General features: G+C 47.3%; 2 protein-coding genes across 4 annotated transcripts; one reads left to right on the plus strand and one right to left on the minus strand.

Moving 5' to 3' along the window:
* Positions 1–30082: 30082 nt before the first annotated feature.
* Positions 30083–89953, minus strand: KCTD16 (potassium channel tetramerization domain containing 16). 2 transcript variants are annotated; one of them, XM_035560693.2, is made up of 2 exons: positions 89122–89953; positions 30083–31014 (listed from the first exon to the last, which is right to left on the minus strand). In XM_035560693.2, the coding sequence occupies exons 1-2, from the start codon at positions 89951–89953 to the stop codon at positions 30563–30565; spliced, it is 1284 nt and encodes a 427-aa protein (XP_035416586.1). In that variant the 3' UTR covers positions 30083–30562. The 2 variants fall into 2 exon arrangements, 1 of the variants encoding a protein (XP_035416586.1); XR_007708854.1 differs by lacking the exon at positions 89122–89953 and adding an exon at positions 67203–67288 and having other exon boundaries at positions 30865–31014.
* Positions 89954–97754: 7801 nt separating this feature from the next.
* Positions 97755–105239, plus strand: YIPF5 (Yip1 domain family member 5). Of its 2 annotated transcripts, none has more exons than XM_035560725.2 (6): positions 97755–97853; positions 98004–98124; positions 99753–99922; positions 101185–101330; positions 102387–102568; positions 103182–105239. In XM_035560725.2, the coding sequence occupies exons 2-6, from the start codon at positions 98018–98020 to the stop codon at positions 103342–103344; spliced, it is 768 nt and encodes a 255-aa protein (XP_035416618.1). In that variant the 5' UTR covers positions 97755–97853; positions 98004–98017; the 3' UTR covers positions 103345–105239. The 2 variants fall into 2 exon arrangements, with proteins under 2 accessions (XP_035416618.1, XP_050569566.1); XM_050713609.1 differs by having other exon boundaries at positions 97789–97853; positions 98008–98124.
* Positions 105240–143537: the final 38298 nt, after the last annotated feature.

Raw genomic sequence — 143537 nt, forward strand, 5'->3', positions numbered from 1 at the left:
ATGCATCTTACGCATTTTTAGCGTAACGGGACCATTGAGCAAAGATGAACCATTCTGGAGCACTAATGCTGCTTGAAAAGGCGTCGTTATATTTGGCAAGTGCTGCTTTCTGTCAACAGCAACCTGTTCTTTGACTTTAGTTATTTATTTTTGTTAAATGAGGGGCACATTTCCAAGTGATACATTTTTAAGTGTTATTCTGAGGACTGGGACATATTTTAGGGGACACCAGGAATATTAACTGGTTTGCCTGTTGCTCCAGTATGTGCTGCCCTCACCCCATCCTCTTTCCTACTGAAGCTTCTTTGGAGTGGCTGATGCCCTGTATTTGTAGGCCGGGCAGCAACAGAAACATGGTTTCCCTGAAGTACCTCACTTACGGTCGGGATAAGGAAATGACCCAATCTGCGATATCTTGCAGTCACATTAAAATGAGAACACAGTGCTCGTGCAAAAGAAGTCTTTTCCACGGCCGCACTTAATTCTGTTGAATTTTGTCAGTGCTGTCACATCCTGCCTCTTCTCTTCCTTGTGGTTCAGGCTCAGGTTTTTGTTGTTCACAGTCCTTTTATTCAATTAATTCCTCTTCCTTATGGTGGGTCTGAAATGTCATCTTCTGCACTGGCTCAACACATCTATTTGTGTTTAACCTGCCTTCTGCCTGAGCTCTGAGCCCATTTTAAAAGCCTCAGTAGTCTGGGACTTTCTACAAGGTTTTCCATTTCCTTTTCTTATTTACTGTAGAAAATTGCTGATGGAAGAAAAAAAAAAAAAAAGTAGTTCCCCTTTTGTTCATGGAAAATGCATCAGAAACTGAATACAGCTTCAAGAAATAGCAGGAGTCCATTTGGCTGAAACAGGAGGGAAGAAACAAAAAGGGGGAGATCAGAATGAGAACATCTGGATGTCGGTCCCAAGATATTTGCATAACAGACTGAATTTCAGAGGTACCCAAACCACAGTGCTAATGTTTACCTTGGTGCATGTGGGCCTCGGCTAAAAAAGAGGGATAGAGAAATAGGTGAGGGAATAAGCAGGGATCACGCAGAGTATTAACTAATGTCAGCTTATCATCCAGAAACCTTCACCTTAGGATAAGCCGTGTCCAAAACTGCCTTACTGTTCTCCCTGTCCTTGCTCCCTGGTCTCTCTGCAGCCATCTAGCAGCTTTCTTGCTTTGCCCACTGGGCTGTCAGACCTCCTTGCAGAGCAAAGCCACCCTGCCTCGTGCCAGGGGGCCCCATCCCTCCCGCTGCATTTGCCCCTTCCCAGCGGCGCGCGGAGCTTGCTGGAGCCCAGCAGGCGCAGCGCAGAAGTGTCCGGGGCTCCTTCGCTGGCTCCCTTTAGGGCTGCGGAGGAAGGTTTGTCTTTCCCCATGCTGTGTGCATCAGAAGCGATTCTAATCTTTTAATAGCCATAGGAGGCATTATCCTTGCACACATTTATTCCTGTGTCTCCGTTCCAGAAAATTTAATTGGCAACGCAGCCAAACAGCCAGTCTCGTGGTGTGAAGATAGAGGCAGGAGAAGTAACATCTCTGCTAGTCGGGGTTTTTCCAGTGCTTTCACTACAGGGTCAGGAGGAGATCTTTTCTGAATATCATTAGATTACCTATCCGTTTACAGGCACACACCAAAATTAATCTGTTGCTGAGGGTCAGTACGTGGTTTCCTCCGGTGTCTTCTTTCCTCCCACACAGACTGGGGTTATTCTGAAGCGCTTGCCCTGGTGCCTCCTTACAGAGCTCCAGCACCTTCAAGATGAAAAAGGGTCCAGCTAGGAGCTGGGCTGTGGGAGCGAGTTTCCATTGTGCTCAGTGTGCCTCCGTCACCTTGGCAAGTCACTCGTGCTCCTGCTCTCCCTCTGCCAGCGGCTGCTGCCGCCCCTTGCCGTGCAGCAGGAGCCAGTGAGGGGCAGGCGCTCGTGGATTACATGGCACGGTGCTCGGGGTGATGCTCCCTGTGCAGTACAGTGACATTGTAAAAACGTTTTCTGCACTGAAGTACTGGGAGGTGACTTAAAAAGCAAAGGCATAATATTTTATGGGTGGATGTGTTAATCACTGTATCACAGCAGTACCTCATGGCATGAGTAACGGCTATAAAAGCACTTTGAGCTGATTTGATGAAAAATGTTTTGTGGCTATTCTCTGTTTCTTCCCCTGCTGTTTTACACTCCTGCGCTGTGTCATCAGCATTGCCGAGCGGCTGAGCTCCGTCGGGGAGCGCTGCCCTGGGCGAGAGCCAGCGGCCGTGCCTCCTGGGAGCACGGGGCAGGAGGTGAGGGGGGCTCGGGGTGCACAGCCCCTTCCCCGTTCTGAGGCTGAATTCCACCTGGACGCCGTGGATGAAGGAAGGCTTCAGGAGCAGGTGAAATACAGCAGCTTGCTTTCAAGCATTGTAAATTTTCAGGTGGGCAGAACGAAATGGATTGCCCTTTACCCAATAATGCAATCTGTTACAGAAGAGCAGCGTGTATAAAGAGCTTTAAACTGGACAGCCTCTGAGTGCGGATGCTCTGACCAGTAACAAAGCAGTGTCTCATGGGGTACGGAAGGAGCAATAAATTCTATATTGGCACTAAACAAAATTTAGTATCTACTGCATTTTCTTACAAGGCAATATGCTGAGCAATTGTGAATAATTCAGGTAGCCAAAGGCACTTCTAGATACAGGCATACGATGGGCTTCAAACCTGCACGCCTTCATGAGATCCCTTTTTTAAGCTGGGTGCCTGCTGAACCCTTCTCTTTCTCTTGGTAAGGATGTGGTGCCCATCTGTGCAGCTTTACCTCCTTCAGCACAGGATTAGATTTCCTTTACTTTCACCTCAGAGTGCCAATTAAAAAAGAAGCCCCCGCAATTCTACAGAAGAGCATGAAAGTAAACATGGGAGACTTGTCATGAACTGCTTCCTTTCTGTGTCACCACGCACACCGGGCACGGCTGCTCCTGCTAGTTGCAAGTAATTGAAACAGGTGCAGGATTAATATTCATAAGTTCTCCCTAAAGCACTATTTGATCTGCTCATGTGAAATGCTGCACGTGGAGCACTTTCTGTGACCTGGGTCTCAAGTGCCCTCCATTGTCCCATGCTTGGTGCACACGTTAAGTGCATTGCCAGTAGAATTTCGTATTATTTATAACTTGTTTTCTGTATCTCAAGATGTCTGAAGGCTGATGTCAATGCCCCTTTTCTCCCCAGAGATGGCCAGGGAGCACCATTCTCCAAGAAGGAGCCTCTGCTCAAACCAGCTGAGCACTAATAATCAAACAAGCAGCTCTGACCGGCCGGCCGGCTGCCTGGAGGATGCCCTGCACCCCCCGGGGCGGGCTGCGGGTTGCTCTGCTGGCCACGGGGTGGAAACGGCCCTGTCCCCACACCCCCCCACTTATGTGCACCCTTCCTGGGTTTTCACCAGGGACATCAGTGGAGAGCATTTCGGATCAAGCGTGGCCAATGGCAACACCCTGCACCCAGAATATCAGCCCTTGCTCGGCCAGCAGCTCCCAGCTTCATCTTGGTATTCTGCTGGCGTAGGAGCCAGCGAGGACTCGCCAGTTCTTTTCAGCGTGTCATTACTGGGCTATTAGCTGCCTGTGAACTGTGTAATTGAGACAGAGCAGATTATGCGTAGACACGAGACGCTGCCTCGTGTCCTCGCCTTCCCCCGGACCCGCTGGCACGTGTCCCCGGCCCCGTGGCCGCCTCGCCCCGCAACATCGCTCGTCCCCGCCGCTGTGTCATGCAGCGTTATTTCTGCAGCTGGGTTGGGTGAGCATAAAAACAGGGGAATAACGGGAGGTGAGTATTGCCACATGTAATGACTTTTCACATGAATTCGTACCAAATTTTGTGAGGAATGATGGATAACTTTATGAATAGGTAGCAATAAACCATACACTCATTTTGCAAGAGCAGGGCCAGGTGAGCCTTAATTCCACAACTCTCTTTCACTGAAATGTCAATGATCTGGGGGGTTTTATTGCTTTTTTTTCTGTTGGCAGACTCAGCAAGCAAAATGAAGCACTGTGATGTCTCGCCTGCCCTCTCCAGACGCTTCCCAGCCAAACGTGCCATGTACAGAGTGACATGTGGCAGAGCCATGCGGTATGACCGGGGCGTTCGGTGGCGCTGGAGCTGCAGATGATGCTGTGTAATGTAAACACCTTGCACTTTGTTAACAGCTGCAATAAAAAAAAACAGAGTAACAGAGTAAAGCATGGGGACAGATGGGCAGGAATATTAAGCACCCACTGTAGGGGCTTAAAGTGGAGCATAGATGCACGACACGTGCATGTCTTCTCTTGGGTACATTTGGCTGTGTGCTCTGTGGGTGTGTGTCCAGCAGCCGTGTGCTCCATGTGTGTGTGTCCTGCAGCTGCGTGCCCTGTGGGTGTGTGTCCTGCAGCTGTGTGCCCCATGTGTGTCTGTCCTGCAGCTGCATGCTGGCCCTGCTGCCCTCGGGCTGGGGCAGCGCACACAGCGGGCACGAGGCTCAGTTTGCTGGGCTGCTGGAGCACTTTATGTCAAGGCCATTGCCTGGAGGTTATTTTTCAGTTTGTAGAACTTAATTCCATTAATGGAAAGTCTGCGAAAGTGGAAACATTCTTTTCGTGATGCTTCTTCAAATGAATTAATTTTGGCAATAGATAGCTTTAATACTGTGGTTTATTTTTCTCAATTTGCAGAAGACTCAGAGGGATGCCTGTATAGGAGACAGACATCTAGACAAAATAGTTGAAATTTTTTTTTTTTTTTTAAATAAAAGAATAATCTCAAATCTACCACCCCGTCTTTCTGAGAGTTTGCTGTGTAATACATGAAAACTGGGGTGCCAGTAGGAGTACGTTTGTATGGAACCAGGTTAAAGACAAGTCTGAAAAGAAGAGTTGCCTGGGAACGAAGGCTGTTACTGGAAAATGTTTATGAGGACGTTTTAATGCATTGAATAGGTACAACTGGAAAAGCTGAAATACAGAAAATGAGTACTGTTATTGTTCCATCATCCAGTTTAACAACTTCTCCCCACATTTCTTGTAAAACCTGGATCATATTAAAGAATTCACTAAAACAGCAGAAAGGAGAATTGCTCACTGATAATGAGCACTCCCCAGTTACGCTTCCTGGGCAAGGCACACATTTGAACAAAGGCAACCACCTTCACGGAAATGGTCAGAGAAGTGAATAAAGGTGTGGCTTTAGCTAAACTGGCACTAAATCTTCTTTTGACACACCAAATGAAGGTAAATTGAACCAAAGTCCCTTTGATTCTGAAACCGTTTGAGAGATTTAATGACTAAGCTAATTGTTTTTCCTAACTGATGATGCATAATTCATTGTGAATTTTAATTCTGCAGTGTTCGGGTGGGTTCTGGTGCAACATTTTCCTTTACTTTGTATGGAGGCAATCATCTCTTGGATGCAGGGAGGTAGAGAGCCAGAGGGAAATCAGCCTGCTGGAGGATTTGCAGCAGACCTGGAGTCAGAAGGCTTTTCAAACCTGTACTGGTGCAATACTTTCCTGTTGCCCTCAACTGTGGGGAATATTGAAGGCAGCTGGCAGCTGGAAGGGTATCACGCTGCCAGTGGTGACTGCAGAGCTGGGATGGGTCGGGTTCATCCTGAGCCCAGCCTGTAGCACTGGGGAGAGGACGCCTGCGCTGGGTGCACCCTGGGGCCCCGACATGCAGTGTGAACCCACTGTGCCCCGGCACAGCACGCTGGCACTGCTCACAGCACGCTGGAGGTGCCATCGAGAAGGGAGCTGCTGCTGCTGAGCAGCCTCTGCTTAGCACCAGGACAAGGCAAGGGCTCATGCTGCTGAAGAACTCACACTGTTATGCTCAGATCATTGTATCTTGGAAATACTAGCTCTCTGTCCACCTTAGGTTTTTACCTTGGAGCATTAATTGCTATCAGTGAGGAGCATTGTGCTTAAAGGAGCATGAATTTTGTTTCCACTTGGTTTGCTCTTCTAGGCTTTTACCTGGTTCTGGTATGTGTGGTAGTGTGTGCTGTTACTGGCTCAGATCAAATATGCAAGAACAGGCTGGGACACAAGTGCACTTTTCTCCCACAGATGCCTACTGGCAGCGACAGTAAGAAAGATTTCTCCCTGAATAAAACAAAAGCGGAGGTGAGGAGATTAACTGAGCAAGAAACCAAGCTAAGTGGATCTCCACAAGCTTCACATCCGAAGCAGAGGCCGGCAGCGCTGCTGCACTATGTGGGCAGGAAGGAAACAGGGATACATTTCCCGGCATGGAGAGAACAATTCTAGTCCTTTCTCAGGCAATTTTTTAAGTATTAGCAACCATGGTAACTGAATAGAAATGTAACCCGTGTGCTGTGCATTCAGCTTGACACAATTATCTCTGCAGAACAGTCACGTTAAAAATAAACATGGCTTGCACCAGATTCCTCAGCCACCTCGCTCCGTGCTGTGTGGGAGACCTGCCTGAAGCTGGGTTCAGGCTGGGCAAGTGCATCGCACGGTAAGGCCTGTGCAGTCGGCCTGTTGCTCTTTGAATGGCATCTGGGGCAGTGGGGGCCTTTGTGGGTCCCCCTTGCCCAGGAGCGTGGGGGCGGCAGCAGGGGCAGCGCATGGCTGGGGAGGGGGCCCGGGGACCTGCCCTTCCCCACTCTGCGGGCAGGCAATGAGGGCAGCGGGCAGCTCCAGGTGCCCGGGGAGGTGCGGAGCTCTGCAGGCATGGGGGGGCTTCCCCTGGGGAGGCTGCCCCTGGGGTGGCTTCGTGGCACTGCAGCCTTGGTCTAAGCCAGGCCCGGTGTAACAGTGGGGGCAGGCATGGTCTCTTCAGTACTGGCACCGCAGCCTGAGCTCTGTGCTCCCGCGCTGGAGCAGGGGTCCTTGCTGGTAACCTCTGTGCAGGCAGAAACACTCCACGGTCTTCCTTTTAAGGGCTGTTACTGATTTTATTTAATTCTTACGTCATTTAGAGAAATCCTTAACGTTCTCTGGATTTACTGGTACGTCAGTGCATTTGCCTACCAAGCACAGCTATTTTTCCACTCCAGACAGCTTTTGAAGAAAGTAGCTGGTGTTTTAGCAGTATTTACTGCATCTAATGTGGCACATGTGCAGCCATGCAAAACCAGCTAGAATCAATGTTTGCTCTCATAACCATTGGCCTAGATCAGTAATAATTCAGATTTGATTGATAACAGTGCATCATCCATTTACAGTAGAGCAAACCTTGGGTAGCAAATCTCTTGCTTTTAGCAATCCTACATAAGATCAGTCGAGGGTGCACTTAGCCCAAATACAGATTGCAAGCTGTGACTTAATATAATTGCTAGAAATAAGTTTAGGAAGAAAAAGGGATATGGGTCTTTCATTTTGTCAACAAACATACCGTGATTTAAAATTCAGAATAATTTGGATCTGATGTTTCTGCCTCACATCAGTATAGTGTCTACAAGACAGAGCAGAATGTGAGGAAAAATTGTTATCGAGTTGGTCTTGTTTGAAACCAGCTGTTCTTCGTTGGTCTGTGCATTTCAAACCGCATTCACACTCAGTGGTGGGCATGCAATACAAGCCTGACATGCTTTTCTCATTTGTAAACTTGTGATGAATTCTTCCACCAGCTTCAGCAGAGGAGTAGGATTGAAAAGAGACGTGTCAAATACTCCTCCGATTTTGCTGGTGAGCAGATTGCCCAGCACCTTGGGCTCCTGTGTTTGCTTAGGAATAGGTCACCGATAAATACACAGAGGCAAATATTTCAGAACACAGACTAATGCAGCCTAAATCACTGCTAAGCTGTGTGGACTTATTTCTAAGCCTGTGGGAGAGGTTCCCTGCACTTGCACCAGAGTGGGTGAGGGCATGCAGATTCACTGCAGAGGGGTGGAGGGAAGTGTACCTTGTGCACCACATGGCTCTGGATCAGAGCAGCAGTTAAATCATCAAGAAAAAGCATGTCGAAGTGGAGAAGAGAGTTTGAGCATAAGAAAGCATGAAAATGATCTTTTTTTTTTTCTTTTTCTTTTTTTTTTTTTTTTAAATAGTAAATGCTGTGGAAATCAAGGGAAAGGCATAGATTGCAAGCTCTTAACCACTAAAGATTTTTGCAAGAGTCATTTCCGCAAATGTCTTACATTCCATATATAGATCTTGAGTCTATGCTGTTAATGGACTGACAAATGTACAATAACCCCAGATGACTGTTGCTTCATTGCTTGGCTATACAGATAAGAGGAATGCTTCCTTTTGATTGAGATCTTAAATCAATTGTTCCCTTACCAAATGTCTAGTGGTTATTATCCAAGGAGAAGATAAAGTTCAGATGGTAAATTGTTAATATTTTAAGAAAAATGTCTGTTGTGTCCTACTTAAAGTTTCCTGTCTAGATGAAATACATTCTCCTATAATATTTAAGATTGCGTGTAATCCATCAGAGTGAATGTTTGATCAGTGGCCATACTCGCTCTGCCACTGCTGCCCGGTTTAAAGCATGGCTCTGCAGAGTCTGCAGGGGCAGCGAACGCGGCCTCGCCCCCCGGCTGCCCGGTGCTCCTGCTCCTGGGCGAGGAGCAAACGGCTGGAGAGCTGCCTGGGAAGGGCGCAATGCATGCCACCACGCAACTCCACACCCGCACCGAGCTGCTGGGACAGAGCTGCTGCCAGCATGGGGCCCGGGCAGAGCCCAGAAGGGACAGCAGCACAGCGCCGCTGCCCCATCCACTTCCCCTCAGCGGGGTGCAGGAGGGCAGGAGCTGTCGGTGAGCCCTCAGACAAGGCCACAGGATGGGGCAGTGGGCGTTGGGCCGAGGCCGTGCCTAACCAGCACTTGTGAGGACAGCGCTTGTTGTCAGACCCTGTCATTGCCTCTTCAAGTCCTGGGACTATAGTAATAAATGGCAACCATTCGGATGATCTTCCTTTATATCTCTATATCTGTGTTACCAAAGATACCAAATTTCCTCTCAAGCACTCAAAATACATCGTCTCACATTTGCTTCCCAAATGAGCAACTACTGTAATTCTTCATCTACTCATCTCTGATTTAGCAGAGGTCGTTATATTTCCTGCCAATTTGTTACTGGATTTTCACCCTGTGTCACCGAGAGAAATAGTTCTGTTATTTTCTAATGGTGACTCATGTTGCACCTTATGAACTTTAACTAGTCCCAGGGTCATTTTCATTGACAAATTGCTGTAGGCTGCTCAAGTAATTATTTGTCCTTGGGAAGATGTATGTCCTTTATTGAAGTTATCCTAAGAGTAAAACAATCTTAACTATTAAAATGTCTGGTCTATCATTGGAAGATTAAATGCTTATCCTTTTGACCAGCTCAGGCTAGTCCTTGAGAAGCAGAAATCTTGCAAGAAGTGCTAAAATCTACCGCATGAAAGGCTAGCTGTTAGAGAAGGCATATAACTAATCTGAAAGCATAGAACTAATTCTGATACATTTCTGCTTTCACTTCATTGTGATGTTTTAGGTCTGACAGTGATCACCAAGGATCACACAACGCCGGTGGCTCCCCGTGTCTCCAGCGGCCGGGCTGGTGGCAGTGTGCTGTGCCGGGCCCAGGCCGAGAGGCGCCCAGCGCTGCCAGGCCACGGCTCTCCCTCCGCTTTCTCTCTGGGGTTCGAAGGCAAGAAGAGGCCTCTCCATGGCCAGCTGGGCTCTGCAGGAGGCAGAGCAGCTCCCATGAGCTGCCCCCGGCCTGGGGCGCTGGTGGAGACGCAAGCCCTTTCACCGCTGTGCTCTCACGTTTGTGTAGCTTCTTCAGCAACGTGCTCTGAATGATCCTTTCCAAGATGCCACTGAATAATCCAGGAGATAGGCACAGGTACAGAGCGCGTACAGAATTAGGGGCGCACCTTGAATCTGAAAGGTGTCAGCTAAGAGTCTGGTAAATCAAAGCAAACCCTAGTTCCATAGAAACCAAAGGGAAAGCTGCAGGAAAGTTGGCACAATGGGCTTTGCTCCTGAATTTGGTAAGGAAGAAGCAGAGGGTGAAGAAGCTCTGCCCCTGCAGAGCCCGGTTACCACAGCCCCAGAGCCTAATGCTGCAGCAAGCTCTGAGACCTGTGTACATGGGCTAGATCCTTCCCCCCCCTCCTTGCTGGGTCTGCGTGATGTTCAAGGACCTGACATAAAAGAGGAACCCAGTTCCCACATTGCCCTCTCAGACACTTTTATATTGCTTGTCTCCTTAACTCAGAATTTGTGGTAGTGGTGGCGGCTGCTGCTGTGACAGATGCTGGAAGAGGCTGGCAATATTTTTGGTGCTAAAAACAGCACTTCTTTGTTGACAAACTGTTAAAAAAAAAGATTTACTGTTATGGGGCTGTTTCCCCTCAGGGTCATTTTCTGCAGGGAATGACTTTGGCTCTGTCAGCTAAGGACATGGGAGCACAGCACCGGGGACGTGCAGATAGCAGCCCCTGGGGAAGGGACACTGATGTCCCGCGTTGTTGCACAAGCCATTCGGAGCAGCGGTTTGCCCAGCGGTCGATGTTCATGCCAAGTTCCTTTGCAGTTGCTTTGGGGTCAGGTGAGAGGCGAGCTGGCTGGGCTGTGGGGTTGCTGCTGCTGCCATGGGCTCGGTGCCCAGCCCAAGCAAGGGGGCAGGCCCACATGGCCCCCGCACAGCCAGGATGGGAAGGGACCGGCCACCGGAGCCCTCCTTGGAGCTGTGGTCCTCCTTTGGGCAAGGCCTCTGCTCCAGAGAGGGTTTGAACGCACACTAGGAACACTTCACATCTTCAAAGGCTCTGCAGCACATCGATGAGCGCAAAGGTGTTTTCTGCATGGGTTCTGGCATGGTTTCACACCTCTGCTCCAGCTGCACGATGCCAGCACCGCCCCCATGCCATGCCTGCCCACCAAGGTGCGAGGGCTCCGCATTGGGCTTCCCAGAAGCAAGCAGTGACTTCTGCCACCGGTCTGCCTGATGTGCTCGTGATGACCCGCAGATGGTTCATGTGCAGCCAGTGTAAACTTCAAAGTTAATGCAACTTTATAGGCATCAATCTGTGGTATCCTATCCCCTGCACCCTCCCCAAGATAGTCTCTCTCTTTTTTTTTTGGTCTTTTTTTTCCTTTTTTTTTTTTTTTTTTCCCAGTTCATTGCTTGGAGAGCTTGCACTGAGCAGTTTGTGCTTTTCTTGCCGTGGGAATAAACAGAAGACAGTTGCCAATCTAGGACATTTCACCAATATTGAATGCAATGCTTTTTTTTTCTTCAAAGACACTTCGGGGATTTTAAATGATCTTTTTGACTGTTAACAGCAACCATGTAGCTGTGCATCTCCATTAACGTCTTTGCAAATATTCATCTACAGTAAGTGCCTCCTGCTCTATTGCATTCCTGATTTTTTTCTATTGACAGGAATCAATAGCAGCATATATGAGGAAACAGATAAATATATATCTAGCTAATGAGGGGTAAATGGCTCTTCAGAGCACGTTGGTCTCACAGATTTCCATTTGTCTCTGCCTTTTTCTATTTTTTGGCTAAATACTCTGCTATGCATGTTATCTCACTCACCTTGAATGTGTCTGAAATCTCCAGTCTCTCTCCAACATGTTTTCAGCATTTTGCAATGTCAGATGTTGCTTCCAGCTGTAAGAGAATTTATCTTTTATATTTCTTTAAAGTAAAAGCAATTTAGAGCATTTACATCTGCAGAAACAGTAGCTCCTTGTGGAGTCCAACACCCAAGAGGTGCTTGTTTTTTATATGCTATCGGACTATATCAAAGGCAACATTGTAGAGTAGTTAATGATTGCCTTTTCATGTCAGTTTTTAAATTCTTGTGTAGTGTCTTTATTATTCACACCAATCTGTCTTTTAGATCATCTTCCATAGACACTCCAGATTAAATTTTCTTCATTATCATTATAGAACAAGATGAATAAGTGGCACATCTGTTCATGAAGTACTTTATTATCTGTTCTGATGAGGTTTTGGATGAATAACGGAATGACTTAAATATGGAACAGACAAATGCGTACAGGTTTATGCATAATCTTAAATTTGTAACCAGTAATGCTAACTTGAGGAATCTGATTTTATACTGAAGAGTTAATTATTAACTAATGATCTGGGTCAACTTATTATGTGGGCAAGCTTAATGAGGGGACAAGATGAGGCAGAAAACAAACCTGCATGTGAAATAGCACTAATGAAGACCCACACGTTGTTTAATTGGTTCTCATTCCATCACTGCAGAGGAAAACTCTATAAATATTTTATAAACACACCATTCTAGCCATGTAAAACCAAATTGCACCAATAAATCTATTTATCCAGAAGTTATTTCCTAATTTCTTACAGCTGCATCATTTACAAAGGCAGACGCTCATTGTTTGTCTTTCACGGAGACAAAAAGGCTACGTTTTTAGCACCCGCGTGGCAGTGGTGGTTTCCACAAGCACCCCCAGACCGCCACATGCACCCCGTCCCACTTGCCCGGGCTGTGGTGGTCCCGTGGGGACACGAGCCCAGGAGCTGGCTCAGGATGGACGTGGGCAGCTGAGGTTTCCCAGCTGCGGGTCAGGCTCCTTTTTGAAGGGCCCATTCTTCTCTTCTGTGCCTCAAGTTTCTCCTGACTTCCCCAGGATGCCTCAGTCCCAGCCAGGGTGCCAGGGTGGGGAAAGAGCAGAGGGAACAGTGGGGAGCAGGGTGACAGCCTCCTGCTGCATGTGCGGCAGGGGCACTGCCCGGTGCCTTTATTGACCCGCCGCAGATGTGGTAAAATGAAGCGTCAGAGTTCTGTGTGATCTTTACATTTTTATTTTGGGGAAGGGAAATGTCAACGGTTTGTATGTAAAATATGAGCCTGCGTAAGACGGAAGAGTTGAATCTTGAGATCCAAGTGACAAATCACTTGAGCTACAGGAGCTGTCACAGTATACAAGGTTGCCAGGAACAATCAATGAAATTATAGCCTTGTACTACATGGTTGTTTATCTGCTATTATGGAAATAAGGTACCATCAAAACTGTTGAAAAAACTTGAAGATTACAGTAGGCACAATTTTGGGATATGACAGAAGCATTTAATCATGTTATTCTGACAGGTCCTGTTAAAAAAAATTGCAAACTTCTACTGTCATTGGCCGCATATAGCTGAAAGGATAACAATTAAGGTTATTTGTCAGCTGTTGTGCAATAACAAATTTGGAATACTGTACGGTGTCTCAGGAGGCCGAAATCCCTTGAGTAGAACAGGTAATACAACAAGCAGAAGGGTGTGCATTGCTAGTAGTGCTTTTCTTCTACCAAGCCAAAGCAACAGTGCCCTGCATGCCTCAACTCCTGGCATGTGCTGATGTATTTCTCAACCATAAACTGTATTTACATATACATGAACCAGCACAGGATCTTCTGAAATAACCAAGAGAACTTTTAGTACTCAAAACAGAAAATGATAAAATTATGAATCTACACCTCATTTTGTCATATGTTTGGAGCTGCAGCTAATGGAGTTATTTCAGGAGCTAAACACGAAATGGGTATTGACAATATCTTCAGAGTAAAATTTCATGCTTCTTCTGTAATGGAAAAGAGCTCCTTCAGGAGGACATTGGGATCTCAGCTTTGCCACTACTCTGAAGTGCTTTCTAAAAGATCCTCGCGCTCCTGGTGCCATAGGGAGAACCAGCTGCACCAAGGCCGGCGGAACAGGGCCAAATGCTGGCCCCTTCCTGCCTTCCCCTGCCACGAGCCACATTTGCCAGGAGGGAAGGAAGAGCCCAAACCAGGTCCGGCCCTGCAGTGCCCCTTTGTCCACATGTCAGGCTGCACCTGCTCCCCTGCCAAGTTCTAGTTTCCCCTGCTCATCCCTGGCTCAGAGGACCCCACGTGCCCATCGGATGAGCAGTTCTCCCGGGTGCCAATGGACCTGCGAGGTGGAAGTGAAGGGCAGTGGATGAGGAGTGCAGAGCCCAGCGCAGGGCAGCACCGGAGCCTGGAGTGCTGCTGCGAGGCTCCGGCACCACTTGCGCTCCGGGCTTCTTCAGTCGATGAAGAAAAAGTTGTTCAGCTAATCCTACCAGATTGTCATCAGCTGTCTAGAGTTATGCAGAAATATTTAACTTCCACATGAAACTACAGAAGGAAAGTTAATTTAATATATCATTTGAAGACTAGAGCGTTTTGCACTCAACTGTCTGTTGGTAATAAGGCATTATGAGCTTAACTTCAGGCTTGAGCTTGGATGTGGGAGGGAAGAGGCATCCCCAGTCTCCAGGCTCAGGACAGAGGGATCTCTCAATTAAAACGTTAGCATTTTCAGTAAATAGCAGTAACTGTATATTGACATTTTCAAAAGCAATGCAGATAAGTTTTTTGCCCCAAGACTGTATTCACACCATACTTTTGCCTACATACTTTGAGATACTTTTTGCTTGTTTTCTTTATTTTCCAGATTTTATGAGTTAAAAGTCTTTACTATGGCTTTCATGAAGAGTTATGATTTACACCTGAATTGCTGCTGTAGGAATTTTAAATATATATAAAAAAAAGTTTAGTCTAGATTAGCTTTATGCCATTATTCATACTTGGAGATGCTGTACTGAACATTTTTGTCTACTTCTGAGCACAGTATCAATCACCTCTGTTCTTGACAAGCCCTAAGGAAAAGAACATTTATCAGTCTCTATTAGAATGGTCAAAAAAAATAATAATTCTAGAAATGACATTTTATAAGAGAACATGCTCTGGTTGGAAAATACCAGTAGCTCAATGTTTTTCCTCAAAAGTTCCTCCTTTTATATATATATATAAATATATATATATATATATCCTCCTTATATACTTGCTGTCATCACAGCATCCATACCCCTCACTATTCTTATTTTAGTAGATGCTTTTTATATATTTTCCTGTCAGCCCCATGGGGGAAGATTCCAAAAGAGGACAGCAGGAAGCCAGAGCATATTCGGCTAGCACGAAACCCACCCAGAACCCCTAGCCCACAATTTTCTGTTGGCTCTGCTCCACACCCATGTTCCCCAGAGCCAAGCGTTAAGCAGCACCAGCCGCAGGGAGGGGGCATCACAGTACTGGGGCAGGCCACCCCCCCCCCCCGGGACAAAACAGGCTCACTTTCTTTCCAGCAGGCACAGCATTTGTCCAAGAACTGTCCAGAACTTTAGATGCTTAAATTTGACACCACATACATTTAGCTATAATAGTAAAATCAGTGGGACTATTAAAGTAGATTATGCACTAATAATTATGCAAATATTCCTTCAGTGAAACTATAAAAAATCTCATGAAGATTTAGCACATGGCTATTATAAGGAGAGAAACGTGGAAAATGAAAATGAAGATCATTACCTTTAAGGAGTTAGGGGAATTTTTTTGCTGTCATTTAAATACATGGTTTGGGATGCCTTTGAAGGTTTAACCTGGAGGAGGATATTTGTTATAATACTGCTAAGTACAGCTGCAGGATGAAAATCTGGTCTGCCTGGAGAAATGATCACTGGAAAACAGCTCACCTGTTCCGTCATTTCGGGAAGGGCTTAACTGCAGCATTACAGCATTATAAAAAACAGAATAACATTTGTATCCCTAGCAGTTAGGTCTAAAGTGAATATCCATTTTCCTGTTTCAGGGCATAGATGAGTAACTGGAAGAAATTAGAAGGTGCTTTGGCTGCCCCCTGCCCAATTTGCTTGTTTGCAGTCGCAGCTCTGGGTGCGGAGCAAAGCCAGGAACTTGTTGCCCCACAAGCTGTAACAGCTTGATATTTCACTGTGTTTGATGTTATGAAATGATTTAATATTTGATAAAAAGGCCACTCAAAGGAGCAAATTCAGTTTAATTTATTGAAACTGGGTTCAGCATCCAGGTCCTGATGTAGCATTTAATACTTAATTAACTTTAAAAATACAGGAACCTCTGGAAGTGGAGATACCAAAGTGATAGGTGATGCTTCAAGGCTGATGGCACTATACTGTTAAAAAAAAATAAAAAATAAAAAAGCTTTTTTAATGCTTAAATGTCAGCTTGTGCATGTTGAAGTTAGAAACCTGAAGTGCATTCTACTGTTTGGCCCTGGCGTGGTGTCCAGCACAGATCCAGCTCCTGCCAGCCGTGCTGGTCGAAGTGGTTTGCTTCTCCAGGGTGCTTGGGGTGTCTCCTTAGTCAGAGATCAGCAGGAGAGGCAACAACAGCTGCTGTTCAGTTGTTTAATTCTGAGAGCGTCAGGGACTTTGGCACCACGAGCGCTCAGTGTGGGAGGCTCAGGAAGGGCGAGCCTTAGCTCTGCAGGACCCCCCCAACCCAGAGCAGCCAGCGAGCTGTGCCTGAGCACAAAGAGCCTGGTCCAGAGCTGGGGACATCCTCCCCCCTCCTGCTGACGTGAGGATAACGCTGTAGTAAACCTAGGCCAGAGTTACTGATGAAGGGAAAGTAATGCTGTTTATAAGCTTTATTCATTCATTAATAACTAGAAAATGTACAGGCAGTTCCTGAGGCGGAATCAGAGACCAGAAATAACACTTCTAGTTGCTCACTTAGTTGGACTCTTTTTGAATATTTAAACTTTCTGGCCCAGTGAGTCTCATTTCCCTGCAGAGCTCCAGTGCATAACGAAACCTCCCGGTTCCTGCTGTAACATCCCAGGGAGTCTGCGCCCGCAGCGAGCTGGGCGCTGGGGTTGAGCCCTGGAGGCTGCTGAGCTTCCCCTTTCTAACTGCACGTGCCTCTACTTCAGATGTGGATTTTTAGCTGAATACAGCCCATTGCAGGGATTTCAGCACACTTGGTCTGTGCTTTAGGATCTGGGCCTTGCCATGGACTTCAACATTAGGATAGCCACTACCAGTGCTAGCAAAGCGGTGGGCTCCTGCCTGTCTGCTCGGCCAAGAACATCTTTGCCATATCCAGGCTCTGCACAGGCTTACAGAAAACCAAATTCTCCAAAACAGATTCAGTTGGGGGTTTTTAAAGCCTCTCTGGTACTCGAGAGCTGTCCTCTGAGACTTAGACATCCAAATGCCAGCTTATATTGTCTTTAGGAAAAAATGAAAGCAAAGCTCCAACTCTGCTGGAGCTCTTCCAGATAGCACTGAAAATGGCTTATGAAGAAAGCATGCAAACCGCAGCTCTCACCAGAAAAAAAAAAAAAAAAGAGGGCTGGGGGAAGCCTTGAAAAATCTCTGAATAATTGAAATTTATAACAAGCTGCATGGTAAAATTGTCCTTAGCGCTCAGTGTAGGTATTAGCTCTATATTCCAGCACAGTAGACTGATGTTAGACAGCAGGGATGTTCTCCTGGTGAGGTGTTAGCCCAGTGATATTGGTTTACTAAACTGCTGAATATCCCTCTCTGGAAATACCTAAAACCAGGCTATTCAGACCTCAGCAGGGCTGGGTGCAGCTGTATGGTGGCAAGAGGCCAGACCAGGTACCTTTCAAGATCACTTCCAACACTGTTCTATTCTTCCCTTTGATATACTCAGTCAGTTATCTCCAGCTGGTGACCAAGCTACCTGTTCTTCATTGTAAGTAAGTAAAGTAAGTAAGAGCTTGGAGCAGGCGGGGAGCTGGCAGCAGCCTGTGCTTCGGGTCTGTGCGGCACAGGGGAAGCAGTCGCAGTGACAAGTACCTGCTGCACCATGGAGGTGGAGAAAGAAATGTTCTCACTCGTATTTTCCTTGCTGGGGAGGCATGCTGAACAACCGCAATTAAACTGCCAGGTTTTAGTTCTGCATTGTTAGCTGGATTTACTTCTCAGCCCTACTGCTGAAAAAATAAACCTGCTTGTGACTGAGAGATAAGTAAGAATACTGCAACGCAACATCGGGCATGACAAGCAGCTTGAAGCAGTAGCAGAGGTAAAGAGGTGAAGAATTTTCTGTGTTCAGGGAAGCTTGCCCTAGACAAAAAGAAAGGTATTATATATGACAAGAAGGTGTGAGTGATTAAAAATATATGACATTATGAGGGAAAAATCTTCAGTCTTCTGTTTTGGCTAAAAGCTGCACAAGTGCATGAAGAGGCTGGCACAGGATGGAATGATTTCTGTAGATAATTAGGTCAATATATTAGATTCGTGGACAGCTTGAAAAGCTAAATTGTCATGTAGTGACAAATGTGGCAGTAAATGTGTGTGGGATAAGTCAGGTAAGAAGACCAGTCCTAAGCAGGTTACAAAGCTGCAGGGCAAAGTGAAGACCTCAGGGCAGAGGGAGAAGTGTGGCTGAAGGCATCCAGACTTCTGGAGTGTAGGCTGCTAAGTCTTGCTGCCACTGCAGTCAGGGACAATTTTTCAAACAATGCCTTTACCAGGAAAGAAGGGAGGGATTTTTTGTTGTTGTTGTTGTTGTTGTTGTTTGTTTGTTTGTTTGTTTTTTGTTTGCTTTTTGTTTTTTGTTTTTTTCCTTCCTGCAACCACAGACAACAATGACAACTCGAGGAGAATCCTGCAGGGGCCGGGGGACCTGCTGGATGGTGTCGGGCTGCCCATGGTGATGGCTGGGGACTGCCGTGGCTCTCTTGCAGGAGCTGCAAGCACCCAGGAGACGCAGGACCCAGCTCTGGCCTCTGCTGTCCGAGCCAGGGGCTGCGCGGCCTCGGGGGCTCCTCCTGGGGGCACCCCCCAGCTGCCTTTCCCCTTCAGCTGGAGAGTAAAATTCTGTGGGTGTTGACGGCACTCACAATAGGACAGAGTGTCTAATAGAAGAGGTAAGAAGGGCTCAGATGTAATGTCCTAATGAATAACTATAAACAGATCAAGACCAGTTATTTCAGCTAATGGTGAAAATTAAAGTGCACATCTACATGAGTAGCACCATTTATTTTAGCACTGCTAATATCACTAAACTACATACTATTCCCAATACTTTATATTAACATTGCACATGTTAGATGTCTTTATTGGATTTTTAAAAATAATTAGAGTAGCTTAATAATGACTTCGACTAACACGGACAGGATCACAGAGAAAGCAGAAATTACATTTCAGATAATACATGTCTTTCAGCCAGCCTGGGAAGGGATGGTGCCAGAGCAGGCTGCTGGTGTGCCTGGGGCCAACGTGGCAGCCTTCCTCCTCTGGAAGAAACCTCCCGGGGATGCTGCCTTGTAGCACAGGGCAGCGGGTACCTGATGCGCTAATATCTGGGTTCCAGGATTTTAGATGAGGTCTAAGACGACAGAGCAAACATGGAAATAATCTCGTCATTTGATGTTCAGCAGGTCAACAAATTGATATGCAAAAATATGTTTACATTAAAATATGCTAAATAATTTTTGACACTGCAACAGTGTCTACAGAGAGAAGACCTCTGTAAATGCTCCCCAGGTGCTTAAAGGAGTTAAATCTGAAACAGGATTTCTTGCTGCACTCTTTCTATGTGCCCAGCTCTATTTCATGGGTAAATGGACATTCGCAGGATCCCAGGTATTGGCTTCCTGGCACCGTCAGCACTAAATCTTGAAGTTGGTGAATGTTTTTGCTTCAGTAAAGACTAAATAAAATCTGATAAAGGGTTTAGATTTGGCAGCCTGGTGCGGCACAGGCACACCTGACTGGGAGTTAGACAAGATGAGATGCTTTTAGTACCTCTGGCTAGTGCTTGCTGTGATCTCTAAGGCAAAATAATTTTAACAGCTGTGCGTCAGTTTCCCCTCACAAAATATGGGCATAATAATAAAACTACATCTGCAAAGGTGCAAAGTTTATGTCACATGAAGCATCTTTGTATTGCTAATATTTTTAGTGATTTTAATGAGTCTCTGATGAAACCATTACTCTCAAGCTTTTCTTTGGGATGCAGCTAATTTACATGCGGTTACATTGCTTCAAATTTTGTGTCTTGATGTGCCTTACAATCCTCAACATTTGGGGATAATTTGTCAGCCATTAGCGATATTTTTGTCGTCACAGTCCTGCTCCGTGACTCAGTATTGCACCAACAATCCTGCACCATCTTGCTGTGGTGGCATTGATGTCCATCCACAATGTGCTCACCCTGCTCGCCAGGCTGCGGGACAGGTGCTGGTTACACATCGTGTGCCAGCAAAGACCCGTGCAGAGTTACCGGTTTGCTCGGAGTGTGTCCCTCCCACTGAGAAGAACCCACGTGTTGGAAGCCACGCAGCAAGGGTCTCATGGCCCCATGCCCCTTGAGCAGTTTTGCCAGAGCCGGGGCAGCCCTCAGCCCGCAGACGAACTGCCCTCCGGCTGAGCAAGCTTTGTCCTTCCCCTTGGAGGACCTTCCATGGGGCTTCCATGTCCAACAACTCGGAGTAAATAACACACGATTCCAAGGTTAAAAAGCCTGTGCCAAGGCGTTCGCAGGAGCTGGCCACAAGGCTGATGGTTCCGGTGTCGTTCACAATGGGGCTCGCTCCCATGACACCTCTCGGGCCCCAGGGAGCCCCCCCTGCTCCCCTGCCACCACCCCGCACCCCGGCTCACCCCACCGCAGGGCCGCTCTTGTCGCCCCCTTCCCCGTGTTCCTGCTCCGGTTCCCTCCCACCTCGTAGCGACTGACCGGCTCTGCCTTCCTCTGCTCCCCGTCCCACGCAGCACGTCAGGTTGGAAGATGCCTCTGGAGGTCATCAGCTCCAGCCTGCCGCCCGCAGCATCTGATCCCCCTGCTTCACACCCACCTCCACAAGCATCTGAGCTGCCGCTTTGTCATTCTCCCGTCAGGCACGCAAATGTTGCTCTGCGGAGACGAGGCAGCAGCAGCAGGGCTATTTTTCAGTACAAACGATGCAGTGCTCCTCTCAGGTTGGGGATGGATGTGATCAAAATTGCACTTTGATTCTTCCAAATTTTGAGGGACTAAACTGCTAATTCCAGGTATTTTCTTCCCTTCTCAAAATTCTGCTAAGCAGCAGGACCGTGTCCTGCTTTTCTCTCAGTTTTGCATGGGAAGCTGCGTGGGGCTGACCATGCTGGCTCCGCGTCAGGCCCATGAGGAGCAGCAGCCACACCGCCTGGTTGCAGTGCTCTCAGCAACACCCTTGGGAACACCGCCGCTCCCCGGGGTGCCGCAAGCAGCTGAGGAGGGGCCCCCATGGCCACCCCCGCCCCGGTCCCGCAGTAGGGGCTGGCACTGCGCAGCTGCTTGGGTGGCACCGGGCGGCCCCTCGCCACGAGTGGGTCCAGGCGAGCAGCTTGGCCCACGTCACACACACAATGCCAAATGCCTTTTTGTCTTTGGTCGATTTTTATTTATCAATAAAACGATACTACAAAACATGGGAAACATCTGCTTTAAATACAGATCCGCAGTTACTTTGCCAGTTTTTAACCTGCTGTATTTACAGATTTCTCCCCTACACTCTTTCTGACTGGAGGAGCCTAAGGGGCGGCTGCTGCCAGCACCAGTCCCTCAGCTCTCTGGAGCAGGAGAAGCAGTGCTAGCAGCGAGGATCTGCTGCTCCCTGCTCAGCCTCGCGGCAGCCCTGCCGCCCCAGCTCCCTGCAGGAGGGCTCGCCTTTGCCCTGCAGCCCCCCAGGCTCTGCCTACCTGTGGGGAGGCTCTTCCTCCTCCACCAGGCACGCTGCTGAGCTCAATTCACTCTGGTTTTGGGGCGCAGCCATAATTCATCCCCATTTCTGCCAAGCCCGTGGCCTGCTCAGTTACTGCCTGCCCAGCCTGCCCGTTGGTCTGGTGGAACTGCTGAGGTCAGCGGGCAGAAAGGAAGTAGACGGGCAGCAGAGCCCTCCCCGAGACCTTCCTCCCCGTATGAGAACTGCTCGGATGGCATGTCATGTTGGGGGATGGTCCATCCAGGAGAGGTGTCATCCCCTCCAAAGTGTGTGCACAAGGGGGCTGGTGCCGGTCTCCCCACGGCGCCCAGAGCAGCGCAGCTGCACCGCGCAGAGCCAGCCGCGCCTGGCCTGCTGCTGCCGGCCCTGCTGGCTCTCACAGGCCCGAACCGCTCTGAATCAATCGGCAAGAAACAGAAATATATACGTGTGTGTGTGTGTGTATATATATATATTTCTCTATATAAGATCCTTTAATTATGTAGTTGTAAGGCAGATTAAAATTATTTTCTGGTATCAAAACGCATCACTCCTACTTTCCATGCACGTTGCGCAGTGTGCAGGGGAGGTAATTAAACCTGCAGTAATTATCATACAGGTACTCTAATTTGAATATCCACTGCTCTTTCACACCCTCTCTTACAGAAGAAGAAGACAAGACAGTACTCAGAAGTGCTAGGAATAGCAAAAATTCAGCTTCCTGCCCAAGAAACCTGTGGGCACCTGTGGAACTGAGCGCCCCACTGCTCGGGCGTGGGGCAGCACAGAGCTCCTGCGGGCAGGAGGCCTCCACCAGCTGTGGCGGCTGCATTGGTGCCTTCTCCTCCTTTGAAGATGGAAAGGGCTGGGCAAGATGAAAAGGGAGATGGGACACCACAGCGCTCCTTCTGCGTGCTGGAGAGGGGCAAGCAGGGGAAGCCTGGGCTGAGCTGTGACAGACGCCTCTGAACAGGGCCTTTTCCTCGTGACTGCTGGAATTTGGCTTCACCTCAGCTATCAGTAAAGAGCAAGCTTTTTGATTTCTTTGCACATGAAAAGAAATGAAGACAATAATATATTCCAGAACAGTTCAGCTTCTCTTAAGATTTATTACCAGGGAGATGGAGCCTTGCTAATTGGCTTTTGTTATGCAGCACGGAGCATGCTGGTGCTGAAGAGCTGTCTGCTGGCACCTGGTACCTGAGGCCCTGCAGCCACGACAACGCCATACTGAGGCATGCTCTTAGAGCTCAGCTTCCCCGTGGCTACCCCCAGCACTGCCTCGACATAATAAGGTATTAGCATAATTAAATGAAGTTGAAAGAAGTGAAAGAACAGGTAGAGTGCTACTGCTCTGCTTGTGATCTCTTGAGCCAGCAAAGGAAAGCAAATAATTTTTACAAAACAAACTTTGATCTTGGATTGATTTCTCTCTTCTTTTCTTTGTGTCTTTCTGGGCAATGGAAACAGTCCAGAACACCTCACTATGGCTCCCAGAAGCTTGGGCAGTTTTACAGGACTTTTTCCTGGGACAAATGAGTATGCTCCGCCTGCGGCATCGCAGGCAAGATGTCTGTGTGCATCCCTGATACGCAAAACCTCAGAGCATGGCTTACATTGGCACAGGCAAACAAGTAGAGCTGCTTAAAATATTTTCAGAAAAATGTGCTGTTTTGAAAAAGCCACAGTGCATTATGAAGAGACACGGTTGTTGGAAGGTGCAGAATTGTCATGGTTGCTGGTGAGGGGCGTCTAGCAGAAGTGGCTGTGGGTGCAGGGGAGCCAGCCCCCAGGAGCGCTGCTCTGCTCTGGGAGCAGCAGTGGTGCTCGCTAGGGGCTCGCAGCCAGCGGGCACGAGGCGGTGGCCAGGCCGGGAGGCAAAGGCCAACCCCTTCAGGGAATGGACGGTGGGTCTGGGAGGAAGCTCTGTCTGGGGAAAAGGGCCCAAGGGGACATGGTGAAATGTGCAAAAAATGAGTAACTTGTCATTTTAGAAGTGAAAGTTTTCAACTTCTGTACTCAGAAGACCAACAGTTCAAAACTGGTCTAACTAAAACAAAACAAACAAAAAAAAAAAACAACCAAAGAGGGGTGTAACAAATTGTTATTAATTTTTTTGTCATTTGAAGTGAAACACTGCTGTCATTTCAGGTCAGCCAAAATGAGATTTGTAGTTTCACATAAAAAAAGGAACAAAAAAAAACTTTTTTGTTTATTCCAAACTGTCTGTAAAAAAAAAAAATGTTCTGCAAAGTCAAAGTCCATTAGTCACAAAGATCTCATCCGTACCATACGCTGGTGCAGCATCTCCACAGATACTTGGAGCCTAGTTATTTGCTGTTACTGGTTGCTGTTACCAGCTCTGAACACTTGCAATAATTTGGATATATGTCAGTAGGACAGAAAAGCCTACCTGGAAAAGTAATGTGCATCTGCAGGCTGCTGGTGGCTGTGGCTGCTCACACACGCCTTGCCATCCGAGGAGATGAGCTTCCAGAAGGGCTTTGCCTCCCATATGCTTGTGCAGACACTGCAGCACCCAAATCCCTGCTCAGCAAGGCACCAGATGGGACGAGCTCCGCAAATCCAGGGTCTGCTCGCCTGCTCCCAGGAAGAGGCCAATAGAAAGGGTTCCACTGGAGATCAGCCAAGTACCAAAGATTAAAAATAATTAAAAAAAAAAAAATCATCCGAGGATATTCAGCCACACAAGTGAGCAATTGCCTGCTTTTCTGGCTCTTCCAGCCCCAGCTTGCCTACAGCTATGCTTCCCTATTCGAGTCATGTTAACGTGGAGGAGCGATGAGAGTGCAGAGACCAGCGGCGCCATGCCACAACTACCCCAAGAAGGGTGGAAGGAAACGTGACAGTGAACCCAAGTTACAAGTCTGTCATTCCAAGAATGCAGAATTGCATTCCTTCCCTTCATGGGGCATCCTTAAAAGCACAATAAAGTATTTCAAAGTATTCTTGGAAATACTCCGGTAGGTAACCCCTGATGCAACGATGGCTCTTCCAGAGGTATTGCTGCTGGTGACAGTACTTTCCAATCACGGCATCAGAAAATCCCTGTTCAAGGTGGGGAGGAAGAAGGATGCCAGCCTGCGATCACTGAACTGGTGCTTTCAGCCTCTCACAGACATAAATGAGGAAAATAAAAACCCCAAAATTTCATCGGAGAATTATCCCCAATCTGTAAGGAACTGGTTAACATGAAGCAATGCTAAATCACAGTGGGCAAGAAATATGTAAGAAATATGTATCTCTATATATATCTGTGTGTGTGTATATATATGACAGGCAAAGAATACCAGCTTATTTATTCTTGTCTGTGCCCTTGCAGTGTATACTCACAGATCTGGATGGCAGACACAAATTAGCTGCGGATTTCAGCCACCCAGCACCACAATGCTGATGGCTGTACATTTCTGCAGCATATCGTGTAACACCTGACCTACTTATGAGAGCCATGAATATATAATTCCTCTCTTCCTTTACCGGGATGCTAAACAAAAGGTCGGCTCTTCTGCCAGCAGTGATGCTGGAGCAGAAGGGCAACAGCAACACGTGGTTTACCACCTCAGAGCCTCTGCATGCAGGCTTTTTTGGCAGCGGGACCAAAGCCACCTGGCAGGAGCCACGGGGCAAGTGACTCTGCCCAGGTCACGGATGTGACTGCTTTGGTTTTTCCCAACTTGTCTCTTTCTGTCTCGGTGTTATTTCTACCAGGGAAATACAGCAGGCTAAAAGCTACAGGTTGATTTTTTTTTTTTCACATACCACAGTAGAAACAGTTACTGAGTTATATTTGTCAGAGTCACAGTAGTTTATGCATATTTGCTATTCACAGACTGCAGAATATTGCCAATAACCTCACTGGTGGGGACTGACAACACGGAGATACATGCATTCATGTGAGACCATAATCAATGATGTCTATACTGTATTAAGCACATTCATTTTTTTTAACACCTTCCAGTAAAATCAATTCCTTTAAATTTGTAGTTAAAATTTTTGTTTCCACGATTACGCACAAAATAACCTGTAAACAATTTGACATTACAGTTATGTACAAGTGAACCACGTCGGAAAGTAGAAGAGGTAATTCAGTGGGTGCCACTTAATCTACATCAATGTGCAACAGACCGACTCAGCCTCGGCAAAGTCATTAAGTGCTTGTATGAGGTCCGAAAATGTAACATGAGCAAGGCCCCGTAGAGATCGCAAAGTCACAAGTCACCAAACCCCCATCTACATCCTGTGTTGGCTGTGAGAATATTGCACTGGCGGCATTTGCTCCCCGAGTGCACGCGTGGCTGCGTGACCTGGGCGGGAGGGGAGCCCCCGGCGGGCCCCGTGCTCCCGCTGCCTCGCGCCTGGAGGTTTGGCCTCTGCTCAGTTCTGAACTCCGCTTTTTCGTGTTTGCTTTATCATTGCTATAGTTTAAAATCTGTAATAGCATTCTTATAAACTGATTTTTAGCTAAGTGATATCGATGCCAAGAAAAATAAAGAATGTCTTTTTATAATATAAATAATTTAAAAGTGCTTTTTTGTTCTTTTACTATTAATCTACAAAACCCCGTTGGGGCATAAACTATCCATAAGACTGGACAATTATTTTGTACCATGATATACATGGGGCCTTATGCATAAAGTACTCTGAATGTCAAGTCCATGTGCATACTTGCAACGATGGAAAGGGCTTCACGGCAGGGTAGGAAGTTGGAAAGGTTTCTTCAGCCTTCCTAGGGCTAGGAGAGCAATGGGAGATGGCTGAAGCTCTCGCTTACATTGAGGTCTCTGCCAATAGAGATCAACCTAGTTTTCTCCTTCAGCCCACAGCTTTGCAGAGAGAAGAAACAAACTACCTCACAAAACTAGAATTAACCCAAAACATTTCCATCAGAGTACTGTGAAGCATCTATATGGGGCATGCGTGACCTAGGGGAAAGAAATAATTTGGAATATTTGGAGAAATAATTACATAGACCCACATGGGTCTATGTAAACTCACACGTTCTGCCTCTGTCTCCCTCTGATGTGTGAGTCCTCGAGGTGGCTGGGTTTGCAGCAGCGGCCCTGCAAACACCGCTAATTGTGGCGGAGAGCGGCCCGACCTGCTGTGGCTGGCGGGGCTGCGTGGGGCTGCACCAGGAGCAGCCCAAGCCGGGGGTGCCGCCACGCACCGGCCCCATGCCCCCCCCGGCCACACGCAGCTGCCCCCTGCCAGCGTCCTCAGCAGGCCCCCCGGGCACGCCGAGGCAGCCAAAAATTGGCTCCACAACCCCTCCGCTGAACGGCAAGACCCGCTTGCTGCACGTAGATGTAGTGAACGGTGTGAGTGGATGTGAATGTTATTACAGTTTAATGGCTTTCTCTCATCTTCACCGATACGATTGCCTGTTTTTTGTGAGAAAAGGCATTTTAGGAGTCTCAGTCCCACTGAAGTCAATGTATGTTTTCAAATTAATTTCAACAGAATTCGTATTTGGTCTTAGTTATGCATGGGAAGTAGCTCAAAGACCAGTTTGCTCCCCAGATGTTTGAGAAAGAATAAAGTCTTCTGTTAACTGAGTGCCATTTTGGCTTGCTACCAGTAAGTGACCAAAAATGTCCTACGGATCAGCAGAGGTTCTTTCACTGAAACAAATTAGAATTGAGCTGAATATTTTTAGAGTCAAAAGCCAGCTATGTTTTAGACAATTTTGTTATTCCAGCCCCATTTCCCCACTGCATCACCTCGGTCTCCCCTCTCGCCCTCGTCGCCTTGGCTCAGCCACAAGCGGGAGCAGGGCCGCATCCTGCCCGCTGCCACCCGCCTGCGCAGACCCCGGGAGGAGCCCAGCGGGAGGACGGTGCCCCGGGGGCTGAGCAGTGACCCCACCTCACTGCTGCATCCTGGCGGGGGGCTCAACAAGCCGCTCGGTACCCCTGCTGCAGGTACCTCCCGCCCCCACGATCGGTGAGCAGTGCCAGCTCCTGCAGGCGGAGAACGAACCTTGCCACCGAGGCAGGAATTCACGCCTTGCACCCCAAGGTGCATGTACAAATCTCTCCAGCTTTATATATGTGTATATGTTTGTATATATGTGTATATGCATGTGTACGTATGTATGACGTTATTTTAGGGAAGAGGTCTTCCCAAGTAATGCTCCATGCCTGGGGGGACCCTGCAGCTGGTGACAGTGCAGAGGGACGTGCCCAAAGCCTGGCTCCGGAAAAGCAGCTGTGGCAGGGGGACAGGGAAGGGGACATCTGGGACAAAGGCGGGCAGCAGGAGCGGATGCTCTGCAGCATCCCACGTGTCGCCTAACTCCCATCCAGGGCAGGCAGACGGCTCCTGCCATCTGCACAAGGGCTCGGGTGAGCTTGCCAGTCAGCCTGAAACAAAAAGCCTCGAAGCACAACCCCCAGTGCTAAACTACCCTGTACTACTACTGCAGCCTAAGTTACAGTGGGGTTAGAGCCCTGCAGAAACGCAGACGTGTGTAGGGACACACACAGCACACACACACGTGTGCACCTGTGTGTGCCCGGGCACCCCCGCTCCTCGCACACCCATCCAACCGGTGGTGACACAGCTCTGTGCTTCCTTGCGGGCTGGGCCTGCTCATGGTTACTGAGGTTTAAGACCTTTATTTCTGTAGTGCTGGAGAGTAATAACCATTTCATCTAAAACTGAAGACATGAAGGTCACATAAATCAAGCCCATTTGGGTGTATTTCATTGGGTCTAATTTTTCCACAGTTATTAATCATCCTGCAGCCCTGTGCACCCCCAGCGTCTCTCTGGGAAGGCACACACGTTCACACCCAGCACCATTCTTTCACCCTGTCACTTGTATTTTATAGCCCAAATACTTATGATGTGAAAAGGAGCCAGGGAATGCCCTGAAATGAGAGAAGCTGCAAGGTTTCAGCTGCATGATCCACCCTGAACTGCGCACATGGCTGGAAATCCTGTGGGAGAGCCCCATTTGCTCCCCAGTCCTGTTAAAACTGTGCCTTGGTGCCAGGGCAGGGGGGAAATGTTATAAACCAACAAACTGCTAAGAGGAGGCAGATACGAGCATCTCACATGTAAAATCTTGGTAAAAACCACAGCAGAGATGATGCCAAGCTGCCACTTCCAAACTGTGCTCTCCAATGACATGCAGAGGTATTGCTGGGAGGTTTTGTTCCCCTCCTTGCAGCCAGCTTGTGCTTAAGGATCGCTCTGGACACGTATTGCTTCCTTTATTTGCTGGTAAAATTTGCATCCTCACCAAGAAACTCCTGCTTGACATCTGCAGCCAAGCGATGAGTATGAAGCTCTGCTCATGTGGACCTTAGGATTCTTCTGGCAAAACAAAAACTCCCTTGCCCGTTGGGTGGCAACAACAGAGCCTTACGAGCACAAAAGAACCACCTTACTGAAACTGCATTAAGATCAGCAGAAATAATTTGTGCACACTTGACATCATCTCCCATAGCAGTCTGAAATTCAAGAGCTCTGGAACCTGGAGGATGCTAAATAAGTCAGAACCAAAGTGGTTTGTTACCAGCACTATCTGTTCCCATATATATGTATCCTTCCTTTTCTGCCTTTAGAAAATGAATAATTTCTCTCAAGTACTCTAACGGCTCATTCCCAGCCAAAGCCAGCTGTCTGGAGCAGTTCACTCTTCCGCAGCCCCCCGGCCAGCCCCAGCACCCTGGGCTCCCCACGGAGCTCAGACCCTGGTCGCAGGGCTCTCTGCTCCCCTGCCCCTGCTGCTGGCTCCCTGCACGTGCACCCGCTGCCCTTCCTTGGGCTCCCAAGTCCCTGTGGGCCCCGGGGCATGCTCAGCGCAGTTGCTGGCTCATGCCACGGGCCATGAACAGGACCTGAATGCAGACAGCACCTCTGTCACGGAATATGGCTACGTCCTTCTTGATTTTCAATTTTCTCTTGAAATGCACGTAGCTGCAACAGCGCTGCTCCTGTCCTCTAGCAATTGATTCCCTGCCAGTCAAAGCATTAAACGTATCTTGTTAGGCTGATAATTTCTTGTATTTGCTTCTGTGCTGGATGGGACTGAGCGTCTGCTTGCCCTGCTGGCTTGAGCCAAGCACTGCTGGCAAATGTGCCTGGGAGGCGGGCAGAGACCCGCCATCCTCACCGCGCTGCTGCTTCACCTGCCCTCGCTCCGCCTGGAAACGTTCCTCTGTCTTTCCAGTGGAATCATTACAGGTTCAGCCCACTGTCACCAGAAAGCCTTGAGGAACACAACAAGAGGCGTGGGGAGGACACAGATGGAATGAGCTCACCAGAAACAAATGGAATATTTTGCTGATGGCAACAAAGACCCACACACTTGTCCCTGGTCTCCACTGAAATGCATTTACAGTGTCTCAGAGAAGGGGAAAAAGAGAAAGAGAGTGAGAGGCAGCGTGATGGGGTTTCTCCTGGGGTTTCTTTACTATTCAACCCTCAAAGACCTGAAGAAGAACTGGAACATCTACAGCTGCTAAAAAAATGCTCTTTTCTGAGAAAGTGCAGTTACAAGGAGAGAGCCAGAAAATCTTTAAGCAATATATATCGATATATATATATACATATATATATACAGAGATATATATACACACATATATATATATGCACATATATATATACACACGTGCTTAAGGTAAACTGCCATGGCATGACTTGCTTCTTTGAGCAGTGCACATCCCTCTAAACCACCAAGCTAGCAGGAGGATGCAGAAGGCACGCAGCCATGCGCCACCCGGCCGCTGCCTGCTAGGTTCCCACTGGCACCAGCAGCATCTGCACACGAGCATCTTGTGTTGTCGGTATTGTTGTGCCCTTAAGGTATTCAGCTTGTGTAAGACTCAGAGTTTGCAAATAAAAGCGTTTGTCATTGTGCTTCCACGACTGGAAAAATCGTTACCCTATGACTATAAATGTTAAGGTGAAATAGGCAAATTAGGCAGTACTAGAGATGGATTTCTTTTTTTTGTGACTTAACAAATAATTATTGTTGGGAATTATTTTTGTATCACTTAGTATCTCGCTCTAATGGCAATAAGGCTTCACGCCTTCCTGCCCAGAGCCTATAGGTGGTACTTCCGCAGCAGTTCCGATTGCCAGGGATGCTTTCTTTCCGGAAACCTGTCTGGGATTTTGATTTTGAGGAAATCCTGGATGCATTTCTCTAGCTCCTCCTCGATGGAGAGCTTCTCCTTCACCGCCTTCTTCTTGCTGGAGTTGGACTCCCTGGAGCCCGAGGTGAGAGTCCGCAGCAGGTCGCTCTTCCGCCGGCTCTCGGACTGCTGCAGCAGCTGCACCGGGCCCTTCTTGGCCGGCCGGTCCAGAGTCTGTATGTTGGGCTGGCGCGTGACAGGGCCGCAGATGACGGTCTCCTGCGGGGAGCTGGCCTCCGACTGGCTGTCACAGCTGGATGTCGACAGCTCGTTGCAGGATGTGCCGCTCTCGCCCTCCTTGTCGCCTTTGCCATTCTTGCAGCAGCAGTCGCAGTGGGATGAGGACCAGCGGGATGGCTCACCTGCAAGATGGAGAGAGAGCGGAGTTAGACTGCTGCGAGCCCTGCCAGCTGCCAGCCTCTTCCCCACGCTCCCCACGGCCACGTTCACCCACAGTGGGCTGCTCGACTGGACCAGAGCAAAGCCCTCAGGGCCCCACCGTCACCAGGGCTCGAGCTCCTGCAGCCGTCCCAGCCTCCTGGCAGTAACATTCAGGAAATTTACTCTTCAATTACTGCCAATAAAAAAAATTAGCAGCGCTAATTTCTCCAGACATCTTTTCTTCACCAGGGCTCAATAATACCTTTGCCCACAGGACTGTGCAACTGGAGCAGCCCCTGTCCTGTAGGCACCGGGCCAGCGGAGCCCCCTGGCCCCTGCCCTCGCTGCTGCTGCTGCCACCCGCGCGGGAGGGCTCGTCCCGCTCAGAAGGGAGGCTTCTGGGAAACTCACTCCTTCGTTTGCATAATCCATCAGTGATGGGAAACCCTGAACAGAATCTAATTTATTTCCTGATTCATATAGCACATGGCTTGATTTTTTTTTTCAGCTGGAGACTTGCCTGAATGCAATAATCCAGGGTAAAGGGGAAGAGCTGGCATTGATAAAAACAGTTCCCTGACCAAACTGCTGTGATAATGATGGATTTAAACATCATTTGGAAGCATCCATCTTCCCACTAAAATGTAATTATCATTTTCAGCTCGTGCAGATTGGTAATATTATCCAGATCAAGAAAAGCATAATGTAGCCGAGCAACTTCCCACGAGCCACACAGGCCCTGCTCTCTCCATAAAGTGGAAATGTGGGTGCTGCGGCTGGTCCTGCACACCTAGAACTCCACTGCTTTCATGAGCCCCGGCAGCTCTCTGTCAGCCACGGCACTGTGACCAGGCTGGGGGGATGCACAGCACCGGGACCACGAGGCGGCTCTGTCCTCGGCCCCCTGAGACCCCAGGAACAGGGGGAAGTGTCGCTGCCACCCCCAAAACCCCGTGCCTTGGGAGAGCAGACCCTGGGGAGAGGGGTTCTGCAAGCCCATGCAGGCACGTAGTTACAAAGCTGCCCTGCTCTCCCGTTTCTCCAACTTTTTTGTAGCCGTGAATACAATGCACATAATTTACAGAAACAGAGGGGAAAGGCCCTCCCCAACTGTTCCTTGCTCTTCTTCCACAACGATGAAGGAGTCTTTCAGTCTGCGAGTTGTGTGGCTAAATTAAATTTAAGAGCTGTTCTGTATGTTGTCTAAAAAAAAAGTCAATAATGGCTAAATTGAAATTACTTATAATTTGCTTTGCTTTGACAAAGGCATTATGCACCGAGCCTTCGTAAAAACCTGAGGCGTGTGCTTCGGACACGCGCCTGCCAGCTGTGCTGCATGGCAGCTTGGCCGGGGTTTCCTGCAAAACCCGCTCGAGGGCCTGACCCCACTGGGTGCTGCCGCTTCTGCTCCTGCACAGAGCTGGCTCCCTCCGGCCAGGCTCTGTCGGCATCCCCGCTGCTGTCTCCTGCTCTCCCGAAAAGCCAGACGTTTTCCCCTGATGCTTGCGTGTGCTTAAGGACAGCAGCAGATCCCGGAGGAGACGCATCTGGTGAGCACCACCGCTGCCACCGCCCAGCCGAGGAGCACATCTCCTGCGTGCACCTGGAGCGTCAACACTTCCCAGACAGCAAACACCAGACACCAACCACCAGGCTGCTGCCGTGGCACAGGACGTCGCTACAGCCACGTAATGAAATTGTCTAGTTAATTAGTAGCTATTGTACCCAATGCTGAGGCTCAAGAAAAGAGAGGAAACATGGGCAATAGTTGAGTGTGAACAAGAGGCAGACCTCACCAACAAGCTGGGTTACAACAGCCCAGGTGCTTTGCCACCGCTTCCACTGCGGGCTGATCCCGAGGTTCCCCTCAGGCCGAAGGCGCAGGACGGGCGCTCGCCCACACCAGCCGCCCGGGCAGCGCGGCTGGGGCAGCCTCTGCCGACCAGAAGCGGCTGGGCTGGCCCCACGTGGGCCCAAGGCATGCTCCTTGCAGCTCTTCAGCATGAAACCTGATGAGCTCCCGGCCACGCTGTCCACGTCTCCCCAGGAAGCGCTTTTCACACCCACGAATCACGGGGATTTCTGCACGACGTGCTTCACTCTTCTGGTTGTGGTCCTGTGGGGACCCTCGGGCCTGCAGCGCGCTCAGCAGCCCCGCCAGGCTCGGCCCCCAGCCACCTCCCCCCACAGCAGTGGGGAGGATATGGGGCACAGGCAGGGACCCACCTGCTGCCATTCGGCACCTCTGGAGTGCACGCTTCATTACCACAGAATAAACCTTTTATAACTTAATTAAGGCCTAATAAATGCTAATTTCACTTAATGAATATTCAGCAACTGTGGGCATACTGCATGCGAGCTGGGAGGCAGAAAAGCATCCCTTCATGAGGCAAACCAGCAAAAACTAGGCCAGACCCAGGTGCTGGAAACAGATTTCTTCTCCATATATACATTTTGACACCTTTTGAAGGGTGGGGAAGTCTGCAGACGCACAGAAAGGACCTCCAAAACCATCCGGCCACTCCTGAGCACGGCCGCACCGGCAGCCTTCACACCAGCACCACCGCAGCCAGCACTGCTGCCCAGCCCATGCTGCTCCTGGCCTTTAGTTACCAAAGGCGCAAAGCTTATGTTGTGTGCAGAAAAGGCCTTCATATTTTCATCACCAGAACAACATATCAGGCTAGCCAGAGCAGTCCATCAGGAAATCCTAAAAACAGTGTGAATGCTATGGAGAAAGTCGAATTGCCTTTTAGCTCTTACAAAGTAGGGAGAAAAAAAAATCATTAGGCTATCTTCAGATTACAGGGGAAGAAAAAAAATAAATGTTCCAGTATTAAGCAACAATACATGAAAAATGCCTCTGTGCCAACCCGGATCAAAGTAATTGCTATGCCAGTAAGTTGTTTCTGTTAGTTAAAACTCAAATTATCTGATCACAAGTCAAGCAAGCTGGGCTCCGCCATGCTGCAGGTGTACAATGCAAATCACAGGCATAGCTGTCAAGTTTCCTGCTTCGCCAACTCCCTTTGCCTAATTTTGCCTTAGCCAGACCCAGGCTGTGAAAGCCTTTGCTCTCGCCACGCTCTGACAAAACAACTGCAGGCACAGGCTCAGCGAAGCAGCGGTTTCCCCTCCTCAGGAGCCAGGGGACGCGGGGCGTTTCAGAGGCAGTCTTGCCAAAACAAATTTGAGAGCCTAAATCCAAAGCCAGCTATCAGTCAAACGAATTCACCAGCTAAATGAACTCACTGAAGGATGCATTTGTTCTGCCAAAAGAGTTTCAGAGACTATGAAGCGAGGAAATAAAACAGAAATTCTGACAATGAAAGGAAGTTTGAGATTTTAGATATATCACACAAGACACAGTTTTATAATTTTAAATAACTAAATTACCCTCTGTGTTACATCAAGTAGTTGACATCAAAGCTAGGGAGAACGATCGGTCAGCCTGACAGAGATGCGGACCAGAGCTGTGGATAACCGCGTGCATGGTCGTAACACAGTCTGCTAGGAACAGACCCTCAACATGATCATTAGCAAGGGCCTGGGGACTTGGGGTGGTGAGCAGGTTCCAGACCAGCAGCACAGCACGCTCAGTCCCACTCACTGGCTTCTGCTGAGGGACTTGGTGCTCCCCGAGAATCAGTACAAAATGAAACAGAAGACATTTCTGCTGAACCCAAATGGAGAGGCAAAAAGGGGGGAGAAAAAGAGAAGAAATGGACTTCAGCAGGGAACAAGAGATAAATTATAAGGATTTTGTATAGAGGGCATCAGTCAAGAAAATAATCTTGTTCCAAGAATTGCCTCCTAGAAATGAGTCAAAGGAACGAAAAACTGCACTATCTGTATGCTCAAAGGTAAGAAGAAGCTGATGTGCATCAGTGAGTAAGCCAGGTCAGCCACTGCACGGGCAGGTCACATGGCAAAGGGGAATGCAAAAGATCTCAGGATTTAAGAAAATAAAAAATCAGTGCTGTTGGCCTCCCCCTGGAAATCTTCTATCGAAAGAGTTCAGCCATCCCTCTACCAAAGGGGAAAAAAAAAAAAAAAGTTGTTTCACCAGTAAAAAAAAAAAAAAGTCACTTTTTAGGACATATTGAAGCATGGCCAGGGGAATGGGAGGCAAAGGGCTCCTGACTCTAGGCTGTGCCCTGTGTCACCACCAGGTAGCCCCCCGCACCTGCGCACACCCGAAGCTGGACAAACCTCGGCTGGCTCATTGCACCGCGGTGCGCTGAGTGGAGCAGTGCACTGCACACCTTCCACGTGCCTCTGCATGTGCTGGAGCAGCCAGGAGAAAGGAAATGTGTACCTGTGTACAGCCCCGCAACGCAGACTGATGCTAGAGCACCGACCTGAAATCAGCTAAAAAGTGAGAGGCACCACAGGCACGGACAAGAACTAAGACAAGTGATTGTCCCCTGTGCCAGGACAGCACGGGTGGTTTTCAGGTGCTTTGCCAAACATTTTCCAGATTACTCTTACAGGATGTTGCACCCACCTGTTCGCTTCTTGGAGTGGGATTTTGGGTCCCAGCGGTGTGAACCTGCCCAGCCACAATGCTGTGGGGGGGACAGGTCTCCTCATCCTGGCTTTGGGAGTTGTCAGGATGACAGGGATAGAAGAGAGGAAAAAAAATATTTCTCTGCATTTTGCAGCAGCACCATTCTGCACAGGACTCACAGCCAAGCAGGGCAGTCACTGAGCCCCCAGACCGTGCATTGCACTGATGTAACCAGAGGCTTCATTAATTAATGTCTAAATGCTTTGAGATTCTTGGATAAAAGGGGCTAATTAATTCTGGCCCGGCTCTCCTGCCTTTCTCCCTGATCTCAGCACATTTCTCTTCCACTACCCTAGTTGTAATTATTATTATTAGAAGCTTCTGAAGAAGCAGTAAAGCCTCTGATGTATAATTGACACAGACACCATCAACCAGTGGTTTTCTCTTCTCCACTCCAGCTTTTACAACAAATACACTGCAAGCAGGGAATGGGAAATCCTGTGAAGTGGGACAGCAAGTGTGCAAAAACCCCATGAGGAGAGAGAGGTTATGGCATAAAATAAGCTTAGCACGGGACCTTCAGACCAAAAGGGCTGGTTTGTTTGTTTTTTCTGGTTGGAAATGGTGCATAGACCCTAACACTAGCTGTCATTAAGTCCACCTCAGACGCAAAGGTGCACCAAAGTGCTGACCATGGGGAAAGTGACCTCAGGTGCTGCAGGGCAGCGCTGCCCTTCCTCCCTTTCCCTCAGCAAGCCCCAACGCCAGCCGTGATGCTCCAACAGTGGAGATTTCGCAGAAACACTCTGAAGTGCCTAAAACTGCCCCAAAACCCACTGTTGCAGCAGGTCAGACATCCCCCGCTCCCCTACTTCCAGCGACGTTGCGAAGTAGGTTTCGGCATTAGCTCACCCAGTAGCTTCGAACAAGAGCTTTCTCCATGCAGAGGCATCCCCTGCTGGGGCTGGCGTGGGGCATTTCAGCCCAGGGCTTGGGCAGCCGGCCACGGATGTAATTCCTGCACCAGTACCCAGCTGCTGCTCCGGGAGCCAACCTTCACCCCCGGCTCTCCGAGCCCACCTGGGAGAGGCAGAGGGAGCAGAATCAGATGTGTGGAAACCTCTGACAGATCCCTGGAGAACCAGATGAACACTTTTCAGGTAATTATTCGCAGATAAATGCTGTTTTCTTGAAATTGAAATATTCTAAAAGAAGCTGGTGAGTTTGATGACATTTGCACTGGGAAGTCACTTCAACACCTCCTTTCATTTTGACATCCATATTATAATGATTTTAATATCACACTACATACAGCTAATTTTCTTTTATAATGTATCAGATTTATAAAAAACACAATGTTGTGATATTTCAGAACAAGACTCTTACAAATTACTGTTCTACAAGAAATTTCAATACATTTTTTTTACCTTCCAAAATAGCGAAGGCACTCTCTCTGCTCTCACTTTCTGCTGCCTTCTCCCCACTCTCTCTTCAGCTGGGGATCACCGCAGCAGCCAGCCCCCGCTCGAGCAGAAATCAGCAGCGCAGCCCCGGAGCCACTGCACGCCCAGCTCCCACCACCTCCGTCACCTCCGTCCCACCAGGGTCCCATCGCCTGAGCATCCGAGGGGCCCGTGCCCTCTCCTCCACCCTCACTTTTGTTCCAACCTCATGAAGCAAGTGTTCTCCTTTCAACACCACAAAAACAAAGTGTTGAGGCATTTAAATATATCACACATTATTCATTGGGTAAATAAAAAATTGATTGCCTCTAGGTCTGCAGATAAGGTAATGCCGGTGAAGTGACAATTTGATTTAGATCACTCATTCATGCGTGCACAACGCCTCAAACAGTTTTTTCATCCATGCATGAATTAAAGGTGTTGTGATTGATGAGAAACTAAGGTCTAATTGGTGTTTTAATAAATACACTCTGACTTGGTAATCTAGCCAGATTTATCAGCAGAAAATGCCCCTGTCTAAATAAAATTACCAAGGTAAAGCTTAGGAACAATGACAAATGCCATGCAAGTAATTGGCTCTGGTACCAGCGTTGGCAGCAGGATGGACATGCAATAGGTTTATTTGCTTTTAGGATCAAGGATCTCGAGTAAAATTTCAGCAGGCCAACAAACCCAGGGAAGGACTTGACAGTAACGTTATTGGTTTGAACTCTCCCATGTGTGCAAAGACAGCAGTGACGGGGGAGGACGGGACTCAGCCGAGGGCATGGCTGCTGCCAGGCACTGCCCAAAGGCAATACCATTTTTTTACCCTTCTGGGTGCAGCTGCAGATGCCTGGTGCTGCCGTGGCTGTGCCAGCAGCCCAGGAGCCCCTCCATTTTCTCCTCTCTGTATCTTGCTCTGGGCTGAGCTCACTGCCAGGATTTGAGCTGCTCTCTGCAGACACCTGGTTCCTTCCCAATCCTTTTTTTTTTTTTTTTTTTAACCACCTAAAATTTCTGAACCAGTGTAAAAACCAGCAATGTCTGTCCGAGGAAGTCTACCATTTGTGCAAGACAATTTCAGCCAGTCCCTAGCCAGCATGTACAATTTATCAGGAGTCTCCCAGCATTTTGTCATTTTATCTGTACTGCTGTGATCTTTCCTAAAACACTAAGTTCTTGAGATGGACTTCTGTAAGAATATAAGGTTTGTTTGGAAAAAAAAAAAATTCCCCAAATGGTGGAGAAAATATATGAGAGCTGATGTTAAAATTGCAGAGGGCCTATAAAGGAGACAAAATATTTTTCTGTGGATCTTTTTCAAATTCATATGTGATGAAGTTAAAATTCTGAGTGGAAAGTTGTGCAAAATATGAGCAACAATATGGTGAGAAGCAGAAAAAGCGTTTGGAGGACTTGGTCCCATGTGGTCACTGATGTTGTTAAGCTGTTTCTGAAAGTTGTGACATACCTCAAGACTCCTTGCACTTCACAACCAAAGCCTTTTTATCAGAGGAAAACTGCCTTCATGGTTAATTTATTCTTTGGTGCACCCCTGGGCCGTGCGATGAACGTTTCGGCCTCCCCCTGAAGCCCCCACGCTGGCTTTCCGGAGACCCAGCGCAGCTGCTCTCATCTCAGCCAGCAAGCACAGTAAGGTCAGCTGGCTACCTTTAGCCAGCCAAATCAACCCCTTTTTAAAACCTCCTTATCAGCCTAACCGTACTGCCTGCTTAACTCACTCCTTCTCTGGCAGCACTGGAGAAATCATTCAGGCTGGTGCAACTCAGATTTATCTGCTTCTACATTTTATTTCTCATCCACAACATAAAGTCTTTGGCCAGAACACAGCAAGAGCACACCTAAGCAACACTCTTTCAAGACTCGCCTGTATTTTTCATCAACAGTTTAGCAAGCAGTCGGCTTGAAAAAGAAAAGTACAACGAACTGTCTGGGGGGAAGAGCTGCAGAGGCCTGACTGTTCAGCATTTCCAGTACAGCAAGGAGTAGCTAAGTGCTGCTGGCTTCTATGCTCTGTATTTTCCTTTCCAAATACTGGGATTGAAAACCATATTTGGCCATCAGGACTATGGCATTTATCTTTCTCTGGGAAAATTACATTGAAATGAAAAAAATGATGCAAAAGTCTTCTGCCAATGGTATTTGCTCTTTCTGTCCTTTGTCAAACATCTCCAGCTTGTTTAAGTTTGGTGCACCTAGAATTAATAGCTGCCACTACCAACATCATCTTCCTTCATTGAGTCCAGCCTTAACTCCTCAAATTTAAGACTGTTCTGCGTCTTTATTACTGCTGTTTTAATACTTTATCTTAATATAACCTTTCCTTTTACCTTCTGTGACTTTAAATTCATACTCAAGTTCTTGAAAATGAAGTTAGATTGTATGGCGGCTCAGAAGATGTGAAATCCCCCGGCAGCACATGAACTGACCAGGCCGGACACCAGCGAAGTAATGCAGAAGGGTCACGGGTTCAACCCTCACAGGCATTTGGCACCGACGTACTCGAGATATTAATGAAGAAAGAAGTTCAAATCCTCCTTTAATTAAAACACAGGTACAACAGGACTAGGCTGAGTAATTGGAAAGCACATCCCCTTCCAGCACCCTAATTTTGGAGTTACCCACCTGAGGGTGACTGCTGAGTCCTCAGGTGCCAATGCAAAGACTTCAAGATTAGACCGGCATCGCCAAGCCTTAACGCCAGCGGCAGGGCCCCAGGGCAGCACTGGGTGCCCTCTGCTTGCCTCGCAGCCATGGCAGCACCCGGCTCAGAGCCAGCACAAAACACCTCGGGGTACATGCATATAAAACCACATCTTTACATACATATAGGTAAAACCCACCACTATTAGGTTTTACTTTGTTAAACCCTTCACAGTTTACATTCAAACCTGAGCTGCCTTTTGGAAACCCGTTTTAATTAGCAAAGACAAAGTGTGCGGTACTCCTGCTTCTTCAAGATATACATTATAAATTGCTGACAGATGGTTATGATAATATGGGAGCCACAGTTTTTGAGTTTTTAAAAATTAGGACTCGTGAACTGATGAATGCTCTAGAGATATGAAAACATCATGTCAGTCTGTTGTTCCAATTAATTGCAATCAATTGCTAATTGAGAGCTATTTTAAGACTTGCCATTACTCTGAACATAATGTGGAATAATTTGCGTGGTCCTCTTTACCCCCACCACAAATGACATGGGTGCAAAGAACTCCCGGGAAACAGAATCAAAAAGAGCCACAAGAGCCTGCTTTTCGGTTTCCTCCTGCTTTTTTTTTTTTTGGCAGATAGGGCAAAAATTTGGAGCTCAGGATTTAAAAACCTAAGAAACAAGGGATCTCAGGCACTTGATGGACCTCTCCCTTCAAAACTTCCCAAAATGTCGGCTCTGATATTACTGAATAAACACATTCACCCACTCTTTGGATTTCCAGACAGCACAAGTATCTCGGACGGAGCTCGGACAGAGACCAGACCCGCGGCAGCACCGCGCGGGGAGGAGGACGCTGGGCGGGCATTTGGCAGCAGGACTGCAGGCACAGGCTTCCTCCTGCTGCCCGTGCTGGCAACAAGAAAGGCACATTTCTGGGCAACCAATGTATTCAACAAATGCGTTATTAACCATTTCGTGATTTCCCAGCGCAAAGGTGAAGCAGAGCGTGGGAGCTGTGAGTGGTGCTGCCGTAGGGCTGGCAGCGGAGGAGACGCGGCGGCCCCGTGGTGCTCCCCGAAAGCAGGTGCATGGAGGAAGGGGCCCGACAGCCCTGCCCTGGGCCTGCCCGAGCTGCACACAGGCTCTGCGTTGCTTTCACAGCCAAGTGCACGTACCCAGAAAAGGAAGGAAAGGAAGTACTGCTTGGAGTCGGGTCCTGGGCAACACAGTGGTTTGGTTTATGTCTTTAACTTGCCTGGCTTTGTACCAAAGGCAGGAAAATCCTGACAGAGTTATTTTGACATAAAAATGAAGTGACCTAAGTAACTGTACAGCGCTGAGCAACAGGCTGGATGCTTCCTGCAGCAGCTGGCAGCGCAGGCAGGTCCAGCAGGACATAACTCCTGGAGGCAAGAGGCAGCTACAGCAGGAGCAGCATGCTGCAGTCCAGCGTGCCCGCCACTTGCTCGGGCTGGACAGGCCGAGCACTGCCAGGCCAGGCACGGGGTCGGCTGCAGCAGCAGCATGCAGTTATCACCCCAGAGCGAGTGCATGAACGGCATTTCTTTCCTGCCCAGTTCAGCCCCATTTGCTGGAGTTGCGCGGGACGCACCGCGGCTCCTGCACCTGCGCCAGGTGGCAGGGCGAGGGCAGGGGACCAGCTCCATGGCCAGAAATGGTTCTCCTCCAGGGAGATACCGCTGAAAAAGTTGCTTATTGAAAACGACTATTTTGGAAAACACTTTCTTCTTCCCTGCTCAAAGTCATGGCTAATCTCCTAATTGCCATGAGACGGTTTTCTCATCCTAGACTTATTTTAAGCAATCCAGCATCCTTTACTCATTGTTTAGCGCTGCACAAAGGAAGGAGCTGGCCCCGCGGGACACCGGCTGCATGGGCAGGGGCTGCCCAGTGGCTGTGGCACCTCCTGACCAAGCAGGCTGCACCCGGGCTGGTGGCACCGGCTGATGCCAGCACTGTTCTTGCCCTGTATGGATGCATCCCTGATTGAAGTCACGAATTACGTTTCTAGTTACCAGGAATCAACGTTACAAGAGGAGCAGAATGTGACCAGGGGTGTTTGCAATGCACTCCCTGCTTATTTGTTGCTTAGAATCACGGAAAACTCTTTGTGGTATTTCACTCTGACAACGGGCGCTAATAAATAACTCATGTTCTTTGCTGTAGCAGTGCATTTTCGATAGCATTGAACCAAGCCTCATTTTTCATAAATGGCTTCTCAAGAACAACATCGTGTGGCTCTGGCACATCTGCCCATCGATCGCCGGGGCGGGTAGGGGCTGTCACCCCCGAGCTGGCCCCGCAGCTCAGCCCTTGCTTCAAGGCAAGCGTTGCGGCTACAGGGAAAATCAGAGTGTGAGAGGATGCTAGGCAAGGAAGTAGCCCTGCAGGGCTGTTGTTTATTAATTATTTGGAGCAAGACTCTGACAAATGCATTCAAAGGCCAGCAGAACAAAGGAGAAAAGCCTGAATCCACAGCCAGGGGATGGTGGTACCCAGCGTCTGGCTGCTGTGTTTGTAGGAGAATCAGAGAGCCCTTTCCAGAGGGGCAGATGCTAGGTTTTTATGAGCTATTTAAGACACTCTCTCTGGAAGCTTTTATTTTTTTTTTCTTGTCTGAACCTCATAAAATAGCCTTCTGCTCTATAGAGATAAATTTGGTTTATGTGAGAGAAACATTCCCAGCCACAGTGGGCTTTGCCTTAAATCCCATATCTCGCAGTTTAATCTTGCTGTGGGTTAGCTTGGTTTATTTTCTATCCTGTAAGTGGTGAATTGAACTTTAAGAAATGAATGGTTTGGTTTATCAGTTTTAGCATCTAGACCAAAGCACTTTTGCATCAAATAAATGCATGCAGTGGGAGATCCTCCAGATACTGCTTTAAAAAATCCAGCAGTTTACTCAAAACATTTTTAGCACCAGCTTCAAGACCAATTAAATTACCCACGTCTGGGCAATCCTACCTGCTCTGAAATCCAGAGCTCTTCTCTTGCATGAGGCAGGGGCCTGAGGGGCGAGGAGATGCTGAACCCCGGCAGCAGCCCAGCAGGGGCTCGCCTCGCCCCGCATGCCGGGTCTCTGTGTAGGTCACTGACACTCCCCAGCGCGCAGCACGGACACGACTGAAACACCTGGCTGGCTCTACGTCTCCAGCGTGTGAAAAATAAAGGTAGAACCCAGCCAAAGCCTAAACTGACCCATTGCTTCTGACTTAAAGGAAGGCACGGCACGGAAGAGAAGGGGGCCTTCAGACTGGTATTTCCATGAAATGAATCCGTACCATTTGGGAGCCTGCTCTGTGGGAGTAAATCCACGTGAAATCTGGAGTAAGCGACATTTAGAGATGGAAAACAACACAAAACAGAGCACCCGTGCCCAGGTGACGGAGGTGCTGGAACAAAGTGAACCAGAGAAATTTCTTACCGGGAAGGGAGGCAGAGACAGGCACAGAGAGAAGGTGCGGGGATACAGCATCCTCTGGAGCTGCCCCACCGATCCTGTAGCAGTGATTCCACTTTGGGTGCACATGGGCAGCCACGTATGCATCCAAGGGAGAGGTTTTTCTAATGGATGCTGTAGGGTTTTTCTTTAATTTGTGCAGAGGAAGTTTTTATTGTTTTGAGGTGGCACACTGGGCTGGATCAGTTTTGGGATACTAAACTAGTTTGGTTAACTAATATACCACCTCTGCTCTGCATTTGTAGAAGAAAATAATATATATATATATTTTTTTTTTTCTCCTGCAGAATCTAACAGATTCTTTCTTCCATATATTTCTACAGGAGTATGCAAGAACTCTTTAGGGATGCTATTGGTTCCTATTAAATTCTGTAGGGTTTTTAGTGCCATTTACAGATAGTCTACCGCCATCAGCATTATTAAATTCCATATAAATTCTCCGTAAGAAAACAGAAAATCTCAATGATTATGAGTCCAGTATCTCTGTGGATGAAAAATGTATTCACAGGAAATCTCAGAGCATTACAAATGTATTCAAAATAATTATACTGGAAGGATTTTTCTACAAGCTGTAATGTGGAAATGCATCAAACATGGGAAAATTGGACTAACTGTCCTTTGACCTAGAAGAAATGTTGAAAATTTAAGTAAGTTCTCAGCTATGTAAAGGCTTGATCCTAATCCCTCTGGAAATAATGTGAGCATTTCTACTGACTGAAAGACTTCAAAAGAGCACAGCAGCTGCACTTGCAGCATCGCGATGTACTTCTGTGCCTCATAGCCACTATTTCTTTAGCAAGCACTACGCCTCGCAGCTATTCTAAAGCTAGTAAGGGAGATCGTGAAGGCAGGCAAAGTCTAAAAAATCTTCAGAGGAAATCAAAAATACATACAGAGTGAAGGTCAGGGCCGCTATGCCAGGCCTCCCAGGCTTAGTACCAACACCTCAGGGCGGCACCAAGTAGGTTGGCCATGGAGCAGGAGCAGGTCCCGGGGAGCAGCAACCTGGCTACAGCCAGGGGGACACTGCTCTGCTTGCACAAGGAGACCTGCAGATGTTGCAAAGGAAACTTCCCCGGGCAGGAAGCAAGGCCTAGACATCAATATACACCAGCCAGGTTTGCTGTCATCATGTTAAAGGACAGAGGTGTTGAAGAAGCCCAGGAATCAGCCAGTGTCACCTCCATCTGCTCCCAGTGGTGGAGCTGAGGGGCGACTGAAGATACAGCTTGTGTTTTCTTCATTTCCATCATTCATTTTAGGTTTGGTCAGAAGTGCCTGTGAGGCATTTCTGGAGCGACTGCAAGCTGCACTTCCAGCAGGCTGGATGGGCAAACAGCAAGGCCAAGAACCCTTCCCATGCCAGGAGCACAGCCCTGTGGGGCACGGCATGGCACAGCCCCAGTACAGCCTAACCCCGGTACAGCCCGACCCCGGTACGGTCCCAGACTGGCCGCACCTGCCCGCACCCAGCACCATTCACGGAGGGGACTGCGTGTGCTGCAGCACTCAGACACCTCATGCGGGTTGAGGGGAGCAGCCCTCCCTCCTGCCAGCACCCAAAGCCACATCCTCCCAATGCGATGCCAAGGCAGGGATGCAGGGGTGACCCCCCTGTCCCCAAGGACCACGGCTCAGAGAAGCCCCAGTTCCCCCTGTCCCCGCACTGCCACCCCGTCCGTGCTGCCCGCAGGATGCGGCCTTGCAGCCGGTGTGACGACGGCACGGACCAGGTCGCTGTCAGCCTGCAGGAGCCATTGGAAACAGAATGGCCGGCAGCGCTCACCCCCGGGGCTGGCTGCACTTACCTGTGCCACAGCTGTCACCGCCCTGGTGGAAAGCTGCACGGGACGTGGAGTTTGCAGGTCAGTCTGAAACCTGCATGCTGGCATCCAGAGCTGCTGCCTGAGCAGCAGGGAGTGGAGTGTCTGTGGAATACATAACTGAAAACTGAATACGGAATGCGGCTTTACTTAGCGTTTACACAGGAGTCACTTGCTCAGCATTGCTGACACCCCCCAGAGCCTGCCCAGAGAGGTGCCCTGCCGCGGTCGCGGGGGCTGTCACCCCTCTGCCCAGCACGCTGCTGGGCCCTGGGCACGGGGAACTCCCGCTCCCCCCGGCACGGGCTGTGCCGCCGGCCACGGCACGTCTGTGACCTGCATCAGTCACTGGTGCCAGCACACAAAACCAGACGCTGCGGTCTACAGGCTTTCTTCAGGAAAGATAAATTATATTCTAAAGGCATCCATGACCCGCTGTTCAAGATACTTGTTTGGGCATTTTATGGTCTTTACTGATTGATCGGCTGGGAGACTCAGATCTGGTTCTCCGAGCGATCCGACCCGGGTTCAGACCTGAAGGGAGCTGCGGCAGTGCCCTGCGTGGCCAGGGATGTGCCGCTCTGCTCCCCAGGGCATGGCTCCAGCCTCACCCTGTGCTGCTCGGCCAAAATCAGGATGAGGCAAGCAGTGAGCCCAGTTTTTAAGTGCTGCAGAGGAGTAGAAATATCACGGTTATATTGGAAAAAAAAAAAAAAAAAAAGCCTAAACTGCAGTTTAAAGAGTCTAAATGTTTCAGCTTGATCTCAGCATGTCACAGTGTAAGGAAAGCTGCTTCTCACACCGTTCTCATCTTCCCTGCGAGCTGCTGGGGCCTGACTCAGCCCAGCTCCACTCTTACCCATCTCTGGAAGCCGGTGGCCTTGCCCCCTTGTAAAGCTGCTGTCAGCCAGATGTGAATCCAGCCAAAAGCACCTCCTGCTTCCAGGGGACTCTGTTTCTGACAGCTCTGCAGCAATCACAAGAAGCTGCAAACCCAGCGAGTAACCTCTAAATGGAGGTGTTGGACCCACGTAACGCGGCACAGGGCACACACATCGCGGTGCACCGCTCGCACAGCTCCTCCCAGCCCTCAGCCACAGGCCAGAAATAGAGCAAGCTAGTATTTACCACGGGAGATTAATGCCTAATGCAAAATATTTAATTAATACAGTGAAGTTTTATTTCATGGGTACTTGCGTTTGTGCTATGACAAGCACTGGAGATATACGGGTCTGCAACTAAATGCTGCCCAAGATAAAGCAATTGTTCCTCTGTGCTACAGTCAAGCATAACAAATAGCCAACTTGTATTTTGGCGTAGCTCCGTAATGTTTTCTGCATTAGCCCTTTGCATGAATAATTTACTGCCAAAGGTCTGCTCCATCGCCGTGACCAGATCCCAAGCCATTCGCGCTAGTTACAATATCCCAGTGACACCGCGCGTGAAAGAGTTGTCACTTCGCCCACCCAGCAAATCTTGCTGGATTTCTCTCACACATTAAATGAAAATAAGATTAGAACACACCCCACCTGCATTTGGGAAAGATGCACACGTTTCGTTACAGTTATTTAGCCTTACAAAGGACGGGCTGTAGTGCAAAGGGAAGGAGCCTCCCAGCGTACACTATGAGGCAGAGGGGCAGGGGCAGCAGGACCCAGCCCCGCAGCAGGGGCCTGAGTGAGATGGAGCACGGCATCTTTGGGACGAAGAGCGGCCCTGGGGCAGCGTTTGGCTTGTTTGAGCCTGTTCTATACAGCAGATGCTTGGTCCTCAAGAAGTGGGTGAAAAGGGCTCTAAGGAGCACAGGCTAACGACTTGCCAAGCCTAAAAAATACTCCAGGTTTGACACACATCGAAGACAAGGTCTGAGGACTGCAGATGAGCTGCCCTGAGCCATCACAGCCCTGCGAGAGCAGCCCCAGCCCCAGCCTGGCCCCTGGAGCGGGGTCACCCTGTGCTGCTGGGACCCGCGGGGAGCCAGAGCCACGGGGCAGGCGCTGAGCCACCCCGCTGCCGCACGTGCACGGCACAGCCCCGTGTTACCGCGGGGAGCCTGCCATTTGGGAAGCTCCACCAAGCCCAAAACAGCCCAGTCAGGTTCTCGCGCACGCATTATGCCTTTTTATGCTTCTCTTACTGCGTATGAGGGCCATAAAATAAGCACCAAAGTAATTTACTTCTGCTTCAAGGCCCCTTTTATAGAGTCAAAATGATTTATGGGGCCTCAGTGCACATGACCGACAGGCCCTTAATATTTAACAGCCGTAAAAGAAATATTGAACAAACACTATGTATTACTGAGTCGCTTTTGGTCTACAAACATATTAAGATAACTCTGCATACATTGCAACTGGTCAAATATTAATCACTGAATAATTTAGCCTGTGAATTTACTTTGTTTAAAAAAATAATTCAGCAGATGTATTTGTCCACTCCAGTGCAAATACATATTTATGATATGGTTATTGGTCTAATATATGTTTTCTGGTATCCTCATTTCAGGATATACATAAAAAGAGTCGAATCCAGCCCTGAAAAAAGAAAGGGAGGAGGGCCCAGCACAAGTTTTATGTGCAGGGCGGCAGCATATGCTTGGCAAAATGCTGCTGCCTGCGTACAGGGAGCTCTGGAAATGAGCAGTTGCAGCCTCCTTAAATATTGATGGCTTTGCTGGAGCAGTTATGAAAGCACTGGAGACAGCGCCGGCGCTGAGGCAAGGAACTCAGTGCGTGAAGCAGCACACACAGGACTGCCCCGCGCTCCCATCCTGTCCCTAGGCGCAGCCCGGCGCTCAGGGTGGCAGCGGGTGGCCCCCCTGCCCCTCACCTCCGCCCCAGCACGGGCCCAGAGCAGTGGAGCGGGACCACACCGGGGAGGAGGTGCACGCAGAAGCAGCAGCAGGCGTTTCTCTCCCAGCGCCTTCCGGTCTCCAAAGCGCGCGCCTCTGCACAGGACGTGCCCCTGTGGGCACCGGGTGCTCCTGGGGTGGACAGCACGTCCCAGACTGCGGCCGAACCAGCCTTGGGATCGTCCCCAGCCTCTGCTCGGGGACAACTGCTCCGACATGCTATCAGGCACTTCTCCTCCGGTCACCATGTAGGGCTTGAGGGTGCCTTCGGCCAGCACAGCCAGCACAAGCTTAGCGCCCGGCGAGCTCCAGCCCCAGAGCGATTTTCAGCCCGCACATTTGCACCGCACAGCTCAGAGCTCCCGGGGGCTGCAGGGAGCACAGCTCGCAGCAGGAGCCCACCACCAGCCGTTAGCCCACGCCTGGCAGCCCCCTGCCTGAAACATTCTGATTGAGGGCGAAAGGAAAAGCCGCGTGCTGTAGGCAGCCGTTAATGCCCAGGGAAGAGCCAGCAGAGCTGAGCCGCTGTCCTGGTGATGCTCTCAGAGCCTGCGTGGCGCTAGCAGAACTCGTGGCACGACTGGTCTGTCACGTAGACGGGACCAAAGGGACCAGCGTCCAACCCTGTGCTGGTGACAGGTTGTGCAAGCAGCTGAACGCAGGCAATGTCCCCGTGCCTACCATTACACGTGTGTATCTCCATACCAGAAAGCACACAGTGGGTACCCCCTAGGGAAACAAAGCTCCTATGGGAAGCAAGCCCTCAGCTCAGGCTGGGCACCCTCCTCCTCCCGTCCCAGCACCACCGCCCACCCTGCAATCAGCAGCTGCGGAGTCACGCTTGGCAGCTTCGCGAGAGGCAGAAAAGAGGATTTGAAGGCAGCCACACCGCTGACATTGCCCAATTAACCTGAGCCTGGAGTTGAATCCAGGTCATCAGAAGCACCGTGCTAACGGGCAGGCGGGCTGCATTACCGGCCCTCCCTCTGAAGCCCACCCCTAACGGCTTAACTGAAGGCTCTGGCACGCGAAGGCAGGGCGGGCGCTGGGCGGGCAGGGCAGCCCTGCTGTGTGCTCTCTGCCATGCTCAGAAATCCTGTAGTTTACCCCTCACGCGTTGGGTCTAACGCCATCAGTAGTGAACCTCGGAGCAGGATGGCTGAGTGCCGCCTGCTCCCCTGGAGCAGAACTGAAGGGTGACCCAAACAGCCCTCCAGGCGCGCACCTTGGCTACGCGCCCGCTCGAAGCCGGCTGGCACGGCCACGCTGCACCCATCTCCCGAAAATCTGTCCGAATTCTGACGTCTTGTCTATGCGCTATCATGTTTTGAGGCGATCACAGCCAACAGGCAACTTCTAAATAAATCAAAGCAATGTGATTGTTGAATTGAAAGCCACCAGGCCCGGTTGTTGTGGCTGACCCGCTCTCTTGCGGTAAGCGGCAGCCTGCAGCACGACGCACCAGCCTCCTGGGGCCGACACTCCGCTCCGTCCCCGCTGTGCCAGGCCCTGGCACTGCTGCCAGGCAGCATCTGGGTGCTGCCTTCACCTGCACCGCTCTGCACACCACGAAGCTGTGTTCAACAAAATGAAAACCAGCAAGAACTGCCTCCCCGCGGTCCCACGGCACCAAAACGCTCACAGGAGTATTTATTTCATTTATTTTTATTTCTTCATTATGAATCTGCTAAGAGCATTGAGATTTTCACTTGGAGTGAGATTTTTATCTCTCAGGTTCGCACTTTAATGATCGAACATGTTTCTAAAACCACCCCAAAGACTCTTCAGAAGACAATCGAAGTACTGCTGACATTCTGCACATCGCTGCTCTGTGGGAACAGGAGATGTCAGCCATGTTGCAACTCGACGGGTCAAAGGAGAGATCTCTCACCAGAGCAAAAACTACCCTGCAAGTGGGTCCTAACTCTGCACTAGCACTCTGTGCTGCTTTGAAATGTAAATCAGGGACGATCTGAGCGGGGAGCATCATGAGCTGGCCACAGGCACCGGCCACCAGCACCGCACACGGCTTGGCAAGACCTGGCCCGGCCCCACGCCAAAATGCTCAGCAGGAGCTGGGCTGGGGGCTGCAGGGAGGAGCCTGAACTTCTGGGAAAGCGTGAGAGGTCCTCGAGCCCCCTCCCATCACAGCAGCGAGACTGGCAATCTTTTAGGAAAATATAAACTTAATTTTAAGCCATCTGGGAAATTCTGCTAAATGATTTATCATGCAACTGATGAAACTGCAATTTAACTTCAAAGCCCTAAACAGCATTAAAGAAAGCCTCGTGCTCAAATTAACAGTAAAATATTTGACACTGAAAATTATTGTAACAGCAAATAGCATTGTTCTCCAATTAGCCTAATGCAATAGATCACTGTATGGGCAAGCATCCCAGCAGGCGCTCACTGGGATGTGCATATTCAGGTTAGTTTATATTGCCTTTATGCAGACAGCAGAGCACTACACGTGCGGCTGGGGGCCCAGGTGACCCAGCCCTGCCAGGCTGCATTCAGCCAGCTCTCACCTCTCCGCAGCTGCCCACAGGCAAGGATCTAAATGCAGCACCTGGCAGGCTGCAGCCCGGCCACCTCCTGCATCTCACCGCTGCAGCACCACAGGCAGCACGAGCATTTCACAGGAATTGAGCTTGCAGAAAGCAACCACCCTCCTGCAGGAAGTGGCCTGTGCTGCCAGCCAAGCTTGCAGCAACCCAGGGCAACTCTTGCACACAGGAGATGGAGGGGCCCGAGAGGAAGCACGTCTGCTCAGCGAGTGCATCCTAATTAGTTTACAACTGTCTCTCTCAATAACTGGTGAATAAGATCCCTATTGATCTAATTAGCAGTAAGAGAAGAAAATTCTGTGGTTTTTTTTCTCTTTTTCCTGTGGCTGTTGGCAGCTTCCTGGTTACAGACAGAGAGCCCTGCTAGCCCCACGCCGCCGTGCACAGGCAGTGGGAGAGCCGGCCCCGGGGGCTGAGCATCGGCACCCTGGGGACCAGGCGACTTGGGGAGCGCAGGGCCTCACTCTGCCGGGGGCCCTGGAAGAGCACACGCTGGTGTGCCCAGGGAGGGCAGCTTTAAGCCAGGTTCACAGGAGTCTGCAACCTGGCTCCTCTGGGGTCTGCCCTTTTTAATGACCTTGACCCTGATTTCAGGCTGTAACTGAGCTGAGGGCAGCCAGCAGAGGAGCCAGAAGTGTTTATGCCCACAGCCGTGTTTCTTCACAGAGCACATCCTCTGATAACACCTCGGTGCTGTGGTTCAGCTGCTAGGAGCAATGCCCCACAGAGCCCAGCAGCAGCCCCGAGGAAGGCGAGTCCCAGCCCTGCGCCCTCCGGAGCTGCCGGGCCCCCAGCGCCCCCAGTCCCTGTGCCACCGACCCACGGCCACCGAGCACGGCCAGCAGGGAGCGTGGAACAGCTGCCTGCGTGTCCTGAGCTTTATAGGGATGAAGGGAAGGAGAGTGGTGGTAGTGGGGATTTATCTTCTGAAAAGGAAAAGATGACGTCCCAGAACTGCATGGCTCAATTAAGCATTTGCTGGAAAGCCAACACTTATTGCTCGCTCAACAACTACCTCTCAAACCAGAAGTAAAACTAGAAGGAGGGAATTAACTGGGAGATAAGGAGAGCATCAGATAACGCAGGCGAGAACCCACCAGGCCAGCCTGGTCTTCTCAGTGCTCTCTGTCCCTCGGGGCAGGAACTGCCCCAAGTCGGGGCTGCCCCAGTCCCTGTCCCACTGGGCGGCCACGAGGCTTGCTCTGCCGAATTAACAGCTTGGCTCTGTCTCCAGCTGCTCTTGTCGAGACAGCTGTTTCCACAAATCATTACGGAGCAGTTACCTGCTGGTTTTCTTTTCCTGGTGGCTGCTGTTACTTGGGGCACGCAGCGCACGGTGCCGCGGGCACCCCGACCTGCTGCGCCCAACGCCCCGTGCCTGCCGGCAGCACTCTGGCTGCGTGCCGGGCACAACACAGCCCCGCTGCAGCTCCTGCCTGTGCGCTGATAAACACCCCGGCATTTACTGAAACCACAAAAATTAGGCGCAAGTCCTTCAATTTAATCCTGTTCCCGCTGGGGTCACAGGGAGTGCTGCGTTACGTGCCTCTCCGGGAGCAGCAAGAAGCGTACTTTTTGTTACGCGTACTCTGCTGAATAACAATTTCCAGCTCCATTGAAGAGATTTTTGATTAAAGCAGACAGAGGATAGCCTAAATTAGTTAAGGTAAAACTGTTTACAGCCAAGCTATCTGGCAAGCATTTTTTATTTTAGCAAACCAGCAGCGATGGCAGGAATTCAAGATTCGCAGGTGCCCAGATAGAAGCTCAAATCCTCCTATTACTAAACCTCCATGCAATTATGGCATACAAATTGCTATCCTTTCCTCATCGCTCAGATTTAGAAAGGATTCATGTTTTTTCCATTTCGGGCAGATTTTGAAAGACACAAAAGACTGTTGTGTGTAAAACTCCCAGTGATAATCAATGACATTTGGGTCCTTGTGAATCATTATGTCCTTCAGAATCTTCACCTTTATGATTAATATGTTGTTTCTTTGGCTCTTCTCTTGATTAACAAGAATCAGAGGAACAATTATGCATCCTATCATTACTTTCTAAGGAAGCTACACAATTACATATTTTAATTAATATTCTTGTTCGTTTCAGAGAAACTATGGTTTTAAAACTGCTTTTTTGGCAATCAGATGGCATCCGTACCACAGTTTGAGAGCTTTCCTGCTACAGCTTGCAAAGAAGTACAAATGACAAAGACCATCATTTATGAATTATTTTTTCCCCCACGTTAAAATTTTGAATTTAAGCCAAGACAAGCAGCAATCTATTTTTCACACCCGTGTTTGTGAAAGGCTCCCTCTTTGCAGCCTAAGACCAGGCCACCGTTGTGCCACCAAGCTCCCGCATCTGCAAGGGGCTTCAGTTGTCACCAATTCCCTCCGTTTGTACGGCACGAACAGCACGGCTGCACAGCACCCCTGCGAGTCAGACACACTCCGGAGGGAGCCCTACGTGTGCTACGGGCTCTGAGCGGGGGCAACGCTCACTGAGTGGCCCGGGGGCAGCTCAGCACCTGGGCTCCGACTGGGCAGGAACCAGGGACACGAGCAGAGCCCTCTCGCCCCTGCGACCCCTGTTCAGACCACGCCATTTCCTTCTTACCCTTTCTTTCCATCTCTCCTCCCGCAGCTCGTGGTTCTCCTTGCCTCGCGAGGGGCAGGCAGGGACACGCAGCCGGGAGCTCTGCCTGCCCGCCAGGCAGCCCCAGGCGGCTCGGCCCCGCGGGATGGATCCCCTGGCACCCCGCCTCGGCTCCCCCGGCACCCCGAGGGCACCGGCAGTGCCAGGAAGGAGCAGTGGCACCAAGTCTGTCAAATACCATCACATGAGTCGGAAATAGGAACTTTCCCTAAAATTAGAAACAAGGTGGTGCTCTAACTTGCCTTGAGAAAGGGCCACGCATTGAGGAGCAAGGCAAGAAGGGAACAAATTTATTTTTAGAATACGGGAACATTTCAGTGGGGAAATATAAAACGCTTTCAATTCTGAAATGACTTTTTTTTTTTTGCATGAGGTCTTCCTGTGTGAAGGGTTATGGTCAGTCTTATCTCTGCTCAGCCTCCTTTTCCTAGTAAAAGTGACCCAGTGCCAATTGCCAAATTCCAACCTGAGGGTCCCTAATGCTTGGATTTAGGATCCAGTTTGCCCTACTGGAAAGCAGGAGCCATGGAAGTTGCATTTCAGACACCCCAAGATTCAGAGGCTTTGTGCTAAATGAGAAGAGAGCCAAGCAGCTGAGCTGCAAGAGACTTCCCGCAGGAGCATCCCCTTACCTGCAGCCCTCAGGCGTTTTCCCCTAGCTCTACGCTTCCATCTCTGAACACAAGGCCTGCTGCAGAGGGCAGCCCCGTATGCCCTCGAACTCCTGTGCACCCAGCGAGCCCATCCCAGGCCCTGGGGAGCTGCTCGGCGTGACGGCCGCATCCCCGGCAGTGGTGTGAGCACTGCGTGCTGCCACTCAGAGCCCCAGCCAAAATGCCAAGAGCAATTACTTAATTGCTTTGATCTGTGCTCTTGTGAGATCTGCAGAGCATAATTATATTCTTGCTTTAAGAAGAGTGAAGGAGAAAAAAGCTTTATTTTGATGTTTTAGTGTTTGCTTCTCAGCAATATGTGCTTAAAGGGAACTACAGTGATTTATCTTTCCAATGCCTGCTCCCTACATCTGAAAAAAACAGGAATAGCTGCTATACATTTGCATCTCAATTTTAGCTCAAGCAACTTGACAAGGATTCAGCTAAATGAATCGGCACAGTTTGCAAAGAAAGCAGCTGAAGTAAATAAAACCTCCAGGGATGCTGATAAAAAAAGGCGTTAAAATCAGGATCTGTTCTTCCATAGTGAAAGAAAGCCGGCACCTGGGGCAGGATCCCACATTCACTGAAGTCCTTCACCAGCACCTGCAGGCTTTGCACTGCACCCTGAGGTCTGGTGATCACAGCCCGTGGGGCTGACGCCTGCTCGGGCTGAGCTCAAGAGACCCAAGACCTGCTCTGACTCCTCCCTGCCATGGCGAGGAGAGGAGGGGAGCACGAGGCCCTGCCCGACGGTTTGGGGTAAATGGTTCAAAGCACAGGAAAAGCTGAGGGAATCCCACAACCAGCACCAGTGCAGCCAAGCTTGCGCAGAGCCCCAAGGTTTTATTTCAAGATGTTCTCTTTCAAAGTTTCATATGAGAGTGAGAAAAATGCCCTCATCTGCAATTCATGCAAGTAAAAAATATTGTCCATCTGCAATTTTTATGGGAAAGCTATGAGCACTGATCTTTGAGAGCTGAAAAATATTGGACCACTTCTGCATAACAATTAACATTTATGTTTTTCAGAAGGGCTGTTTCCTTTACTGCCTCCTCACCCCGGGCCAGGTTCTCTCCTGGCCTGAACTGCCACAGCTCTGCTGCTACTGCAATTCGCCCAAACCAGGGCTTTCACCCTTTGTTTTAACCCTGCCATTGTGTGGTGCTCCGGACTGCTCAGAGGGAGACTTTTCTAAGGCACCAAGGACTTGGCTCGCTCTAATCCCTGCCTTCAAGGGAAGCAGCGCAAGTTAATGCAGCATGCTTTCAAAAACCCTTCCCGGAGCCTGTATTATCTTGCGGTGCAGCCTGGCAGAGAGGCTAAAGGCAGAGGCTGGGCTGATCCAGCTGCCGCTCTGGGAGCTGCAGACCAGTTTAATTAGTAAGACTGAATGGAGATAGGAGGCTTTCATCTTTTGATGCAGCAGAGGACACAGAAGAGACACGATTTAAGAGGTGCCCACAGCCTCCGGCTGCCTTTTGCTGGGTACCGCTCCCCTTTGTTATGCCGTTCCTTTTGCTCCACTGAATTCAGTCACTCGCAATGGTTTGCTTATTTTAGTTGAAAGAGTGGGAGGAAAAACTACTCTGCGTACACATCTGTGGTTCGGTTACATCAGAGTGAGCAGCAGCTCCCAGCTTCCCAGCACTTTAATCAAGGCAGCCCGAAATTGCCATCTCGGGACCAACGTGGCCAGCAATGCTGTAAGTTACAGCCAGGGCAACTTGAGGCTCGGTGGGAAGAGTCGTCACCACAGATTTTATTCCAGGGCAGAACGGCAATGGGCATCATTTTTAAAGTCCCCACTTGCCATCCTCGTATCTAGGTCACGTACAGTATTGCTCCAGCACAGACCGCCTATAAAACCCGCTACAACAGCACTCGCCGTCCCAGCTACTATTTACAGGTTCAGACACCCATTGTCATTTTCCAAAGTACAGACACTTACATATAAACTGAGGTTTTGCCCTCTTGGGAGCACAGTCTGAGCATGCTTTACAGGGCTGTCGTCATCACAGCATTTTGAGGTGCCCACAAGGAAAAGAGCACGCTGCTGGCACACCACTACCGCGCGGTGCTTCCCGGCCGCAGGGAGCGTTGTGTGTGTCCGAACGCCGCCCGGGCTCATGGCACTACTGGCCCACGAGCCCCAGCAGTGCACAGGCGGGTGTCCGCAGGGCAATTGCAGTGTAATTTCTCCTGCAGACCATCGTAGATGTACTTAAAGCTTTCAATGCAAACCTGCTCAGAACAGCTTATTTTTCACAGAATCATTTAGGTCAGAAAAGGCCTCTGAGATCATCCAGTCCAGCCTTTAACCTAGTACGAAAGTCCACCACTAAACCATGCTGCTAAGTTCTAAATCTACATGTTTCTTGAAAACCTCCAGGGATGGTGACCCAACCGCTTCCTGGGCAGCCTGTTCCAATGCAGCACAACGCTTTCAGTAAGAAATTTCTCCTAATACCTAACCTAAATTTCCCCTGCTGCAACTTGAGGCCATTTCCCCTCGTCTCATCACTTGGATTATCACAACTTTCGTATTGCCACACAACGAAATCTAGACCACGTTCAGGGAAGGTGCTTGAGGATGCTCACAACGTGAAGAGCTAATCCAGGCCACGTAGGGGCTGCACCTCAGCATCACCCCAAGTTCCCTTTCCTGCAATACCAAGTGAGAGGTGACCCCAGTTTGCAGCAGGCTGGGAATTCAGTTCAGTCCTAAGGAACTTCAAACTTTCCTCATGTCCCCCCAGCACAGACTGAAACAAACAGCCAGGAGAATGGCCCCAGGCCAAACTGCCCACCGTCATCATCCTCTCAGTCATAATAAAAACCTTAGCACGGATCTGATCTTATTGCACCGCGGGGTATATTATACCTGTCAGAAAGAAACTAAGAACAATTTTGCCCTTTTCTGAACAGAAAGATAAAGCAATCCAAGCATTTAGTTTTAAAAATAAAAGCTTCGTACAAAAATCTGGTTTTCCCCAGAACCATCTCAGAACAGATGTTTCTCCAGAGCAAGAATGGGAAGTGACACAAGAAGCTATAAATTGCTCTTTTCAGAATGCACCTGTATGGTCATTTTTATCTGAGGCATAAGGAAGGAAAGGCCTTAGACACACTGGATTTTCAGTGAAATATCTCAGGAGCACATTGAGCTAGAAATGAATACACAAGCTTCCCTCTAGCAACAGATTGCTTTCTAATTCACAGAACGCAAATGCAGATGCTGTTCTTGGCTCTCGACCAGATTATTGCACAACACATTTGTTTCTACAGTAGCAGCATTTAATACAATAACAATAAAATGGAAAATAATACCCAACATCCACCTGTATGTGTCTAGTTTTGTCATTTCTGCCTATGATGCTCCCAAGATCCCAAACTCAAGGGAAAAGCCAGCCCTGCAGAGATCTCAGGCTGCCCAACCTAGCAAAGGGCAAACAATTTAACAAGCACTGCTGCAGTGTGCATGCCTCCCAGCACCGCAGGAGGCCATTCTTGGGAGTCATTTTGCCTAAGGAGTTACCTAGAATAAAGGCTGCGTGCCCCCCACATCTCTTTCCTGTACCAACATTCAGAAAAACAGACCCCCACCAACATGGGGAGCGAGTGCTGGACGTACAGCACGAAGGCGCGATAGGTCGATGGGATTTCGGTACGGCAGCTTGGCAGCAGGGCGTTCGCAGCCCTTTGCTCTGCTGCAAGCCACGAGCCCAGGGGCAGTGGCAGGGAGCCCTCCATACGTTTGCTAAGAACCAGGAGTGTCTAAAAATAAAAATAACCAAATAAAAAAATTTAGAAGGAGAAAAGACTAATAAAAAGCACGTGTCCTTTTCCAGAATGACTCTGACAGTTTTCTGTGGCTAAAACCCACTTGGAAACAAGAAATAGTAAGTGAGGTTCAGCATCTCACCTTTCAATAACAAGCAAGGGGAGTTGCCTTCATTTTCCACAACACTTCCTACTTCTGTCCCTGCCCATTTCCTGAAAGTTTATATACAACATGCAACGCACGGGACATCCTCGCAACCGCACTGGCAGAAACACCACGGGTCTTTCAATTCACACCATATAACATTTCCTTTATGCACATTTTATCACATATGATTTAAAAATAAAGTCCATTTGGTGCTTGTGTTCCAAACCAACCCAGTATCTTGAATCTTTGAGGTCCATCTCACGAGCACTCCCGGAGCTGAACCCGGAGCCTTCCAGGTGAAGCACGGCGCTGCCTCCCTGGCCTGCAGGCAGCCGGCCGCGGCTCAGCACCATCGCAGCTCTTCTTGCAGCCGCACCTTCCACAACGCACCCTTGGCTAAATACAAAGGTCACGTCTACATTTGTGTCCGCTTTCCCAGATTTATATACACACAATAACCGGCTTTACCTAGAAAGACTGTTGTGCAGACTAGTAAGCAAACATTTGATGGGTACTGTCTGAACCCTACAAATAATTACCAATAAATATATCGGCTCAAAAAGAAATTAAGTCCCATATAACCAGTCTCTCGGAAGAGATGAATCGGCTTATTTCTGCTGAAGTCAATGAAGATACACTAATTTACACAGCTGCTAATGGCATTCAGATTTCTGAATAGCAATAAATAGTCTAGTCTTTCCTTTATTTAAACAAAAATGCATTACTTGTTGAAGTAGAAAAAGACCTTGCTGCATTAGCTACTGAGTTTTTTGCCTACATGAGAGGCTGCCTTACTTCTAAGCCAATCAGCCAGAACTGTTTTCTGAATTCTTTGCCTTACATAATACCAGCTCCACTTGATACAGCCTTAGCAAAATCAATATCAAAAAGGCAAAACACGTCCTATTTTGGTCTCTGATCAATTCCCCTTTGTTCTCAAACTCCCTCTCACACCTTGTTGTTCAGATCCTACCACAACCCTTCGGCACTCGCTCCCTCCTCGCAGGACCATGTTCCAGCAGGACGAAGGGAGCGCCGCGCTGCCAGCGCTCGGCCCCATCCCGCGGGGCCCTCCTGCTTCGCCGGGACCAGGCTAAGATCCGCTTTTGCCAAGCATCCCCTTCCCCAGCGCATTCGCACACCCTGAGCCAGCCTCAGCAAAAGCAGCCTCTGCTCCGAGGACGGCATCGCCTCGGCAAGCGTGGCAAGGGAGGCAGCTGGTGAACTGCGAGGAAGGAGTCCGACGGGGACCATTGCATGTTATTAATTAAATCTAACGAAACCTCCCACATTTTATGGCCCTGTGAGGTCTACCACAGAAGATTTCACATCTATTTTACTAGCTTGAATTACAAACACTGACAACGTGATTTAGGAGGACAAATGCTAAATGCTCCGCCGCTCGTGATAAACTAGCGCATATCCCAACAGAAGACATTAACTAAAAACAAAAACCAGCATAGCGCAGGTGGACACGCTTGCTGCTGTGTCAAACAGCCCTGGCTTGCCCTTCCTTGTGGCTGCATTTTGTGTTTTTAGCTCTCCTGACCGGTTGGTCCTGGCCTGGTCACAAGCGCTGGATGCAGCAGCACCCGCGGTGCTCACCATCGGCACCCGCTGGGCCCTGCGGGGCACAGCCAGCCCAGGGCTGCACCGAGTTCTGCACCTCTTCCCTGACTGCTTCCTGAGGACCGATCTCCTCTCCATATTCAAGTTTTACAGAAATGGGAACATACTATACCACATGATTATTCAATTACAGGTAGTTAATGAAAACTGAAATTAATACAAATCTCAAGGTAGCATGCACAAATATAACAAGGAACATTTCCACATAGAAGAAATAAGACAGCATATACTCTGAGCAAAACGTTTAATGTCTGCTTAACTAAATTTATCCAGATTAATTAATCCCTTCCCAATTATTAACGGCCTTTTCTTTTGTTTCCTATTTCTGGTGCTACATATTCAGTAATTATACATACATTTTGGTAATTGTTTTCTGTCTTATTCATCATATTTTTAGTCTTTCTAAACTTGTGAAATTCAGGAGAAAGAATTTAAGTGCATTTGCATCTTTCAGAAGCTGAGATACTGATCTTGCTTTAAAAGAAAGAGTGCAAGTATGTTGTAAGTTCAGGGAGAGACCAAAGCAGCTTCCTGAGCAGGTCCGTGCTCTCCTGGCAGTCACGATTTAAGAAGAAACTAACCTTAAATAGTGACAATGCCTTTTTTTATTTTTTTAACCCAAACTTAGAGAAATTCAGAAGTTTAGCTATGAGAATTAAATGTGGAAAGTAAATGGGATTGTGCAATTTTCCTCTGCTCCATTTTTGACAGTCAAAGAAGCCATCAGAAAATTTTTGGCAAGGTCTTCTCACCGATTGCTGTGATGACGTTTGTAAGGACACGTTTCATTCTCTCGTAGCAGGGACCCACTTCTGCAGACCACTGAGGCTGTGCTGCAGTGAAAGCACAAGCTGCGAGGCCCCAGCAGGTGCCCACGGCTCCTGGGGCGAGGCGGGGAAGCCGAGCACCCCCGGGCACAGCGTCAGGACGGGGGCAGCAGCAGCATCCCCGGCCCCGCCACGCTCCTCCCACGCCTGGCCCCAGCACCCCGGGATGGATCGGTGCCGTCCTTTTTAAAACAACGTAATAGACTGGCTTTTTATTTCAGAGCGAGCAAGATCAGAGTGGGTCTAGTTGTGGAGAGGAATAATTAGGCATTTGCAGAGAAATCTGAAGGGGCATGGAGATGAGGATTTTATCGCATTTATCACAGCTACAACATTATCTCTACGCAGGCAATGGGAGCTTTAAACTGAGTTTAAAGTCTTCAGTGGGCTACAGAACAAGTTAATAACGGCTCGTAAGATGAGGTGCTATGTGTAATTTGTGATCTTTAACCTATTATCATAATACGAAGCAATTATCAACACAGAGGCAGAGAAATTAGTGCACCATAACTAATAAAACAGGGTCATAAGTGAAAATACAAGATAATTACATTATGTAACTATACAGTTGAAAAAGCACAGAAAGTACGGAAAATGAGTTTTGACCACGGACTCGTTAGGCTGACTGGAACCACGGTGACACGCTTGCAGTAAAACGAAGCAAGTTCTTCCCCAGAAGCAGCAGGAAGGTCGCTATTTGTGGCTGACCGGGCGTTACGAGGGGGCCTGGGGGCTGCACTGCCCGCTGCCCGGCCCGGCCTGCTCCAAGCAGAGCCCACCCTACAGAGCCCGTAATTACCAGCTGGGAGACCCAGAGCAATGGGCACTGACAGAGAGGTGCTAACGGAGTTGTGCTGTATAAAAAACATTGGTATCTTTTGCTAGCCATGCTAGCTTTGTGGGTTTTCCACCGGGCACCCAAATTTGCACAGCTGTGAGATAAAGAGTGCCTTGGCTCTGCGTGCCAGATTGGCACCATGCAGGCTGGGTGTATGAACCCCACGTGTGGGGCTATGGACCAGCTACGAGACATCTATACAAGCTGCACACAGCCACACTGCTGTCAGGATCACCCAAAAAGCAGGAGGCACGGACACACAGACAGGCAGTGCCCTGCCCCGGGAGCTGCTCCCAGCTCCCACGGCTCCAACGCCCAGCCCAGCTTCCTCTACAGTCAGCACCTCCCCACTGGCGGCAGCAGATCTTGAAATTATAACCTAAAACTGCGATCCAAACAAATTGACTTGGAGCATCTATTCAAAAGGAAAATTATTTACTGATGTGTATCCAAACACAAACAGAAACTAAACCTACAAATCCCCGCTTGCAGCTCCGCAGGCAGAGGCAGCACAGCCCGGGCACGCCGCTGTCACTGAAATGGAAACCGGGTGAAAAACTCTCCCGTAACGTGCCAGGACTGCACAGGTCTGCGCCTACCCAGTGCTGCTTCTCCCACGCCCTGCACCAGTCCCTGTGCTGGTTATTTCCTGCCATCTCATTGAGAAAGGGCTTGCATGTACACAAACATACCATTTTGGAGCAGTTCCATAGGAACTGGACTGTCTTGCTTTCCCCCAAAAGCAGCAGGAGCAAAAGCAGGCGGGGATGGCAGCGCTGCTGGGGAGCTCCCCCCTCCGCCAGCAGCACTCACCTCAGGGCCCAACCCCCTCGGCGTACCCCGAGTGCAGCTGTTAAAGTGCTTCAGGCCTCCTGCTTCAAGCCTAAATCCGTGCCAACACTTCTCTACAAGCAAAAGCAAGCACCTCCCTGCTATAAAGCAGGTGGGTGGATGAAATCAATAAATGAGCGCAGGGCACAAACAACGTACCCAGCGCTTCCTACAAGGCCGCTTTTACCTGCTGTTGCCTGTGGAGCCACTTGTACATCTCCGCCCTCACCCATGGCCTCCTGCTGCAACACGCGCAGGAGAGCTGCCCTCCTGCTCACCGAACGCCTCCAGCAGCACGCTGCAGCCCCTCGCGCGTGGTCTGCTCTCTGTGCTGAGAGGGGAGACAAAGCTGAACCAGAAGGCACGGGCAGGGTGCCCTCCGCTCCGCAGTACAGACCCGTGTGCTTGTCGAGGTCACTCGTGGAGATTCAAGGCCTGGTGCTGCCAACTGCCCCGGCAGGAGGCATTCTGAGAACTACAAAGCCACTCTTGTACTCGGCAAGTTATAGATGAAGAACACTGGCTTATGGAGGGATCTTTTGCCTCCAAACAACAGCGCTGTAGAAAAGGAGCAATCACATCCCTCCCGGAGTGCAAGCCTGCTGCCCCAAAGTCCTCCACCCACCTTTCCCCAGAAGCCACCTTTTCCCTGTGAGCAGGAAGGTATCAGCGTTCATAAAAATGGAAACACTAAAAGGCTGGTGGGAACCAGGAGATATACAGAGATGTACAGATATACTGCAGACTGGCTTGAAACATCTGCCCGTGCAGAGCCGCAGCACCCAAAGCCCCCAGTCCCCGAGCCAGGTGCCACAGGCTGAGAGATGATCTCAGGGCAGGGACTTTATGGAGGAGAGGCAGCCCGAAGAGCTGGCACGGCCCTGGTGCAGCAGGCGTAATGAGTGAGGAAACAGCAGCAAGATAACGCAACCATCGTCCGACAGAGAATCCCATTAGGCGCACATACCCACCTCATCCTGGGATGAATTACACTTGATGGAGCACATTTTTACATCTCTGCAGCTTCTTTCAGCTCTCACACATACATCCTAGCATCACCATTCCCTACAATGTTTCCCATGGGCAATATACTGCATATATTGTTCATGCTCATCATGTATATAGTACCAATTTCTGCAAGCAGGGACAAGAATTAAATCAACTCTTTTAAACAGAAAAGAGGTTTAAGAAAGCCTGCTCTCATTTTAGGGCTTGATGATCAATGCTATGGGAACAGATAGCTTGTGCATGTAATTATGGCAGTCATAAACATAACTGCACTGACCGCAGATGGAAATAAGCTCATCAGCCTAATTGGGCATCCCCGCAGACCGCCAGGGGCTGGCCGGGGTGTGTGAGCTGCTGGAGCACTCGGGGCCTTGCAGCAGCCCCGCAGAGCTGCCGGATGCTCGTGTACACCCCGCACACCCCGCAGGGCGCAGCGCCCCGGCCTGGCTCAGGTTCAGCTTTCAGTTACACAGGTACAGACACAAAGTGACCCCACCTGAAGCCATTGGTGTGATTTGTGCAGGAGCTGCTTCCAGACCTTGGAACAAACCTACTGTCTGCTGCCAGCACAACCTAGGCATTCAGCCCTGCTAAAGGCAAGGACTTGCCCCAGGGCCAAGCACAACGTCCAACACCAGAACTGTTGCCCCAGTGCTGACTCAGGGCTGAGGAATCTTCCCTCTGTTCCACTATTTTCCCCGGCTTGTACATTACACCCACACTCGTACAGCTTTTCACTGGCAACATCAGTTTTCCTGACTAGTTTGCTCTGAACTCTATGTCCAAGCAAGTGATAAAATAATTTTACACTATCACTACTACTCTGTAAGAGAAGAATTTATGTACACAGATATGAATTATAGGTCATTTATATTATTTGATTTAAAATCTCACCAGTAAACCAAGTCTAGAGAGTGTTGGGGATGGGCAAGCAGGGGGCACACACGGCTCCCCCCTCCCAGGGGGGAGCCTGGAGGTGCTGCAGCAGCAGTTTGGTGGGATGAAGGCAGGGGCAGCGCCCACCCGGGGTGCTGGGCTTTGCTGCTCCCACGGGTGTCTGCAGCAGCACCGCGGCACCAGGTCTGCGCTTCCCAAAACCCGACCTCGGTGCTCACCTGGCACAGCGCTTGCAGGGCACGGGGACCCCAGAGGTCAGTGCAGGCTGCGCATCCTGGCCTCTCTCCTGGCTGAGAGCTGGGATGTTGGATAGCGGGAGCCAAGGAGGGAACTGAAGGGCTGAACGGCATGGTATGCATGCAGAAAACATGTAAGAAATTTAAGAGACCTTATCACAAGTCTGCTGAGATCCTCAAAGACTTTATAAGCATAAGGTCTACTACGATGCCTGTGGCCTTTCTACAATAACAGCTTACAGGCATTGATTTTTTTTTAGATCCATTTGTCCTGAACACTTGCTAGGGTTTATAAATGCAAATAAAAACAGAAAGAAATGGAAAAACATTTCCCCGGCTGTTAACCAGAGGACATGTTCACCTTGATGGTATCGACCTGGACTGCCCGGCACACCATCTGTGGAGCGAGAGAACCGCGCGTCCCAGCCTCTCCCTGCTGGCCCAGGGCAGCCCCAGCCCCACAGCACCCACACAGCCACCCCCAGCCCCACCACGGGGCCTGAGTGCCCCAAAAGTGCCCTGCCCCAGCCAGCACGTTTGAAACGTGGGTGGCAAAGTGACCTGCACCAGGAGCACACGGGTCCCCAGGCAGTGCTGCAGAAGGAAGCTTCGCTTCCACCCCAGACCATCGCCAGCCTCAGTCCCAGCCCCCAGGCTCCCCCCAGGAGCCTCCTGACCCACCGCAGGAGTGGACGCCAGGCTGGCAGCCCTGCTGACACAGGGATGCAGGCGGCTTCTCGCCGCTCCCCTGAACTCCACACATTTACACGAGATCTCTCCTACAGCCTGGCATTTGAAGAATCCTCTTCAACACCTTCATTAATTTTCTGTGCAGTTCTCAGCAAACTGCCTGGTTTGTCTTTGCTTCTCGTTTGCCTCTGCATAATTTCCTCCACCAACACATCTTTAATTAAGAATTCTGTGTTGATGATTCACAGATGCACCTTCCAGCTCCAGACACTTTCCCTTCAGTTCAAACGAAAACCTCACCTCCCTCCATCCCTGCGGAGGTCAGTGCCTCAGGGCCAGCTGAGAACTGAACTTGTCCTCTTGCTGCGTTCACCATGCACTTTTCCTCATCATCGTAGTCACCATCACGATCATACTTGGGTTCTTGCTCTGGGATCTTCCTCTTCTTGGGTATCCCTGCAGCCCCCCACCCTGGCTATATCTATGCCTTGCCAGTCCTTTATCCCGGTAATGAAAGAGGAAATCTCATCTGTTTCCATGCAAGCAAAATTCTCCTTTCCATAACTGCAGGACTTTCTGGCTATTTTACCATCCTACTGTTCTGACAGGGTCCTGGGGGAGGTGACACCCCCAGGTGTCACTTCAGCTGTGCCACCCTGCAAGCCCTTTCTCCAGGAACATACGCTGCTGCCTGAGCTCGCTCCTCCTGCCTGTAACAGAGTTTGTGGCTCAGAGCCACAGCACATGGAGGGGTGACCCCATGGAGAGCTGGGGAGCAGCCTCTCGTCCTGACACCTGCGGGCAGGGACCGATTTGGGAAGCCAGCTCCGCAGCACACATTTATCCCTATGAACACCCAGCCTGCCAGCCTTCAGTAGTTTTGCTCTAGGGACCATCAGCCAAGTTATCTGTTAATTCTGGCTGTCACTATTCATAGGAAGCAACAAAGAGAATGGCAGGCTGTAAGATAACTCACTTAGGATTCATCAAAAATTGTGGGGGGTTCTCTTCGCATTTATCCCATGCAAGTAAAAGGAAAACTAAGCTTTGGCACCTTTAGCATTCAGAGCCAGCATCCAAAGAAAAGGATGTTCTTCGTGTAGCACAGAAATCTGACACAGAATGAAAGGAGACGTCAAAAAACAAAGAAGAGATCATACGCTGCACTGGGTGGCCAAGGAGAGGGGGAAGGAGAAGGAAAGCAAAATGAGAATTGCAAAAGGGATTCACAAATGGCATCGGTTTCTGTTTCTTAAAAAAAAAAAAAAAAGGAAAGAAAATCATTTTTAAGACTGAATGTTTTGGGGCTTTGTGCTGTAAACATGCTCACAGATGTGCCAGGTGCCTTTTCTCTGCTGTTCCCACTCATTAGGAAGGCTGCAGCTCCCTGGGACCAGCAGTGCCGCAAGCAAGTGACGGGAGAACATACTGCCTGGTGCACTGTGTTCACCTTTTCCAAGATGGAAACAATCATGGAAATTTTGATTGTTAGGGTGAGAAAATTGTTAATGATGTGTTGATGAACATGAAGTTAATTTTCCAATACATTTCCTACAAACTGTTTCTTTAGGACTTTTCCCCAGAGCCCAGAAAGCAGCTTTAAAGAGCTCCTGTTAAATATTGACTCCTGCTCTGGGACCAGTAAAGAAGGTTTGGGCCGTGTTTCCGGGGCAGTTGGAGTGGGCTGGGTGATCTCTGTCTGAGAGATGCCTTCCCTGACCCGGGACGAAGGTGGGGTGGAGGCTGGGGGTCAGATCCAGGGCCCGTAGCAGAGCAGAGGGGCTGTGAGCAACCCTGTTCCCTGGGATGAGCTCCGAAAACAAGACCCACTCCGAGAGGCGACCGCTCCCGGGACCTGTCTGTGACCTCCCAACACCAACAAAACGCATCTCCAGTACTGAAACAGAACATGGGGATCTGAGCAGGGAGAAGAACAAGGTTAAGGGATGGGCTCAGGATAAAGCAGATGCTTTCCACGCAGATGTGAGCACAGCAGAGGACAGGCACTTCCACATTCCTGATTTTTTCTGAATGGGAAAGCACCAACTTAGCCATGAAACCCATGGATAAACGGCTCAAAAATAATATCGTTTTTCCAACATAATTTGTACTGCGTGCTGCAGCTCACATGTATTATGCTGAGGGATTGCCGATTCCCCGATTTTCCAGGCTCCTTAAGCCCACAACAAAGAGCACACGTCAGGGATTTCACCGCCCGCAGTCAGCAGCAGAAGCTCTTCCCCCTCGGCTCAGAAGAACCCCGCTCTGCCCTTTTGCCATCCGTCACCAGGCTCCCCACCATGCAGCCAGCGCCACGAGGCACCGGGGATGGGCGTGCGGCCCCCGGTGGCACCGAGCCCCAAAGGTGGGCAGGAGGGTGCCGGGGCCAGGGCACGAGGAGGACACCGTGCACCACGATGACGGTGACGCCTGCAGTGCCTGTGCCCCTCTGCATGGAGATGCGTGGCTGCGGGCCCCTGTGAAGCCCACCCAGCCCCGCTGCCCGTCCTCCCCCAGCCCCACACCCAAATGGGGCATCCCAGTGTGGTTTCACACGAGAGAAACAAGGATTTCTCTCTGAACACTGATTTCACCCCCCTCCGCTGAGGCACCCACCCACCTGCACACGAACAGTGACAGAAGAAGGTTTTGATCCGATTTTCAGTTTTTCCCAACAAAAATAACCCCAATGCAGGACGGGGCAGAGATGCGTAACAGAGGAATAGCACGACCCGAAGGGCTTCCTGTTCTTTCCTTTCAAACACAAACAGATACCAGCTACAGCACATTTTGTCCTCGTGTGTCACTCAGAATTATTTGGGCATGACGTTTATTCCCACGCAACACAAACAGTGCATGGAGGAGCTGGGGAACCGCGACATTTGTTTTTCTACTTTGGATTCAATTTTGCTTATAAGACTGTCCAATATCACAATCCTGTTGGTTTTTTTTTTCTTTTAAATAATCATAGTTAAGACATGAAAAAAACACTTTTTCCCTTAAAATTAAAATTCACTGATGATCCACACTCAGCAGTTAAACTGCTTGGTTTTGCTCATCATCATCAAGAAGTATTTGACTGATAGAGCTGAGTTTAAAAGCCCTGATTAGCACATGAAATAACATAAAAGAGCCAAAGAAAAGCAGAGCTTCAGATCTCTCAAATACAAACACCCCAAATAAATAATACCTTGGTGTTGGCAAAGCTTGTTTGTGGGGTATTCAACTCAAGAGAAGAATCCCCCCCAAGAAATGGGGGGTGCAGGGATAAGCTTCCAAGTGCCAGCAGTACACCAGCCACTAATGAAAACGGACCTGACAAATTCAGGTGGGAGCAATCCCGTGCTGACTTCTCTCCCAGTGAAAGCTCAGCCCAAGGGGAAGCAGCTAAATAAATTCAGGGGGCAGCAATGGAAAAGCACCTTTTGCTCCTCTCAAGTCTTTCTGAAGGATCTTAATAAGCACAGCAGAGCAAAAGAAAAAAAGACCTCATTCAGTTTTAAAGATATTTAAAGCATGTTGTTCCTAATGGATTATCATACTTTAAAATAAAACCAGCTCCGACATATTCAGCTGAGCTGCATCCCATAACACCAGGCGCTTTTAGAGCTGGCCTTAGAGCACTCCCATTAAAACTCCATCAAATCATTACCATCAATTTGGCTGGGGGCAGGGTTTTAACCTCAGAGTGCATAATTTGGGGGAGAATTCAGAAATCTAGATATAGCTTCTTACTTACTAAGGGTAAGTTATTCATGCGTTCTGCTGTCTCCCACTCCCAGATCTATTTCTGGGATATTCAAGAGTCTGAGTGTCCGTGGGCTGGGTTCAAGAGCCCTGCCCTTGCTCCCCATGTGCACATTTGTGTTGGTGACATCTGGGTCCAAACTGGACATGAAGAGGACTTGATGCCCTCTGGGACACCATTATAGCTTCCAACCAGGCTTTGTCATTCCACCAGTCCCGATCTGTACCAGGTGCCCGCACCAAGTGAGCCCGGCCCTGCGCATCCCTGTGGGCCCCTTGCAGGGACAGGGTGGCGGGCACGGGGCTGCAGTGGCGATGACATGCCCAGCCCCTCCGGCACCCCCAAACACCACACTGCCCCATCCAGAGCTGCCTCCGCAGCCCTGGTTCTGCAGAGATAGACAACAGGGTCCCATTTTAGTTTCATCCCGTGGATCAAATAATTGTTTGGATTTTAATATTGAGTCTACGTTTCAGTGATTTGCATTTAAATGTGTTGTCAGAGAACTTCCAGAAATCTTTAATAAGAAGAGCGATTTGCATTTTAATGTGCACTTAAAGAATTTCAAGAAATCTTCATGTGAATTGTGTTATCTGAGCAATGCTTACATTTGAGGGGAATGAGAGCTGCTGGTTTGCTAAGTCAAAGTCAAAACTACTTTTTGGAGCTAGATGAGATTTGCTGGACTTTCCTTGAAAGAGCCTCACTGAAGACGAGGCTAGCAGGGAAAGCCGGGAGCTGGGCGGGCAGTGGTGAGACGTGGGATGGCACAGGGGAGGCTGCGGAGCCCAGCCTGTGCTGCTCGCACCTCCCATCCCATCCCGTTCCATCCCATGCCATCCCATCCCGTGCCATCCCACCCCGTCCGGTCCCGTCCGGTCCCATCCCGTCCCATCCCGTCCCATCCCATCCCATCCCGTCCCGTCCCATCCCATCCCATCCCGTCCCATCCCATCCCATCCTCTGCACCCTGGGCCGGGGCAGCAGGACAGCAGCACATCTTCAGGCATCCATCAGTACCAGCAGCACGGCTTGAAAAGCCAGGGAAAGAGTTTGCTTTTCTGATCATCAGTCTGAGCTCACTCTTAAGTATAAAAACTCCTCCAAACTGATGTTGAAACAAGCTCTTTCTTCTTCTTGCAATAGCAGCAAAGAAACCACAGCTTTGATTAGATTTTCTTATTAAAAAAAAAATTTGTACATGGCTCTGGACTACCTTAACAGAAAGTCAAATTTCTACTCTATTCAGACTCATTATGTTCTTACTTAAGCACTGTCGCTTATTTCCTCCACTGAAATTTCATCCACTGAAATTTAAGAGTTACATGAAGTTAACTCGCATTTCTAGGTTATGAGAACACAGACAGCAGATCTAGTCCCTACCACAACACTGCAATTGAGCTTATATTTAGAACAGACAAGCCCCAAACGCACATACAACACGTAAAGCCCTGAGGCAGCCCGGCCTTGCCTCCCAGCTCGCCTGCCCCCTGCATGTCCCCACCAAGCCGCGGGGCTGCCCCACGCAGCGGCCGGCCGGGCTCCCCGGGCCGCAGCCACGGCACAGAGAACACACGGAGCTACCAGTGGCAATAGAGCCTGATTTCAATAAAGAGATGAAAACAGACTCATTACTAGCAGCAGGTGGAGGGCCTCAAACACTTTTGGATGACTGTGTCCAGAGAAGGGCTCTGAAGCTGGTGAAGGGCCTGGAGCACAAGTCCTGTGAGGAGCGGCTGAGGGAGCTGGGGGGGTTTGGGCTGGGGAAGAGGAGGCTCAGGGCAGACCTCATTGCTCTCTGCAACTGCCTGAAAGGAAGGGGTGGGGAGCTGGGGGTCAGCCTCTTCTCACGGGTAACTAGTGATAGGACTAGAGGGAATGGCCTCAAGTTGTGCCAGGGGAGGTTCAGGTTGGAATGAGGAGACATTTCTTCTCATAAAGAGCGGTCAGGCGTTGGGACGGGTTGCCCAGGGAGGTGGTGGAGTCACGGTCCCTGGGGGTGTTCACAGAAAGGTTGGATGTGGTGCTTGGGGACAGTGTTTAGTGGGTGATATAGGTGGTAGGGGGACGGTTGGACCAGATGATCTTGGAGGGCTTTTCCAACCTCAATGATTCTGTGGTTAAAGTCAGCTCTTTCTAGGTACCAGGAGTAACTTGCAACTAAGACAACACTGGTGGAATGCAGGAACACTGTCCCGGTACTAAACAAATGCAAGGCTGAGGCATTTATCAAAAATAAATGACTTTAGGAAAACAAGATGCTTATTTTTAGAAGACGACTCACTGCTGACAATGTTCCAATCAGTTCACACAACTTCACCGGCTCCCAGTGACTCACGCCGCTTTTACCCTCTCCAGGGGATGCCAGCACACGCCAGTGACAGCTGCTCACTGCGCACCGCTGCTGGCCCCCTGCACTGCAACCGCTGCAAATGCAAACTTCTTTTGAGCTGAAAGACAAACTAAAGAGCTCAGATTCAGCCCCTTGGCTGTCCTCTCCCAGCCTGAGGTTTGCTAAAATGTGGAACATTCTTATCCTATGCACGACAGAGAGATTTGTAAGCCAAATATATACACATGTGTATGTACTGCTTTCGAACAAGTGTGCTTTCCCAGCAGAGCTTGCAGCCCGCAGCCCTGCAAACCTGCAGATATTTTACAGTGCAATCAAAAGTTTAAAAAAACTTCAATTAGCCAAGTGCAGACATATGCAAGGAGACAGCACATAATTAGTGAAAAGCAAACTAGATACTTTGGAACTTAAATGATCTAACACATAATTGGTACATCAGTAAGAATATTTGTTTGTTTATTCTACATGCAGTCACCTACTGCTTCCACTGAACAAAGCTGTCAGTGGTTTTAAAAGGAGTAGGCTTCTGTTTCTTCAGCCAATTATTTTCTCACCAGAGATCAGAGCATCAATAAAAATGAACAAATAAACCAGTTTTTGATCAGCTGAAATATTGGTTATGTGTGATTTTTATCATATTCTTTATTGCAATAAACATAAACAAAGAATCGCATATGTACCAACACTGCCAACTCTTGTAATTTTTCTTAGCACTTTGTGACAGCTGATGTTTATGCTCATCCACCTGTCTAGAGATAGGGTAGTTGTCGGTTTGGAGGATTCAGGATTTATTTTTAAGAAAAAGTGTTGACCCTGGGGTTACAGGAAACACCTGTGAGCTTCCATCTTGGGGCTAGGTTACTAATAAGGGCTTTTTAATCATGGCAAAGACAATACAGCTGCTTCACGAGGCACCTGTTTTATAAGCACAGGCTCCTAGGGCTCTGGCTTTTTGGAGTAGGTCAGCTAGCAGGAGGAAGTGTTGCCTGCTCAGCTAGCAGGAGAAAGCTGTTGTCCCTGGTGATGGAGGTCCTCTGCTTGCTCTTGTAAGTAAATCCCATAGGGTATCAAATGAAAGTGGCTGTTCTGTGTCCTTTCAAAGATCTATCTAACTTGTTTCTGTATTTCCTATTATCAGTAACCACTGATGCACCAGAGAAAGTGCATGGGGTGGTCTTTAATGCTTGATGGTAACTTCTTAAGGAGAAAGCAGGGAGCCAATGCAGGGTCTGTGTTATTCTGCACTGAAGTAATGGCTCTAAGCACAGGGAAACCTTTCTTCTCCTCTCTGTTGTAGAAGCTAGCTCTGTATTTCTGGTAAGCTTGTAAGATATAAGTGAGTATAGACCTTGTTTGGCGCTTCTGGGACTGTCATGAGCACAGATAGTGTAGTGCTGCCCTGGGCCTGAGCCCAAAGCCTCCTGGGGAGTGAGTAGCACCACAGCCGCTGCCCTGGGCACCCTCCTGCCTGTCCCTGCGGCCGTCTCAGCCCTTGCCTGTGTAGCTGTGGCAGCAAGCGCTGGGCTCTGGGTCAGGAGTGCAAGAAAAACTCTGAGTGCTCCCAGGGTCTGCAATGCACACAAAATAAAGCTTCAGGTATTCAGGCTAAAAATAATTGAAGGACTCACTGAAATGCAGTTAAACTCTCAATTTCCCAATACTAGTGAATGGACACAGCAACCTCTCTGATTCTAAAACTATTAAGAGATTCCTACCCTCTTACTGAGGGCCTTGAGATTAGTAGATGCCAGCAGCTGCTGAGCAAGGATCAGTCAGGTGGAAGTGGCTTCCTTCGGGAACATACGGGATGTCTTCCTGCCCTACAGAAGGGCGTTGTTTTGTGCAAGGCTAGATCCAGGTGGACGTGGTCAGGACAGTTCAGTAAGGATGTGAATGCTGTACATCCAAACAGCTCTTGGCAAGCTGTGTCTTCGTGTGTTTGTCAAAGCTGATGTGTCCTTCAGAAGTGGCTGTGTCACTGTACGCCAAGTCAGTGCTGAACATGATGGAGCGTACGATGACAGGCAAAAATATGGATGAGTACTCTGACATACATACAGGCACCTCCTGGTTTGCATTTTCAGCTAGGGAGTACAGGAAAATGCTTCAAAAATGCATTAAAAATGCGATGTCTGGAAAGGTCTATAGCCTCCAGGCTACCTCCTCTCAGCCCTGGAGGTGATGAACTGGCTTCCCCAGAACCCCACAGGGAAAGGGAGGAGATGGGCAGGACTGAGCGGCAGAGCGCAGGCACCTGCCCTTCCAGCACAGTCTCCTGCCTCAGTCCCACAGCTCCCCAGGAGGAAAGGACACAGAAGGGAACAGCCTTTCTGGAAAGGCTGTTGAAATATCCCTGACTTCAGTCATGCATATTTATGAATTTGGACTTAGGGTATCGCAGCTGGAAAATTGATAACAATGTTCTAGCAATGAACACTGTGTACATAAACAGAAACACAAATGATCAAATATCCAATAACCTTATGCAAAGCAGTTTTAAAGGAAATATTTTTTCCTAACAAAACATTTTTTTAAGGTTTAACTTAATCTGTTCTCTTCAGTTACTTCATCTCTTGGGAATAAGCACATTAAAACAATGACAATCTGGACAAGCAAAAAAAGGCATTATAGTGTCATTATCAATACAAACCAATTTAAAATGCTTCCCATATTTAGAGGAGAGCTACAGCGTGATTGCAAACAAAATCTCTGATCACTTTTTCAAACAATGCTTAATCTGTTCTATAGCCATGGCTCTGTAGAAGCTGCATCTGTAAATAAAAATTACAGTATGTAACTAAACTTGTCACCACAGCTGAACAAATACATTCTAGCTAATATTTTACTTATTTCACTGTTTTGGAATATATTCAAAGCCAGGACACACAGCTTTCAAATGTCTTAATCACTGGTTCTTTTTCTGGGTTCCTCCATGCAGCATTTCCCTGTGCCAATTGCTCATGAGCAGCACAGGATGGAAACACAGCCCTGGAAGGCCATACTTCACACTGATGAAATCCAGGTGCAGGAAAATCGTTCTCCCCGAGGTGATGGTTTGTTATAAAAAACAGTATAGTGGACACCCAGAATATGATACCTGAATTCAGTTGTTGGATGTCTCCTGTTTTGTTTTTTTTTTTTAATTCATGGCTATATAGTGTAAGCAGTTGCACTGACACGGATCTCAGGGAGCAGTTTGATTTTTGAGCCCTCGAGATGTAGGTGGAGTGGAGCATGGGAAGATCTGCATGTGGATTGCTCACTGCTTGTCCTAGGCTTGAAGAATAAATGTGCCAGGAGCAACTGTATTAGGGGTGGACTGTTGGACATGCTCAGTTTTGTAGCCTGAGCACTCTGCCATTGCCTATAAGGCCCCTGCCAAGCAGTAGTCAGGGTCAAGTGATGGCTTTTCCCCCAGACAGAAAGACCCTAAATACAGAGGCAGGAGCCTCAGTGGCCCAAGGGGAAGCAAGGAGATGGCTCCTGCCTGTGAAATCAATGCTGCAAGGAGCACATGATGCTGCCTGGCAGCTCCACACAGCAGGTCTCTGTAGTGTGAAAAGAAAGCAGTGAGGAGGCTCCTGGGGGTCTGGGGCTGTGGCTGCCAGCACCAGCTGGGACCACGCAGCTCCCGCAGGGCTGCATCCTGCTGCAAGACCTGAGCCGAAGCCAAGCTTGGTGGGAAGGGGGAGACATCCTTCACATCCCTCAGCAGTTTGGTCTCTGAAGGCAATGTTTCAAATGTGATGTGAAGAGGAAGATGTTAACAGTCCAGAGCTCCTTAATCTCCCCATTCAGAAGCAGCAATGCAAACTTTCAAACATTCCCCCTTCTGGGGGAGAAGGTGGCCAGGTGTGTCACTGCACGGTGTCCTTACTCTGGTGCTGGCCCTCTCCAGAACCAGTAACAAGGGGAAAAACATGCTGGCTACAGTAAGGAGGCAGCTGTGAGGCTGCAGTGATGTCAAGTTGCTCTCATATACAGTCTTGTAATGGTTTTTCATGAAATATTCATAACTCATCCCATCCCCATTAGTACTTCAGCACCTGCCGGAGCTGTGGAGCAGGAGCGGTGCTGTGTGCCCTTGCCTGCTCTAATGGTGCTGCACAGCCGCTCCTCCCCAGTGCTCCCAGAAAACACAAATTAGCTTAAACACCCCTGGCTACTGCGCAGGCTCCTCAGTCAATGTCATCTTAACCGGGATAATTATGGAAAATACTAATTATCAGTAATGGGTGGGAGGTTATGATTTTTTTTGTGCTCTGGGAGATCCCGAGAGCCCTCTGCATGTCACCATGGCTGCCCTGCAGGGATGAGCCTGGGCACTCCCCCCTGCAGCACCCCTGGGAGCAGGACGAAGGGGAAGGGACCCCACACCCTGGGCAGTGCCACTGCCTTTTGGGATGGGAACAGCATCTTCTGAACACTGTGGGCCCTAACGAGTGCCTGGGGCTCGTTTGCATGCAAGAGGAATGAGCAATGGCAGCAGGCATGAGGGAGGATAAATGAACCTGATTATACCTACACCTGCAACTGTCGTCTTTGCCCTTATGCCATATGTTTGCACTGTCTTTTGTGGAAACCTTCTCTGCAGCTGTTATTGCCAGGATGTAAATGTGAAATGCATCAAGGACAGGTAATAGACCAAGATTTATTTTTGCTGGTCCAGTCACTTGGCCACAGCCAGACCTCAGAAATGCATTCCCTTGTTAGCAGTAAGCCTGCAGATGTTTGCTCACTGAGTTAACCCTTGGGATGTGTTGCTTTCCTCAGCTGAGAGATCTCAACTGCCTGCAGCTCATTTCAAAACCAGGAGGTGCTGGGACTCTCCTGGTTTCTGGACTGGGCTCTACATGAAACTCCCAACACCCCAGACCAGTGCCAACTTCCCAGTGACCAGTCTGAGGACAGGGCATGGGTTAGATGGGGCAGTTGAAGCTGTCCCCAGCTCAAAAATCACCCAGAGCAACAAGTTTGTTTCATGCTGGGGATGAGAATACTGCACAAATGATCCCGAGGAGGGAAGAGGCTGAGGAATAATAAGTTGGCGTGGGAAGAGGAATGTAAACATGGACTCTGTCAGGAGAGCATTTGGGGGCTGAGAAGACCCTGTGCAGCAGAGCCTCTGCCCTGTTCCTTGTTGCCATCCCACAGCCGGCACCCGTGTCCGCCTGTGGGGACCAGGCGGCAGCACGATGCCCTGAGCCCGACAGGGAAGGGTCAGGCAGGAGGGAGCTGTCAGCAGCACACAACAAAACCCTGCCGAGCAGGGAAATCAGGGAGCTGTGTCAAACCTCGCCCTGCTAAGAATGTGCTGCCAGCCTTGGTCCCCAGCAGATGTGAAGCCAAAGCAGAATAAAGGCTGGCACACCGGGGGCTGGCCTTCAACATGTGCAGAAGCCCTTCCCCAGATTATGGGACGTGAGGCCAGAGAAATGGTATGGAAAATGCACACAGGTGCTTCATGCAAAGCACTGATATCTTTGCAGGAAAATCAGTGCTGCGTGGTAGGTGTAAGGTGGTTTACTGAGGGGCAGAGGCTGAGCGGAGCCGGGGCGCTGGCTGTGCTCTGAGCCGCGCTCCTTCCTGCGGGTCGCAGGGAGCGCAGCACCAGGCCTAGGGGGAATCAGAAGGGCCACTGGGAAGGAAACTGCCAGTACACAGAAAGAGGAGCTTCAGGCAGAAGTAGATGTTTTCGATCTAAAGTTACAAGGAAAAGAGATGAGAACATGGGCACGTGTGCATGCACACAGAAAAGAAAAAAATGACAAGGAGAGCAATAATAATAGCCAAAAGTAATTTGTTCTTAACCTGTTAAAAATAAAAATAGCTAGTGAACAAGTTCACTACGAGGACCATCTGCATTTCATAAGCATAAGTTAAAATCCTGACACCATCTGTTCAATTGGAATTTTAATACTGTACCAATATGCCAAACCACAATTACGTTAGCAAGGACAGCAGTCTCCTCATTTACCAACAACTTGCTGCCATGCTTTAATGAGACAGGGGACCTAAAAGCAGCCAACTGGGAGCAAAACGAACTGGGTTGCTTGCTGCTGCCCCTGGCATGGGTGGGCGGTGGAACCCGGGGAGCCGCCCTCACAGCCGCAGCGTAACCGGGTGATTTGGGCAGGAATTGAAGGCTAAAAAGCGAACAGAAAAAAGCCTCTGGATTCTCACGGAATGTAATTTGTTCGCAGTGCCAGCGGTGCATTTGCCATCCTGCAGAGCTCGCTGCCTCGGTGAAGCCCTTCCAGGGGAGAGATCCATCATCGCCCTGAGCGGGTCCAAGCCAGCCGGCGCCGCGCAGCGCTGCTTGTCGTGGCTCGGAGCTTGCTACCTGCCAGGCATCCGCTGCAGCCACCTCTCGTACCTGTGTCTGTCTCTGTGATGCACCGAAGGGATCCCAGCAAGACGCAGATCGGCTGGCACTGCGAATGCAGGTTGAGTTTGAATTTGATGGCAAATGTAAATTTTGTGAAGTGTCTAAAAAAAACCTTCTTTTGACAAATGAGCCAAGCAAGATTTACACCATCTTTTAACTAATTAGTCCTAGGGAGGCTGGTGAAAGCCTTTGCATAATTTTTATTGGTTCTAGTGGGGAAAAAATCCATTGAAAAGTGGAAATTAATATAGTATCTGTCAAGCCTTCTTCAGTGTTTTTTTTTTTTTTTTTTTTGCTTAGCAGTATTCTATAGTTACAAGCCATACATCATGTTCTGTATGTCTTAGGATCAATTTCTTCAAGCAAGAAAACTAGAAATGTGTTCCTTTTCCACTGTAAATGATGTAAAATGAAAGAAACTGAGGCAGGAGAGGGGAGGAAGGTAAAATACTGACAAGTGAATAAATCTTAAAGACATAACACGCAAACATTTTTTTCCTGATCAATGGAACTATATAAGCATGTTCATGGAAATTTAATTAAGTTCTGTGCCTCAAAGAAATCCATGTGCAATAGTTCAGTGTAATTATTTATTTACTGTCTGCCATGTAGCTTTTAGCTTTCATCCAGAAAATGATCTGTTTCCGCTGCATTTTCGTGAGCAGGTGCGCAGCAAGGAGGCAGCAACTCAAATGGTTTGTGGGAAGGCTTCCTCTCCTCTCCCAGCCTGCATGTCGACTGCCTGCTCACAAAGAAAACCTACGGCTGTGTTTAGGTGTGCTTCGAGTACGATGTGGTTTGTATTGAAGCTACCAGCACAGGTTTCTACATGTGGACTCCTGCAGCTTTAGGCCCCGGGCTGTGCCAGCATGAAGCACCATGCACAGCCCCTGCTCCCTTCCCTGTGGTGCTCAGCCCGCAGGGGGACGCTTCCCTGCTCGCAGAGGACCAGGATGCATCTTGCACCACAACCTACAGCAGGAGCCCCTGGGGATGTGCAGGCGCTGCCACCAGCTGCATGCAGCAGCCCAGGAGGCAGCTGACCTCTTGGCACATCACACAGACAGGTGGGTGAGCCGATCGCATCCAGCCACTGCTTCGTGCCCTTCTTGCCTGGGGGAAGGGGGCAGTTTCACTATTTTCCTTGAAGGTTGAGATTTTCAGAATCTAAAGGGAGATGGATGTCACGTTCCTCGAGACAAAGCAGATGACATTTTTATCTTCTGTTTTTATCTTTCTGTTTTTGAATTGCCATGTTTTCGTGCAGTAATTTTTCCCAACGGAGAAGATATTTAGATCCAGGATTTGGTTTCAAAACCCACAGGGGTTTGAATCTGTCAGCTTGGATTGAGTTTCCACAAACTCATCTCTGCAGGATGCAGATCTGTAGCATTGCATCCATTCAGCTTGTTTCATCTGTAATGCTAAGCCCAAAAGAAGAAATAGCTGAAGAGTATGGGGTCCTGGTTGGAAAGGAAAGGAACAAAATCCAGTTCTGCTGCCAGCAGATGTGGATGCTATGGGAGCAGTGGCTTCTGCCTGTTTACATCCAGACCTTAATGACTCCATGATCTTTGTCTGGGCTGGCAGAGGTGCCATGGCCTTGGCAGAAGCCCCCTGGGGGAATCAGCAAGGAGCACAGTGAGCAGGAGCGTGGCCTCTTCCCAGTGGTGGGGATCTCGCCAAGGTGTGGCAATTCTGCCCACAGACCCAACGGGCACTGACCTTGCAAACCCTTTGCAACAGACTGTGGCTTCTGCCTCCACCTGGGGGACTCTTCAAAGCAACTGACTCTTTAATCAAATCTTTACTTGTGGAAGCATTTTCATCAGCCTCCTTATTTAAATATTCTTTGTCTACTTAAAATAAGGGAGACCAGCTTTCTATCTGCAGACTCTGCCTTGGAAGAAGGGAATGAATTATTCCTCAGGTAATATAAGTGCATTGACTTGAGAGAATAGAGGATTTGTTCTCCTGAATGCTCACAAATGAATGAAATCAAGCACACCCAGAAACAACTCCCTCCCAGCTAGGAAACACATGCCTTTACATCTTGATAACTCTGGCTTCACCTGGGAAAGTAACAGCACCTGGGGCCTGCACATGGTTTAGGTTAAACATCTAAAAGAATGAAAAAGTTTAATCAAGCTATGGGTGCAGAACCTCTAACCTTTCAAGGGTTTAGGAGACAATGGCAGGATCGAGAGAAAGTCATTCTATCCCAAAATGCCAGGAATGGCAGAGAGGTAAATCAGACAAAAAAACATTCAGGCTACAGTATGTCCTGATAAAATTAACGAGACTAAAGCAACCCACCTTCAAGAAGTTGTCAGTGATATCTTTCAGATACTGACCTATCAAGAAAGCACAGCTGTACTTAAATAAGTACACTGAATAAATTTACTATGTGAAACAATGAGATATCTCCCATAACAAGCCTCTCAAATTAGCCAAGCTGCATGGGAGCAACCACTTTCGTCAGTGGAAAGGAGCCAGACAGGGATAATGCCCTGCAGAAATGCTTGGTCCTTCAGCTGTTGCACCTGCTGCATCCTTACTGAGCTCATCAAAGTTTTTGCAATTAACCTGAGGTCTTTGTATTTACTCTATCTATCAATATATCAAACAACACTACATATTATTAAAAATAATGGAAAAAATCTTATAAAATAGAGTACTACTCATGCATAAAAATATTACAACTGATCTGTATTGGGCCATTAATTCAGAAATACAATCCCCCCCTTAATTCTACAAGAAGGTACTCATTTTTAAGGAAGACTTGCTTATAAACTAGGGGTAAACCTTTTTTCCACACTTATACTGCAATATTGTGCTAAACAACAACCGGGTACCCACTTGAGGACCAGTTCCCTGCCTGGGCTTTGATGATGACCTAATAACTAAGAGAGAAACCCAAAGAAAGCTATTCATCAAATTCTTCCTTACTGATGTCTGCATGTTAGAAGCACGCAGACTTTAGGTTTTCAATGAAGCATCTCAATTTTTTCAGCAGCCCCCGCCTTCTGCTTTGATGCCCAGCCTACGCTTGGTTGCCATATGACACCACACTAAGGCAAAGACTGCAAGAGAAAATTCTCATTCGATACGAAAGCATCCATTACCAATACAGGTGTTACATTTAGTTTAACTGAAGATCAGTAGTCAAATTCTCATATGAGTATGCAAACAGTAAATTTGTAAAAAGCCTTCTCCTTTTTCCAGGCTTGAGCTTAGCCTCTGTAATCCTTCTGTTCCTATATGGAACAAAATGTTCAACTTCCCCACACTACAAGTGAAAAACCTGAGCTGAGAAAAAATCAGCTCTTTGTAGGAGCATAAATAAACATATTTTCAAGCTCTCTGATGGCATGCTCCCTCAAGCTTTGCTCTGAGTTTTTGGCCTTGAGAATATTTAAAGTGCAAAATTCAGCCAAAATCAGCATGTTCCACCGGGTTCTATTTCAGCCTGATTTAATTCTGGTGTAAAAATATATTCTGATTCAGTTTGATGGAAATTCAGTCTGAAGTTCTTAAAATAAGACTCCTCCAAAATATGCAGAGAGAGAGAACTTTTTCTTTTGGTTTGGCTCTCAGGCCCTGGATGAAGACAGGCGCAGGAGCAGAAGCGCTGCAGCCCCATCCCCACGTGCAGTCGGAGCTCAAGCCGGAGGCAGCGCCTTCGTGCTGCTCTTCCCTCTGGAGTACTTCTGGGCTGGGAACGCAGACCAAAACTTGGATTCACGCTCGTGTTTGAAATGAAAGATTTGGGGCTGCTGTACTTTTTTCTCAACCAACTCCAGACCCCCGTGTCTGGAGCAGGCCTGGAGGGGTTTTCAGATGCGGGCTTAAAGCAGGCGGTGTTCTGCAGGCTGGCAGCGGCTGCGACTCTCCACCGCGAGGCCAGGCAGGTGCCAGGGTGCGGTCAGAGCCGGGGCAGTCAGGGGGGTGCATGAGGCTGACGTGCCTGAGAATGGCTTCACATCATAAAGGGAACAAGGGTCCTAAGGAAGGGGAGGACTCAAACAGCAATTTTCCAGACGCCCCAAATGCTCTCTGGAGAAACACGCGCTCACTGCAGGGGAATTGCCTCCCTGGGGGCTCAGTGCTGCGGTGAGCTCAGGGCTTTCCGTAGGGGCCCCGAGGAGGCAGCGGGGATGTCGAGGTGCCAGGACACCCAGCCCCTCGAGGCACAGGCCAGTGATCACAACTCCCGCTAGCCAGCCAGACCCAGCACTTGTTCAACCAAGTCATTTGTACGCGAGGTTTTCACAGTGGATTACAAACCAAGGCAGCCAGGGGTTTCTTCACTGCATTTTGGGTAAGGGAATATTTTAGCTGCCTTAGCAGCTAATCAATGAGCTCCTATAAATTGCTAATCACTGTTAGTAGATTCAGAACAAGTACTAAAAAAATTTTAACGCCAGTAATTTATGAACCAGCTTCCTAAGCCCATCCAGTTATTACAGCTGTAGAGTGCTCACACCAACACTCGGCTTATGGACGGGAAGGTATTTTACATGACTGGTAGTCGATACAAAGCAGTCAATGGGATCACACTCTAATCGAACAGTTTATATTTATGGCTATTTCAACAATGCTCATAACCAGCTATCGAAATGTAAAAAGTATTATCACAATTCCAGGCTTCTCACTTTAAAAAAAATATATATTATTAGAAAACTAATGTAACAAGATAATTTGAGAAAATTAAGGAAAACAGCCTACACAGTACTCTGATGTCCAGTATGCTGCTCACTCCCTATTTTATTTGCCACTACTAGCAGAGATAAAACCAAAGGCCATTCACTCCAAAAGAAAAGTCCAAAGTTCTTAGGAAGGCTTTAGTAAGGGCCAATAGCACCAAAATAAAAAACAGCCTCCCACATGACTAGTACAGGGAGATGTTATCTTCTGTACTGAGCTTTGATATCACATATTGGTCATCATACCTGAATTTTTACCAACTTCAGAGGCATTGCAGATGTTCAGCACTCCTCAAATCATCAAAATTATAAGCTCAATTACATCATCAAGTTTAAAGCTCGATGTCCATTGTTCCTTAAGATTTACCCTAACCTAGTGCACCTGAAGCATTGGGTTAACATCAGGCTGCATAACAGTGGCAGAAATGTTTTATGTTGTTCCAGCATTAACTTGAGCGTGCCTTCTGAAAGTAGTGGGCTGAAATCGCTCACGGAAAATTCAGTGGAATGTCCAGTTCATTCGCCGTTACATTTTGGACACAACTTAAGAAATTCCATCAAGTCTAACTCCTGTCTATTTTCTTCCTTTATAAAAAAAATGGTTTTGAGTTAGATTCATAAAAGGTTACTGTTACTCCTTTCAAAGATGTAATTTAGATTTTGCTTCTTGTCTCTATATTTACTGTATGTTAGACTTGAACTTGAAAAGCCGAAAAAAAGGAGAAGAAACTGAGAAAATGTTGTGGTTACAAATTTAAACAAATCCAGGATGACTTGAAAAAAAAACCTGCTGCAAGGAAGTGTTTGTCTGTATATACAATATGTTGCTGATATTCATTGAATGGCAAATATCTGTGTTATGTTTTCTTATTTACACTCCCTGCTCTTTCTGATTTCTTTTTTCCTTAGAACCACCACTACATTTCAGCAAGTTTTAAAAAAGGCCTGAGCCCATCAGATGGAGCAAAGCTCTGGAAGACTGGCTGCTGGGAGCGATTCCTCCCTGGTCCACAGAGACCAGCCCAGCGAGACCGGAATATTTTCACCTCTAAGTCGCAACGTGCCCAGCTGTCCTCCCTCCGAACCCGCCGGGCACAGGCTGGCGGTGCCCTTTCCTCATCTGCCCCGACGGCAGCTCAGGGACGTCTCGCAGGGACATCTCTATGTGCGTTACAGTAAGGGGACCAGCCGGTCCGTGGAAACGTACTGTGGGATCTCATGCACACCATTCCTGGAAAACATCCAGCTCCAGAAGGGTTGGGCTGCAGTTTAAAATACAGTGATAGTTTTCCTAAATGCCAGCCCTGCTTCGTTAATCCTTTAGTCGTCACGGTCGCTCTCTGGATTATGGAGCAGCAGCAGCAGGACAGCCTTCGCAGCGGAGGCTCTGCCTCCAGGTGACCACCAGCCCTGCAGCAGTGGGCCATGAGGGCCTGCCCGCAGCCCGCCATGGGCCTCCCAATGCAGAGCCAGTACTCCCAGCATGTCCCCATACTGCACTAGGCCTGCACAGCCCTTCTGGTGGTTTGAAACGACAGGGGAGTCCCAAACGTCAGGCAGCTGAGCAGACCAAAGGCCAGGCCCCCGCCACTTCCAGCAGGGCTCGCCCTGCCGCGGGAGCTCCCCGGCCTGCTCCCAGCACAGAGGCCCTCTGAGCACGGGCAGGCAGGTTTGTGTTTTCCTGGCAGGAATCCTGCCTTCCTGCTGAGCAGGGCTTGCAGCAGAGGGAGCATTTGCACCATTAAGTTGTATGTTAGAGCGGCAAGGTAACAGATCTATATATTCATGTTAAACATCTATATTGAACATTCGGGTCGATGAAGATCCTACCAAAGGGATACAGAACGCCAGCCGGGCCGTGAACGCTGGGCAGCAACAAGGGCCGGTACGCAACGGCCACCCGAGCTGGTTCCCAAACGTCACTATTCATACATCACTACAATGAAGCCTGAGTCCTGTACCCACCCAGTACACTTTTTCACCAAGCTTTGCTTCAGTTATCCACTGAGCTGAAGATTTTTAGACTAATCTAACAATCAGATTTGATATTATTGGTTTCCAATAAATAATAGCATTTTTCATCTATGGAACAACTCTAATCAAACTGACAGCCTCTGCAGGCTTTTCAGTCTGCCATGACAAAGCGGGAAAACATCACCCATCACTCAAGTATGACCAGAAAGCTGGGAGCAAGGTCCTTGTGACTCCCATGAATACGTTAACAGACTTGGCTGACTGTGCTACACCCCCACCACATGCAGACGAGCATCCTTGTGAGCGCTCAGGGAGTTTTGGTCAGCAAGATGGACCAGGCTCGCTGACAACGACAATAATTACCTGGAAACAAACATCTCCCGTCTACAGGAAAGGAAGACTGCATTATTCATCGGATTAGATTTTATTTTGTTATCTTTTAGGTCATTTTTATCTTCACTGATTTAAAACCAGACAAAACAAACTACTAGACCATACAGGTCTACCAGCTTAAAGGTATAGGAAAATAGGTGGTTTATCTTCTACATCTAAGCCTTTGACAGCAGAGCTGTAGGTGTCACTGCACAAGAGGGTTCATCTTGTTAGGCAAATTTCTACCACACAGTTCATTTATGAGTCAGTGATACGCACATCAGCGTGTGATCTTTTAGCTCTGCTCACACGTACAAAGGGGCTGGCCATGGGCGGCTGCGTTATTCCCAGGGGATCGTGTTGTACGGACGACACCGGGATCGCCCCAAGGATGCGTGTCCAGTGAACAGCCATCAGAGTGCCCTTGCAGAGGGTATCACAGAATCACGGAATCATAGAATATCCGAGTTGGAAGGGACCCACAAGGCTCATCGAGTCCAACTCCTGGGTCCCCAAAGGACCGCCCAAAAAAATCAGACCATGTGTCTGCTCAACTTTCCTTCTGCACAGCCCCAGCCAAGAGGTCTCACCTGTTTAACCCAGAATCTGAATCTACTTCAGAAATACCTCAGCCTCCTACCAGCAAGTGACAACGACACCCAGCCAGCATCCTTGTGAAAGAGGGAGGTGAGGAGGCCAGAATTGAGAACTGCCACTAGAGCCAGTGGAGGCAGCGCCCATCCTTCAGCAGCGAAAGCCTTGTCAGCTAACGGCTGGCTATCGGAGCTGCAGGGCCAGGAGTGCCCCACGGCTTCCTTGGAGCATTTGCAGATGCTTGAGCTGCAACCTGCGCACAGATGTGAAGTGCCCGGTGCAAGGCGAGGCTTAAGCCAACCAGGCCGGTTGTTCTGATTGCCTCACATTTGCTCAGATTTTGCAAATGGCCTCAGGAAGGGCAGGGACAGGCATCTATCTCAACCTCCATATTCTTTTCTGCCAGTGAACTTGAAGGAGCTTTTCCCAAGCCCTCTCCACCTGCCTGTTGTGGGGAAACATTTGGGATAAATTGAAGGCTTGACGTCTCTAACAAATTATCTTGGTGTAGCTGTCAGTACCCCCATCTTTTCCCTAGTTCTTTCCCTCCAGATTGTGTGTGAATTTTCTCACCCTTTCCTCCATCTGTACTTCTATATTTGCTCCTTTTTGCCTAGTGTCCCTCCTCTCCCCCTCTTTTGCTGCTCCAGCTGAGCAGAGGGCACCCAGCGCCTCATGCTGTGGGCTGTGCCCCTGGCCGGGGAGCCACACAAGCAGAAGCAGGGGCTGCCATGATGCACTGCAGTCAAGACCTCCCCTCTGCACCAGGGACTGTTCTGAGAGCCTGTTACAATCCCTGCCGCTGAAAAGCAGAGAGAAGAGATGTGCCACGGGGTCCTGGGGGGCACAGCAATACCCCGAGGGGCTGAGATGCATCTTCTCCCCATCCTAGCCCGCCCCACAGCCACGTCATGCTGCTCCCAGCTGCTCTGCAGACACATACACGCGGTGCTGTGCCGCTGACCCGCTGCCCGAAGCTAAGGCCTCCTCCTCCTCCTCCATCTCCAACCTGTCATGTTGCACTTCTGGCACTCACAGTGTGCACGTGCAGGACGGTCACCCACAGTCCTGGCAGCTCTGCACACCTGGATCCAAGCAAAAAGGGCTGGTGTGTAGGTTACGGGACGTGGTGAGAAAGAGCCTGCTTCTGGCACTGCGAATCCAGGAATGGGGCCAGGCTACAGAAGGCTGAGCCAGCCCATATGCTTTAACACCACCACCACCGCCACCGCCACCCCCCAGCACGCACCAGATGTTCCCGTGTGTATCTGTGATTCATCCCATTGTAGAGGTTGGAAACAGTTTAAAATGAAGATCTAAGCAGAGGCTATCACGCTCTTCAAAAATTTGAGTGTTTGGAGATGGGGTTTTACTTCAAGATCATTGACAAAACAGGAGAGAAAACCACCAAAGTATTCAATTCAGAAATCCAACTGTAGGTAGTATTTTTTTTTTTAATTTCATTGACATAACAGAAACTGGAGGGAAAGAAGATGCATGAGCGGAACCCCCATCCCTTCCTCCACTCGTGCTCCACCTGTGAGCAGGAACGCAGGCTGCAGCTCCTGCCCACCCACCACACAGCGACTGCGTTTCAAAGAACTGCTTAATTATGGGCCTAATGGATCAGCACAGCCTGTCTCCAAGCCCTGCTTCGCCTTGGCCTACTTGAAGCTGGAGCGGAGCCCAGCTGCGCTCCCAGGATTGCACTGTCATCCTGTGTGCGGGCTTTGCAGCCCATCTCACCACCCACTCAGCAAAACAGCTGCAGGTTTGCTGTTCTGGATGCTTTCTGCGTGCCCTGCATTTCAGGAAAAGCTCCTCCACAGAGAACACGAATCTCCCATTAGCCTTAATAGCACCTAAACTTGAACGAGGGGATAAACTATCATACAATATTAATCATGCAATGCTGTTAACAGCACACACTGTACCCATGTGAACAGCTGCACGGTTTACACCCCCATCAGCCCATCTGATCTACTTCCAGAAGGATTTGTATATGAAGAATGTTCTTTATCTTCATGCCAACCACAGCTATTTACCTTTTGAGGAGTACTTGGTGCACGCTGTGTATTTGGTGCATCAAAACACTGTTTCCCCCTCTATTCTTCCTCCTTTGGAAACAGTCATCCCTTCCTAGCTCTGGACCCCCTCAGCTGTGCATTTCACAGGAGCTACTGAGCTGCTCTGCGACGACCACCTTTGCATCTGTCTAACCAGTTGTTTTAGACACTGCCCATGTTTAGGACCATTAACCTGACTGCAACAGCTTGATGAATTAATGCTAATATAGACACAGTTGGCAGCTTCTAATTAAATAATTATGGCTAAACAGCTGCAGAGAAGTTGTAATATTCCACTAGAACGCCAGATGTCAATTTTATTGGTCCTCAAAGTTTAAAATGAAAGCCTTTGGGAGGTTTGGAAAGGGGCTTCTTTTGCTCCAGGTGAATTCTGCAGGCACCGTGCTGCTCCCTGCGCCCGGCTGCGGCCAGAGCCCACGCACACTGCCGGGAACCTCTGCAGCCCCCAGCAGCTCTAGCACAGCGAGCAGCAACCAGCACGAAGCGTAACAGAGAGATTTGGATTGAGATAAAAGAGTGGTTGGGCATCACAGTCATTGCTTTGCCTAGGGAAGGACCCTTGGAAAAATCTCTCTCTGAAACTGTACCAGTGTCAAAAATAGACAAAACTGGTATGAACCAAATGCAAAACCTGTTGACTGGATACGTCTTTCCAAGAACTTTAATTGAATTGGGCATTCTGTGTATTGGTGGGAGAAGATTTTGTGATGCCTGCTATAAAATTTCACTCTCCAAAATTCGTAAGGTACCTCTCATCTTGGTACCCTAACTGTAACAATGTGGAAGCAAAAGGCAACCTTTGAAGGTAAAAATTCAAGTAATATGGAAGTCAGTAGTCTGTGTTTGTTAATTTGTGTAGAACCTACTTTCATCCTCTCTTCAATTAGCAAAACATTGAGCCTATAGAGAACTTTTTTCCCGATTCTAAATTTAAATACAATTTATTCTAATCCATTCCTTTAGCTACATGAATTGTTCTCCTTTAACTTGTACAAGACACTATAATTTTCAAACACAAGAAGCCTAATAATAGAAATCATCTATCCTTGTTAGCATATGAGCCGATCCAAGACCTTTGAACCATTTTGCAAAGAAATCCAGCTAGAAAACTAATTTTACGTAAATCTATGCATGTCAGAAATACAGATGGCTCTTCAGGATGCTAACTTAAGCATCATTACATAAGCAGACTAGGGTTGCCTGTTGAGCTGAGACACAAGAGTAGATGGCGCTGAACCCAGTGTTACACACCAACTATTCACTTCCTGACACATCTTTCATCTAAAACTTTTGTCAGCTCCCCACATTACCAAGCCTGCCAACTGTAAGCATTGCACACAGCGTGGCAGGTCTGCAGGCAAAGCAATTTTTATCCTTCTTTAAATCCCTCTGCCCAAAGCAGCAGCTGGCTAAAGCCCATTTGTACAAATGGACTGGGTAAATGTTCCATCCTTCACCCTCTTTAGATGAAAATGGAAGAAAACATCCTCACGAACCTCTTGCACACTTAAGCACAGCAGTTGGGGAACAATTTTCTGATACAGAATTATAGAATCAAAATCACCCTCGTGTTACCATTGGTAACAGTACCTCTACCTGAATATCAACTTAGAAAGTTAATGAGCCTGCTAGAGCTATCAGCTAAAATTACCACAACAGTATGTGATCTGATGTGATTGCAGTAAGCAGGGCAGATACTTCTCATTATGAGGACTGTTTTTCATAGGCATGTTGCATAACAAGGCACAGCAACTCGCTCTCTCTGCTCTGAGCCCTCATTTCAGAGCACATCAGTTGGCTCTGAGAAGGCTCCCCGTTGAAAAGCAGCCAGGGGGACGGGATTTTGTTTTCCCTTCCCTGCATGTAAGTGTGTCGGGTTTGCTGACAGATGGTTTGGCTGACTATGCTTGACTATTATCAAGCAGCTTTTACCTTTGCAAATTGAATCCCATTTGAAGATTTTCTGTAACTAAATCTGCAGCGCGTTTGCAAGGCTCACATCGCATCGCGCTCGCACGCAGAAGTGTGCAAGGCCATCGGGTGGCTGAGCCGCACAGCCAGGGGCACGGAGCCTTCGCCGCGGGGATGGGCGCTTTTGGCAGTCTGTGCTGCCACCTAGCCAAGACCAAGGCACCGAGTTCAGCCTTGCTTTACCTTCTGCAAGCTTAAACTGAAGCGTATCACCCCAGATCAAAATAAAGCTTCGGTCCGCAGCAGACCCAAGGAAATTTGCACTTTCTGGGCTTTGAGAACCGTACGGTCAGAGACAGGCTTCGAACAGGCAGTTACGCTTCCCTTAGAAATGCCTCGTACTTACGGTAGAAGACGTATTCAGTGTAGCTGGACCAGACCTTGTCGTCAGTGTACTGATTGACAAAGGAAGCCGTCACAGAGGAGTTGCAGGCCACCATGTGGAATCCACACTCAGATAACATGTCGAAAGCCCTCTCCAGATGCTTGAACTTGAGATAAAACCTGGAGGTGTACCTTTCTGGAGCTCTGTCTGGGTCTCTGCTTTCATTCAAACTTTCTCCAAAGACCTCTTTGACCAGAGCAATCCTTCCACAAACCAAAATCCTTGGGACCCTCCTGAATTTGGCATCTGCTTGGCTCTCCCTGCCAATAGTGCACGACCCCCGGTACCCAATGGTAATGAATCCCCACTTCCGATCCGACGCTAAGAGTGACGAGGGTGGGCATATTCTCGTGTCACTGCCTTGGGAGACCTCTTCATAGTCACTGTGGCAATAATCGTCGGGGCTTTGCTTGCTGTCATCGGGAGTCAGCAGTTTGACCAGGTCCGGGAGCTGGAAGTACTCAGCCTCCCTCTTGAGCCTTCCCTTCTCCGGGAAGTGGTCGGGCAGAACCACTTGCTTGTCCCTGAGATAGTCCAGAATATAGCGGAAAAGAAAGCCATCTCTGTCGATGAAGAATCTTCCCTTGGAGTCCTTAGCCAGATCGTTGGCTGTGTCTCTTTTTGGGGTGAACATTTTCCACAGCAGGGAGTGAGGGGTGCCAACCAAGGTGGAGTGGCGAGTGAAGTAAACCTGGCCACCCACGTTTAGCTCCACGACCTCCGGGAAGGAGTGCAGCCCGGTCCCTTGCTCCCGAGCAGGAAGGTAAGTCCTGCAGTTGCCACTTAGAGCCATTGTATTTTAAAAAAGAAACCAACAGCAAGGAGCAGCAGGATGGTCGATCACGGCAAAGTGTAGAATAAGGCTCCCAACATTAAGGAGAAATGGGGTGAAAGGAAAGTGATGAAATGAAAAAAAAAAAAAAGAAAAGAAAAAAAAAAAGGTTTGTCTAAAAAAATTGGGAATTGTCCATGAGTAACTGTGTGGCAGAAGTGGCTTGTATCCTAAGCCATAGGGGCTGGAGAGCAATCACTTCACGAAATGCAATCACATCATCAGATCTTCCGACAAAGCCATCAAAATCAAGGTCAAGCCAAGCCTACGATCCTTCGCGGGTCTGTTAAAAGGGAAAACAAAATAAGACACAAATTATTCTCTTAAGCAACCCAGAAATTGCAACAGAGAGAAGCCGATGGTTTTTGAAAGCAGTTAGCTCTCGTCCTAAACAGATCTATTTTTGCCAAGTTCTACGTTCCTTTTCGCAGGTACTAACCAAGGGAAGGACTCCGTGTGACCCCACGGTTTAAAGACAACACACGGTTCATCTTTAAACGAGCATCTGATTTAGACACGCAGCTGAGGCAAGGGGAACGGCAGCTCTTACCTTGGTTACAAGTAACGCACAGCTCTGTACAGCAAAGCAACACCTCAGGACACTCAGAACACGCACACAGGCACACGGAGCCCGGTTAGTACCAGATCCGGTCCCGGCAAGGGGCAGCAAAGGCAAGAAAAGTGCTCTTAGCAACATCCGCGGAGATCTCAAGAGTTAAACCGAGTCACAGGAAAGTTAACCACGGCAGGTGACGAGAGGAGCCGCTACACACAGCACGGCGGGGAGGGAAGGAAGAAGCAAAGAGCAAACAGCACAAAACCCCAACAAATCCGACCGGGGTCCTCGGAGCGGGGCCGGGGCAGGGCGGCGGTGGGCGGATGACTTGCAGAAACCCCGCGCTACGGGCGGCCGGGCTCCGGCGGCTCCCGCGGCGGCAGCGGCCCCGGGCCGGGGGGCGGCGGCGACATGGCCGGGGCGCCGCGGGGCTGCCCGGTCCGCTCCGGTCCGGTCCGGTGCGGTGCTGTGCGGTGCGGTCCGGTCCGGTCCGGTCCGCTGCGCTGCGCCGGGCTGGCCGCCGCTCCCGCTGCTCGGCTCGGCTCGGCTCGGCTCAGCCCGGCTCGGCCCGGCTCAGCTCAGCTCGGCTCAGCCCGGCTCGGCGCGGCTCTGCCCGGCTCGGCTCGGCTCGGCTCGGCTCGGCTCGGCTCGGTGCGGCTCCGCTCAGCGGCGCGGGGCCGTGCCGGCGGCGGGCGCTGCCGATTGCATCATCCCGGCGGAGCGGGGCCGGGACCGCGCCAGCACCGGGGACAGCGCCGGGGCCGCCCCGCCCCGCCCGCCCCGCCCCGCCGCCCGGTGCCGGCCGAGTTCCCCGCGGCCACCCCCCCGGCGCTCCCCCGGTGCCCCCCCCGCTCCCGGCGCGCCCCCGCCCCTGGCACGTGCCTGGCCGCCGGGGCGCGGCGGGGGGGGACCGGGGCCGGCGGGGCCGCGGCTCTGCCCCGCCGCTCGCGCCCCTCGTGCCCCGCCGGTGAGCGGCGCGGGGGGGCGGGGGCCGGGGCCGGGGCCGCGCTCCCCGCGGCCGCGCCCGTGTCCGTGCCGGCACCGCCACCTCGCGGCAGCCGCCCCGGGCCCCGGCTCGCTGCGGGCTGAGCGCCCAGCGCCCCCCGGCCCCGGTCACGCAGGTGCGGCCCCGGTGGCGGCGGCACAGCGCCCAGCGGCACTGCAGCGGGCAGCGCTCCTGGCACGCGTCGGTCCTGAGGCTGCTCGGGGTGACAGCGCGGGGCACAGCAAGCCTCCCGTGCGAACGGCGCCCGGAGCCACGGGGAGGTTTGGGAGCGGAATCGCCGTGTGCGCGGGCTGCCAGCCCGGCCGGTTTCTGACGGCACCGCGGCTGCCGACACCGCCGCCAGGTTCTGAGAGCGGGGCCAGGAGCATAAACCAACGCCACGACGTGCTAACTGCAAGCAGTACCGCTCTAAGGGCTCAGGGAGAAAACCGCAACTTGCGTACTTACAGATTTTTCAAACTCATGCCTGAATCAAACCCTTGCTTTTTACCCCAATTAATTCACTAAGGAAGAAGCGACGGCCAAGGTCCCGAGCCAAGGCTCTGCCCCTCACCTCCGGGTCTCGCTCCTAATTTTCAAACCAGCACCTGGGGCCGCGACAGAGGCTGCACGTCGTAGCCCGGGAGGAGACAAAGCGCCGCGCACCTTCACGCGCGGCTCCTGCAGGCCGGCTGAAGAAGTGTTTGTCAAGCGCTCTCATCCTTACAACGAGAACATAAAGGTGTGACGTGAGGACATGTTAACTTAGATGTACTCATCACTTTTTTAAGAGTTTGGCATAGTCAAGGCATGCAGGCTTTAACATCTGCGTGACCAGGCAGGTGAAATGATAAGCTTCCTTTGGGATTTATGCTCATTAGTGCTGCCCCGGTTCAAAGCAAGGAGCATTGCACCAGCTTTTTCAAATACTTTAGTTACTAATGTTAGTTAATATGCTTTAATAATATTTAAATAAATTTTCATAAAGCCAGTGGTGTCGTGTTGGCAGGGCTTGGAGAATCAATTCACTGTGCCCCGTAAAAATTGACCTTGTTCAGACCAGCACCAGAGACACCTGTGATCACACAGCGGTCCGAATCACAGGCGGGGTGGCGGAGATCCCCTGGGCAGAAGTGGGAACTACACAGCAAGTCTGATGTGCAGGCACTCCGGCAACGGAGTGAGGATAAGGTTCTGTGAAGGATTCTGACATCGATACCGTGTGATTAGTGAACACAGAGGTATTTAAGCTCTAAGTCTTTTGGAAAAATTATAATCAGAATTGCCCTTTGGAAAGAACAAAAACCGTAGAATTTTAATCACAACAGCTTTAGAAATGTATCTGCTTCTGCACCTTTCAAATAATAAACAAAAGAAATTAAACTCCTACTTTTATTTCTTTACACGGGATGCTGCAATCATTTTACTGTAATACAATGTAATATCATTTCCTTTGATGCAGTGACTTCAATAGTAGAAGCATCACATAATGCTTCCTTGCTAAATACAAGCCACTGGCCAAATCCATCAAAATGCTGCCGGACAAGAGTGAAACTTGAAAATCTGGGCCAAATGCACCGGTGACCTAAATGTAAAATATGTGTCAGGACCACACTAAGGACCTTACCTATTCAGCTGCAAAACTAAAGCAGCTCATTTAAGCGCAGCTACAGTTCTCTGATGGAAAAGAAAAGCAGCATCTATCAAAAGGAGGAGGATGAAGCATGTCCCACTTTTAACAGATGCCTACATAACCTTCAATATAGCTAGGGAAAAATTTAGCCCAAGCTTAGAGCGTATGTTCCAGAAGTCACAGCACAGCTATGCTTAAACCCGATACACCAACGATATGACATCATTCACAGGTTTGAGGCCACTCCTTATGACAAAGTGCTATGTTAGCATCCAAGCTTTCACAAAATCATGGGACAACTGACTTCATCAAGTTCTGTGGGTGCTAAAAAAGGGTAGGTGTCTTAAAAGAAGCAGCAATGGATGTTAGAAAGGGTAGTATTCAGCTAAGTCTATAGTAGCAATGGTACGTACACACATCACCTTACAGCTCGCAGTGCGAACACAGCTATAAATACGAATCAAGCCGCCCACGCATAATGAGAAATGTGGAAGCTGTTTATCAGCATTTAGCAACACCACACTGAACTTCAAGGCACTCACAGAAGTAGCAATAATTTCTAGCAGAAATTGAGGGAGTAATTCTGGGAAGAAAAAAAAAATATCTAAGTTGGATTTTGGACATAAGATTTCAGCTAAAAAGCCACATGGGAACTTTCATCACTCTGGGTGATTTTTAAACACAATAGCTAAAATTAAAAAAAAAAAAAAAAGGAAGAAAGTAAAGCTGTATTTTCAGTCCTAGACTTACGCCCTGATTTAGAAGTGACTTCACGGTGCACCAAAGGAGCCTCCAGCCACTTGTTCTGTAACTCCCACTGCAGCAGGACAAGACTCTCCTGAGCCTCAGAGAATAGCACAGTTGCTGAGGAGGGTGGCGTGGCGAAGAGAAAAAGGAAGGTCTGGCCCTGGCAGATGCTCTGGGCCCAGCTGTGGCCTATTGTCAGAGCAGTGTGAAGGGACACTGGTTCCAGGGAGAACCAGCCACCACGTCCTGCAGGCAGATGCCAGCACTTCCAGACAGACTTCCAGTCCAAACTCAGTCCATAGCAAAGGATAGTAACGCAGTCCTGGCAGGAAGAAACCCCAGGCTGTTGCACAGTAACAGACCTTTAACCCAGGCAATTTAGAAAAGATGTATAGCATTCCTAGAGCAGAGTGGTCTTCCCATCCCTCAGGTAGCTCTGGAAACTGAGTTCCCAAGAACTGAGCCAGGCAAGAAAAAGTATGGTACTGAGATAAGTTAACACATTGTCCACTGATCCAGCAGTGTGAATTACATACAGTGAAAATCTCATCCACTGAAATTTCGCAGTAGGTGTGAATAAGGCAACCTAACAAATATTTCACTTTGGAGAAAAAGCGTAAAGGAACTCTAAATGGCAGGATCTCCCCAAGAAAAGGATCTGCTAGCAGAAGTGTGAGTGCCATAAAGCAGGGTTTATTACGAACAACACAGTAGAGCATTATACAGTTTTGCCCTTGATCTTTTATTCATAATTCAAGTGCATAATGTATTTTCATCAAAAAAGGCAAAGAGGAAGAATAGCTTTCACAGGCACTCAGCATGTAAGCACAGGCGTTGTGTAAGGCAGATAATTCAAGCAGGAAACATGAGACATTATTTTTTTTCCCGTCATGTAACATACAGAATGTGGGCACAACTCCTGCAAAGAAAACTGTGTGCTCCTTTCATCACACACCAAATCCAAAGCAAATTCATTGCACAAGGCGCTAGATTTTCAAAAACTGACAGTGAGGAGGAATCACATTCTACTGATTTGTGTAGCAGTCATTGTACATCAGGTAACATTTTGACCAGGAATTGATATATCGAATGCTGAAAAATCCTGTAGAATTTCATGGACTGTGTTCAACAAAGCAATCTGCTACACAAACAATCCCGTGTGTGTCGGACACGTCAATACACCCAGCACATACAAGCAGACAGAGACCTCATATGCACTCACATCAGCAACCTTGTTAAACTCAAAGAAAAACTGTTGTTTTCAGTCACCCTTTGCTAAGAGACTTTCTCTCTTACAAGTTTTACCACAGCAAAGCTTTCTTCAGCAGACTTCTTGTTCCTTTTCCCCTTCCTCCCACATTACCAAAGTGCTTTGTTAATAGCTTTATCTTCAGTCTGGTTCAGATTATCCTGTTATTTACACTAGTGTGAATATAGTGTGGTTTCTAATGTTGCAGCCAATACAAACTTTGGTCCTCGCTGGGTAGCATTATTTTGATATTGCCACTGTGTAATCCATGTGCTAATTTTATGAGTATTTTTATACTTCCCATCTTCCCATTTCAACATGTCTCACAAAACCAGGCATCTGCTCCCTGTCCATGTAACCTTGGGTGCAGGCAGGACTGCCCCTCAGGAAAGGGGCTGCGTTTGGTGCCTTACCAGGCAACAAGGCTGTGTCAGCGGGCAGGGTGAGAGCTGCTGCTTGCGGGCAGCCTGCAGAGACGTTTTGCGGGTTCTTGTTCTAATAAGAATTGTCAGGCACATACTGGCAGAAACTGATGCATTTCCACATCTGTTTAAAGTCTTCATTTTCATACAAGCCCTCATAAAATCATCTCTATTTTGCTTCACCAGAAAAGGAAGGAGTTTCTGATGCAGCTCCAGAAAGAACATACTGGTGGAGAAGGTATAAAAAGGATGAACTTCCCCCCATTTCCATTAGCGCTGGCTAGCACAATGCACTTTCCAAGTCATGCAAAAAGACAATAGCTGTGCAGCTGCAAAATATTGCGTTCCCTTATACCCACAGGCCTGTACCAGACAACACACTGCTACAGGCCAATTGTGAATTTGTCCCACAAAACTGAAGCAGACAACTGATACCCTAAAGTCATGTTAAGAAGCCCAATGCAAACAGAGAGCTAATTAATGAAAGCTCAAGCCTAAGCTGTGAGCAAATTCTAATAATCTAAGCAAATCCAAACAGATTTCTAGCCAAAGAGCATTTCACCAGCAAATCACAATTAAACAGCCCACTGCCTGGGATTTGGGTCTAATTTCACTGTCTAGTGAAGTGCAACCAAGTCACACAGTTCATCAAAGCGGCACTAAGCCACCAACATCAGATGGATCCTGCACACTCTACAGGTCTTCCATGAAAGCATGGATCTTCTCAGCCTTCAAACTCTAGTTTACATAAACTATAAATTTGCAGGAATCATCTTATACTGTAGTTACTGATCTCTGTGTTATCTGTGACTATAATTCATACATCGTTATTTCATTCAGTTCTACAAACATGCATATTTTCTGGAAGGCTGTTCCCAGGAGATACTGGATATCCTGCACCACAAGGTACGTTCTGCAGGAGAGGCTTATAACAGGACTATTATTCAAATATTATTCAGTAGAAGATTATATCCATGAGAGCTTGTAACAAAATAACTGTAATTGTGTCCTAAGCCACAGTGAATTAAAAAAAAAAAAAAAACAACAACAACAACAAAAAAACTACTTCAAAAAGGGTCTTACATTTGCAGAAGCTCATGTGCCCGAGTGGCAAGCATTCGGTTCTCGCATGCACGTAAGTTCAGCTACATCACGCATGGGATTGCGACTGTTTATGCATGCACAACTAAACATTTCTGAATCTCATTACTGTGCACCTATTCGGCAACAACAATAAAGTGGCAATTATGATTCAGCTCATTCTGAAGTTTCAGCTAAACTGCCTCAGCTGGGTTTTCCCTGGCTCTGTCCACAACAAGCCCATCTGAGTCAGCAGCACACTCGCTTCTTCCCGCGCTCTGCAGGAGTACCTGAGGTAGTTAATAAAAACAAATTCTGATTAGCAGTCAGAGGGCAGCTTTTCCCCTGGCCCTGAGTGAAAAAAAGGAGCAAAACGATGGAACTAGAAGGAAAAACAGAGAGACAGGCTTCCGCTAGCCCCTCGTGTCCCCCCAGGGATCGACCCACTTCACTCCTGTTTGTCACACCTGCAGATCTTGTCCTCAGGCCTCTCCTAGGCCACGGCTATCTCACAGCCATCCTAGGCTGTCCCAGTCATTATTATTTTTTCTCAGTTCCTCGTCATTCCCCGCTCCTGCAGCTATTTGTAAAGCACAGGTTAACAGCTGCCTTTAACAAGGATCAATAGCTCCTGCACACATTTTATCAGGCGTCAGGAAAATGTTCGTTTTATTTAACGTGGTGACGTGAAGGGTACGAAGGCCTGGCACTGAGCGACCGCAGTTCCTCCTCCTCACCCGGCTGCGTCGTGGCGCGGCCCCTGCCAGCCCTCCTGCCCTCGGGGAGCCCTGTGGGGATCGCAGGGGGAGGCTGAGCCCGCGGGCAACGCCACTCGTGGCCTTAACCAAGAAAAGAAACCATACAAGAGCTCAAAACGTCATTTATTTCGGTGGTTAACAGGTAAAAAACCCCGCAAACAACGAGAAGCGCGAGGCTCCCCCGCGACAGGCTCCGGCTGAGGCCGCCGCCCCGCCGCGCGCCCCACGTGACCCCCCCGGATCCCCCCCCCCCCCGGCGGGCCTCGCCCCCTTGGCGCCGCGGCGGCGCCACGCAGGCAGGGCGCGGGACGGGCGGCGCATGCTCGCTGGGGGCGCCCCGTTGCGCGTCTCGCACGCATGCGCGGCGGCCCCGGAAGCGGCGGGCGGCAGGGTGACACGTCGCAGCGCCGCGGCGGGGGGGCCGGGCCGTGGTGGGTGCGGGCGGGGACGGGGGGGGACCGGGGGGGCACCGGGGGGGCACTCGGGGGGTCTGGGGGGGTCTGGGGGGGTCTGAGGGGGTCTGAGGGGGTTCTGAGGGGGTTTGGGGGGCCGCGCACCCACTCGCCCGGTGTTCCCCGCAGGCAGGGTGCGGGAGATGTCCGGCTTTGACAGCTTCACCACGGACTTCTTCCAGACCGGCTACAGCATCGACGAGCAGGCCCAGCACTACGAGTACGGCGGCGGCGGCCGGCCCTACGGCAGGTAACCCCGGCCCCGGGGCGCTGAGGCACCGGGCGGGCTGCCCGGGGCTGCGGGTGTCCCGGCCCCGAGGGGCCCGGGGCCGGCCTGACCCAGCGGAGGGCGCCCGGCCGCGGCTGGGGCTGGGCTGCGAGGCCCCCTCTGCCCGTGAGGGGCTCGGCGCCTTCGGCGCGGGGCCGGCAGCGCAGGCAGCTGGTGCTGCCCGTACCGAGCCCTGCTGCAGTGTCACCGTGTAGCTTATATCCTGTAAATGGAGGTGTATAGCGGTTATACGCTAAATATCCCGTGGTCTGCGTTTTAAGGTAAAGGCAGGACTCTCAAGATATTACGTGAGACATTTTAACATAAACAATCCTTTGGAAGGCCGCTATCGCTGTTTCCTAAGGACATATGCGGTTACTCAGGGAATGAAAATTAGTCACGCTGTCAAATAAATGAGCCTGCAGTGTCCGTGGTGTTTTCTAGGCTTTAGCAGAAAACTGTGGCAGACTTTTCTAGGTCACAGGGGCTCTTGTGAGTCCTTTGTACATCCGTAGTCCCAGGCTGAGGATTTTTGTCAGGTACGTGACCCGAGTTTGATCGCTGTGATAGGTGGAACAGGTTGATGCGTGTTTGCATTCCGACAAGGACTGCTGGGCTGTGATGAGGCTGGACCGTACTGGCACAAGAAAAGAAGGGAGAGTGAGTGCTGGGTTTTCCTTCTTTATGTTCATGTTGGAGATGTTTACTGAAGCCTTTGTAGTCAGAGACCGTTAGCGGCAAGAATAACTTAAGAGTTTGTTTACGAAGAGAAGATAGCTCTGATGAGGCTTATTTTCTTTTAAGATGTCTATAGCCACATATATTTTTATACGTGTGAAATCTATAGTAGTATTGCAAAAACAGTATAAATTTATTAGCAAATATCTGAGAACGTGTCAAACAGAAACTGAGAAATTGCTCCCCCCGTGCCCCCAGCATCATGTCCTCTAGGTAGATGTCACCATGTTTAGAATCTGCATCATAATTCCTTCTTATGTGTCATAGCGCTACCTGATGCTCTTGGTGTGTAAGTGAAGAGGAAAATGGTTTTTGTTTTTTTTTCCCTGGGCTGATTTTTTTAAATATGGAGGGCAATGAAGGTGATAGTATGAGCTACTTTGTTCTCTAACATGGAGTTTGCAAGTAAGCGTTCTCAATTGTAAATTAATGCTGGCATCAAGTGAGTTGTCAGTAGTAATTAAGGGACAATTGGATTAGTTTGTGACTTAAATTTTTCCTACTCTTTTACGTGTCTGCGAGTTGTGGTAGTAATTCAGTCAATGGATAACGCTCATTTGTGCAGGCCTCTGACTTAAAAGCAAAAAGCAATACAAAAGCACATGTAACGATAATTATTGCGTTTAGCTTATAGCAGTACGTCGTCTTTAGCTCATCAGTATTGTTACTAATGGTTTGAACAGATGAATGTGGCTAAGCACCTGGAACGCTTGAATTTGAGTAGGGGAGCATTGAATGTGACTGCTCAAAAGAGGAGGAAAGACAGATCTGTTTGCTGCAGTTTATTTGCTGAAAAAAAGCTGTGATTTTTGCAGGGAAATGTTTAAAATGAAATTCTGTATCTGTCCGTAACGTGCTGTCGTTCTTTATAGGCAGTATGGAGGCTATGAGTACTCCCAGCAAAGTGGATTCGTCCCTCCAGAGATGATGCAGCAGCAGCCGTACACAGGGCAGATTTACCAGCCGACACAGACATATACTCCAACTTCAGCACAGTCTTTTTATGGAAGTAACTTTGAGGATGAGCCTCCTCTATTAGAAGGTATAATTTGAGCTTTGTGGCTGAGATCCAAAACTCCTCCCAGCTTGGGGATAAGTTGAGTAGTAGGGTGTGTATTCTCCCATTTCTGGAAGTACACAATTGACTTGAAATTCTCATTATTTCTTTTATTTACCTGTATTTCAGTATATAATTTGCATGTTCTTGTGTGAACGTTTGGACACAGTTTTAGCGTTACGCGTTATTACTTCGTGCTGTCTGTTCAGTGGAAGGCATAATGATTAAACGGATAGCCCGACTTCACACAAGACTTAAGACAAAACACTTAATAATTTTGTTGTTGCAAATAATACTTGTTGCAAACTGTACTTACTTTTGTGAAAATAAGTTGATGCTGTTAGTTGCAGTCGATTCTGTGATTAGGACTGAAATCTTGCATTGCTAAAGAGGAGTGCTGTACACTGCAGAAATTCCTATGCAGAATAAAGAGTGTGCCAAATGCCAGAACGGTTAGGTAGTTAGTGTCCGTAGTTGAGTTGCCAGCTCAGATACATCATTGTTCAGTACCGAACAGCTGAAGAAGCCCTTACTGTTGCTGGTGAGAGAGGCAGCTATTCGTGTTTTCTTCCCACCCAGCTGTGCTCGTTTATATTATTCCCAAAATTAATCTGTTTACGTAGATGCTTCCCAGAGCCTGGGGTGGGCAAATAGGTTTTTGCACAGCTGTGGTCAGATTGGCTGGATGGAGCCTTGAAATCCTGTTTAGCTGCAATAAGCTGTAAAATGTGTCAAGTGTTAAAAGGGATGGTTGTGTTTTTCTCAGTGGATTCAGTAACAGGATAGGAGGTTTGTGAAAGAGAAATCCGCTGTGGATAACTAGGTGCAGAGAAACTACTTTGAATTTGAAATCCTTGAGCCACCAGTCACTGGAGACTTGGGAAACGTTTGGGGAATCTGCGTATTTTGTTCTGATACTCCTCCATGCATGTCTTCTTTTGGCCACTTACAGAGACAGTATGCTGGGCTAAATGAACTTTGGTCTGGCGCAGAACGCTGTTCTTAGGCCTTATCTGGTCCTTTAGAAACCAGCCTGTCGCTGCAGAACATTTGAGACGTGGAATCTGTGGAAGCAGCACACTCAGCAGCTCGAGGACAGAGGGAATGACTCAATTCTCTGGTCCCCGTAGGATAGTTCCTGGAGGAGATTTAAGAGGGTAGGGGCAGGGAAAATGTGTCAGTAAAGCAAGCAGGGGCAAGAAGAAAAAATATATAAATATGCATAGTTTGTTTCATGTAACTTGCAGAATTGGGGATCAATTTCGACCACATCTGGCAGAAGACACTAACAGTGCTGCACCCATTAAAAGTAGCAGATGGCAGCATCATGAATGAGACGGATTTGGCTGGACCAATGGTCTTCTGCTTAGCTTTTGGAGCCACGTTATTACTGGTAAGACATTGGTTGCCGAATAGAATTATTTGTGCTTTGATATGCCTGGAGACACTGGAGGAAAAAGGCAAGTTACCTATAGGTTTGTTGGAACTGACTCCTTAGCGTAGAGGCCACAAAAACCATATCGTGACCAGGAGTTTGTAGCTCAGTGGGAGAGGAGCTGGGGCTTCATGCAGCGCTCACTGAGGTTAGCGAGTTTGCTACCCTTTTTCTTCTGTGGATTTTAAGTCAAAGCTTTAGAGGTTTTTTTGTTTGTTTTGTTTTGGTTTTTTTTGCATGCCATTTATTTTACTGGAGTGCCTATTTCTTTTCATAGTCTATTTCTGAGGAATACGGTTCCCTTTTTCACAGAAATGGGTGTGTGACACATTCCCAGATTTTTAACTGCTTTTTTTTTTTTTAAGAGGTTGAGGTGTTTTACTTTCAGAATCATGCATTGTATTTTTCAGTTGTCTGTTATCTTCCAGTTTAATATTTGCTTCTTATAATTTACATTGTTCTACAACACCATGGAGTTTATTGCAAGGCATTTTAGCTCTAGATTTGTAGAGAAGTTCCAAACTTTTCTAATCTTAAACATTATTCCTGTAAAGATTAGTATCGCAAGACATCTTCAGAGAAATAATAATCATAGAAAAAGATCACCATGGGAAGTTAGTTGCCTAAGCCAGGAGTTGGACTTGATGATCCTTGTTGGGTCCCTCCCAACTGGGGACGTTGTATGGTTCTGTGATATTCTGTGATTCTATAACCCCTGGGGAATTCATAGACTTTTGCAGCCCAGATCAGCAAATAACAGTTTGATTAAAATCTATTTATTGAAATATGTAAACTTCAGATAAATGTGCCTCTTGGGTATCTAAAATGTACAGGTGTCCTGGAATTCGGGTTGCAGGAAAATATGGCATGTTGAATTTGAATATAGGAATTGGTGGTTGGAGGGACGATGGAGAAAATGAAGATATTCTGTAAATACTAATTCTTCTTGCCTTTGTTTGTGGGAAGTGTTACTTGTTCTATTAATTAATGTGTACTCTTATGCTTAACTTTCAGGCTGGTAAAATTCAGTTTGGTTACGTGTATGGAATAAGTGCAATCGGATGCTTAGGGATGTTTTGTCTCCTGAACTTAATGAGCATGACAGGCGTCTCATTTGGCTGCGTTGCCAGTGTCCTTGGATACTGTCTTCTTCCTATGATCCTACTTTCCACTTTCGCAATTGTATTTTCATTGCAGTAAGTACATAAACTATAACTTGATAATAGATTTCCTCTACTGTGAGATAAAGTTACTAAGAGAAAACTTCATAGTGATGAACGTGCTTATAAATTCAATATGACAGGAATTTGTAGTAAGTGTAAAAATACAAGTCTCAACTTTCTTACTGGAAAAAAAGGTGTGAATACTGCTTTTCTTTAAGTCAGTCAACAGCTTTTAAATACATGGACTCTTTCAGTATTGAGTTTGTTTTCAGTTAGCGTTGAATCTGATAAATACTATTACCTGCAAAGTCAAAAAGATAGCTTGTAAGTTAAGATACAAAACTGAATGTCAAACAAAGAAAATCCATGTGATTCTTCATAACTGTATGAAATTAGGAACTGAAAAGCAGCAAGAAACAACATGATATCGTTTCTTTATTTAATACCTAAGTTTCATATGTACAAAGGTGCTTTTTAATGTTGTGACAATTGAATAATATGGCTCTGAAATCTTTACTGGAACTCTATCATTTAAAAATGTGGAAGATAAAAGATAAAATTCTTAGAATTTGTAGAAGGTATTAGGAGTCTAGTTATGACTCCTAAGTACACGAGTCTTAAATTAATTCTGTTTTTATCTTTACAGGGGAGTGATGGGAATTATTCTCACGGCTGGAATCATTGGCTGGTGCAGCTTTTCTGCTTCCAAAATCTTCATTTCTGCCTTAGCAATGGAAGGACAGCAACTTCTAGTAGCGTACCCCTGTGCTTTATTGTATGGAGTCTTTGCTCTCATTTCTGTGTTTTGAAGAGACTGTCCAAATTGTTGGACTCCAGTGGGCCAAAATGAAGACATCAACTTGGAATATTTAGTTGGACCAGACACGGCTGCAAACACCTGTATAGTGTTGCTATCACAAAAGTTAGACCAGTTTTAAATCATCTGGAACAAATGTCTTGTGTTCACTTTTTTAGGACTTTGAATACTGTTCGCAATTGACCTGAGGTGTCTATAGCTTTAATAAGTGTTCATGCTTATCAAGTTAATGTAATTTCTTTCCCATTCCTGTATCTTTAGAAAAGTAACTTCTAGTTGTTTGTTTGAGCTGGTGGGGGGGTAAGGGGGAGGGGGTTTTTTGTTGTTTTTTTTTCAGGGGAGGGAGGGAGGAGGGATGCAGTTACAGATTGAAAGATTGTTATCACTAGAAGTTAACAAAACCACAGATGATGTGGATTTGGAAATTCTCTTTGAACAAATCTGCAGTAATAACCCATTTCCTCTCCCCTCTTGCCAAAAGGAAAATGCACAGAAGAACGCAAACAATTAGTTCTATATTTTAACAAACACACTCTTAAGGTGTTTGGTCTCATTTACTTGTTCATTTGATGTGATAGTATTTCATGATTTAAGATACTGAAGTTATGAATTAAGCAACAGATGCTTTAAAAATTAAGAGGATCTGTAATTCTGTCACATTTGAAATATGAATACATTTGGATGTCTGAGTAGCTACATGTTAACTTGAATTTCTGAAGATTACTTCAACTAGAGGATTTTCCCCTAATGGTGCACATATTAGTAGACAAAGAGTAATCTCTTTTGCAGTACTTCCAAGAAAAACACCATTTTGAAAATGTTATGCTTGTCAGTATTGTAGTTACTGTAAAAGTAAGGTATATTGATTAAATTTTCCTTAAATTTTGAGAATGGTGTTTGATTTTTCCAATCTTTACTTTTGAATGGACTTCGGTTATTAAAATAGGAACTTTCATATGGAAGCAAAATCATATTTAAAAGTGTATTCAGTTAGTGGATTTGATATTTGCTTCAGCCATACATACTTAATTTTACATTACAAATATAATCTAGTTTGCGATATTAGATGCTTGCAAGAAGTCTTACAAGTGTAGGAAGTAGGAAAGCAAAAATGCTTGGTCTTCACATAAGCACTTGCTAATTCTCAAAAGCAAGAAAATGATACAAACATTTTAACTCATAATGCAAAGGGAAGATAGTCATTTTTTTTTCCCTTGGAAATAAAGAAGCTCTATCGAAGTGCTAGATTATCACTAGCATTTTTTCAGCAATTTAATCCAAGGGATTTCGTTTCATTGAATTTACTGAAGGTGTTAGTCTGGTGCTCATCTGTCAGGTCTGTGGAATGATCTATTCATTGACTTCTGGAGTTGAATCAGTGGTCAAATGTGTTATGTTAACACCTGGTAAGACTCAGTCTGTGAATGAGTCTTACATCAAAGAAAAATTTTTTTCTGTGGTAGCTCTCTGTGGAAAACTACCATGAGTGAATAATTTCCCAGACCAGTGCGTGTTATTGTTCACTCTTCCCTTAGTTCTTCTCATTCTCCTTAAAAAAATAATCTTCCTAGTCCCATTAGAAGTTGCTGATGAGGTTGTCCCCCTCCTTTGGCTGTCCCCCTCCTTTGGCTGGAGCTAACTGTGTTGTGTTCCTGAGAGCTGTGGGAAGTGCTGAGTGAGTGTGAAAGCATTAAGAACCGAACACTGATGCAGAAAACTGTTTTGACTCTTGTACTGTATCTGGCTGTTGTAATGAATTTTAAAACTCACAAAAAAATTCAATTTCCTTTGAGAATTGGATTCAAGAGCCCAGATAATTTTATACTTTGATACCTTATTACAAGTTATCACTCTAAATAAAACAGTTGAGTTTTTTTTATTTACTGGAATGTTTTACTCTGCATGTTTTAGTTCTGATTTTCTTTGGATTGGCAGGCCTGGCGCACAAAGTTCTCTTTTCGATGAAGAACGTTATCTGCTGATGGAGCATGATGTCCTGTGTTTCTGCAAATAAGATACAGTGATTGCCTTTACTAATGAGACCTAATTAAATACAGAATGCTTCTAGGAAGTGTAAAAAGTGGCATACTTCCTTGAGCATGTCGGGTTCTAAATACTCAAATATTGTTTTGTTGTTGTTGGCTAATTAAGCTTACCTTGCATGTGTGAATGGGGTTCATTTCTTAAAGCTTGCACTGATTTTGTAGATTTCTCATATTGTAGTGACAGAAGTTATTTATAACAACTTAACACATAAGTAATCATCCTACAAGTTAAGTGCAAAGGAAAAATGTTAAAATCCACTTGTCTCAGTGTAGCACTAATTATATAACTACTGAGTTTGGAAAGACCGTATCAAAACTTATTTCTGTATATACTTGTCACAAAGTCCTTACTCTGACAGTGGAGGATGCTACACGTTCTACTTGAGCAGTGGGGTTTGACCTGACAGTTTCAGGAGCATTTTGTGTTCTTCAGACCACGCTGTGGCGAATTCAGCCATGAATTTCCACCTGGGCTCCTGGGAGCAGGAGTGGGTGGGAGTAGAAGGTCAAAGACTTTAATTCAGAGGGCTTCACAAAAACATAATATATCTAAACTGGTAGTCTGAAATATCCCCAGATTCTGGTAGGTTAGTTAATGTGATTCCATTGACCCTGTTTATTGCCTTTCCAAAATCAATTCTATTGATTTCCTACTATAACCTACTATAATGCTGTTTTGTCCTAGAACTTGCTTCAATTTTAGTTACGTTTCAGACTATTTAATCTTACTGTCACATGGAATGAGAAGATTATGTGCTGTAATTCTTCACTCCCACATTTGCCTTTAGTTTTACTTAGACCTTTTTTATTCCTTCTTTCCTAAATCTGAATTCTCCCCCACTGTCTGTTAACATCAGTATTCTCATCTAGTTTTCTGATGAAGTGTTAATGCTACCTGCTTCACACTGCATTGTCTCTTGACATTTTCGTGTTGCTCAGCTTAAAGCGTTCATATATGAATGCTGGCATTGCTTTTTTAAAGCTAATTGCTTTATCACACCCACTCTTCAAATTACTTCCTATTGTACAAAGTTATATTAAAAGTTGTTTTTCCCAGTTTGTCCATTCAAAAGCAAAGTTTTGACAGCACCTGTGTGCTTCAGGTCATTTGTTTTGCTATGAGGCAACTGCTGACTGCTGTTCAATTTCAATAAGCAAAATTTCTGTAAGCATCAACAAATCATGTCATTAAAGCTCGTTATTGAGGGCACTGTCCAAACCTCTCTCGAACACTGACAGGTGTGGGCATCAGGCACCTCTCTAGGAAGCCTGTTCCAACGTTTGACCACTTTTACGGTAAAGAAATTTTTCCTTAAGTGTAGTCGGAGCTTCCCCGGCACAGCTTTGCGCCACTCCCACGCTGGCTTCTCTCCGAAACGGTCACCTTATTTCCACGAACTTGAATGGTTCAGACTTGGTTACTGCAAAGAACATCTCTTTGGGTTTGTAATGAGAAGCTGGAGTGCTCTTACGCTTGTCTCCAAGTATCGGCACAGGGACGTCTTCACTGCACGATTTGTGTGCGAGGGCCCTGGGACCCCCAGTCCCGGGGGGGATCAGTGGGTGCAGCAGGGCGCCGTGCTTCGGGGGCGAGGGTTGGGCTGGGGCACAGCCTGGCAGCAGCCACGGGCGGTCACACACTGACGGTGTGCTGGTTCCTACCAAAGCTGCTGTTAAGTTTGCTAATGTGCTTTAGGAACCACGCGAGCTAAAAGAGCAGCCAGCAGTTTGTGGTACTGTGCTGCGTGTTATGTCACAGGAGCAGGTTTGCAGAAGAGAGAACATCCTTCTGTTACGCAAGTTGTTTAACTGGACAAGCGTTCACATGCAGCAACCTCAACTAAAAAATAAAATAAAATTAAAATAAAATAAAGAAAAAGGAGTGGAATAACGGGCTTGCTGTTTCCTGCATCTCCACTGGGTGGGCCTGCAGCATGTCTGATGTGCGACACCACAGGCAGCATCGCTGGTGTGCTGTAAGGCAGGGCTTGGGGCTGGCACAGCTCAGCATCAGGAAGGCTTCCTCCTCTGCTTGCCCTCTTGCTTTGCCTCTGTGACATCAGAAGCAGTTGCACCCCCAGGCAGCCAAACCGCTGATGTCTGGTTGGATTTCTGCTTCATGTAATGGGCAAGGCCCTCGCTTCAATCACGGCCCATCGAATCAGCGGAGGTGCTGTGCTGTGCTTGCCGGGAAGCCCTCCTGGCAGTGGGAAAGCTTTGCTACATCCCTTCCTTTCTATACAGCTCTAATTTTTCTGACTGGGTTTTCTCTTCACATTACCAAGAAGTCTCTTCATTTTCTTTATGCAGTCCAAAAGCATGAGAAATTATTTTTCACTGGATAATCCACTGCCCTCCCAGCTGCTGGGAGATCCAGGCAGGCAGGCTCTTCCCTGCGTAGCCCATGTTGAGTAGTAGCACTCTTGTGGGCACCTTTTTTTTCTGTGTAAGATGCTGCATCCTCCCATTGATACATTTTTTAATTCAGTTAAATAGCACCTCTACAGAACTAAAACAATTGATTTACACAACCTATGGGAAAAAACTAAAAGTGTTTTAAAATATTTTATTGTTACTTTAGGAGTTACGAACACTAATATCTCGAGATGTGAGGACCTCAGTTATTTACTGTGATTATCCTTGAGCATCCTGCAAGACAGGGAAGCTCCTCATCCTGTCCTGTAGGTGAGGACTGACCTAAGGAGCTGTATGCAGCTTTTCCAGGGCCTGCTGCATTTGGTCATCTTTATCCCAGCAAAACATAATGAGGTTGCTCTCCAGGGGTGGATTCCCAGGCCAGTTCTCCAGGGCACAGCTTGAAAGCGGGAGGAGATTTTATAATTGGAAAGTCTGTCAGCCGCATTTGCCAGCTTTGTGCTTTCCCAACCAAAGCCAGCAGGCCATTAGCCAAACAGCAGTCCCTGCTTTGAGAACTGCAGGCATTGTGCTCATAAGGGTTGTTTTTTTTTTTTCCCTCCTATTATTTTTGCTTTATTGCAGGAAGCACTGACATTAAAAAACAGGGATTCTCTGCTCCTCATCAGGAATGGTAAAGTGGAAGATTGTCTAAAATTAGACGCTACTCCTGGAATAGGCCTCTTTCAAAAATTGTTCTGCAATTACACGTCTCTAGGAAGAAGGGCGTTGCTCTATTTCTTTACACACTAAGCTCCACCACATCATTCTTGGAATTACAGTGCTCTTACCATATACATTTCTATTATGTTTTTCCCAATATTCTTGCTTTTCTGTTGCTGACAGAGAAATAATCCTCTTGGATACCAACATTATCTACTGATCCACCAGGCCTATTTGCTGTTCAGTCATGGAATTTGTGCCCGCTTCCATGCAGCAGCTGCAGCCAAAGGCAAGCAGCATTGCGTGCTCCCATCGGAAAGATGCCCCCACCTCCAGTGAGCCTGTCCCTCTGAGTGCCCACCACCGCTGCAGCAATGTGAAGCTGCCCTCAGGCTCTGAACCAGGCTCTGCCAAAGGTGCTCTTTACCAGGCTGTGTTTGCTCAAGTCTGGAGAACAATGCTAGAGAGAAGTCAGGCTAGTGCCCTTCTCTGCCTGTTCCTCTGCACAAAGTGCTAGCTAGCTCCTGAGGCACAGGACGTGTTTTCCCCTGTTTAGCCATGTGGTTTGCAGCTCACCTTGCCAAGTACACTGCTAGTGCTCAAGGCCAGGTTGGACGGGGCTTTGAGCAACCCGGTCTAGTGGGAGGTGTCCCTGCCCATGGCAATGGTTTGGAATTAGACGGTCTTTAAGGCCCCTTCCAACCCAAACCCTTCTGCGATTCAAGGAAATATTTGAAAGGAGCAGATTTCACCTCCAGGACCTGCACAAGGTTTCCTCCTGCACAGCTTGCCCACCGGTAAGCCTCGCAGTGAGGCCGCTAGAGATGTGCAGTGTAATGGTTCAGATGAGTGCTGGTGCTAAAAATTTTTTGGCAGAGCTGTTCCAGTCCTTTTGGCAGCAAGCACCAGCAAAGTCTTATCTTCAGCAGTTTTTATGAATTCAAAGTCAAGGCCATTTGGGCCTCAGGGTAAAATCCTGAGGTTCTTACTTAGTGTGCGATTTATCCCTCTCACCCTGCTAGGTGCCAGCTTCTCAGTTCTTTTTCAGGCAAAATACCCATTTAGCTCAACAGGAGACTGAGCTGACTCAACAACATGAATATTTGGCCAATAATCGTCAGGCAAATCAGGACAAATATCCTCATTTACAAGTAAACCCACCAGGCTAGGACATTTGGCTAGTGCCTATACACCAGCCAGTGTCAGAGCCGAGCAATGGCAGCCTCCCGAGTCTGCCCTCGGACTGCCTGCATCTACAGGGAGAAGAATTTCACTATTGATAGGTCAATGCCAGCTCCTGATCCTCAGAAATGTACAGAGTCCAAAACATGTGTTCAGAGAGGACTTTTATTTTAGTAAATGATATGATCTGCAGAAATGAACGCCCCACTTAAAAACTTACTGTATTAACCTGTTCGTGTTCAATTACCCAAAAATGTGGAAGCTCGTATTGTCATAATGACATCAAGATACATGCTAAAGACCCATGACAGGCTATAGACAATTTTAATGTTTAGTGCCTTTTGCTTTATTTATTTAATCTTTATTAATATGAGTCAATCTTCTGCTTGTTTTAGTGGCTGGTTCAAAAGTTAATTGTCAGTAGGAAAAGATAATCTAGCATCTTGGCAAGGCTCTGCTGGTAGTGTGGCTGCTTTATTGAATCACAGATGGAAACATTTAAATTCAGGATGATTTTCTCATTCCAGTGTTTTGTCCGAATTAAAAATTATTGCTTCAGACAAGGTTAGGAGATCTAAAAAAGGCAGTGTCTGCACTTAACTAATGCCAACAGCAGATGTCCCATTACTTGCCACTCTGCCTCCTTACAGATTCATTGAACCACATTCTGCCAAATACCCATTTGGTTTATTTCAAAGGCCCTGAACCTGCAAGGTACAGAATTAACTTTAATCATTTTATATGAGATTTGAGAAATTTTAACATTCCCCTTGAGGAAACGGAGCATGTTTTCTATCTTTTGGAATAGACTGTTCCAGGAAAGTCAAACGGGGCTCTCTGCAGAGCGGATACACCGTGAAAACCACAAACTTCTGGCCAGCTCATCACCATCCCATCACACTCAGCGAAGATCAGTCTGGTGGCTGTGCTCGGTGGAACTGGATCCAAATTTTCTGAAGCAAGGCCTCAGCTCGCTCCCTGGCAGCTGCCTGGATGCCAGCCTCACCACCCTCCACCAGTGCCCCGCTTGGTTCCCGGTCAGCCCTGCTGCGGGCAGGCAGCAGGCAGCCCCATTTCTCCAGCATGGGAGAGCAGTTGTGGGGCTGGACACGGCCCCCTCGGGTGTACACCAACTTCCCACTTCTGCCCGCTGCACGAAGGGCTGCGTTTTACTCCCTGGGCCACCTCCACTGACGCCTCCCGGCTCCCGGAGGGCTGCCTGCTGCCTGCCCTGCCCCTGCACCAGCCGGGGACGCAGCCGGGCTGGGTGGTCCCAGAGAAGGCACCCGGCCAGGAGCGGTGGGTTTCTGGCAGGTAGGTCTGACCCACCCATTAAAGCTCCAGCTGGAGGGAAATGGCACGATCTCCCTTGAACACCTTGTCACTGCTTTGCTAACTTTATGATTAGAAAATGGTCCGTGATGTCAGGCTTATTTCTTCGTATTTCTTCCTTCCTTTAATGTACGTTATTATTACTACTCTATCCACAATAGAGATGAAAGACAGCTTATTCTCTTCCCTTTGGCAGCAGCCTCTTACATAATAGTGAGCTCATTCTAATTCGCCCTGTCATTCTTCTCTTTTCTTAAAAAACAAAAAAAACAAAAAAAAACTGTTTGGCTATCCACTGCAATCCCCAAATCCTCCTCTACAGAAATGCTACTGAGCCCATGGTTAAACATCTCGTTTACATGCATTGATACTTCTTTAAAATGGGATTGTGCACTTTACTGAATGCCCTCCTAACAGTTCTGATCATTTCTCTGATTTATGCAGATCAATTTGAAGTCTAATCCTGTCTCCAATGTGATTGCAATGCCTTCCATCTTGTTATCATCCCTTACAACCCCGTATTGCTCTTTCTTATCACCTCATTTTCTTCTATGTATTTATGGACTGATTCTTTTAATTATTTTCCAGCCTTCCTAAGGGCATTAACAGTTGCTCCTTAGGTCCCCCTTTTTAAAAGTAAGTGCTTTATTAGTTCCTCTCTAACTACAATGTTTATGGCTCCATCCCTGCACTTGCTGCACGTGTTCTCAAGATGACTGCAGGTGGCTGAGGAATTGTTCTGTCCAGTTGCCTGAGAGTCTTCTAGTATCATTTAATAAACCTCCATGGACACACAATTTACAGAAATAGACTTCATCTTTTACAGGTTTAAGCATTTGGTCACAGCTAGTGTTATGATGAGGACTGACATTAGGAGGGCATGTTAACCTCCCTATCACAGTGCAGCACTTGCTTTCTTTCCCTGTTAAGAAATAGTCTCATACTTTACTTTCACTTTTCCTTCTAATGTATCCATAAAAACTTAGTCTTGCTTCCAGCTTTGTTTATTGTTGACTTACTCCTCTTCCTTTTACCTTAGTATAGGCCGCTCTTTTTTCATCATCTTTACTAGAAGAACAGGCATCAAATTTTCTTTGGCTCATTTACTGTCACCAACCATTGAGATGCTATTTACAGAAAAAGCTGAAATAATCAGACTAAAGTATTATAAATGATACTCCATATTTTAACCTCCTCAGTGCCTCTTAGACGTACAATTTCACCACTGAGTATTTGGTGTCTACTTCAGTCTCTAAGTACATACAAAATGGTGGCTCTAAGTGCTTGTGGACTATACAACATACGAGAAGAGGGTTCTTGTTTTGCTTTGAATATTGGGGACCATTTACTCAATGCTCTGCAAATGGGGTGTCTGATTTTACCAGCCAACCTTGAGTTAAACAAATCTGGGAATTAACTGGCCCAAGTTCAGTTAATCAATTACAAAATGGGTTTGCTATTTCTGGAACTAACACAATCTGTGGAGGAATATGGGGGATTTGTTTGAAGGCAGACCAAAACAGCAGAAGCAAAACAGAGCAACACCATTTTTAACAATGCAAGGCTAAAGGTAAGAACTGCAGTATGAATGGAGCCTGCTTGTGCAAGTTACAATTCAGATGCTTTTCACATAAAAAACGTGCACCTCAGTAAAATAATTAAGTCATTTGATTATATTTTATTTGAATAAAAGGCCACAACAATTATAGTGTTTAAAAGTTTAAGAATGAGAAGGGATTTATGAATATAATCTTATGCGGAAAAAGAATGCCCCAAGTAGGGATTTCAGTAGCGATGATTCAATAACAAGAACATCTACTTGATTAGCTACAGTTGGCTTTAACATTATCTCTATCTATTTTGTACTCCCCTGGAATTCTTATAATCTAAATCCTTTTATCTAAACTAGTTAACTATCATGTAATAGCAGGTTTGATCTAGTGGTTAAGAATTTACAATTTTATATGTCAGTACCCAATTTCTGAGCGATGCAGATATTTCATGTTAACTTAATTTCATTACCTTTTAGATTGAATTCATTAGTTTATTCAGATGTTTACACAATCAAGATAACAGTATTGAAGCCATAGGGTAGTTTATTTCTATTCATTTATCTAACAATATTTAAATAACATTATCTGCTTTAAATATTAAGGTTTGTGGGAGATTTTTTTTTAATTGAACAGGCCTCTCTTTCTTATTTCAGTCCTTAATCTCTGGCGATTTCACTGTCATATCTGAATAAAGCACTAGAATTAGGTTTTAAATATGCATATTGACAAAAGACAAGATCATAATTCCAAATGATTGATTGCTGCAAGCCCACATCACTGGATTCTTCACTCCGCACCACCGTTAATTTAGAATAAATTTGCAGCAATCAAGTGATTTTAACTCGTGTGATAAGTATGAAGATCTTAATGTTCTGCTTGAGCTTTAATTGAGCTTAAAAGGCCTAATTCTGCCTCAAATCTATTCTTATTTTTGTTTCAGATCTGGAGTGAATGTACAGCTTAAATTTGAAAATGAGCCTCCTGTCTACATATTAGATAGTGATAGTTTTCCCACCCAGTCAATTCTTCCATTAACAGGCTCAAACTTTCATACAAGGATTTAGGACATAGTGCAGCCATTCCAATGCGCTGCTTTAGCTGCTAAGTCTGTTTTATAGCAGATCATTTAAACATATGCATGTATGGAATGAGATTATATTTTCCGCATGTTACTCCTATCTCTTCTTGTAAGATCTGTTGTAAATATACAGTGATTCATTTAGAGAATTCCAGGAGGGAATAAGCCACAAAAGGTCTCAGAGCTTCACAGTGAGGTAAATAGCAGGTCATAATATATTTAACAAATGATCACAAAAAACACAGGAAGAGAGAGAGGAAAAATACATTCCCTGGCAATAAGTTGTTTCATTGTGAGCATCAGGAACACTGTTCAGTTGGGACCATTTTCTTGGCTTTCCCTGTGTAAATAAATCCTTGCAGTGAGCACAGTGAAGATGAGGATGCCCAGAGCCTCCCAGCCCAGAGCAGTGCTGGTGCCACCGCTGGTACCCAGGCTGGGGGCTGGAGGATGGTCCTGCTGCGTGGCGGGAGCGGTGCAAATGCTGCCATACTGCTGCTGGGCCTGCTGGGTTTGCACACCAAATACTCCTTCCTTCTCGCCCTCTAGTAATGAATGTTATAGAATCATCTCTCTCCATCATGAAGTATATGTGAATGTGGCAAGAATTCATAATCCATTAAAATAATCCCATTTTGAGTAGTATGAAACTATTCAAATTAGATTATTTTGGATTGTGTGTTTAAAAGCAAAGACTTTCTTATTTTGTCATTAAATATATATCTTAGCAACATCATATAGCACATGCAACTCAGCCAAAAAGATGCATCAAGCAGATATGAAAAATACTGTTTTCCACTAGTACAGTAATTCTGCAGCACAATACCTTTTTCTTACCCTGGAGTCCAGCTCTAGTGAGAAAAAAAAATAAATCTGACCTGGAGAATCTCTGTGAATTGAAACTTAGCAGAGTTTTATATACTGGGAATCCTGAAGGACTTTAAATACTTAAGGTACAAAAAAAAGTCTTTAAAATCATATGGTCCTTTTCCTTGCCAATGCAGAGCTATTCCTTCCTATGCATAACCCAGGCTACTTTTAAACATGCTAATGACTTGCCACTGCATTGCTGAAAGGAGGGAATGCATCCCTAAATTAAGAGGGTATCTTCCTTATGTAACAGTGAATTCCCCTTTAACCAGAAACTGGAAACATACATTAGAGAAATAAAACAATAGTTCTTGTCTTTCTCCCACAATCCTTAAGTTAAATGACTTCATTAATTTGAAGGGATTCTTGCTCCTGTTTCTCTCTGATTAATTCTGACTGTCTGTATGAAGAGTGGGTATATTCTTTGTGTGCACAGCATTTTTGCAGAGATGCTAATGTTCTCATGCCGTAAGTAGCCCTGAAGTATTCACATTCAGCTCTCTCCTAGTTTCTACCTCCAGAACATTTGTTTGCCTGTTTTCACTCTGGATTGCTCAGCAGATGATTGAATAATCACAGAGGCCATTTCTTTTTCCTTCATTATTTTTGAAAGCAAATATAGGCAGAATTCAAGACCCTGGAGAAAATACAGCTTTACTAAATTTTGAAATTGTAAAGTGCTGGCAGCAGCTAGATAATACCCATTAAAACATCAAGCTGAAGCTCTGAAAAATCTCTTCAGTTTACATAGTATTTCAGCTGGAAGTATGTTCTATGGGAGTTTTTTCCATGGAAACCTGAAGTGTAATCCCCCAAACAACTCACTTCACTCTAATGTATATGGGCTTAATGTTTAGATACCACCCAGCTATGTTAGTCTGGTTGCTATGGTCCTGTTTTCTTTTTTATATAGCCTTTGATTAATACACTGGCCACTGAAAGAAGATGGGGGACTGGTATATGAAAATGCCATATGGAGCTCACTGGGTAGAGATGGGCTTACTAGATGCAGAAGCTCTGTTAGCGTCTTCCAAGAAACTCTGGCACTATAAACAGTCTTGGCCTGTGCTTATATAGTATCTCAGTCCCCTCCACACTGCTGCCAAGATTTCTCCTTGCAGATTTTTTTCGCCCATCATCCCCACCCCATTACTTGGTGCCTGAGCCTGCTCACGGCTCGGCCAGGCGCCTGCGGCTTGCAGCACGTCCTGCTCGCCCCAGCTCCAGCCTCTCTCCAACCAGGATTAATGTTGCTAATGACCTGATACAGGTGGCTTACAGCACAGACAGAAGCAGGCTCAGACTCAAGCAAGGTGACAAATCTTCAGATGTTATATCTTGGCAAAAGTGTTGACTTTCGGGCACAAGGGTAACCCATGAATGCAATGCTTGGTGAAGCTGGGCCAGCCAACAAAGCTTCATGGATTATTATTCTATTAATCCACTCCAGTTTTCTCCCACTAAAAAATGCCTTTCCCTTTTTACCAGCCTCAGCCAAACCTGTTTGTAAGGAAGTTGGTTAATTATCACCACCTCTGTATCACAAAGGGAGAAATTGAGACTTGGAGAAGTGCAATGCTTTGTCTTGAGGACACTAAGCAGGCCGGGCAGAACTACAGCCTAGGTCCCCAGTTGTAGCACCCACTGCCCTGCTGAGAAAACCGGAACAAAATTATATCTTTACCTTTTGCTACTAATCAATACCATTATCAGCCACGTAACTGCATAGTTTCCTGAACCAGTAAACTTTTAAACTGTTATAGTTTTGTATCTGTGTTTTCTCAACCCTTCTCTCTGCCCTCAGGCTTTATTTTAACTCATCTTCTGTGGGATTTGTCTGAACATACATAGATATCTGTAATGCAGATGTAGACATATGAGTAAATAATTTGAGGCTTTGCAGGCAATGGAAAGAAATAAGCTCTATAAGGCACTTTTCTTATCTTAAAGTAGCAGCTGTAATAAGTCAGATGAATCACAACCTTTGACCATAAAGGCAGGCCGGGCTGACTCAGATACACAGGCGAGACTTCTGTTACTTGCGAGATGAATGCTACAGACAGCTGATAGCAAGGTGGGCTCACAGTGTGCCCAGCCCTCCTTGCAGGAGAACTCCTGTGCAGTAAGGCATCTTCAGAGAGACACCTGCAAATCAAGACCAAGAAGGAGCATCTTTTAGTTTTAACAAACCAAAAAGTTGGGCAGCAATGCAGTGCCCCAGTGCCATTGCTGGAATCAAACTGGCTGCTGGAAAATGCAGTGCCTTACAGATGCGTGCACACTGGCCACGCAAAAGAAGGCTGTGACAAGGCCGCTGGGAGGTTCCCCAAACCTCGCTGTGTAAAGCAGGAGCAGGACCAGAGCATCCTTCACCTCAGATCTGGATTCCTTCTAGGAGAAGTAGCCCCACTAATGAACCAGAGGGTTCCAAACATTTCTCACAAAGTCGCTCTGGCCTTGCTTTTTAAGCAAAATATCCTGAAAAGTTAAAACACGTGATCAATAAGGGAAAAAAGCAGAGCAAATATAACTTGAGCCCCAAACCCACTGGGGACGTTGCAGAGGCACTGTTGCAGGCAGCAGGAGGAATGATAAGACAAGTCCAGAGCAGCAGTGGAGCAACGTCCAGGTCGGGTCAGTGTCCTCCATCCCCATGAGCCTTCCGTCTAAATCCTCGGGCGCTGCTGAACTCAAAACCATTGTGAGCGCTAAAAACCAGCAGAAGAAAACGGAGTGAGCATGCAATGTTAGGAAGCCCGTTTTGTTAGGCCACGAGATGGCAGTCGGTGCACGCCGACCCCCGCCCTGCCGTGCCGGCCGCCCGGGGCTGGGCGCGGGGAGCTGGGGGCCGGCGCTCCCCTATCGCCGTGAGGGTCCTCTTCAGCCCATTCCGTTCCCTGGCCTTAGAATTGACGCAGAGCCACACAAACTCTGCGGGGACGAGGAGGTGGGTGGGGGCACCAAGCCAGGGCATCCTCTCGGTGGTGCCGGATGAAGCCGCGGGCCCAACACGCAGCTCTGAAGTAGTAGTGGTATATCAGGAATACCCCACCGCCTCAGAGCGTAAGGGAAGAGATCCTCCCTTTGGTCTGAGAATTAGCAAAAGTTTCCATCATCTGCTACATGGCTAAAGTTTTTAAAGAAAACTCCGTTCTTCCAAAGAAGATGGCAGGCATTTATTGTTTCTGTGCTCCTTTCCTGGAGAAGTTCAGCAACGTCTCCAGGTGACATCGGTCCTACAAGAGCTCCATGGGTCACTCAGATCTGGTACTCCAGGTCTGATTTCAGACCTTCCAGCACATTTTGCCCAGTACTGCTAACGCAGCCCTACACGCCGCTCCGCTCCTTCGGGTGTTAGGATGTGCATACAGCTGCTTCTCATCCTTTCCAACAGAAGTTAAAAAATCCATGTAACCATAATAAAAAAGGGGGTGGGGGAGGATAATGATTTTTTGGCCAACTGCCTCCTCACAGAACCAATGACTGACTTAGCAGGGAGAAGTTAATGGCTGCTCCAGTGACCTCCACAGTCACTGCACTCATTTAAGCAGTTACACTTAATTATGCTGAGTAATGCACAAATTCCATATGTTCTGTGAGCAAATTCCTCTTTGTTCTATGGAAAACAGAAATCCAGCGGAGGCAGGAGAATGCCTGTTCCTGACAGCACTGCCTTATAATCTATTTACAACTGAGTTTCTCCATCTTCTTTGGAAAGGAATAACACTTCTTTGTTGTCTCTGGCCGTAATTAATATGCCATAATTCAGGTCCAAGAGACATATAAAAAGAGACTTAAAGCAACGTTAGCTTTCAAGCAGAACAAATAATTTTGGAGAAGACCAGTATTTTCTATACTGAAAAGTCTTTTCACTGGTTTTAATTAAAGTCTTTCAGTTGCTTGAAAACGGAATGTGTTTACTTCAGCTGCGCGCTGGGTTTGAGCGCACCCGGCCCCGCAAGAACCCCCGGGGAAGGCTGAGCTGCCGCGGGGGCTGCCGGCAGCAGAGCTTTGGCACACTGATGCAAAGCGGCAAGAATATCCAGGAGAACTAACCCGCCCTCAGCGCCTCGGGTTTCTTTTGTTCACAAATAACTGTCATTTTTTGTTGCAAGAAAGATACATAGAGGAGAGTAAGTGTTTGAAAACATTTGAAAACTGTATTTAGCAGTCGTTCAGTAGTTTGAGTTGGGTTCAGCATTCACAGCTCCCTTCCTCCAGTTACCTGGTGACCAGACAGCCCTTGGGAAGCAAAGTACTGTTTAAGCAGAAGACGTGCATTTCAGATAAGACATGTTTTGAAACAATATACAGTTTGTGTGCACAACTAGTGCCAAGGAGGCACTGCCACAGCCTGCTGCAGCAGCCCGCAGAGAGCCCCCTCAAAGCCCCCCACTCCTACTTTCATTGCACCTGTAAAAACCACGCTGCTGAGGGGATGAGCCTCCGCTCCCGCGTGCTGCCCTTTGCCCTGTGCCTTGTGAGCAGTCTGGCAGGCGGGAGGAGGTTTAACAAGCCCCCCGGTCCCAGCTGTACACAGTCAGTGTCAGCACAAGAGGCACTCTTGCATCCCCTCGTTCCTTGCTTATAGTCTTGGGTCATCGTGGCTACAGCAACAGCGCTATTTACTAGCGAAAATATATATTCAAAAGGTCACATGCAAGTGGGGTAGGCGAGCAGAGAGGACAATGCCCTGGGAGCTGAGCGAGGTGGGATGGCAGTGAGGAGAGCGCTGCAGGCTCAGCCCCGGGCTGCTGTAGGGTCCTGGGACGGACACCATCATGGCATGCCCTGAGCAGTGCTCCGCACTGCAGCAGCAGGGAGGGAGGGAGCTAGTTCGTTAGTTAGTTAGCTAATTAGTTGCTTGTTTGCAGTTTGTGATGCTTACAGGTTGGGCAGTGCTGCTATAGAGGGGCGAGAGGCTGCAGGTGTGCCCCATCCATGCAGGCGTGGCCCATTTGCACAGGGCTGTCCCCTCCATGTGGCTGTGCTTATCTGTGCAGCCAGCCGGGGGGCTCCCTTCTCTTTGAAGGGTCCCCTTGTGCTTGCAGAGAGGCCTGGGTGCAGGTAAGGGTTTCCATGGTGGGCTGGGGGCTGTGTAATGGTTGTTGCCACCCAGAAGAGAACAGGTCTGAAATTTTTGGATGGTGAACAGGCCTGAAGAGTGCAAGGGGGGAACTTGTTCAGCAGCCCTCTTTTGGGTCTGTGCGTGTCCTGCTGCGAGCGGGGTGAGGGCGGCTGCTGCGTCCTGTGGGGCGCTCCCTGCCAGGCTCTGGTGTTCTTCCTCAACTGTCTGCTTCTCTGGCTCCTTGCCTCTCCAAGTGCCTTGTGCTCCCTGTGCCCAAGGTACTGCAGCTTCAGCCTGGCTGTGGGGTTTCTCCTTGCTGGCCACGCACGGTGCAGCACTGTTGTGTGCTGGTGCTGCGGGTGCCCCGGCGCAGGGAGAGCTTTCTTCCCCCTGGTGTGCCGGCAGCAGCCAGGGCTCTGCTGGGCACTAAGGAAAGAACAAACTCACATTGGTATATACACCATGTAGTAAAATACTTTATGTTGTTATGGCAACTAAAATTCTAAAAATAATCTGAAGAGCAAGAGATGATGTAAGTCAAAATGACCACACTCTTCTGATTATGAGCTCTTTAAAATGCTTTCCATGCAAAGAATTCTGAAGTTTATTGTTAAGTTTTCCTCCTCTTTATAACTTACCAACCTAGGAGGTATCAGTCTCTTTAAAAATTGTTGCAGGGACTGACAAGTGACAGCTCCAGTGCCCTTTGTCTGAGGCAGCTCAGCCACAGTGGCAGCTGCCATGCTGCAGCATAAAGGGCAGAGGCTGAATCTACTGGGTATAGAATTTGCTCAGAATTTGTGTGGATATTCCTGAAAAACAATTTGATTAATCTTTGGGATAACTTCAACATCTTTGAGCAAAAGCCTACAATTATGTTTTGTGGTAACAATGAGGGCAGAAGCAATAGCTGTTTTAGGACTGTATCTGCAAGCACAGAGGATGTGGCTTCTGGGGTATGTGTTGTATAGAGAAATAGTAAAGATAATTGGGCTAATCCTCAAAATCATATATTGGTTTTATGAACAAGTGACTTTATAGGTAATCTTCATCTATTTGCATTGTTCTGCTTGTGGTGTGTTTGTCCAGAATTGGAAGCCTTCCCCATTTCCTAGTAAATGAGGTTAGAAGCTTTTACTTTTCTGTTTTTTTTCACTCTTTCTGTGTAGGGAAAGACAACTTGTGAAACTGAATGTATTGTTTCTCTTACTACTAATAATAAACACACTCTTGCTTTGAGTTCACTAAATACAGCTGTTTTACGTTGTGAAATCTCAAGGCTCTGCTTTATCAGAAGGAAACCTCTGAAGAGGCCATGCTCGTTACCACTGGGTGCTGTGTTTGAACCAAAGTTGGAATTACAAACAGTGAACTTAAGTCATTCTTGGAATGACTGGAGAAATGAGCTTTATAATGTCAAAATCCAAGCTGCAGCTGCAATCCTTTTATTAATCATAATTAAACTTTCATGGAGTTGCTCTTGTACGTGCTAGCGAGGCCAGGCACATCGGCTTCCTACTGTCGCACCAGCCCCCAGCAAAGCCCTGCTGGGAGGTGGGTGCAGGGTGGGCGTCGGGCTGCAGCGTATGCTGGGATGGCAGGTTGGCCCCGGGCATGGGGCTTCAACCCTGTTTGTGTGGCAACATCTCCCTTGGCCGACTGTCCCGCTCTGCCCATGTTTCATACCGCCTGTTCTTGGTGATAAAGTACAAAGCCCCAGGGTGGCAGGGGCACAGCACTGCCCCCCACCAGCTCCATCCTGACGCAGCTCCTCGGGGCAGGCGCTGCGCCGTGCCCGCGGTTTGCATGGGGACAGCTTCAGGCGTGCCTCCGGCTTCTCCTGCAGCTGGGTTTGTCCTGCATCGCTGCCGAAAGACAAAAACATCTGGAGAAGGGGCCACAGAAAGGAAGTTTTCCTCGATTCAGAGGGAGAGCTGTGGGTGTCAGCTAAGTTGTATGTGTGTATGAGAAGTGGCATTTAATTAAAGGTAATGTAAACAGAAAAATGCATTAGCTTAATGTGTGCCACAGAATGAGGGCGCTTACAAAGAGCATCGAGGGGTGAAGCTGTGCACACATGAGGTTGCTTCTTGTGTCCTGCATTCTGGCAGGAACAAATTAGCTGCCAAAGCCATGCTGTTTCTCTTTATATGTATAGACATATAAATAGGGTACATGTGTGTTTACCATGCACTGTAATTTTTTTTAGGTGCTATAAATTTCATGCCTCTTCCAAATATTTGAGCACTACTCTGACCTTTTAACCAAAACACTGAAAGTAAACTGTATGAAATCTATACATACAGTGGTTGTCATTGAAAGCTAACATTTACCCATAGTCATTACTGTTTATATTGCAAGAGCATGAAAAATTGCAAATATGGAGGAGAGAAGCTGCTGCTGATAGGAAGTGCTTTGAATCTGGAGAAGTAATAGCCTGGCAGCGGGGCTTTTCCACCCTCCTTGAACATTCCCCTCATATGCCTTGTCCCACTGAGGAGCCCCTCCTGGGTTTGGGATTTTATTTTTGTTCTGTCAGTGAATGCTTGGGCCATCGTTAATGCTGTGTCTGCTTGATTGTTATTCTGAGACTGCAGCAAATTGCCTTCAGTTGTTGTAGTCACTTCCTTCAGTGCAGCAGGATGTGGCACTCTGGGGCAAGAGGCAGTAAAACTTGTGATTTCTGCACGAGGTTCTGAAATCTCCTGTTGATGACATCTCTGCAGTTATACAATTGCTCTGTTTGTCTCCATCCTGCATCTCCGTTTTTAATCACTTAGGAGACGGGTGGAAGTAGGCTGTTTCTGCCAATTCAAGCCACAAGAAGTTGCCTGGGAAGGAGGCCCCAAGGTGGTGGGCACGGAGTGATGGGTGGGCTCAGTCCTGTTGGCAAGGGGTGGGTTAGAGCAGTGGGCACTGGATCCTGAGACTTTTTGTTTTTCCTAATGACCTACAGGCTCTATCCTTCTCCCTTCGTGAAAAGCAGTCACACTGGAGAGAGGGGGGGGTGGGGAAAAAACCATTCTGTATGAGAAGCAGAACTCTTGGGCAAGCTTGTTCATAAGGCCTGGTATGGGAACCCTTAGCTGCTGATGCCTGGGTGTGGGGCTCTGGTTGGGATAAGAGCAGCCCCTGGCCTCTTGGGGCTGCTCTTAAATGGGAAACCCAGCCCTGGGGGCTCCTGGAGTCCCAAGAGGATTCAGCCTGATGCCCCCAAAGGACCCCCTGTGCTTCCAGTGGTGAGTTCCTGAGGACATTCCGGGGAATGACCCTTCTTAATTCCCAAGGACAAAATTCAAGGAATTGCCCTCTGCCTCTTGTAGATGCTGGGAGTCTGGGCTATCCTAAAGTAACACTTCCACCTCTTCCACTCAATCTGTCAAAGCTTTCACAACTGTTTGTGGCTACATAGACATTTGCAGCTTCATTTTAACATGAGGAGTCTGTGTCTTGTCATCTTTATCGATTGAAAACTAAAGTGTATGGTGTGATTTGTAAAGCAACCTACTTTTCTGGGTTCCCAACCTTGTCTCAACTATAAGACTGTTTTTTGTTGTTGTTTTTTTCCTCTAATAGCTTTACTCTGTTAAACCTCTCTGATAATAAATGCTAGCCCATAGCTCATGGAATTGTGTAGAGTTGATTTTTAAGAGGCAGTAACATAAGATACAGGCACTTGGTGCACCAAGAAGAGGTTAATAATGTAGTGCTCTCTACTCTTCAGTGCTGGGCAGCTACATAAACATCCAAAGAAATGGCAGCAAGCCACGTATTTAAGTCAGTGTGACATTTTAATGCTGCATTGCAATGTTTGCATCTTATGCCGAACCAAGAGGCTTCTTGAACTATTGCCCTATTTACTCTATCAGTCTTTTCTATTAAGAATGTTTGGTCTCTGGAGCAAGACTTGTGTATCCATACGGTGACCCTTCTATCCTCAAGTGCCCTTGCTGGACACTAATACGCGTGCTGTAATATAGAAAACCACTTGGACTTAAATTGAGCATTTAGTAAAAATGCAGTGTTACCCTCAGGGCTGTTTTGAAAACCAATGTCCTGATGAATGCAGTGTCATTATTTAGCTAAAAGAAACATGTTATTAGGACTGCCAGGGGAGGCTCTGTATGTGGTACTGAAAATTCAGTATTGATTCTGAACGCAAAGTTAATACAAAGTTAATACTATTGAAGCACGGGGCAGAGGAGGCTCAAAAAGTCACATATCCATGTTATTTCAACCAGTTGCTGTTTTAATATCAGTATTAATCTCAGTAACGGGATAATAGGGGTAGGGCTGGAGAAGCAGAACAGCATTTGTTATCAGGCATGTTTCATGTAGGCTGCACTGGTATTCAGTGCCATAGCATGCATCTCTAAAGTTCAGTGTATTCATCTAAATATATTTACAACTCTTTATTAAAGAGTTTTGCTTCCTTTAAATTGCATGCTGTCCTTACTGATTCTAGCTTTTTTGCTGGATACTGTTGTTGAGAATGTCATATAAATAACATTATTAAACATACCTGAAGCAAAAGGAACATGCTCAAAACTCACTCAAATATCTGAAAAGAAATAAAGAAAAAAGACCTTGACCATACATTTGATGCCTAGAAAACTTGGATATTCTGGGAAAATTGAAGTGTTTCATACATCAAACTTTGTTTTCTAGCCAGAGGCCTTCTTGCGGAGGAAATGACGAATTAAGGCCCTGACCATACCTTACAGGAAGGCACCTGAATGGCAGATTTGATTCTGTGAGGGAGAAAGATGAATCATAACTCATGGAAACACAATTACCTGTTCAAATGATAATGGGTTAAACTTATTTGTCACCTTTTTATTGAAAAGGAATACATTTGGAAATCATGTCACCCCTGCCTAAACCAAGGAACAGCGATAATCCATAGCCCGCAAAGGATTTCAGGGAGAAAATGAGCCAAATACAAGCAGCTGAATAAAATCACAGTGGTGCTTCAGGCTGGTGAGGGCAGCACGATCCTGCTATGGCACCTTCCTGGGGGGGACCCCTCCGTGGGGAGGATGCGGGATGAGGGCGTGAGGCATGTCCCTGCCTTGTCAGTGCTGGGGATGAAGCTGAGGGGTGTCTGCCATGGCTCTGGATAAATCTCTCTGAAGAAGGGCCACTGTCACCTTCTTTGGGTGAACCATGGTGGGATTGGGAAGGGCAGATGTGGAGGCAAACACTTCCTTGGGCGTGCTGGAAGCAGAGATCTGTGTCTGAGGGGGAAGAGGTGTGCTCCATCTGCTCCTGTGCCTTGGAGAATGAGCAGCACCATCTTACTGCCTTTCTATTTATTTTACAGTAGTGATGGCCTTATTTCTGATCCTGGTGGACCCAGAAAAATCTAAACTTGTTACCTGAGAGGGTTTTTTTTACCTCCCATGGTTTGTGAAGGATGTTTGGAAATTTCATGTATGCTCAGCTGCTTTGGGCACGCAGAGAAGAATAATGCTGTCAGTTTTTAAAACTTCTGGGAGAGTAGAGAAAAGCAGCATGCAGTTACCAGTATTTGAGGGGACATATGATAGGAGTTGTCATGTTTCTAATTACCAAAGTAATCATGACATTTACTTGTGTATGGCAGTATCTGGAAAACTTATGAAGACCTCTTTTTCCATCGGAAAATATTTATGAAACAAAAACCATTCATAAAAAGGGTATGTTTCTTCCAAGCCTTCTAATTTAAGATCTTAGAAAAGGACTTCTTTCAAAATGACCTCTTAAACTGGGAGTAACATTTGGTTTGAAACATTAGTTAATGTTTGCTGGGAAAAAAAAAAAAGTTAAAAAGAAAAGGTTGGAACTGAAGTGAAATGTTCAAATGTTTTTAATGAGACTTTCTGGTGAGTTGCCCTCTTAGTCTACCCATCAGAACAAAGCAGACCATCATTTTTCATAGTGATGCTACACAGCCATTTATTTGTCCTTTACAAAAGTCATTTGGGGGGCTTGCTTATGGTGTAGTAAGGAAAGGGTGTAAGGTCCTTGGCCAAGACACCCTGTGTGTCCTGCATGCTCGTTCTGCTCTGGTGCTTGTGGGCAGGGATATTTACCCTTGCGCTCTTGGATGTGAGAAATGCAAGGCTGGCCAACAGCCTGCTTTATAATGTCAGTGAAGGATGAAATTTTGTTTTCCTCTTTCCTTGTTAGGACCAAGTGAGTAGTCCATCAAAGGCACTTAGAACATTTTGTATGCGCTATTGTATCTCTTGAACTGGAGAATGGATGCTGAGCCCTGCAGGACATACTGCCCAAGTATGGGGGCTCCCTCACTGTTTTTATATTCAGCTTCTGCAATATTCTGCTGCATGGCATGGGGGGTTGTCTTGTATGAGCATTCCTGGGGAACTGCCTATTTTGTTAATAACTTCTCACGAATATCTCTATTTTCTTGTAGCATGAGCAAATTATGTTTTTGCTATATCACTTTTTCCCCCCTAAAATGAAAGTAATGATATCTGATTGGGAACACTTAATAGGCATTAAATTAGATGTTAGACATATTTAAAAAAAGACAGGACATCTATATAGACAGCTGTGGGAGGAAAAAAGATTAGCTTTCCTGCCAAGTGGGAGTAGGTTCAAGTAAGTCCAGTACTATCCATACGCTATACTTAAACCAGCGCTTGGAAGACTACGGGCATTCCTAGCTATACCTTGTTTTCCTTGGCCATTTTATTGGCTAAATCTCTACTGACTTTTGGATAAAATCCTGATTTTTTTTCTGAAGTTAATGGAAATTTGCATGTGCTTAGTTTTTAGGTTTGCCCTTTTCTATTGTAGGTTTGCTTTTTTAACAATTTTTCTAAATTGTTACACTTTTGTGGGCTGGTATTCCTAAGCATAAATTTATGTACCCTGCAGACCTGAAATAGCTAAAAATTTGTAAGTAAATGTAAGATTGTGGAAAACTTGTTACTTCATTGTTCATAACTTCTCCCCTCACTGCTTTTTATTCCCAGTTCTCCTTTACTCCTCATACCGCTAAGCTTCTTTAAATAAGATACATGTGTTGAGTGAAGTGAGAAGAGCTTGTGGACTGTAATGCGAATGTTCACTGAGTGTAACAACACAGCTTGTTCAAAGATCAGAGATAATACAGCTGTATCTCTGCAGTCAGTATTACAGATATGCTGCACCCCGAGTTTGCAGGTAGTGAGAAAGGGCTGGATTATTTTTAATGAAATTATGTAGCTCAGGTTTGTCTCTCACTTTCGTACTACTGGAGATGAAATATCCCCATGTCAGGATAAACGCTGTTAATCTGTAGAGAACTTGGTACGCAAACGTGGTTGCTCTCTAGCAGCAATCGAGTCCCTGCCTGGTGTTTGGCCTCGTGGTCCCAGGGCGCCTTGGCCTGAGCAGGGGGCTGCTCGCGTGCTCAGACTCTGCTTCTCAGGGACCTGCGCATCTTGGTCCAGCTGGGGAGGAGGGGAGGATGAGGACGTTGCCTTGCTCTAAAACAAGCTTTTCTGTGTTTCTGCAAACAGCAGCCAGCAAAAAGTGCCCCAAGGGATAGTTCCTTGGCTAGAGTTTAAGCCCTTCTGGGCAGGCTGAAGTTAGACAGCTTCAGGATGGAGGAGCATCAGAGCCACCTTTGTAAACAGGACTTTATGCTGCTCACCTTAATAACCCCTGGCGTAACGTTCAGTGGTCCTGCTGCAGTTGTGTTTGTACATGTGTAAGCTGTCTCTCGAGGTGTGGTCTGGCTCTACGGCTGAGGCAGTCACCACCATGAAGGACCTTCCAGCTCTCGCGTTGTGCTGCCCATCCCCTCGAGCCTGCCCTGCTGCGAGTGGGGAGCTGGGAGGAACAGGCGTGGATGTTTGCATCCGTCAAGCGTAACTCAGACTGTTGCATGTGATCAAGATTATCATGGGCTTCAGTGCTGAAAATCATCATTAAAGAGGCAAATCTTTGCAGCAGTGTCTGGGTACCAAGCTTGACCTGGAGGCGGTTTGTAGCCATTCCCAACTCTCCTGGCAATACCACCATGGCCTGTGCCGGGTTGGCTGTGCTGCGCTGGCTGGTGGGGGAACTGCATGGGACAGGGAGAAGAATGCAGATTAAAGAAGCAAGTCAAAGCAATAGTGAAATGAGCCTGTTTATTAATAAGATCATTTTAAAGCTGATAATAAACCCTAAGTTCTGCTGAATACGATTATGAAGAAGTGTCGGAGGTTAATTATCAATACTCTCTGCTCCTTAACAATGCTTTTTCACTGCTCTTCAGTAAAATGGTTTTGAGTATCTAGGGATTCCTTTGATCAAACAAGTATTTCTCTTCCAAGCTGGCTGTGCGCTGCTGTGTGCTAGGCTGTCATCAGCCTCACCATGGTGCTCTTCTCCTGGTGCATTAGCTAACCTCACTAATGGGTACCTTCTACTTTCAGACTAGTCTTCCAGGTTAACCACTTGCTAACCAATTCCCCAGAAATGCTCTATGTATGTTAAACATTCATTTAAAGGTGTTGTTTTTTGTTACTGTTAATTGCCTAGATTTCATCCCAGCCCTTAGTAGTAGCTCCATCCCTATGCCTTTAGGTTGTTAAACTCTGGAATTGCAGTGGCTGTGGTGCTGAGCCCTGAGTACACCTGGAGCTCATGCCCTCTTGGAGAAGGTGGTATGGGGTCTCTGTCCCTCTGCAGCCAGTTTGTGAGAAGTCATGGAGAGATTTATTAAGACATTAAGTTCTGAGTTAGAAGGTGGTACCAGGTAAATAGCTTTGCTTCTGTTGGTGGTAACTTTCCAAAGAGTTACTTCTGAAAATGCAGCCCGCACGCACGTTTTTAACGTGCCCTTGAAGAAGCAGCAGCAGATTGTTTGGGTTATGTAGTACTCAAGATGTTCCTCCAGAACAATATGGGCTTTGTACAGTAGATGAGGTTTTCTTATTGGGAATTTAGCACAGAATGACCAAAGGTCTTATGCAGCCTTGGAAAGAACTGGAGTTGCACGGCTACAGCTGAACAAAAGCATAAATTCCATGCAACAGAAATGAGATTTGGGAGAGAAGTTAATGCAGCCAAGCTATAGAAATAGATCACAAGCAGCCTGAAGTCTACACCAGCTAGTAAGGAAAGCTTTGGTCCTCATCCATAAGCACATTAAAAATATGAGATGGCAGGGTTTACTGAAACAAACACAAACCATTTGTTGATGTTGGCAAGTGCCGTGTCCTTCAGGAACAGGGATTTCTTTAGCTACGAATGCATGGCTTCCAAATTGAACACAGAACTAGGAGAGATGTGGTAGCTGTAGACCCTTCTAGAAGAATAGACAGACTTTCAAAAGAAAAACAAATGAAAATGCCCCTTCCTTCAGACAGCCCTGGGTGTGTGAGGGGGGAGAAATGCCAGCATGGGCTGCCAAAGACCCTGCTGCGTTTAAAGCTGGAAGCTATTGCCAGAGTCAGAGGGAAGAATGTGGCCTCTAAGTGAAACGATTAAACACTTTCCCTTTGAGCTGTGAGTCACATCTTTACCTCCTGCTTTACTCGTCTGACTTCCTGGTACTGTCCCAGAGCATCAAAGTTATATTGGCCTCTGCTCAGAGCAGGCTGGAAAACTGCAGCTTGAGCGTCTGCTCCAACCAGAGCGGCAGAGACCAGCAGGAGATCTGGACGTCCGAACACCGGGGTTACCAGAACAGTGTTTTTCTCCACAAGTCACAGCCACCGTAAGCTGATGTCACGCTGTCTGGTGTGAGGTGAGCAGGGGCAGTACATGACCTCGGCACAGGTGCAGCTCCCTGCATCCCTGTCCCTGCAGCAGCGTGACCCCGAGCTGCTCCAGCTCTGCAGCCACTTAATGAGGTACCATCAGTGGGGCTGGGGCAGGAGCTGCTCCTGGTCCTGTTCTCCAATACCAAAACCAAGCAGACACAAGTCAGCGCGGCACTCGTCTCTCTCCAGGTGCAGGCTGCTGGAGGAATCCTGCGTGTACTGCGGTGCTGGCCGTTGGGCCCAGTGACCGCTGTGCAACCTCGGTCCTGTCTGCAACGTGCCGCACCACTATATGGTGGCGTTGATCAGAGGGGTCAGACAACGTAACAACGGATGACTCAAAGCAATTTGTCAGTACAATGATGTGTTTAAAAAAAAAAGCCTGGTATGTCTTGAAACAATGAATATAGAGCCCATTTCAGAAAGTTTAGTGAGAAACACATGACACAGCTCTTCTTGCCAATTCCCAGAGCATATCTCGGCCAGTCTGTGTGTTGCTCTGAGAGCTGGGCTGCCAACTTGCTCTCAATGGGCTGGACAGGAGATTTAGCTTTTCTCCTGCACTCCTTTCTATCTCCTTACCATAGTGCTTGTAATGGCTGCTATGGACTTGTTTCAGCATCTCAGACTTCTCACTTTCTTAGCTCTGCCTCTAATTTTGCCTTTTTTTCCCCTATTCCTATGGTCTCAGGAATTTATCATCTTTATTCCATTGCTGTTATGCGGAACTTCATCCAGACCAGTTCAGCTCTCCTCGTTCCTCAGCACTTAGTGAAAAACATCACCATGAGAATGCTGCTCTTTCTCCCCACTCAGCAGTCATTCCTTTCCTGCACAGCTTTATCTCCACTTCCCAATCCTCAAGCACTGCCTACTTCTGTGTAAATGTTCCCTCTCTGCCCAGTGCCTCTGCTCTCACTACACAAGGTGCAAGGCAATGCTCCTGCTCCGTGTCGTTGCAGAGCTGCCCCATTTGTGCTCACATTCATTGCATGTGAGGTAGAAAAGGGAGGATGACTTAGGCTGGATGTCCATCCTTGCTTTCTGGACATCCTTGAGGCTCATTGTCAAGGAGCGCTGCCTTGTGGTAAATAAGAGCTTTCTGTCTGAGGCAAAGTGCTATTTGATTTTTCTCCCTCTTCCCTCCATCCCCAGCTTCTGAGTTTTATCTACAAACACTTAGGTGCTGCATGCAAAGCTGTTATCTTCTGCCTCCTGTAGCATGCCAGAGGAAAGGAAGCCCACCCAAAGGTTAACGTACCTGAGAAATATTACAGATGTGTTGTGGCAAGCTATCAAGAGTGCCGGCTGCCAGTACTGTGTTTTAAATTAATGAAAAATAGGCAGGAGTACATTTTGTGCATGTAGTGTCTGCTGATGACTCAATATTTCAGCTAAACATATTTACCTGAATATTCATAGTCACTTAGGAGGTGGCTGGATCTCCTGAGCTCAGCTAATCATTTAAATTGTTAACTACACTGCTTTTCTCCAGCCCACAATGCTGCTACTTGCAAGCAATTTACCATGTATCTTTAACTTCAAAAAAAAAAAATTCACATAAGACCATTTCGTCAGGTGCCCAGGTGCATGGTTTCCTTGTATTCCAACAGGTTTTATGAGATGTGTTTGGGCAGAAGCGAGGAGCCCAGGTTCTTTGCTGCAGGATTAACCACGGTGCTTGCTCCGTGGGTGCTGGCTGTGCCCTGGGCGGCCAGAGGTGAGGGGCTGGCTGCCTGCAACAGAGCTCATCCGCCCTGCTGCCCCGTGCTCCCCGGGGGACACAACGAGACAAACCCGTGCAGACACCGCGGCGTGCTGTTCCAGCAGACCTGGCTGAAGCGGGTACCTCTGGCGATGGAGGCATGCAGTTTGTGTCACGTCATCTTTTAAAGCGGTTGTGTTCACCCCTCCCCTCGGGGCGAGGTACGTGGGGTGACACAAAGGGAAAATTGGGTGAGGAGGCGGTTCAGGCGCTGGGTGGTTCTGCTGGGAAGGGAGCAGTGGCAGGGGGCTGGCCGCAGGACCAGTAGCAGACAGGTCAGGTTTTATTGAACTCGTGTGGGAACGTCGACCTCTGAGCATCTTCCCAAGAGGAACAGAAAATAATTTCAGGGGGTGTATTCAGGTAGAGGTGGTGCTTGTAGCAACACAGACCCGAAGTACCCGTCACTGTGGTGTCTGCACAGCTCTATCTGGGGTGCAATATTTGAACAGCAAAAAGTCCATTTGTCTTAGCTGTGCTCTAGCTGGGGGGGACACAACAACAACAACGTCAAAGAAGCCAGACTCTTGAGGCTGACAAATGCATCTGATGGAGACCCGGCAGCCGGGTGAGGTGCCCCCTTGGCAGCAGGAGCGATAAATCCCAGCTCCTGCCTGGGGGGGCCTGCGGCGGGCGCAGGTGGGGCGTGGGGGGGCAGCCGCAGCTCCTGACAGCAGGAGAGCCATAAAGCATCGAGGCTGAGGCGAAACCAGTTAGTGAGTTCTCCCCTCTAGGAGGATTTTATCAGGGAACAGATGGTGTTAAGATGCTGTTGAATCTCAATGTCACCTTAGTTAATCCTCTGTGAAGTTTTGAGGTTTCTCTGAAAGCTGTGGCTGCCAACTTCAGCTGTTGCACGGAGTAAGTCCTAGTTTGGCAAGAGGTCCCATCAGTAAGAAAGCCAGGAGTCATTACAGGGTTTTTACAATAACAAACATAAGTCCTGAGGTCTAGTTGGAATGTATTTCAATTTTAAGGGGAATTGAAGTTCTTCACAAAGCAAGAAGAAAACTAAAGTTAGAAATTTAAAAAAAAAGTAAACAAAATCAGCTGGGGTGAGGAACTGACACTGAGCTTTTCCTTTTATCGAAATTAATTAGCTGCAAGACTACAAAAGAATCAGACGTGGTGAAGGAGTCTTTGGGGGGGAAAAAAACGCTGCCAGCTTGAAAGATGTGTGCTGTAGTTTGGGGAGCAGTCAGTTGTATGTCAGATCAGCTGCTGGAAGGCGCAGGGGCCTTCCAGTCCCCCCTCTGCGGGGGTCCTGCACAGAAATAGGAGTAATTCTGAAATTCTGTATTCACAGAGTAAGAGGAAGTAATTCTGCAGAGCTGATCGCCATGAGAGGCGGCCCTGATGCTTGAGCACCTGAATGACTTCAGTGTTGCATGTGCTGACTGTAAAACAGCTTTCCATAAATTCCTGGTGATTGCCTATCTGCCTACAGTTAATCAATTTTATGAAAACAGCTAATTAGGAAATACTGCATTTGCTTCTGTAGTCATTGCAATAGGCTGGTAACTATTTGCTGTCCAGACCGCAGCCATACAGCAGCTACGAACATAGACAGGTCTGCCACTTAGATGGTGGTTTTAATTAAATAACAAATGGCTTGTTCTTTTTTCATACCTGTCACTGCTGGTATCGCTCGATGCACAGCCGACGGAACACTGAACAACACTTCCATCTGACACATGTTAGGAGGAGCCAGCCCCTTCTGGCCACCAGTGGGATGGGAGGGGGGCTAACGGCCAGGGCTGGGGGCAAGAGGTCCTGTGTCAGCAGTGCCCTGGATAAGGCTGTATCCAGACACATAGCAGGACAAGTGTGCTCCTCATGTCTGCCTCTGTTTGGTCTATGCGTTTTGATAAAGTGCTCTTGACCCCAAATGTCATCTGTGCATGCAAAGCCTTTGTTTTTCCTCTGGTCAGTGCCAGATAAGGCTCTGGGATGCATTAGTGAAGAATGCAGATTTGGTAATGGAAAATTGTGGTCAGTAACTGAAATCCTCGATCAGAAAACTAATAGCATGTTCCTAACAAATCATGGGAATGTTTAATGCGTTCAGTAAGAGTACATGAGCTGTCACCCAGGAATATTGCTGTAAAAACACCTTGATGATGAAACACAGGAAGGTTCCAAGATATTTGCTGGGGGAAATAGAAGGTTACTAAATACTGCCTCCCTTTCGAGGATTTCCTCCCTCAGCCTTGTTGCAGTAAGTACTTCACAGCCATGTTTGAAAAGTATTTCGAAAACTGTCCATCTCTGTGCTGGCTGTCATGCAAAATTTGTGTCTATAGTTCAAGACAGGATTAGCTCCGTGGGTGCAGTTACTGTCAAAAGATTCATCTAGGGATATGAGCTAAGGTTTTTACTATTTCCTGTGAAATTTTCATGAAAACAAACTTTTTGAAGAGAGCAAGCGGGAAAGAGTTGTGCATAACATTGGCTTGCTGCTCAAGATCTCTGAGTACACTTTTGAGTAACCACTATACAAGATTGAACAGCAAAGCCATCGATAGCATCAAAGTTTCATTTGCTACCATTGTTCACTACTATTTTTAATTTATATTGAGCATCTAAAAATAGTCTGTAACGTGAGATATATTAGGTAAACAAGTTAATCTTTCTCTTTTGGTAACAGCATGGGTTTTAACTGGGGATGCTTGTATGGGGTGAGGAGGAGAAAGGAGGAATAATTTCATCTCCAGAACATCCATTTGTGTTAATCACTCGTGTATCAGGTATTGGATTCTTCCTGCCTAGACCGTCCTGTAAAGACAGACATTTTAGCTCTTGGCTCGGGAACAGGTGCTTCTATTAATGTGTGAGACTTTCCTAGAATTTTAAAAACAAAACTGAAGAGTTGTCAAAATAATAGTGCCAGCATTTTAAACCACGTGTGATTGGTGCTTGAATAGGAGTAAATTTCCATTGGACCTAACTCCTATCATCCCAGCTGGACTTCAGGCCTTCGCAAACCTCGAAATTAAAGGAGATAACACCATGTTCCTTCCGATATCTACATTCCACAGTTAAAAGCTGTGAAAATCTGTGCAGTTTATGTAACTAAAGATTTTTTTAATTTTGTGATTTTTTTAAAAATCCTTACCTTTCTAATAGCTTCATTGCAGCAATTGCTAAGGGAAATCATGCCATTGTCGATAAAAATGCTGCTTTACAGCACTGCAAAATTGGAACAAACTGTCTGTGCCCCGTCTCTGCCTTAGCGGTAGCGCTGCTTGTGAATCCCCACCGGCACCAAATGCAACTAAAATACTGCAAAGTGCCTCTGCTACGTCTACATCTGAGACAGCACATGCATATCTGGAAGTATTTTCTATTTCATGTTAGTGAGAGTAATGTCAAGCATTTCCGTTCATTCTCCGTGATTAATCTTGGGCATATACTGTAATAATGTGTACAGAATATTACAGTTTTGTGATGTATGTGTACTGAGGGGAAGGTGGAGATGACGAAATGGCAGTGGTAATGATCTGTAAAGTTTTAGGACATAAGAAAACAATAAAAATTGAGACAAAACAGAGGGAGGATATGATTTCAGTTGTATTGGCCCCCTACCAAATAAATGACAGGGAACTGTGTGGAGTATTGAAATCCACCTTGTAAAACATTAGAATATACAGTAGAGAGGTTATTTTCCATTCCAGCTCTGCAGCTGCCCTGTGACCCAAAGTAATTCACTTCAAATCTGTGTTTTGCCCTCTTCTTGGCTGATCTCTTGCCAACAGTCTTTCAGCGTATGCTTGGCCAACGCCTCACATGGGGGTGATGTGGGGGATGAGGGGGGAGTTTGTCTTCACTGAGGTCTACAAGCATTGCTAGAATCAAAGCATAGCCTTTAATCTCATGTTCCATGTAATACCTACCCCACTTAATTTCAACAGGGCAGTCTGTGTAACTGAGGACACGGCTAGACTAGATGAGGTGTCTATTGCCCAGGTAGAATTGCCTCTGAGTTTGGCTAGCTAGCCAAACATTTGCACAGGTAGCAGTAGTGCACTGGTACAATCTTCACAGCAGGTTGAGGAGCCTCTGGCAGGAGAAATTCAAGCTGCTAACATATGTAGATGTTTCAGGTCTATATCTTGGCTCATGAATTTGCACTGATGTCCTTGACATTCTCTCTTCTCTGATGTTCTTTCCTAAACTGGACAAACCAAATTCAGTTTAAATGCAAGCAGTACAACACGCTGGGACAGATTTCTGCAGTCATGGAAGGCAAAATCATTGACTCTGAACCTGGGCGCCCTGATCGTGTGTGCTGTGGTCACCTGGTTCTGCTGCAGAACTGCACAATTGCATTTAACTCCCATTCCATTCTAACCAGTTCTTTTTTCAGTCGAGCTGTTTGTGTTGTCACTTTAAGCGCTGAAAGATTCTCAAGGCTGATAAGAAGGTATGCTGTTAAACATGAACACAAGCGCTGGCTGAATATCGCATTGCTGCAATGGGTGGTTGGACTCTTCCCACACCCCAAGCTCTTCTGAGTGTGGAGGGATGTGTGTGTGTGCGCCCCGCGGGCTGTGATAGCTGTAGGCAAGTTCAATGGGCAGAAGGGCTTCACTCAGCACTAATGTGAAAGTCATCTCAAAAGCTAGATGGGTTTGCACATGTGAGCTTATTGGCAGTAATTTGCATTTTTACTCATTAGGGGCTGCTTATTCTGATAATAAATAATAAAATTTGTCATCAAGCACCTCATGTGGCTTGACAGTCCTTAATTAACACCACAATATTCTTAAAGCAAGTAAATGTTATTGCATATCAGAGGTAGGTAAGTTGGGACTGAAAAGCAAAAGAAACTCATGTTGTGAAGCATGTTGTGTACATGCCCACTCATCAAAATAAGAAAAATGTTAAAATGCAAAGTGGAAATTGCATTCAAAACACAAAGTCATCATCTAGTTGCATTTTTTTAGTCTTTGAGCATTCACTGTATTTTGCTAGCAGAGTGCTGTTGAGTGCCCAATGCATGTGACAGCTCGGTGGCAGGGGAAGAGAACCTGCAAATGGGACAGACTGGGCACATCTGGGAGATCTGCCTCGTTTCAGCCTCTCTGCTTTCAGTCAGCATCTCCTGAATTAAGGCCTACAATAATTAGTGTTTTTGTTTTTCTCATATTAAAGTTCTTAGCTGCTTAGCTGAAGTGGAGGAAGAATTAACACTGCGTTATGGGCTATTATGACCTAAAGAGAGAATGCTGAATCTACAAGGCTGCTATAACCATTAAGTGTAATAAAATCTAATTTATAGTTAGTGATAGAATATAAAAGAATTATGAGGGCTTTCACTAAAGATTTAACACTTACAGTAAAACATGTTTGCACTAATGTTATCCCCCTCCAGTGAGGGTTTTACAATCCATTACAATTCATCCGGGTGACAAGGCGTGGAGCAGAGGCAGGGTTCAGCTTGGGCGTGAAGGTGGAGGTAGCTGTGCTACTGGGGTCTGTGAAAGGACCAGGTTTAGCTCTGTGTGAGACAGACCTAGGGGTTTCGTTCTGCAATCATAAAAATAACATGTACAGTTACACGTCAGAGGAAAGAAAACTAAGAAAATGAGTCTTTGTAGAGGAAAAGGATGTTCCTGCTAGGCTGTCTATAAACTGAGCGATGCTTTAGGAAATAAGAGTCAAGAAGCAGTTGTTGGCTTTTTACAAGGTGCTAGGCACCAAACTCTCTTGTATGTGGAACACCTAGAAAATCAGACTTCCATATGTTGGCCACGGTGCACGAAAGCTGGATTTTACACCCATGCATGCACACGTGTGCGCGCGCACACATGCTCTGACTCTGGAGCGGACTTGCATTTACCTGCCAGTGGCATTTTTCTGTTCTGTTCCCGGGGAAAAGCTGGCGTAAGCCGAGGTGTGCGTCTGAGCTACGCCCATGGCAACTCGAGTGTGCCTGCGGGCACGTTGCTATGCTACAAATGCACAGCCAACTTTATTCGATGGGAAAGCTGAGAGGTGTTAATATATCTGAAACTGATAATTTTAAATATTAAATGTGAGACGGGCTTCAAAAAGCTTTAGTCATGGGAATCATTTCCTGTTTCCCAATTTAAGAAAAATAAATCTTCCCAGCTGCTGAGAGTGTTCTGTGCTGCGAGCAGCTCCCTCTGCCCAGCAAAATCAGCTCCGAGCACTCACCTTCACCCCCGGTCCCTGCTCCCAGCACCCTGGGCTGGGACTGGGCCGTGCCCCTCGTGTGTCCTGGTGCCACCTTTCTCGTGTGGCACTGTGAGCCCTGCTCGCGTGCCCTGCACTGGGTGCTTGCTGCCCGCTGCTGCCCAGCGGGAGCGGGCTGGGGACTTCTGCACATGGACACCTCCTGGCAATGGTAAAACAATCCTGGGACTGTCCTTTAGGAATACAGATGTTTTGGTACATGAACTCTGGCCTTGATGCTCCCACATCAGACATGCGAAACATTAGCATCGTGGTTACAGTGAAAAAACAAACTTTTTAAACAAAATTATGAAAAAAAGCTGGACAGCTCCAGAGGACGAACAGGCTCAGTGGGCAGGGTGCTAAACTGGACTTCATGAAACCCACGGTGACACATGGGCAAGTCCAGCATCTTTCTCCTGCTTGTGGAACAACATAACTTTTTGCTAATTCTTGCTCATCTGTCATAATTCTTTGTTCTCTCAACACATGGCGGCATGTAGGCAAAGACCAGAGAAAACCCAGTTTGAGTCTGTTTCCTACAGCCCATCGAGAGGGTCACCAGCAGGTGTTAGATGTTAGTCATGCTAGGTCTAGCTTTGGCACATTTGAAAACCCATGCTTGGCATGGAGGTGAGGTCTTTTACAATACTATCAGTTCTCTGAGTGAGCTGATCCCATAAGATGGGTTTTTCTTAGTCCTGCCTAATTTCCCCTAGTACCAACTTCAGGTGCAACAAAAAAAAGGTAAAGACAGTTTATAGGAAATGTACAATATTTCTTGTTATTTATCCTATCAAACCACTGGTATACAATTATTTTTTGTAGAGTTGCCAAGTTCCCAGAAGAAAATAATTTAGAAATAAAAATTGGTAGTGTCTATTCACGTGAAAAAATTCCATATATATTCAAAAATATGAAACAACCATAATTTTCCCCAGCAAACTCTCTACTCCCACCTGTATCTTTCTGCCTGTATCCTGCAGGCTGCATTCTTAGAGGGCTTCGAAGGGCAACGATCTTCTGGAGTCGTTGAGGGGATTTGGTCGGAGGTTTGGGGGCTAGGACCGACCTCTGCAGCACACAGCAGCATTTCACAGTGTGCAGGGCTCTGCCGCCACCTGAAGCAGAGCTGACCAGTGGGGCTGCCCAGGAGAATGAGGTGTCAGTAAGAGGCTTTGAGTCTTACGCTGTTAATTGTGTCTTGTTTCAGTTTTTCTCATTGTCGCTTACCTCTCATGTCCCTTTCTGCCTTTGAATCCCAAATCATGTCAGTTTTAGTACCTCCAGCTTCAGTTTATGCACAGCCTGGCTGCCTTGCTTCGTGGCCAGGAGAGCAGCGGTGCCCCCGCACCGCTCCCTGGTCAGCAAGCAAGTGTTAACGTCCTGCTCAGCACCGCTCGTGGCAGGGCTGAGCTGGGGCTGGGTGGGAGTGTGGGGCTGGGCTGGGCTCCTCTCCTCGTCTCCCCATGCTGGCAGCATCCACCTGCAGCCGGGGATCCTGATTCTCTGCCCTGCTGCGCTGCTTAGCCCTGGTAACGTGCTCACTGATGGCTGATTTATGATAGTCTTAGTGAGATGAGAATTGGCTCTTTCTGTCACTGGACGTACATTACTTTTCTGGGGTCACTGTGATAACAAATTCTGTATTATATACCGAGTCAATTAATTAGAGTGCTGGTGCTCCACAGATCTGTGGAAAGGTCATGGCCACATTTACTTTTTCCACTGTTAAAGTGGGCAGTGAAAATCAGTTTTACAGTGCATCCATGAGTTTATTTATCAATGACTTCAGTGCATGCATGTACTATTCATCCGTTAAACCACAGTGATTGGTATCTTAGTGACTGTTGTTGCTGTGGTTATTTGCAAACATGTCATAGCAGCATCATTTGCTTGGCATCTAGGTTTCATATGCATGTTGTTTTCCTTTTCTTAAAAATATGTCTTGAAAAGTAGTGATGCTGGCATGTCAGCGAATGAACGTACCTTCATTGCTGTTCAGTTTTTTTTTTTTCCCCCATCCAACTCTGTCACTTGTTGTGGTGTGATCTATTTGTAAACACTTTTTTTTTTTTTCAAGCAGTCATGTGAAAATTGGAGGTTAGTAACCACCAGTGAAGTTTGTATCTTATGTCAGCAGCTTGCGTGGCTGGCAAGACAAAGACTTCTGATGTAAAAGGCGATGATTAATAAGTTCAAACAGACAAATATTTTTCTTCCATGCATATTGAGCATTTGTGATGAGATCATGTGTTAAACTAGGCTGTTAATTCTGAATAGGCCTCTGGATTTATTTCCATATGGCAAAGAGTATAATCTATTCCCCCATTTTGTTTTGAATTTGCTTTAACATTTGGTAAGGTCTTTAACTGCAAATACCTAATTTCTTATTCAATATTCAGATTTCCAAATGAAATAAATGATCTATTTACATGCATCACTAGACCATCTGGTTCCATATGAGAATTCTACAAAGAAGCTATTAATTGTCATGGATGTTTATTCATCATTCTCAATTCATAATTCTTATAAATAATTAAATCAGAGTATCTTCTGCAAATAAGCCAAATGATTATTTTGAAGCTCCAAGTTCCATACCTAAAAGAAAATAAAATTAATAGCTCATGTAAATATCCAAGAAAAGGAAAACATTCAATTACATGAATACACAGAGCACTATAATTTTCTGCATCTAGCTAAGTCCCTTTCATCTTACATTCAAAAACATAATTACAATCACCAACAAAATATAGAAGACAACAGAAAGACAAAACAACATATAGAAAGAAAGTTTTAAGGTAACTTGCATGACAGCATTAAGACAAGACAGGACAATTTGTCTGTTATTCTTTACTGTTTCTGTAGTTATCTCCCCAGAGAGGCAGCAGCAGCGATGTTATGTCCACATTTTTATTAGACAATACTGCGCGTGACAGTAAAAGGAGACTAAGATATTTTGAGGTGTAAAGGAAGAGAGCAGGGGGCTACAGTCCGGGTAATGGCAAGTAAGGAATGGGAGTTAAATTAAACTGGTGGGCACATCCAGAAAGCAGTGTGGGAGAGGTAAGCTGGTAGGAACTCTGCTCTGCCAGGCAGGACAGAAACTTTGCTGTGGGGCCCAGAACTGATGGAGGGGGAAAAGCTAAGCATGCATTAGGTGATGTGTGAACAGGAAGAGAAAAATAGATGGAGCCTGCAAGAGGGAATAGCTGTACGGTATTCCTACCCAGATGACTGTGGACGGTTCATGGCTGGGAGGAGAAGTCTGTAACCAAGTCTGCAGGGTACCATATTCAAGAGGAGCACAAATTCCTGTTGTTAAATTCTCTGGAAGATTAAAAATACAGGGATGATCGCGATCTTCTGGGGGAGACTTTGAGATACATCTAAACAGCACCCATGCATCCCTACAACCACTGGAGCTGTTTTTTCTCCCAGCCACTCCAAGCATTAGTCCTGGAAGTGAAGAGTCCTCAGGCACATAGTGCCTTCACTGTGAGCGATTTCAAGCTGGAAAATGTGATTCATTGGAGCTAAAATGTAATTTCCAGTACAGTCATCTCACAGCTTATCTTCTGGAAAAAAAAGACATTTCGACATGTCAGCAGGTGAAAAGGTTGGACACCTGCTGCTACTTATGGATAGTGTTTTATTACTTTCACATTTCTTATTTTAACTTCATTGCCTGACATAGTCATTACCTTTTCAAGGACATCATTTTTAAAAGTATTGGGAGTCTTATATCCAGAGAATACTGAAACTTCTATAATGTAAGACATAAATGTACCTAATGCGTGTGTGTCTTTTCATGCAGAGCCTTGGAAATGACACAACTTTGTTCATTATGTACTGATGGTTTGCCTCAAGTTCTTCCAGGTTGCTGTGATTTTAAAACTCCATATCCTTATTTCTGCAGAAAAGAAAGGTACAAAATTGGTAAACATTTTATAGGTGCTCCCCTCTGAGTTATTAATCTAAGTTAGCACAGCTCCATAGTGGTACAGATTCTCCTACATGATATTTTTTGATGGTTCTGCATGCATACGCTTGGATTGAAATTTTCAAAATGTCAAAATCCCATTAAATATTAGACCATTCTAAGCCTCTAACAGGATGGGCATACTGTCAGCTTCAAAACAGAGGTCAAAGCCTGGGCTCTGGAAATTAGACTGTCCTTCCTGAAATCTCAATTCAGACAACAGTCCAGCTAGTATTTCATGTCTTCATTCCAAGAATGAAAACCAGGCGTTATTCGGTAAATCCGAAGTTCACAGTTGAACAACTTTCTGTTATGATGCTCAAAAGCTATGTGCAATTTGCATTAAAGTTGCAAGAGTTACTTTCCTTTTGGTCCTATCAAATAATACTGATGGGAAGGCCATCAGGTTTCCTGAACTGCATTGCCTGAGAAAAATACATACTTAACTATGATGTGCTCTGAGACTCGCAGGTTGTAGGAACTGTTCATAAACCTGCCTGTTGGATGCTATTTAAGCCACACATCTCTGTTACTAGGTATATAAACAGGAATCTTAATGAGTAAAATCACAAACCAAAAGAGCAAGCTATGTGAATTGTCAGCAGTAGGAGAGCTTTTGTTTCCTTTGGATACACACTAGCTCACAGTTGTGGCACAATCTGTAGTATGAGTTTAGTCCTTCATTGATTATTCTTCCCTGCTGTATTGTTTATCAGGGTATTTGTATAATACTGGAGTGGTGCTGTGGATGGCCCTAAAATAGAAAATGTGCTCCAGGTTCCAAATCTTCAAATTTTCAAGCTCAGTTTCAGTTCTGCAAAAATAATAAATAAATGTAGAAGAGGTAGAAGGGAAGGCATGGCATTCTCTTTTGTGCTTTATGCCATTGTTGAAAACATTATTCCATTCTCTGTCTCCACAAATCACTCAGACCGGTTGCATGCAGCGCTGTATTGTTAGGTTTTCAATGAATGTGGCTGATAAGAGAAAGTTAGTGGAACTTATTTTGGGGTGTTGTTCAATGTTTTGGGTTTGACAAGGGTGTCCTTTTTCTTCCTGCAGCCAAGAAATGCTATTTCAGTGTTTCAGGCATTAGAGAAAACTTGGAGCAGGTTTTACAGAAAGATTTATGCAGCTTCTGAAGACAAGTGCGCACATGCCCATAATTATTATTCACATATAAGTTTACTGAACTCTAACTCAGTCTCCTGAGTGACAAGTATAAAGTACCAAGCAATTGTTTTTCCCTTTTTTAATGAACTTGTAGCCTCATTTGTATGCTAAATGAGGAATCAATACAATCAGACCACAAAAAGTACGTATTCTATATAGATCAGACTGTAAGATATTAGCAGCTGAAATGTTACCATACATTTTGCCACCATTTATAGAGGTAATGGAAAATATTGATTTCAAATGCCATTGCTAAAATACGAGAGCATATTTCGAAACTTATTTGCTCTTAGAATTTCATCTCCCCTTTCAAAAACTTTGTGAGAATGCCTGAATAACCATTCCAACATAAGTATTGTCTCTTATAAGCCTTGTTAATGAAGAAGCACCTTAAAACCATATAAAGATTTTTTTTTTGGCTGCCTGTGATAGAGAAATAGCTGGTGTCTCAGGTATGGCAAGAAGATAAGTAGATGAAGCTAAGAAATTGATACAAATCAGAAACTTTCATTATTTAATATATACCAAAGAAAATTTGTTTTACATCAGTTCCTCAGCATATGACTTGTTTAACATTTTATTTTCAAAGCTTTTCTAATAAACTGCTTCCTTACATTATAAATGAACAACAAGAAGAGCTATAAATCAGTACATGTTTTCATGATACAGGCATGGTTTCTTTTGTAATCATGTATGAAGAAATATATGCTCATGGACTCCACAGGTGTCCTGAACTGTTTCCTGGAATTTAGCACTTGAAGTTGTAATTGGTTTAGTACTAATTGTTCTACAAATGACATACTAAAAAATCATAAAAGCTACCTTTGTGCTATGTGAAGATCTAACTGGAAAAAAGACGATGAATAGCTCTTCAATGAGCAGATCAGTTGAAATTAAATGCTTCATATAATCATGCCATCATTGCTGAAAACTTAATTTTTAAGAGGGTGAAGACACTAAGGAGATGACAAATTCAGGTAGTGTCAAACATCCCATTTCAAAATTTTTTGAATGAAATGTTTCGGTACTTCCTTTCAGGGTGTCTTTTCTTTTCAAAAGATTTTCTTTTAATACTTAATTATCTGTCTTTTATTCCCTTCAGGAAGTGTCAGATT

This window comes from Cygnus atratus, chromosome 14, assembly GCF_013377495.2.
Source record: "Cygnus atratus isolate AKBS03 ecotype Queensland, Australia chromosome 14, CAtr_DNAZoo_HiC_assembly, whole genome shotgun sequence".
NCBI classification, from domain to species: domain Eukaryota; kingdom Metazoa; phylum Chordata; class Aves; order Anseriformes; family Anatidae; genus Cygnus; species Cygnus atratus.

Excerpts from the sequence above, each read along its gene's own strand:
- KCTD16 (XM_035560693.2), bottom strand. The coding sequence starts at position 89,953 with ATGGCTCTAAGTGGCAACTGCAGGACTTACCTTCCTGCTCGGGAGCAA. Across the intron at positions 31,015-89,121 it reads CACTGAATACGTCTTCTACC|GTGAGCCATCCCGCTGGTCC; the intron begins GTAAGTACGAGG and ends TCCATCTTGCAG.
- YIPF5 (XM_035560725.2), top strand. The coding sequence starts at position 98,018 with ATGTCCGGCTTTGACAGCTTCACCACGGACTTCTTCCAGACCGGCTAC. Across the intron at positions 99,923-101,184 it reads TGAGCCTCCTCTATTAGAAG|AATTGGGGATCAATTTCGAC; the intron begins GTATAATTTGAG and ends TGTAACTTGCAG. Across the intron at positions 102,569-103,181 it reads GCAATTGTATTTTCATTGCA|GGGAGTGATGGGAATTATTC; the intron begins GTAAGTACATAA and ends TTATCTTTACAG.